The 144,179-nt window shown below is 41.1% G+C and overlaps 1 protein-coding gene across 1 annotated transcript; it reads left to right on the top strand.

The window, feature by feature from the left end:
* The first annotated feature begins 51,195 nt into the window (after window positions 1-51,195).
* PLCXD3 (phosphatidylinositol specific phospholipase C X domain containing 3) lies at window positions 51,196-125,900 on the top strand. The gene is made up of 3 exons (XM_063423213.1): window positions 51,196-51,963; window positions 98,500-99,208; window positions 125,113-125,900. The coding sequence occupies exons 1-3, from the start codon at window positions 51,861-51,863 to the stop codon at window positions 125,267-125,269; spliced, it is 969 nt and encodes a 322-aa protein (XP_063279283.1). The 5' UTR covers window positions 51,196-51,860; the 3' UTR covers window positions 125,270-125,900.
* Window positions 125,901-144,179: the final 18,279 nt, after the last annotated feature.

Here is a 144,179-nt window from a genome sequence, read left to right as displayed (position 1 = left end):
TCTGTCATTTCTTAGATGATGACCATCAACTGACATTTTTAATGATTGATTTTTTTTCCTAAGCTGCCTGGTTGTGAAAACCCTGCTTTTAACAGAAATTCACTTTGTATAATGTGGAGTTATAGCCTGTTTTCTCTAAATTATATATCAAAATTTTTCTTGGCATCATCACATGAGGGAATACCTCTGTTGTAGCACCTCTCTCAGAGAACTCCCTTTGTGTCTGAATAAAAGGCAGATAATCTTTTGGCTACTTCAGGATATTTCCTCAGGGATTCAGGAGATGATAAAATTACAGGCTCTTCCAACTTCAAGGTCTTGATTGGCCTTTCCTACTGCTATTGGGTCCTTTTTCAACATTAGTGGAGGTGATGAGACTCATCCTCAGCCACACAGTAAGCGGTGCACATGAAACTCTTGCACATGTCCTTGTGCTGTGTCTGGCAGACTTGGGCTGCTCCTGTTGTGACAAGTTCTGGGAGGCTGCACAGAGCTATGATCATGACCTGGGCACCTGGTGGTGTTCAGTGGTTGGAGCTACACGTGCTGCTGAAACCTGAGTCTGCATTGAAAAATCCTGAAATGAAAATATAATTCAATGCCAACAATAAAAATGAGGCAAAAGGAAGAAAGAGGTTGTTCCCTTTTAAAAACAATTTCTGTTCTTCATTTATTAGCTTATCCCTGACTTGCCATTTGAAATTTTAATGCATTAATTGTGCTGTGTATATTGTTGGAGACTTCTGAAAATGTCAGTGAAATTAGATTATGATTTGAACAGAACATAAAGGCTAATTTAATTTAAAGTCATATCATCTTCAAACTGAAGTCCTGTGTCCAGGTTATATCCTGTTACTACTCATTGCATATACTGTCAAGGTGCCTTGGAGCCCAAATCCTCACTGTGTGAAGGACTTTGGGAAAAGGGTCCTCTCTGCCTCTTTGTCCCCATCTCTTCCCCAAGGACCTGTGTTTTCTTTTGCCTATGTATGATTTATGGGCAAGACATATATCAAATCAGCTGGAAGCAGGATTAATCCAGCGAGGAAAGAGCTGCAGGGATGTATTCCACAACATATAGCCAAAGAGGCTGAAAGAGTTGGGGGTTTTCAGCCTGAGAAGGAAAAGGCTCTGGGGAGACTGTAGAACACCTTCCAGTATCTATGGTGGTTGTCTACAGGAAAGCTGGAGAGGGACTTTTTACAAGGGCATGTAGTGACAGGACGCAAGGTAATGGCTTTAAACTCAAAGGTGCTAAGTTTAGATTAGACATTAGGAAGAAATCCATCACTGGGAGGTTGGTGAGTCACTGGAACAGATTTCCCAGAGAAGCTGTGGGTGGTCTATCCCTCTACATGTCCAAATCATGTGCATGGGCCTCTGAGAAACCTGGTTAGGTGGAAGGTTCCCCACCCATGGCAAGAGGGTTGGAACTAGGTAATCTTTAAGATCCCCTACCAAACCAAACTATTCAATGAGTGTATGATGAATGTCCAAAGGCTGGTCCTGGCATGTTCTCCTGGGCAGCTCCCAATTCCCTGGGGTGTCCCCTTCCAAGGAGCGATGGTTCACATCAGCTTGGGCAGCAGGCTACAGTGAGCCACCTCCACTTATCTGCACAGCACCCTTCAGCCATCTGGTGACATTTGCATCTTCATCTGTCACTCAGTAAATGAAAATACTGCATTTGTGTTGCTGCAACACTTCTCTTCCGTGAATGTCTTGACATTTATTTACCACCAGGAGACATTACGTTGTGTCAGGATTTTATTCTTGTGGCATTATCTGCACTAATTAAAGCTGTCACTACATGGCTGAAGTAGGTAGGAAAGTAATGAAGTTGCTTGAATTTCCATTTGCTTGAATTTCCCTATTGCAGTTGCAGTAAAGGAGGCAGCTGATGCCATGGGGTGGGCACCACGTCCCTGCAGTCTGCCTCAAACCCTGCATAATGCCTTGGCATGCAGCAAAGTGCTCCATTTCTGGTTGGCACCAAGGCTGTCCCCAGAAGCTCCAGCACTGGAATGGGCACTATTCCTGAGCATGCATGCATCTATTTCATAGATCAGCTACTATAAATCAAAAGAATCATGCTTTCTGGAAAGCTAGGAAAGACCAGGCTTAAATCATCCTGAGCAATGGGAGAAGCACTTGACATAGAGATGAATGCAGGCAGCATCCATGAATAAAGCTTTTATATCTAGAAAGAAAAAAGCCTTTTTTTTTTTTTTTTTTTCTCTTGCCTTCTCTCCATTTTCTGCAGTGCAGCCTGAGCAGGCTGTGGGGCAGGTAATCAATGAGGCATCTCTGTGGTGATGCCCTAGGCTCTTGTGTAATTCAAATGTCCCAGCTCCTCCTGCAGACAGCCTAGTTGTCATCTGTAGCCATTTCCTCACCTCTGGCTTCTGCCAGGAGCTTTAAGCTGTGTCCTCTCTTGTAACCTCTGTGAGATACACCCAGACTGGGCCAAAGGCCCATTAGGCCATGTGCAGAATTGAAATTGTGGTTTGCCATCAAAGAGCTTTATTCCAGTATTTCATTAGCATGTTTTTGCTCATGGATGAAAATGTAGCAGTTTGAGAAATCTTCACTACAGATGAGGAAGAGAACTAATATCCTACAGCTTTTACAAGCTTTATCAGACTGCAGGGCAAAGATATTTTTCTTCCTCTATGCAAATGGAAGCAGTTTCTCTAGCATTTATAGAGGAAACTTTGTCCTGGCTTTGACTGGAATAATTTCTTCTTTGTGGCTGGCACAGTGCTGTGTTTTGGATTCAGTATGAGAATCATCTTGGAGGCACAGTGGTGTTTTGATTGTTGCTAATTCATGCTTACCCTGTGGCAAGCACATTTCAGTGTCCCGTGCTGTGCAGTGATCAGGTGCCCAAGGGGCTGGGGGAGCATGGCCAGGGGAGTTGACCTGACCTGGCCAGAGGATATTCCACACACAGATGACATGGCCAGCACATAAACACTGGGAATTACCTGAAAAGGAGTCAATCAGCTACTGGGGACAGGGTTTGACATTGGTTACCAGGTGGTGAACAATTTATTGTGCATCACTTGTTTTTTTCTTGAGTTTTATCTTGTTTTATTTTTATTATTGTTATATTTTGCGCCTTTTCAGTTGTCTGAACTTACAAGTTTTACTTTGGATTCTTCTTCCCATTCCACTAGGGAGGGCCTGGGGTGTGGAGGGTGAGTGGCTGTGTGGTACTGAGTTGTGAGGTGGGCTTAACCCAGGACAGGGTTTCACACAGACACATATTATCTTTCTACATATAATACATTTCTTGGACACATAGAGGTGCTTTTAGACTCACTATGATTTAAGCACAGTGAGACAGAGAGGGTAGAAAGTTCAGCAGTTGGTTAATCCTTCCCGCTGGAGTAGGTTTGTATTAGTGATGTGCCCGTCACCTCTGCAGGGCTTTAATTTGAACAAGGAGGCAAATGCCTCCAGGGTGCCCTTTCAGGACTTCTCTTTCCAGATATTGGTCAGCAGTGCCATGTCCCAGGCACAGCTTCCTGTCCAGTTTGTTCAGCCACTGCCCTCTTGGAGGAGACTGTCATTTGAATCAGAAACATTTCTTCTGCTGTTCTTTCTTGGAAATGGAGTGTTTGACATATGGCCTGCTTCTGATTTAATGACATGCCCCTTCTCAAATGAGAGGTCAGATTTTCCAGTTAACTTTTAGCTGCCATACAACTTCTGACACGTCAAAGTAAAAACATGAGTGTCTTAAAATCACAAATTGTATAAAGAAAAGACATAAGGGGTTGTTTTTTCTCTCAAAAAAGATTGAAAAGAGACTTGATTGGACATCAAGCCAAGTGGGTCTAACAGTCTACATCAGGGGCAAACAAATTCACTGATAACCTGTGGAGCAGTGCTCCTTGGCACAGCCAGTATTCTGCCTCCTGCCACGGCTCGTGCATGCACTGCCCCCGCCCTGGCTGGGGGCACCTCCTGAGATCCACGCTGGCAAAGACCAGAAGATGTGCAAAGAGCTGTTCCAGCTGGAGGCTGGCTGGATGCTGGACAGGTTTCATATCGTGGAGTGTAAAGTGAATTATCCTTATCTTTAGTAGAAGACTTGTTCATTTCTGTCTCATGGGGAAACACGTATTTGGGAAATTAATGATTGTCTCCAGCTAAAGCCTCTAAGGCACCTTCTTATTTTAATTGTTACTACTGAAGTCCCCTGAGTTTGTAGTCTCTCTATTTTCTCTTGTTAGCAGAACTGGTGATTGCATTTTAAAGTAATTACAACATTTCCTCTGATGAGCTTAGCTCCTTTAGCCAGGTCAAACAAAGGTCAGAAGAGATATTATATATCTCTTAATAAAGATACCGGGTGGTAAATGCTGAGGAGAGGAAAAAAGCTTTTTGAGCTGAAACATATTATTAGCTCAGGATCAAATACTATGTGTTGGTTATGGATAAATTTATACTTTCATAGAGAAGACAATTTCTGGGTATTGGAATAGGTAAGTTGTGAAGAGCTCATTTGGTCACAGAAGTGGAGGGCTCGGGCTTGTTTTAGGATGGAGCATCATGGCCATGTGAGGGGCAGAACAGAAAAAGGGACGAACCCTCACAGAAAAGGATGAGGTTTGTGCCTCTACTGACTCGGGTTTCGTACTGTTGTTACTTGTGTTTGAGCTCTCTGAGGTTCTGGGAAGGACATTTCTCTTTGGCTTTACCCAGAACTGATTGGTGAACCAGGGCAGTGAACTGCTGTTGCTGAGGCATTCAAAGGAGTCTCAGTACATGTTTCCTTGTCTTGCTCTGCTGAAATTTCTGTGGTGATTTAAACAATAGCAGGAAATAGTAACAGATGCAATAGCACATCAATTTGCAGTTACTGGAGAGCCCCTAATGTCCCTACTCTCTCCTGTTCTCTTACTATAGGTGAATCTTGCTTTATCATCATAAAGCTCTGAGTTTGCTGAGTTTGTGGCCTGAGAATGTCTTGGCAGATAGGTGGATGTCCTGGGGTTCCTCTAAATTTGACACTTGCTGCCTGGCACTTGCTCTTTATAACAGTCCTCCTGGCTTGACATTCCTGTCTGAACTGAGTACACTGTCCATTGCCCTGCCAATACCTCTGTAAAGCAGGAGATGCTGCTTTGCTAAGTTTTTATTCCAGGCTGAATCTTCACAAAATTATAGTCACTAAAATTACCCTCCTGTATCCATCTGCTGTGCACTTTTTTCCAGCCTTCCTTCATGAAACCACGAAGTTACATTCAAGTGAAATTTTTTGCTTAGAAAAACTTTCTCTTCAAACTGCTAACTCTTATCAACTAGGCCTATGGTAGCTCAGAAAATAACATCTGCCAAGTGGGAATTGTTTGCAAAAAAGCTTCTTGTTTACCTGTCTCTCTGGTGTTCAGCAGCGTGTTGTCTTTGCTTGGGACAGAATTCTGGATTTTAGACTTCTCCCACAGTAAGTCATGGGACCTGCTGGGTGCTGTGTGTGTAGCATCAGCTGTGGAAGCTCAGTCCTTGGGAACAGAAAAACAAGTTTTAGCTATCTTCTTCCATTATATTCCTCAAGGGTAGGCAAATGCCACTGAATAAACAATTTTGCAAAAACCAAAAAGACTGGTAATTTTGACAGGTTACTGTACACACTGAAACAATGCTGAATTTTGGGAGAATTAAGGGTTTCTGGGAGAATGTGATGCAGCATTGTCTAAGAGTATGGTCTGTTCTAAGAAATGTTCTTTTTGCTTGCTTCTGCACTGTTTCCATGTCTTCTGAAAACTTCATAAATAACCCACTTCAGACTGAGAGTAAAATCTCAACAGGCGTGCAGTGCCTAAAACTTCTAGGACTATGAAGGAAGGTTAAATGAGGCATCATGTCCATTTTCCTGCTACTCATGCTGCTGTGTATGCTTTGCTTGCTCTGCATGGAAAGCAGGTAGAGGAAATCTGTGAAGCTTCCTGTCTGGCAGCAGCACATGCAGCACATGTAACCCTGCTTTTTCCTGCCTTTTTTTTTTTTTTTTTGGATGGTAGGAAGATGAAAAGAAAAAAGTTAACTGTGAGTGTGAGGAAAAATATTGTGAAAGCATTGATTCAGTATCTGAATCTCAGGTCAGTCAATAGGTCTTTAGCTCCTCACTGCCTAGCTCTTTCCTCCTCTGTTGCAGCAGGGTACTCTAGTGATCAGTTTTGGTTAATAGAAGTTGAAAGACCAAAGTAGTTCATCTGTCAGGGAGATTTCTTTTGGAAATGCCAGCAGGGTCAGACAGAAACTGAGAGCAATGGCCCGGCAAGGAGACAAGTCTCTGGGCAATTCCGAAGCACGGAACTAAATAGACATGTCTGTACATGCAGGCAGGTAGATGTGGTGTGTCTCTGGCAGCAGCTGTCCTTTTTTCAGAACAATACATCCTACTGACATTTTTATCTTTCAGTAGGGAATTTTTGGTTTGTTTGAAAAACACAGTTTAGAAATAAATGTATTCACATTATATATTTTGGTTTTAGGGACTTTACCATGGGTAAGCTAGTAAAATAATCATGGCTAACTTACTAAAGAAATCCAAAAGGTCAATAAATTGTTCATAACTATGGCTAATAATTATCTATAATCATAGCTGTCCATAGGACCATCTCTAATGGTAGTCACAGGAGTCTGGCACATTGTTTAGGGATCCTTTACAAAGAGTCTGCATAGAAATTGTGACCAAGTATTATTAAAAGCTGCCCATTTCACAACCTACCACCTCCCTAAATGAGAAGCATGTGGATCTGTAATGCCAGAATCTTCTGCAGGGGTGCACCACACTTCCATGTGTGCGTGGGACTCTTGTGTCTTGAAACAGCAGGAGCTGCTGTGTTAGGTGAAGTTCTCTGGACAGCTTTGCCATTGTCCATTAGCAAAATCAAATCATTCTGAATTGCTAGGAGTATTTTTGCCACTGTTCCCCGTTTGCAGAAATCCTGCACGTTCACTCCCTGCAAGAGGAATAACTGCCTTGTCTTTTGAGGGCAGCCTTTCATTACACAGGAGCTAAGGTATACAGGCTAGTAATCCCTAAGATATAATTCCCTCGTTCTACTCAGAATGTGGTGAAAAACACGATCAGTGCCATCACTCAAAGTGAAAAACAAAGGCTTCTCTGGACTATTCAGGCAGTGAATGCACCCAATGTTACTTGTTTATTCTTTAAAATCATGCAGTGTTCATGGATGTTAAGTCTCTCACACCCTAGTCATGCATGAACACATATACTCTCCACTGCTGATGCTTTTAAACCCTAGATACCATGGCTGAGCAACAGTCTTCTGGCTTTGTATGAAGACCCAGGTTTTGCTGGTCCCATTGAACACCTCCACTCTGTGGACACCAATGCAGCAAAATCCACACAGGGCCCAGTGCTGGGCCAAAGCAGGCTGTGGGGACAGTGCTATGAGACACCGGCAGGCTCTTCCAGTGATGTGGCTGCAAGAATATTTCAAAAAGACCTTGACTCTACAGAGTTGGACTGTTTTGTACTAGAAACAGTGGGCTTGTAATTAATTCTTTTATAATATTAATGACATTAAACAATATTTTCCCAGATGATCTGAACAGAGATTGTTTTTTGTTTCACTGCATTTATATTTATACCAAAGAATAAATGTTAGAAGGCACTACATAAAGCAATTCACAGTGTGCCCCTGCAGAGGATCTAATGCACAGTTTTCCTTCTGTGTGTGCATTTCCAATCAGGATTGTACAGATTTTATACAAGCTTTTGCAGAACGCCCATCAGTGTAGTATTTGAAAGGTTTTCATGGTGCTTCAGCCAGGCATAGGTCATTCTGTAGTGTGCCATCAGAAAGAAAAATGTAGTTGCAGAAAAGCATTTTAGTTTGTTTAGACTTGAACAATTTCGAGTTCTGGGTTCTATTAATGGTTACAATTCTGGTGGCTGTAATAAAAGGCTGTGAAACTGAGGCTGAGTTGCATGTGATGATGGGAATGAACCTCTTGCAGAGACAACAGGGATAAAAACACTGTTCTTTGATGCCACTCAGCATCAGTGCCATGAAAAACAAAGCAAAGTTCAGACTGAACTTTGCCTGCCTGCAGATGCGCAAATAGAAATCAAGCCTTCCTGAGCTATCAAATATAGTATCCCACAATCTCTGTCTGCCACTTCTTGTTTTCCTATTCACATGTCTATCAAGCCCACTTCTGCATGTCATCCTGCCCACTGTCCAGGCTGAGAGACTGCTCCAGAGACTCTTGTGGCTGACCACTCTCCTCCCACTTCCAGCTTGACACTTACTATTGGCAGTCTGCACTTTTTGATGGAGGGCCAAATACACACCTCTTAGCCTTAAAAATTCTTCTTTCTGTTGTTTAGTTTATCCATATTCTATTTCAAGAGAAATAAATGCACCACTCTTTGCCAGTAGTTTCCAATGGCTAACTGCTCCAGGATGTTTCATGTCCCTACAGGGACCAGCCACTCATTTTCATGTGTGCCTACTCTAATCCACATTAATTCATACTGCAGACAAATTGCTTTTGTTGTAATCTAAATGTGTATATATATATATATAATTAATTTGGATTAGGTTAGCAACAGCTTTTCTTATTTTCTAATAATATTTTTTAATGTTAGCCCCTGGAAGAGGTAAGACCATAACCCAATGGATATGAGCTCCAACCACAGTTCTGAACCTGGTTACACTCACCTTCTCCCCATCCTCAGGAGAATTTCATTATCCTTTACCAAGTGGTGTTCCAGGAGAGCCCACAGCTGGTGGCTTGGGTACTCAGGCAAGTGCTATGTGCTCACACCCTTCTAGGTGAGGTTTCCTAGGGCTATGGGGATGTGGGCAGACCCTTGGGATCCACAGGTCTTTACAACTGACAGCAGGGACAGAGAGTGCTGAGGATTGAATGTGGTAGGTGAGGAGGGAATCACAGGGTTTAAACAGGTGACTACATCCTGGAGTGGTGCCTAGGAGGTTTTAGGGCTCCAGCGATGCAGTGATGAGCTGTTCCTGAGGCTCATGGACACCAGGCCAGCCAAAGTGACCTGGGCACCATCACCCCCTCTTCTGCAAAATGGCAGAGTGCAGGGAGCTCAACCTGTGTACCCTGACATGGAATGGACAATCTCCAGTTGAAAGGCATGAATGCTAGGGCAAGAATTTTTGTTGCACCATTGCCATCAGGAGGGGGAATATCACTGAAACAGGATAAGCAAATGGCTTGATGTTACCTGGAATATTTTTGTAGAAACCATGGAAACAGACTTTCTCAAATTTAACAGCAGCTTTGCTGTCTGGGAGCTTATTCTGCACCTGCTTAAGCTGTTACTGGCTGCTAATCCCTTTCCTGTGGTAAGGCTGCCTGAGCAGGTGAAGCCAAGCTGAGTAACTTGTCTGAGTTTGGTCATTCCACCACTATGGCTTCAGAGAAACAGCAATTTTGTCAGTGAAATGTCTGTGTATACTATGAGTGTGTGCGCATTTTTCAACCAGATAATTTTAATTTATTCACGTATAAAACCTCTCAGAGTTTGCTGTTTGTCCTGCATTGTTCTTGTACATGGACAAATCGCTCTTCAAAGCTGCGTCAGAAACAATTACTTATGGCCTGGTGAAGGTCTCATTTTTCATTATATTTTATCATTCTGCTTCATACTAATTACAAAGTGGAACTGTTTATTTACTCAAACCACAGGGGCTCAGCAGTATTGCTAGGTACTCTGCATGGCAATGGAAAATGCAAAGAAGAGAGCTGCTCTCTGAGTGGGCTTGTTTTCCCCATGCACAGGCTGCCAGCATTACGGATGCATGGTGGAACCCGCACTTCACTTATTCTGCCAACTTGTGTGTATTAGTGCTATTTAATATTCATTGTGAGGAGGGTATTTTGGAGGACTTCTAGGGATCAGTGTAGTCTCAGAGCTGTTTTATTTGATGAGGTCTGGTTTGTTGTGAGGTTTTTTGATGGGGTTGGTAAATAGCATCTTATCAGAAGCTCTTTCAAGAGCTTCTCTTGTTGTACCCCGGGGCTGTTTTGTACCTTGTGGTCTGTGGTAGAGCATATGCTGCAGCGTGGTGCTGCCAGGCAGATGTGTGGGGGGAGCTGGGCAGTGCTGTGACAGCTCCTGTTCTGTCACCCAGCTCGCGCAGCAGAACCAAGTGCAAGGGGAAGCCACTGAGTAAGAGGCTATGATACTTCCTCCCTACTTTGCTGCAACTTCGCAGGCAGCTGATCTGCTCTGCTAGCCTGAGGGTAAATAACAGTAATTGTCATAATATGACACTTTTTCTAGAGATTTCTGAACTGTACTATCATAATCAGATGGGAGAATAATTAATTTAAAAAAATCCAAGCATTGAAGACCTATACTTCTTGAGGATCTTTTTATTAACATGAATCACTGAACACTGTTATTAAAATAAAAACCATTGTCCTAGTTGCTGCAAACAGAGCCAATGTTTTATGGTGGAAGATCTTTTAGCTGCAGCTGTGTAGAGCCTGATGCTTTTTATTGAGTCAGAGAGAGAAAAAAATTGAACAATACATTAGAGAAACAGGAAAATCTCATAATTTTGTGGCTTGATATGGTGATCTATCTGTAATTCAATATCAGTCATATATCAGATGGTAATAAAATCACTATGAGACAAGGTACAAATCTGATGGGGTTTTTTTAAAGTGAATGGAGGCCTTTTCAGCCTTTTTTAAGGGGCTCTCCCTGCTAAGAGTACAGAAATTGCTTTTACTTGATCCAATTTCACATTACTACAAAAAGTAAATTTCATGCTACATTTCATTTTCAGATGTAGGATATAAAAGCATGAGCTACAAAAGAAAGTCATGTACTGCTCCTATCCTTTGTCTCATAGTAAAACAAATAAACAAATAATCAAACAAAAAGCATGGAGAGAAACACAGAGATTCCTAAGGAAAAAAGCCCTACCACACAGGGGCAAAATCAGGATCCTGTGTACCTTCCTATATAATATGTTATGGCTTTCTTTATTAAAAGGGCAGTGATTTGCACAGTGGAAGGTCAGGAGTTCATATGCCCTGCCTGCCTTGATTCCTGCCTGTGGTTCTCACTGAATGCATGATCTGCCATTCACTTCTCTGGTCAGCTGATTAATCAATACAAACTCTGGAAGACACCTGCATTTACTTAGCCCAACCCATATGCCACATGCTATAAAGCTTCACCCTGACTCATTGATCCATGTACAATTTATGTTCCAGAAAAATACCCAGTGGTGATTTAGAGAGACCAAGTGACAGCTGAACATCAGTGTCTCTTGGAGCTTTGTTCCAGCTGTCAGCATCCTCACCTGCCAGACTTGGTGTCCTCACCTCTCTAAGGTGGACATGTCTGCCAACCATTCTTGTTTTACTCTTGTCTGTGACAGAGGTGGCTCATCTTTACCAAAAGTTGTATTTCAGCAGGTGGCAAAGGGAGCCCGTATGCACCTTCTGATCTCTACAGTTCTACAAACCCCTACATTGTTTTATCCAGCCCAAAAATACATAGCGAATTTTAAATTATATAATTAACATATTATGCTAAGACAATCTAGCTGTGATCAGAAGTTTGTCACTCATTTTTGGCTGTAGACTAAACCTCAGAAGCAGATCTATCACCTAGTAAAGGACAAATCGATAACTGACCTTTTACTTGAAAGTCTTGAGACAGTACTTCGCAGGAAAAACATAATCTGAGAATTTTCAAACAACACAGAAGAAAATTCACTACCAGAGAGATTAACATGTTGATATACTGATGAAATATCACAGAACCTGACCATGTCAGGTCAAACCCAGGTGCATTTCTTCATGGATTGGTTTTGCACAGCCTCGTTTTGATGGGGGGAAGGGAGAAGCAGACAGGTGACTTCTGTGAGAAGTTGCCAGAAGCTTCCACCACATCCAGCAGAGCCAGTCCCTGGTGGCTCCAAAGATGGACATGCCACTGGCCAAGACTGGGCCAATTAGAAATGATGGTAACGGCTCTGTGATAATGTATTTAAGAAGAAATTAAAACAAAAAGTTGCACAGTTTTAACTTCAGCGAGAGCAGAGTGGAGTAAGTACATGTGAGGAGAACAGTACACAGACACCAAGGTCAGTGAAGGAGGAGGGGCAGGACGTGCTCCAGTTGCCAGAGCAGAGATTCCCCTGCAGCCCCTGGTGCAGCCCATGGTGAGGCAGCCGTGCCCCTGCAGCACAGGGAGGTCCACAGGGATGCAAAGCTCCACCTGCAGCCCCTGGATGAGCCCCACACCAGAGCAGGTGGGTGCCTGAGAGGAGCCTGTGAGCCTGGGGGACACCTGGGGGACACCTGTGGGAAGAGGGCCCCGCTCCCAGCCTGGAGCAGCCTGTCCCTGGAGGACTGTCCCCATGGAAGAGTGACTGCAGCACTCTGCAGCAGCGTGAGGGGTGCTGCTGCCCATGGATGGAGTCCCACTGCAGCAATGGGCAGGGTGCTGCTGCCCATGGACGGGCTCACCTTGGAGAGGCTCATGGAGAGCTCTCCCGTGGGAGGGACTCTGTGCTGCAGCAGGGGAACGACTCCTCTCCCTCAGCAGGGAGAGAAGCCCCGGGTGATGAACTGACCCAGCCCCCATTCCCTGTCTCCTTGCACTGCTGGGGTAGGAGGTAGAGCTGGCAGGGAGGGACGGGTGGGGGAAGGTGTTCTGCAGGGTTTATTTGACTTCTCATTATCCTGCTCTGATTTTGTTCATAGAAAATTTATTTAATATCTCTAAGTTGAGCCTGTTTTGCAATGGTATTTAGTGAGTGATCTCTCCCAGTCCTTATCTCAACCCATGAACTCTTCAATTAATTATCTCTCCCCTGTCCAGCTGCAGAGGCGAGTGAGTGAGCAGCTTGGGTGGCAGCCTGGCATCTGCCCAGATTAATCCACTACACTTCAATGGCCTCACAATTCTTCACTGTTTTGTTACAAGTATATTAAAAGTAGGGGGCAAAAAACATCGGAAATCAGCATCCTTGAAGAAAACTCTTTCTGATTCAAAATAAGCACAGCTGAAAACTCTTGATATCTTTCTGTGTTGCCATTGCAACAGGTATATAAATAATCTCTCTCAGGCACAACTGTATCAAGCAAATCCTAACTACTCTAACAGCTCTGTGTGGCACACAGGTGATTAGTCCTGCCTGACAGTTATGCTGTCAGGGTTCTCTTCTTGTTTCTAAGGCAAAATAATAGTGATTTTTACTTAGACATAACAAACTCAAGAAATGGCCTTACTGAAACTTAGGTCTGCCTTCTCCCAACATAAATGCAGAAGGTTTTTCATGGTCTGATGAATCTCTGTCCATAGCATGGGAGATCAAGAGTACCTACACCTCTGTGGAAAGCTGTGCCTGACCTGCCATCTGCAAACCTGTAATATCAAGGTGTGTAATAGACCAGAAGTGAGGACTTGAAGATCTCCATGCAGAGAGAGAAAACTTTCTTGGTCCTGGTTAGACAGATGCTTCTGTTTATGTAGGTCTGTATATTAGTGAGTCACCCAGGCTCTATTTTCCCCACTTTGTTCCCTCCCACCGTGCATCCTCAGAAATGTGAAGCAAGACATTTATGCCATACTTCTGTAGAGATTACAAATAGTTTTCCATACTTTCCTTTCGGCAGAAACCCCAGAGCTTGGAAATCCTAAACCTAAGGGCAGAGAGCAGTTGATGAAGCTTTTACCTAGACAAGACATACATAAGCATTAGTAGTTTTGTACCAGTATTAGGAAACACTTAAGGATCCAAATTAATCTTTTTGTCTCACCAGTATTTTGAGCACCTCAAAACAGGCTAGCAAAGTCAGTATAGCATTGTGTTCATGTTTTGGTCAGGAAGTTTTCAGGTAGTCCAGAAACTTTCTTCTTATTTTGTTTTTCCAGCAAAGAGAGCTCTTTATTGATCCTTATTCCTGTCGTGTCTAGTACAGGTTCTCACAGCTAATTTTTCCTCTATCTTAATATGAATTAGAAGCCTATGATTGTATAGCTTGCAACTAATGTGTATCAAAAACAATGACATCCAAGGTGAACAATTCAATTTCATATCAGAGTTCAAAAATCCTCATCTTCATTGACAGAATCATTGCCAGAATAATCATAAGCTTTCTGCTGGAGGGACTTCTCCACCATGCAGAAAATTCCATGCTCCAGGCAAGATAATACTTCCGGGACAGGTTCTTGAGATGCACAGGGAATCTTCAGCTGAGTATCCCCATAGAAGAGGGAGGAGTGGGCTGAGCCTTACTGTGAAGTGTACAGCACATTCTTCTTAAAGACCAGGGATTGGTATCAAAACAATTACCATGGTAGGGGGGTTGGAACTACATAATCTCTCTGTGGTTATAACACACTAAAAACAACAACAACAACAAACACACACACAAAAAAGCCCACCAAGACACCAAAACTCCTTTGTGTATGTTCACGCCCTGCAGTAGGGCAGGGAAACAGGCCAGGCAAGCAGGAAGCAGACCTTGTGCTCAAGTTGCTGTCCCCAGGCTTTTCTTGTCCATTTTTAAAATATTTCTAGACCTTGTTATTTCATTTGTAAAATTGTGGCTTGAAATATTGCTTTTGTCTTTTATTCACAGGAAATTAAATTATGTCAATGAAAGATTGTTAGGGACTGGGATAACATAATGTTAGGAAAAATACTAGCTTTTAAATCTATAGTCCACTCAGATAAAATCAAACTTAATACATGAATATCAAAGATTGTTTTCTAAAATTACAAGTGTTGGACAAGTAAAGAATTCAATAAATGTTTAATTAAACCCCTTGAAGCACCTTAGCTGAACATCACCATTGAATTGTTCATTCTCGTATTTGTGTACTAGATTAGGGAGTAGCAACTTTCTCATTTTCTGATTCAGCCTATCTTTCTCAAGAAGGCATGTTCAATGCTTTGATACTGTTTCTTTTGTAAATGGTAAGACCATTGTTTCTAAAACATGGCACAAGTCCAGAGCATATGTTCCACCTGTTTGTCTGAAAGGTTACCACAATGGTGTGTGTCACACTGTGCTGACAAATGTGACCAAGCCACTGCTGCCAGCAGCAGCCGGTGCCTTGGTTAAACCTCCAGTAATAACTGCTGCTGAAAAATGCAGAGCTAAAGAAACCACATGCTAAAGCTACTTGACACAAAACAAGCCATTAGCTCTAGTTTGAGATGTAATAGCACTAGCATTGTATTTCAAGTCTGGGGATATGTTCACCTCCTTTAATTTTGTCTTGGAAAACCATGTTGCAAGAAATTACTTAGTCTAGCTGAGATTTAACAAAGCAGTTCTATTATATTTTATGTTGTGGAAAATCATGTTGAAGGAAAAACATATTCAGCAGGAAAGAAGCTGTGCCCTTTCCTAATGGTTGTTTCCCTCATGAAAGAGGCTGTCGACTGCAAGGACTTGCCATTCCACAGCTCTCCAGGAACTTTGGGATCATGGTTTTAATTGCTGTTAATTAATGGGAGACAGTCCTCTCTGTGAAAGCAAGTCCTGCTGGCAGCAGGAAAAATTCAGCTAATTCCTTTTTCGCTCTTTCTCTCTTCAAAGTTTTTGTAATTTTGTGAATAACTGCAATTACTATTTTGAAATCAGTAAGCACCAGAGATTTCAGGTTTCATATAGACCATTATTATAAAAAAAAAAAAGAAAAAAAAAGACTGTAATAAGCACAGTGGTGTGAAATTAAATCAGTCGTGTTACTACTGGAAAATCTGTTGTGATTATCAAGCAACTAGAATGTCTGGGGATAATTCTCAATTATTTTGACATACATAACATTTGACATACATGACATTCATTCCCCTTGCTGTACGCAAAGCTATTTCCACAGTAGCCAATAAAATTAAGCTGTCCATACACCTGCAGGCTCTGCTCTCATATGCAGTTTAATTTGCCAATAAGAATAATGCAGTTTCCTGAGGATGAATGACTCAGGGCTTGCTGGGTCAAGGTGTGCACAGACAAAATCACACCCTTCTGGTCATTACTCACTGGGATCAGCATGTTCTGATTATTACTATGTAATTAGTTAATAAGGCCCCTTTCAAAGTGGAAGAGAACTGCTGTCTCTGAGCACAATGTGCACTGCATCTATCATGGGTTTATTCATTCTGGGTGAATCTGATTCCCATTTAAGAAGATATATTCTGGGAATGTACTATCTCTATTTAGTGTTTCTGTTGTTTCCATCACTTCAAAAATAAAGGTGGTGAAAATTATCAATTATTTTAATCTGAAGCAAACTTTTAAGAAGCAACTTACATTGGGCCCAGTGCCTGTATGTAAGCTTTTTGGCTTGAGCATAAAAAGTAGAGGTGAAGGAGTAAATTGATATTTAAGAGTAAGAGATTTGTATATGGGACTTGTAGAAGATGACACATATTCAGAACAACATATTTTCACTTTCTGTTGCCCAGATATGGAGATCTATTTGATTTAGTATCTACTATTAAATTCGTATTTACTATTAAGTGTATTTTTAAATAATTGCTTTGAAGAGTAGGTAGTCCTGAAAAATAATTATCTTGAGTTTTTTAAATATAATGCATATGTTGCATGGCATTTAAGTCTAAGTTGCCAGGCCAAGGGGTTTGCAACTCCAAGGACCTTAACGTCAGTTCTTTTCTTGTCAGACCATAGAGAAAACAAATTGAACAGAATACTCACAAATATTGTATTCATGAATACAAAGAGACCCCATTGTGATCAAGTGAAATTATTGTACAATCTTAAATGAATATTCACACATTTAAGAAAATGTAGGCTGCTGCTGCTCATGGTGGTGGTTTTCGATTATTTTGTTTTGCTGGGGTTTTCTTCTCAGCAATACTTGGCCCACATTAACTGATCAACTTCCCAAGTTAGAAAGCAGATCTTACCCATTACTCTGGAAAAGTTTGATGAATTTAACTGTCCTGTCCAGCCAAAATTGTCTCTATCCATAATAAGTAGCAGCCCTAATTTTTTCATTATTAAAAGAGTCTTTCACAAGATACCAAGACTAACAATTGTCAGCATCCTGAAATGGAAATGATGACTCCCTTACTGATACTGCCTGACTAATGGAGCTGCTACAGGTTCATATAAGCAATGAACACAACATTTCTCTCCTAATTCTACCAGATCAATAGTAGATTTCAAATTAAATTAAAATTTTAAATTAAATTTTATTTTAATTTTATATTTAAAATCTCTAAAATTATTTGGAGCATCTTTTTGGCTTTTTATGGAATAACAAAACCTGAAAAAGAGGTTTAGTAGGGAGAGTGAGCCTGGCAAGGGGAGCCTGACAGACAGGATTGCTTCTTGCTGGAGAAGGAAAGGCACCTCAGAGCCCCCTTCTGCCTCTGGGCAGGTCCTGAGAAGATGGAGACATGTTGCTTTCTGCAACAGTGCAAGGCATCAGGATGAGAGAGTGTGTGTCTTAGCTGAAACAGGAGGACTCCACATTATATACAAAGGGAAACCTTTTTCTCTGTAAGGACAGTTCAGTGTAGAGCAGGTTGCTAAGACAGGCAGTGGGGTCTGTGGAGCTTTCATGGTTAGTCTGGAGAAAGCCCCAAGTCACATAATCTGACATTCTTACTGCTGCTGTTTTCAGCTGATGGCTGCACTGGGTACTGTCATCTCTTCCAGACTGGGTTACAAAAACTCTAGAAAAGAGGCCAGGGACATCTCTATACCATGACTATTTGCTTAAAGCCATCAGTCTCTTCCAGTCCTATCCATGTAAGATTCTTTTCTATTTATTCACTCTGGTTCTTAAACCAATTTATGGTTTGAAAATCTTGCTAGCCCATTTTCCACTCAATGTCTGACTCATACCGTGACACACTCATGTCATACTTTTCAGTATCTCAAAACTTCCTTAAGAAACAGTTCTCTCTCAAAAGCTAAGAAATTCAAGATGTTTTATCATGTACTGCAGAGAGTCTTTTTTTTACATAAATACATATATACATACTTACATATATGTATATGTATACACCCCTCTGACTAACAACATGTTCTGCTTTCTTTTATCTGATAAGAATGATCAGTCTTCAAAACTCAGCTGGATCCCTGAGTGCCACAGAGCTCATACTGTAAGGTTGGTGCAGTATGTATTTGCATTTGTGGTTAGGTCAAAAGGGTGTTTCTTCTATGATTGAATTTTCACAGCTTGGGGATTATCTCAGTGAGGATTCTGCTGTGCATTTCTGCTCTCTGCTGATTTCTCAAATGCACTGTATCTTGTTTACAGTCTTCTGCTGCTATAATGCAAACTTACTCTGTAATTGAGTCTGTTTCATGTTTTAGCTCATTGCTTAGGTTACAAGCAAGCTGCTGTGCAGTGGAGCTCTAGCAACTGCAGCTGATGACGATTTTTTAGTCTTCAGGCAACATTTTTCCTATTATTTTAGAAAAAAATATTCCAACACATTAATCAGCACTTTGAAGGTATTTTAGAACACTCATTTTTCAATTGGGACTTTACAAAGAAGAGCCAAGCAAAATTTACCACAGCCATTCAAGACTTCAAGTTATCTTTGCCTTATGCCACTCAATAATTAAATCCACCATTTGGCAAAACTTGTTTTCCAAGTTCAATGGATGAGCTGTTTCTCCAGGTGCAACTACCGAGCATTGACTCTGGAAAATGGGAGAAAGGAAAAAAAGAACATGGAGAATACAGAAAGCTGAGGGTAACACCATGAAGACCTTTACCTTTGAGATTAGCTGTATCTTCTTCTTGTCTGCAAAGCAAAAAGCTTCACTAACCATTTGGGCAGATTAAAGAACAGCAGTGGCAGATGTGTTGCCATGGTAGATGCAAGATGGCTCATTTTCTGTCGGCTGAATCTCCTACAATTGATTATTTGATTTTCCAGTATTTTGTCTGAGATTGCTATCAAATTAAGCCACCATCTGTCATTCTGTTTGCTCCAGCTGAAGTGTGGACAATGTTGCAGATCTTCCAGGCATCAGACGTTTTCTCTGGCTGCTGCTAGAACTTATTTTCTACACAAAATCAGCTGTCTAGAACATTCTACAAAAAAATCACTTCATGATTTTGGAAGAAGTTAGCTGGCCCTGTTGTCTCAAATGTTTATCTGCTATAACATTAGTGTGCTTCTTGTTCTGTTGGCTTTTTCAGCTTGGTCAGGAAAATACTTCAAGTACCTCATCTTGCCTTTTTACAGATACAAAATAATAAATTGTTTTATAAAAGTCACTCCTAATGAGATAGAAAGAGGCATTCATTAAACAGGTGCCCATCCTGATTTCATTTTTTTTTCCTTAAAACTTTTAAATGGAAATTGTTTTCTTCTTTGCCAAGCCTGCCATAAATCTTTATGTAACATATTAATTTCTCGTATTACACTTTCCTATACTCTGAGCTAGATAACATATTGATTGTACCTATTCCTCCTTGCCTTTTTTTGTATATCTAACTTCTATCTGGTCTGTATTTATTTAACAGGTCTGTTTGACTGAAGAAGTTTCTCTGCCTCAATTGTAGCTTTTTGAACATCTAAAACTTTTCTCAAAGAATGACAACACCCATTCTTGTTCCTTCTCTTTTGTCTGGTCCATTCTTTCAAATGAAGCTGCCTAAAACTATCCTCATATGCAATAGAAGAGCCGTCTCCTTTTTATCATTGTCACTGTCACTAACCCATGAATCGTGCCTTACAAGATTCAGGAAAAACTAGAATAGCTAAAACTGTAAGACCTTGAAGGCTTTCAAGTGGGAATGTATACAATGAAACTTTGGGGGAAAAAACCCAACTTTTTCTCAGTTACCTTTTAACTTGAAATAAAGTGTGTGAACATTTACAGAAAGCTTAACACCACCACCCCCCACCAAAAACAAAACAAAACAAAACCTCAACAAAACCAAAAGCCAAACAAAACAAACCCAGAGAAAAACCACTTAGCAGTCTGAAGGGTTGACCGGATGGGATAGGAACAGAACAGACAGGATCCAGCAGCATCAGGTATCATTCAAGTCGAAGATGCAAATTTCAGAATAGCAACCTAAAACAACAGTCTCACTGCCTACCCAGGTACTCTTGTCACTGATTTACAATATTCAGTCTTGTATGTGTCAAACATGAAAAAAAAAGAACTAAAAATAGAAAAACAAACCAATGCATAGGTGACATAACTAATGTTCAGTCCTTGTGTGTATGTGTGTGTGTGTGTGTGTTCACACCTCTAGATTTTAGTTTAAAGTCACTAAGGTGAGCAATGGTTCCTGTGACACATGCTGTAATTGTTCCACTTGCCTTATATCTGTTTTATTTCTCTTAACCAGGTTAAAAGCAATGCTTTTAACATTCTAGACATGCAATTCCTCCCACTAGTTGTCTGTAATGTCAATTATTTTAAGTGTCTTCTCTAAAATAAGAAATTTCCAGTTCTTTTTGCTTCTTGCTGCAATTTCTATCAATTGAAAAGCTATTTCTTTGCACTTTTTCTGTCATTGTGGGTCAATTTGTTTGTGATTTGCTGAGTTAATGTCTGTGTTATATTTGTCTCATTTACATACTCCTATTTTTAAAACCACTGACTTCCTTAGTGTTCCACTTTCCTCCATTCCAAATAATTACTGTTGCAACACAGGAAATTCTGGTCACCCAGTCTTAAGAAAATCCTTCTAATTAGGATTCTGGAAAACCCTTTTCACTCTACTAATATGACTAACAATGTGTCTCAATTATTTCTATCATGTTTCTACCATATCGTATCTCACTCTTGGGGACAGAAAATGTGGAGTCAAGTTTTTTTTCTCCCACCTGTCTAGTTTGGTTTGGTATCATATTGGTCCCAGCGTGGCCCATCACCTAGCAATGTTTTTCTGGATGTCTTCATAATACTGTCTACCTCCTCAAGGAGGTAGAAGAGGTCTTGCAGCTCAAGAAAAGAGTCAGAATTTGTGCTTTTCTTCTCCAAAGAGATTCCATACACTATGCTGTTCCTGAGCAACCCTGAGGGAAGGATGCCCATTAGGTAATGTCCTGAGTTGTTAACTGAATTTTACTTCTTCATAGTTTTTTGGCAGTTGACTTAGCAACAACCTGGTAACCATATGATTTCTCCAGCCACATTGAAAGCTGTTTCTACTTCTCATCTTTTCTAGGAGTCTCCAGTCTGGACTGTACATGACTACAAGTGCTGGAACATGTCAGAGAATAGTGGTTTTCATCCAGTCTTGTGAAAGTTTCTGAATATAACCAAGAATTTGAAGTGACTTTATTCTCACATTTAAATCAGTTGGGTTTTGAAAGGCTTATTTGATCTAGACCAACACTGCTATCTGCCTAGCTTTGTAGTGTGAAGGATTCTCTAAGATCAATAAAAGTCTTGGCTTCAGCTCCCTTGGTTGTATGATTGAGGACAAGAAGGTCACAATTTTTTCCTACAGCTGGAGAAAGAAACATAAGGGGTCAGTAGGGTTCCCCACATGAAACTGCAGAGAACATCTTTGTTATTTATGCATAAGCAAACACAGAAATGCTAGCAGAATTAAAAATCAAATCCTAAGACACTATATATTATGTTTTTAATATTTTGTTCTTGACAGAGAATAAACCACTGCAACCAAAGGCATGAGAAATGTTGTGAGTTCCTATATTTGGACAACGACTGCTAAATAACCTTCAGAGAAAATACTTAATTCAAATGAAAGGACTTCCATAATTGCTTTTAAGATCCATGCAGGGCAATTTTGATTTTAGTTAATTTGATGACACCTTTATTGAACTCTGAACTGCATCTGAGTTTATGGGAAAAGGCTGGAACCATGATTATTTTGTAAGCAAAATAATGGTGATGTTGCAGCACTATTTGTGAGGTGTGGTCTTGAGCAGCAGAGAAGTGAAAGGGCAAAATAGAGCATAAATGAGTATAAAACAGAAAGAGTCCAAAACAACACCACAAAGTTACATTTCAAATGTACAAGTCTGTGCCATGTATTTTGAGTGATATCCTGTGCCCCCTTTCTCCCAGGGGAAGGGAGCATGTACACCTGATGCTCTAACTACTCTAAACTCACCATCATCTTGAGCTACACTGCTGTTCTGCCAGCTTCAAAGTTCCCAGAAGTTTTTGGAGAAAGTGGAGAGAAGATGAGAGGAGAGGGACAAGGAGGAAGAGGAGCAGAGGAGGGGGGAAAGATACAGGAACTCTCTAAGAGCTTGAAGGTTATCCCGAGGTGATGGTGTGAAGACTTCCTCAGATGCTTGCTCAGGACAAAGCAGCCTCTGCCCAGCCTGGGGTCTCTCCCGGACCTCAAAGCTAGAGTGAGTCACATCCCTGTGCCTCAGGGCACCGAGCAGGCGGAGTTTTCCTACTGGCAAACCTCAATAGTGGAGCAGAGGCAGGGGCCCCAGCAGGACCGCGGTGGAGCCGAGGCCCAGGGGAGCTGTGCAGGGCCCGCGCCGGGGCCGCGCCGCCTCCACCCGCACAGGCGCTCCCGGGGCGCGGGCCCGCGCTGGCCGCCGGGCCGGAGGGTGAGAGGGCCCGGCACTGAGCTCGGATGGGGCTCAAGCACCGCCCGAGGAGCTCTGGCTTGGTCTCCACTCGTCAGAACTCCACGAATCCAAACTCATTTTCCAAAAGTCACATCCCCTGCGCGCACCAGAAGGGACCCGGAGCGAGCGCCTGCGAAGGTGTGGGCGCTCCAGGCCCCGGCGCAGGGAGTGCCAGGGCCCGGCGGCTGCAGAAACATCAGCCGTGTGAGGTGCGACCAGATGGACCATCCGCTCAGGCTGGTGGCAGAGCTGAGGGGAGACACAGAAAGGCCAAGGACTGTTCAAAGGGAGTCTGAGAAGGAGACTGGCTGGTGGAGCCGTACTCTACCATCCTCTAGACAGGCACACCCACCATCCACATCTCAAGAAGCAATGGATCTCCTACCCTGTCACCACCAGGTTGAAGGAGGGGAACTCAGAGAAATTTATTGGTTCTAAACTTCTGGAAGATATATGTACCAGGAACAATCTGTTCAATTCGTGGTATTTCATAATGAATCAGTTTTTAATGTGGAATCTGATTTGATAAGCTATTTTTTTTTCCTGTGTGCCCAGCAAATTTAAAGTAATTTATCAAATAAAACTACTCTTAAATTCTTCTACATGTAATTTATCTGATTTCCCAGTTCCATTTAAATGTTGCTTTGATGTAACAAAAATATGATGTTACTTTGAGACAGGACACGTGGTGTTTACGTTTGTGCAAGCAGCTATTGAACTACCTTAGCAGAGTTAAGTGGTTTCATTTAATCATCTGAAGACATTATATGGATCCTTCTGTTACTAAGAATTATAAAATCTAGTGAGGGAACCAGAGAAGTGAAAGACCTATAGCAGATGAAAAGTCACATGTAATTATGGCTTTACAATATAAATCAATTTTCATTAGCAAAACAAAAAAGAGAACAAGAATAAAATACATAACAACATGAATGAATAGTTCTTTTGAGGTGTTGGTGTGGTATTTTACATCAATTAATCCTGAACATACCCTGTAGATCAGGCTTTTGACTCGGTGTGGTGTAATTTGAGCATTATGATATTGTATACAATGACACTGACGTGGTGGGGTGTGTCTTTGCCTTTGCTAAGTAGCAGTGAAACTCCTAAGCAGCTAGAGCTCTGCAGGAGAAACAAACTGGAAGTTGTGGGAAGAGAGGTGTTAATGGAGCTTGAGTGCATGTCTGTTTTCACCAGGACGTCCCACATCAGGGATCTGCTCCTCCCAGCTGCGGCACAGCCAGAGCAGCGCTGGTCACCTTGCAGCAATGGAACGGTGTGCACAGCCCCTGAGCAGTGTTGGGTTACTGACTGTGCTGGAAACCCTGCAGGCTGGAGCCCACAATAATACCAAACTGCTTGGGACAAGCAGTTCTGAAACTGAATAAACTTTAACCTGCATCTCTGATTAAGCTGGTTCTGAGAAAGTATGAATGTAAACGGAGCTGTAGCCCTGAGTGTGGCTGGAGTCCTTGCAGCCCCCAAGCAGTGATGCAGGGGATGAGAGAGCAGCACTCCCCTTGCTTTCGAGTTTTAACCCTGCAGGGCTGACTTGGGCCAGGGACCAGCACCAGGAATGCTCCAACATTCAAAGCTTGTAATGTTTCTAACAGAGAACGGACTTTGGCTGCTTGTCTTGGTTTGGAAAGACAGGTACCTGTCACGAAAAACTGGAGTTTCCCTTGGAACGGAGAATGTAAAACCCCCTCACTCCAAATTATTACAATTTTGCAATTAGGAGCTTTCAGGCAAAAAATATGGGAATAGGAGTACAGTTCTTTACTAGGAATAATAAAAAAAAACCAAACAAGCAAGCCAAGCAAACAAACAAAATTCGTGGAAAGCCCTGACGGAATCAGGAATACAACCTGACACTCTGTTGGCCAGGGTGTTGGAAGCAGTCCAAATAAGTCCTCCTGGTCCACATATTGACAGATGTGGTTCTGTTGGAGTAGAGATGATCCTGAAGTGGCAGTGAGATAAGTCCAGCCTCCCTCTGAGCATCCAGTGGAAGAGAGGATTCTTGGTGTTCTGAATCTCAGGCTTTATCCAGGGAGGAATGCTTGGCTCCTCCCACTGGGTGGAGCATCTCACAATGGAAAGATTTAATTTTACTAGTCATGTGGTGAGCCTTAGTGGCCCATTAACAGCAGATATCCGCTGGAGGGAGGATGGGTTGTGGAAGAGATAAGGAACACTGCTCCCCTGTTTTTAACAGCTGGCCCATTAACAGAAGGCCTCCACCCCCCTCCCCCCTGGACTTAGAGAGATAAAGAAAAAAAACCTTCTCCCCAGCTGGTTTCAACAGATGAAATTGAATACACATTTTTTGGTTACATAACCCAAGACACCGCTCTTGGTCCATCTGGTGAGTTGGATGTAACACTGTTTAACTCTGAGGTCTTTGGCATTAAAGCTGTCTCTTCCTCCAGGGAAAACTGGTTCCAAAAGCGTGGCTTTCTGGCCTTCTCTCACGTTAAAGCACTGGTCTCATTGCAATGGGGTTAGCCTGATTCTGATTAGGTGTCTACAGTAATATCAGCAGTCAAGAAAACAGAACACAGTATAGGAGAGAAAAGGAAAAGAAAGAAAACCTATCAGAGTTATTATCACTATATTTTGTCTGGTTTTATCCATTTAAAGCACCATGGCTTCCCAGCAAGGTTATTAGCTAAAGGCAGGAATTTGGCACTCAGTTTTGTTGCTAGCACTGAGAGCTGTGCCATGTTGTAGAGCAGTGCAGTGTTGCAAACTCTGTTTGTAAGTCCCTGCCAAAGAGCTCAAGAAGCAAGGGGAATCATGCTGGGAGGATGGCAAATGCCTTCGCTCAGCCTCTTCATGTCCACAGCTGGATATAATCACAGGTAGGATGTCTGCACCTGGATCTTTTCAATGAAATGTTGTAGCATTAAAGCATGAGAAAGTTGCACTTCAGACCTAACTCTTATTTAATGACAAAAATCCCCAATGGATCTGTTCAGACTTAAGCAGAAACATCTAATGAACAGTATTTTAATGTGTTACAGAAACGTATAGAAAACATATTTGCATGCATCTTCTGTCTTCCTTTTCATCCATTTTCCTTTCCAAACCCAGAGCGAAAATACTATTTCCCCTGTATTGTGAAAGCACAACAGCCCTATGCTGCAAGACAAAGTGTACTAGGACACTATTTGAGGTAATTATTTTAGAGAAACTCTTTTCTTCTGCGTTTGGGTGGATTGCAGAAGAGGTGTTTTAAGGCAGGGATCAGGGCCTGAATTTAGGCTGGTGTAGACTGTAGAGGGACAATGCAGAGGGAGATGCCTTGAGACAAACTGTGCAGAGAACAAAGTGGCTCACATTTTTTAGTTTCTGTAAAAGAAGCACTAAAAATAAGTTTCTTCCTTAATTATATGAGTAGAGGTATGCATAAGTATCCATAAGTAAGTACATAAATAAAAGTCTTGAAATATTCTTAAAAATTCTTCTCAGGGAAGAAGGACTTAACTGGAATTTACTGGAAATTAAGAGGAAGGAAAGTTACCCAGGCTGTTTAAAATCCTCAATCTCATTTATGGCCCCTTTTGAAACAAGCTGATTGAATATGTGAGTGTTCCTCATAATAAATAGATGTATTTTGTTGTTCTGTCTGATTATCTCATGGGAAAGATAGCAAAATCTTAGAAGCAATCATAATCTGGTTATCAGTTGCAAACTCTATTGATTTATTTTTTAAATGAAAATGTAACTGGAAGGTACAATATTTGTTTTTAAAAGATGACAATTTTACTGTCTTGTGTGGGCTGAGAATAAAAGAGGCAGCTGATGGAAAGTCTGCAGATCTGACTGAAGAATCAAACAGAAAATTATTCCTACATGAGCTGAAGCATAGACAAATAGCCCAGTTTGCTGTGTTTATGATGGCTGTTAGTTGATCTGGGACCAGAGAGGAAGCAGGGATTAATAATGGTTTATTGCTGTTTAGGGAATTTTTAAATGGAGCCATTGTGATCCTTTACTGGTTAAAGCTTCATCAGGGAATGAGAAACGACTCTTTTGGATAGTGAGTAAAGAAGCAAGAGCTTGAAGATGGGTTTTGCGTATCAACTGGGAATTGGTACCTCTAGGCCTATGTGTGTTTATGGTGCAGGCACAGAAGACTATTTCATTAGGCACTTTTTCAAGTCACACAGACTGGAGAAAAATGTTCAGGAAAGAACGTGTCTGCCATTGAGAGAAATTTGCAGATCTGCAGCACAATTCAATGGAAGTTAAAGAAAAAACCAAACTAAACCAATCCAAACTTCCCCCCGCCCCACTCCAAACTGCCAGATACATACTTAACTGCTGCTGGAAGAGCTGGAAACTCATCTCAGAATTGTCAGAGCCCACACATTTCACAGATATTTTTTCATGTCTATGACAATGAGAAAGGAAGAAAACCAGAAAGTGTAGAGCTTGGGACATAAAGAGTCCAATGTTGAACTGCCTCGAAGGGTTCAGAAGCACAGCCTGTTATCTGTTTCTTTCCTTAGGTGTACTGAATCACTCGGGGAAGGGGGAGTTTTTTGTCTGCCATCACCCTATCTGACCTTTTTGGTCCAACAAAGGGAGGTGACATAGGACAGTGCCCTTCTCTTGACCTCTCCCCTCATGACAAACCATACCTTTGTGGATTTATGAGGAGGGGAGGTGTTGCTGTTTGCCGCACTGAAATGTCCACACGGAGACTCGGAAAGTTGAGAGAAAGAAGAGCAGTGGCAGAAAGCCCTGATTTGTTTATTTCACCCTATTATATACTTTTAGAAAAGTGACCATAGATTGGAGGGTGGAATTCCCACCTCTCAACCACATTGGTCAAAAGGACTGTCATTCATACCCTCCTCTCATGGAAATGAATGCAAAAACAGTGGCAGTGCTTACAAAAAACAATCTCTTGTTTATGCGAACAAAGCATGAGAAGTAAGAACTTCTACTTTAATATGAATGCTCAGAAAACTAGGAAATCTCATGGTGACAGAGACGTACCTCGTGGACCTTAAGTTTGCCTCAGGGGTTTTGAGGAGAGGAGAGATAGGGAAAGGGGTAACGTGTATTTTAGAGTGGGCATGCACCAATCTGGAGTTGCTGGCTGGTGCTTGAGTTGCCCGATGCTGCTGTCCAGACCTGTGGGCCACAATTTTCATAAAGACCTTGTGGCTGTTCTGGGTTGTTTTAAACCCATCTTCCACCCAGGCTTCTCAGATGCTGGATTTAGTCATTACTCTTTTTCACCAACTTGCTCCTAGAACTGAGGTGGTATTGCAGCATTCTGATGGAAAAGACTGCCTCCAAGTCTTCTAAGAGAGCTTCACCAAGGAGACTTGCTGACAGCCTGTTTCATCTCTAAATGTAATGAGTTCTACAAGGACTGGTATAAGGCAGTGCAGAAACTTTTATTGTCGCATAGTCAGACTTCTGGATATGCAGCACCAAACATAGGCTGAAAAGCCTCACTGGGACAGTGAAGAAATTGGTATTTATGAACAAATGAAAGGGTAAAAGAGTAGGATAAAAACTTACCTCTAACAATCGCAGGGTGCTTATTTTAATTAAAATAACAAACAAAAACAAAGATATGCCATTTAAAATGAGCTTTCTAGACATGAGACATAAAAGCTAATGAAAAGGATAGCCTGCTGATGAATAATAGAAATTTTGACACTTCTAACTCATCCTTTAAATATTCCTGCAGGAGGGATTATCAAAGCAAAAAAAACAACCATCCAACCCAAAATTTGAGTGTCTTGAAGCACTTTTTTTCATTCTTTTAAGTATAAGAAACTGCAGTCCAGGGAAATCATAAAAGAGAGTTTTATTTCCATTTTGATACTTTCAGATTTCCTATTAAAGTATATAAAATTTTGTAAAAATACATATACAAATAATAAGCAGATAAGTATTAAAATATCTGAAATGGGCTTGTATTTTCCACAGGTCTGGTTTTCCTTTTGAAGAAAGGAAAACCATATTCATGTCCATGTATTTATACATTCAAGAGGGGTGGTCACATTTCTCACTTTTCTTGAAGGACCTAGAGACACTTTGGGGACCATCTGGGCCGCCAGGTAGCTTTTCCTTGTGTTTGAGAGAGAATCAGCTTCTCATTTTTTTCACCTTGTGCCATTTTACAATGGGAAGCAGCCTGCCTCACCAGAGAGAGTAGGAGAGAGATGCATGCTATAAAACTGAATCAGAATTTGCATCTCAAATTAAAGAAAAAGTTATTTGAGTTTGTTGACAGCACCAGACATGGAGGCAGTCCCACAGATTTGGTGATACTATTCATATGACTAAAATTATTTTGTAGCTTATAAAAGAAATTAGACTCATGTTTACTATTTTGTAGTGGTAGGGCCAGTTAGCATTTCTAGAAGCTCCTAGGGATTGCTTTTTAGTGTAAAATTCTGTGTTTGATTACACTGGGTAAAATAAGGGAATGGGAGAACAAGCCTGATTTTGGTACCGCATCGTGTCTCAAAGACATAGTATATTTTCTTTTTAAATATTGAAACTTGCAGTGAGACCTGATCTACAGAAGCAGTGTCAACCGGAGTGTGTATGTGTACACAGCTAGCAAATCCCGAAGAGTTTTTTTTTCATCCAATATTCAACATAAACCCAGGTTTATAGAGTCTATCACTTCAGGTCAAAATGTTATTAAAAAAAAAAAAAAATCAATGTTATGCATTACAGCTTTATACTCTTTTAAAATTAAGGAACAGTTGCCAGTTGATGAGAATTTTGGTAGAGTGGAGCATATTTTATGAAGCATAAAAAGGCTTCAGCGAGAGCTCTCCTAGAGAACATCTACAGAAACATGACATTTAAATTCAGGACAAATATAGGAAGTAAAGTGGAATTGTCTAAAAAGTAGGAAATGCTCTAAATGTTCTACTGTAAGACTGCTGTTCCTTTTCCTAAAAGATGAGGCCCAAAGACAAGGAAAGAAAAAAAAAAAAAGATGGAAACCATTTAGTACAAATATATTGGGAAAAAAAACCCAAGCAATTTTTATAAGTACAAGACAAGGTGGCTATTGCCTAATGTGCTGAAATTAGGCAGGTTGACTTCAGAGCACAATTGCTTAGGTAGAAGCCCAGGGACTGAAATCTTGAAAGTTTGAAGGATGATGGTAAATTCATTTTTGCCTGGGAAAGGCAGAAACTGTGGTTAATTGGTTACCAGGCTGACCAACACTGTCAGTAGTGATACAAACCTGGTCCCTGCAACCTGGCTCTTAAGAGATCTTCATGCCATTTTGAAGCTGATCTCTAAAAATGAGGGCTGGTCTAATGGTCTTTACAAAGTCTTTCCCCTCTGCTTGTTGGTATTTCAAACCATGGATGCCAGTGTTGTGTCCAACAGCAAGTGGGGGGCCCTGGCCTGTGAATATTTTCCATTTCGTAAAGGCTGAAAGAAAACAGTAAATTCACACTGACATAGCAGGGGAAACTCCACGGAGGGTTTATGCTCTCTGTCCACTCTTCCTCTGTATCCGGGCTGGCATGGACACCATGTGTTCAGGGGTGAAAAACATGGGTGCACTGCCTCCAGCACCAGCGAAATCCCAGCATTTCAGAGGTTATACTGATTTCCAGTATGAGAGCAGTGGGGATGAAATGCTTACACAAGGGAGAGTTGCTTGCTTTCTTGCTTTCACTCACCCACCCAAGCCTTATCTCTGCACCTGACAAGCACCTGAAAGGTATTGGCTTGTGGAAACTGATGCACGAACTGCAGCTTTTGCTCATAAAACCTCAGATTCCAAAGCAAATTTCACCTTAAAGAAAACTGTATTTTTTTCAGGAAAATAGTGTTATCTGTCGTGATTGCATTTGGCAAGCTTCACTAGCTTTAAAGTTTTTATTTAGAGACACAGTGTTTGCCAACATGATACAATTGTAGATGTGAGCCTCTTGACTTTGAAGAGGAAACAGCTTTGAAATGGCAAATTAAGTTCGGCAAATTTTGGCAACTACTTTAACAGTGAATTATTACTGGGATTTTTTTCCCCATGCAATTACTCCGCTTTTCATGAGAGCTCTTGCTGCACAGACACCCTGAGAAGTCTCCTCTGAGCTCAAAGAGAGCAAGCACAGTGGTACCACTTTCATAAGCTAAGGCAAAACCTTGGTAAAGTGTTAAGACACATCTACAGCTGTCTCCTAAGCAGTGACTGATTTAAAGTAGACTACTCTTTGCATACTGAGCATTTGTCAGGCTGAACTGATATGTTTAGAATATTCGATTTATTTATTTTTCTAGGAAAACTCCACATTTTTTCAGTCTTACTTCCTGTTTGATGCCAGGGATAGGTATTAGATCTCCAAAGTTTTCCCTCACCCTCCTCCATACATTGTGCTTACAAGAGTTGGCATTGCAGTTTGTTTTGTTGCTTGGAGACAGCTGCAGGAACACACAGTGGCATAAATCACACCTGACTCTGTTGCTAAGGAAATTAGACTATCTTCTCTTTTTCCTTCAGACCTAGTAGTTAGTGAGGAAAGAGAAATTTATATTCAGAATATTTAAAATATTGCTTTAATTTAACAAAAGGAAAAAAGGAAACTATGTTATGCACATCTGTAACAGCTTCCCTGAGGAAAAAATACTGAATTTTCATTCTTCTGGAGGTGATCACTGGAAGCATAGAATTTGAACAGGTTGTGTGATAGAGGAAAATAATTAGACACAATCTGGATTTGGGGCATAAAAATTCCATAAACTTTTTGGAAGGCTTTTAAAATTGCAGAGCAGTGCCTGCTGCTCACCCTAATGTTTATGGAGTTTCAAAGGAAGGAAAAAGACAGTTTTTGCTACTAAAAACTTGACTTTGCTTAAAAATTGAACTTGAAACAGTTGTAATGCATGGGGTTCACTCACTAGCCACCTGTATGTGCCTTCATGTACCGTGTCATTTGCCTGTACCTCAAGTTTCAGAGCCTTATACCAATTGTTTCAGGGCACCAGGGAAGGCGAGGAAGGCTGGTAGGGATTTGTCTGTCACTCTGAAAGCTGTTTCAACCGAGACCACCACAATCCATGGCTAAAGTCAATCTCTCTCTTGCTTCAGTGAATGATGGTGTGGTCACACTCCCACCTCTGTGGTTGTAAACAGAGATATATTATGCTTCAATTATAAACTGAAGGAAAATTTTGATCAGTGCCAGATTTAATGTTTTTAACACTTTGTGGAACATGATAGAACAATATTATGTAAGGAGATGCATGCAATAATGCTAGTATGCAAACACTAACATATAAAACAATATTTAACAATGAGCTTAACATGACAGAAAACAACAAAATTATTGATAGTGTGCAACATCTGTTCAGCTGTTGGTGGTGACCAGCTGAACAAAATGTCCCACTAGTGATATTATACATCTTTCTTCATTCTTTCCAAGATACTGTGTACCTCTTCTATACTGGGATGAACTGTGATTAAGTTCTGTGTGCATTGTCCATTGTTTCAGTTGCACACTGTCAGGCTGCAGTAGTTTTTTCACCAGTGCAAGGTTCATTCCAATGGAAGTGGGCAACAAATCTTGACAGGATTTGTAGCTAGATTGCAGCAATTTGTATGTTGTGACAGAATCATTTAATTTCGGTAAAATTATGAACACAGATGTTTGCTTATTTCTATAGACATGTTGTCCCTTAATATGGAATCAGGAATAATTCTTATACAAACACTTCCCATTCCAATGTATATATACACAGATCCAAGGGTTTCATCAGGATGGATTTCAAACACACAAACATTTTGTTGAGTGTCAAGACAAATGTCTTGGGCCTTAATGGTGTTACTTCCATCAATAAATCCTTGTTGTTCCCATGCAACGCATGAATCAACATGAATGGTTTGTTATTTGTTTCCATTTTTCTGGATCTTTACTCTGTGCTATATCAGATAGGGAATAATTACACAATTATTTAACCTCAGTGCAATGATTTGGTGTGTGGTGTATGCTGAAGCCTCATGTATTATTAGAACAAAATCTTTACTATCTGGTAGGGTCATAGATGAAATTAACTAGATGACACCAAAATGGAAATTTGCTTTGAAATTTATTTGCATTATCGCAGATTACTTTACGAATTTCAGTGACAAGGTACATTTCCTTGCCTATAATTGCTGCTGCAGGAAGTCGTATCTACAATTGAGTTTGGATACAACTAATAGATGTTGGTACAGGTGGTACCTAGAATAGTCATTATATAAGTTGGCAATCCTTTTCATCAATCCAATCCCATTGAGGTAATATACCTGATAAGAGCAATTAGTTTCAATTGGTATAAAACACTTAGTACTGAGTTTATTTTGTTTACTAGGACTTCGGCATTCATGCTCCATAGTAGTCCTAATGGTGTCCCCAGGATACCAGTCACATCTCTCCTCAATCATTTTGGAGAGGTGAGGGTCATTCCACAGAACAATGAAAACCATACTGTGTAAGATGTGCTCAGGAATGACGAGTAGGCAGGTTTAAATGCAGATACTAATCTGCGCTGATGATTCCACTTGTCTGAGGGACCATGAAAGCCTAAATTGCACTTTTTATTAGCCTGTATCTTTGATCACAAAAGGTTCAGTTTGGAAGTGTGTGGAGATAAGGTTTCAACAGTCTTACAAGGAGTCTTGAAAATTTTTACTTTCCACTAAGACTGATATGAAGAGGAGCTTTGTCAAAAGATAGAAATACAAACTGTATTAAATTTTTGTATTGAACTACAGTCATCCTTGACTCTATATTCTCTTTGTGTCACTCCATGACTAGGACTGTCACAGAGCAGAAGGATTAGGATGCTGCCATCAAGGAATTCACATCAGGATCAAGTTGCCCACTTTCTCAGTCACAGCACTAATAGGCAGCAAGTTGAATCAGATGTAAACTGTGACTTGTCAAGCACCTGGGAAAACTATGGTCATGTGCAATGCATGCTATGAAAACTTACCAACACCTTTAGGGAGATGTTTAACTCTATAGAGTCCTCATGCTTTCAGTCTGCTTGTTAGTTTTCTGTGCAGCCACTGATAAAGCCCCCAGAAGCAAAAAGTCACAGATTCATGGATGATGGACTTTTATGAGGCAACCATGACTCTTCATGAGCATAAAGAACTATTGAAATCTTCCCACGTCAGGCAACCCAAACATACTTTTTTAGCTTACACAAGTGTGCCTTGAGTCACAGAATCACTTCAGCATGAGGTGGAAAAAGACTGTCAGAGGTCAACCTCTGGTCCAACCTCTCCTGCTCAAACAAAGCCATTGAAAGGTGGTAGCCAGGGACCACAGTCACACAGCTTCTGAGTTTCTCTAAGGAAGGAGATCCCATGAGCACCCTGGGCTAGATCTCTCACTCCTCATTCTCTGTGACAGCAAAAAAAGGTTTCCTGATGTTCAGAGGGAAGGTTTTGCTTTGCAGTGTTTTTGCTTTGTGCCTGTGGTCACTGGGCATCTCTTGAAAGAGCCTGGCCCACTCTCCTCTGCACCATCCTGTCAGGTATGGATATACCTTGAAAAATTACCACCTTCAGAACCTTCTTCCGGTTGAAGAGTCTGTAGGCAGCACTTTCAGAACTTCATAAGAGGGGAGATGCTCTAGTTATTTCATTATCCTTGAGAACTTTCTCTGTTGCTCTCCCATATGTCCACCTCTCCCTCGTGAGGCGGAATCCCGCAATGGACACAGTACTCCAGGTGTGGCCTCCCCAGTGAGCAGGAGTTGAATCAGACCTGCAAGGTCAGCAGAGTAAGAAATGCCTCAAAATGATTTATTTGTAACAAAACATAGTACTGAGAATGAATAGTAAAGTCTGTGACTTTATATAAAAAATACTGCAAGGGTTTTCTGCTTGATAGCAAGGCAGCCAAGTGAATCTGGGAAACCTTTTGTTCTCTGTGGTCAGAGCTTGTGTGTGTGTGTAATTCCTGAAAGCCCTGTGGTGTCATCAGAAAGTCATTGTGACATGTGTGACATCAATCCCTTTTGCGGTATTGGACAGCCCTGAAGGATCAGAATGCCTGCCCTCCTCCACTGGGGAAATCTATATCTGAGGGAGGATATGTTATGTGGTGATAGTGGCAGGACCTGGGGAGCTGGTCCCAATGTGCCACATTCCCAGGCTTCAGCTGCTGTTGCTGAGAGGCCAGAAACTGCTTTAAACCTTCATAATTCCTGCTTGCACATACCAGAGAGGTCAGTCACTACCCTGCCCTGAAAGCTGTGGCATGCAGAGACACCTCTGGTGTCACTTGTCTGCCCCAGGATAGTCCCTGTCCCTTGGGGGGAGCCTCAGGGTAGAAGGGGCAGCTCTTCAGTGTTTGATGTAGAGAGCCTGGCTGCTGTCTGCAGACTGCATCTCTGGATTGTGTCTCCAGGGCAGGCCAGGAGCCTCGCACCTCTTTGGTTTGTAGTGTCAGATGGCGTTGGAGAAGGGCTTGGGAGAAGGTGGCACCTCTTCCTCTACTGCCAGCAACAACCAGCTGCCCCTGGCTATACCTCAAAGAGCTTTTGCGTGCCCAATCTGCCTGGACACCACTGAGGAGGAAACCTCTGTGAGCTGGTGTAGACATGCTTTCTGCTTTCCTTGCATACTGGAATGGGCCCGCATCAGTCCTGTTTGCCCCATCTGCCAGGAGCCCTTCCAATACCTCTTCCGCAAGGTGGGAGACAATAACTATAAGGTGTATTACACCAGCTCCACCAGACGTAATCGAAGAAGGAGAGATCGTCGCCACTCTGCAGAAAGGAGGTGGCATCATTCCACAGGCCACCAGCACCGCAGATCTTCCAGCAGAGCGCGTGGCAGAAGCCGTGCCAGAGACTGGGGAAGGGACCGAAGCCGGTCCCGAAGGTGGAACCATGATGGCCACAGCAGGGGTCAGCAGGCCCGGGGTTATGACCCCTCAGGCAGCAGGAGATGGCAGCACAGCAGGGCTCAGGACAGGCCTTCTGAAACTTCTCGTGGCGGGGACCAAGATGCAAGGCATGAACAAGAGGTCCCAATCCACTTGGGGAGGAGTGAGCACCATCAGCAGGCACAATCGGATTCCTCCAGGGAATTGCAGGCAACAAGCAGACGATCTCAGAGGAGGTCCCACCGTGCTGCTTGGCGACAAACACAGAGAGAAGAGCGAAGGAGGAGGGATCACAATGAGGGACAACCTGCAAGACCTGAACAGGATGTCCCTGACTCCTCAGGGAGGAGTGAGCACCGTCAGCCAGCACAGTGGAATTCCTCCAGGGAACCCCAGGCAACAAGGAGGCAATCTCATCAATCCCAGCAGACATCCCACGGCCCTGAGGGGCACAGCGAAACATAGCACACCCTGCCAAGAAGGGTACTACTATATGACCTGCTACTTGTATCACAAATTGTACTTCTTAACACCAAAGTTGGTCCTACTAACAATTCCAAAAATAAAGTCAACCATCAGGCTTGGAGCACAGAACCTCTTCTCTGTCAGAAAACACGTCCAAAAATCTAGAGACATATGTAAGGGTGACCAAGGTTAGGAGGATAAAAAACTAGAAGGTAGAAGTAAAAAAACCACCTTGAGGTGGTTTACTCCTAAACCACAATATATTGTTGGGTATGAATAGTGAAGCCTGTGACTTTACATAAAAAATACTGAAAGGGGATACTGCTTCATATCAAGACAGCATAGTGAGACAAGCTATTGGGGAAGCTTTTGTTCCTTAAGGCCAGAGCTTGTGTCTTTGTAGTTCCTGAAAACCCTGTGGTGTCATCAGAAAGTCATTGTGACATGTGTGACATCAATCCCTTTTGCGGTATTGGACAGCCCTGAAGGATCAGAATGCCTGCCCTCCTCCAATGAGGGCAGACAGGTGGGGGAAGGATGTATCCCCATTCTGTTGGCTGTCTTCTAAGGGCATAGAGAGGATTTCTTGTCGAGCAGTAGGAGAAGGACCTGGGGAGCTGGTCCCAACGTGCCACATTCCCAGGCTTCAGCTGCTGTTGCTGAGAGGCCAGAAACTGCTTTAAACCTTCATAATTCCTGCTTGCACATACCAGAGAGGTCAGTCACTACCCTGCCCTGAAAGCTGTGGCATGCAGAGACACCTCTGGTGTCACTTGTCTGCCCCAGGATAGTCCCTGTCCCTTGGGGGGAGCCTCAGGGTAGAAGGGGCAGCTCTTCAGTGTTTGATGTAGAGAGCCTGGCTGCTGTCTGCAGACTGCATCTCTGGATTGTGTCTCCAGGGCAGGCCAGGAGCCTCGCACCTCTTTGGTTTGTAGTGTCAGATGGCGTTGGAGAAGGGCTTGGGAGAAGGTGGCACCTCTTCCTCTACTGCCAGCAACAACCAGGTGCTCCAGGCTGAGTCTCCACATAACTCAGAGAACCAAATGTGCCCAATCTGCTTGGACATCATTAACAACCAAGTTTCTGTGAGCTGGTGCAGCCATGCTTTCTGCTTTCCTTGCATACTGGAATGGTCTCGCAACAGACCTGTGTGCCCAATCTGCCGGGAGCCCTTCCGATACCTCCTCCGCAAGGTGGGAGACAATAACTATGAGGTGTACTCGATAGGACACTACACCAGCTCTGCCATACATCATCGAGAAAGGAGATATAGTCGCCACTCTGCAGAAAGGAGGTGGCATCATTCCACAGGCCACCAGCACCGCAGATCTTCCAGCAGAGCGCGTGGCAGAAGCCGTGCCAGAGACTGGGGAAGGGACCGAAGCCGGTCCCGAAGGTGGAACCATGATGGCCACAGCAGGGGTCAGCAGGCCCGGGGTTATGACCCCTCAGGCAGCAGGAGATGGCAGCACAGCAGGGCTCAGGACAGGCCTTCTGAAACTTCTCGTGGCGGGGACCAAGATGCAAGGCATGAACAAGAGGTCCCAGTCCACTTGGGGAGGAGTGAGCACCGTCAGAGGGCACAATGGGATTCCTCCAGGGAACCCCAGGCAACAAGGAGCCGATCTCTTCGATCCCGGCGGACATCCCACAGCCGTGAGTGGCACAGGGACAGGTAGCTCACCCTGCCAAGAAGGGTACTACTGTATGTCTTGCTACTTGTGTCACAAATTGTACTTCTTTACACCAAAGTTGGTCCTACTAACAATTCCAAAAATAAAGCCAATTGCAACCATCAAATTTGGGCTCAAGCATCTAATGTATGTTACAAAATGCACTGGAAAATCTAGAGAGACCCTTGCAATGATGCTGAAGGTTATGAGGGCAACAGGTTAGAAGCTTGCCTGCTCCTTGTCTCATCCTGTTCTATGTTACACTTATCTGTAAGAGCTTATACTGAATACTTCCTATGGGTGTGCCATTTCTCATTATATTGCATTTTCACACTATGATCAGCTAAAAATTAAAGAAGAAAAATCCTTTCTGCCCTGGTGCCAACAACACCAATGTCTTACTGGAAAGCATCTTCTTCCACATCACCCATTTTTTACGTTACCCCAAATATCCCCCAGAATATCTTCTCTTCTTACCAGTTTTCTCACAAGGTGGCAGCGAAAACTGAAGTTGGTTTATAATTACTCTGGTGTATCACAGACTACATGGTATGCTCTTTGTAGAGCCTGACTTTTAATGCCCCTAATGGCACTACAGGCTACAGACTCCAGCTGACATCCAAAGACTACCAAAATCACTGAAAAACAATGGTGGACACAGAATACTTCTACTTTCAAGTAAGACAGATGTAATCCAAAAAATTAATTACTGGGCCAAGACAAACTATATTTAATTTTTGTATTGAACTCCAGTTGTTTTCTACTCTGTACACTCTGTGATAAGGACTGCCACAGAGCAGAAGAATTAGGAGTTCAGATCAGGATCAAGATGCCTACAGCACTGACATGCATCAAATTGTACTGATTGGAAGCTGTTGACTCTTGGAATCACTCCATCATAGAAGGTCAGCAGAGTGGTTGGGCATGATCTGCCCTTTGTAAGGCCATGCTGTTTGTCTCAGATCACCTCCTTGTCTTGTATGTGATTTAACAGAGCTTCCATGATGATCTGCAACATTATCTTCCCAGACACAGAGATCAGGCTAAGAGGTTTGTAATTTCCCACACCTTCCTTACTTTCCCTCTTAAAAAAGGAGCAATGTTTCCATTTTTCTAGTCACCAGGTACTTTTTCTTGCTGCCATCACTTTTCAAATATGATGAGAAATGTTTGGCAAAAACAGCACTCAGTTTCCCTGAGGGATGGGATTTCCCTGGGATGTATGTTGTCAGATTCCATAGACTTGTGGTTGTTCAGTTTCATCAAGTGGTCCAGGACCTCCTCTTTGCTCACAGCTTCAGTCCCCCAACTCCCACCTAAAGTTCAAGAACTTGAGAGATGTGGTAAGCTGACTACAAGCCAGTGAAGACTGAGGGGAGGAACTCATTGAGTACTTCAGCTTTTTCTGTATCTGTTGTTACCAGTTCTCCATTCTTCCTTATAACGGACCATTACCTCCTTGGTCTTTCCCTTCTTACCTATATCCTTATAGAATTACTTCTTGTCATTCTTTACATCCCTTGCCAAGCACAGTTCCATCTGTGCCTTGGCTTTCCTCATGCTGCTGCTACACACCCGAACCATATCCCAGTACTTTCCCCAAGTCACCTGTCCCTGACTGGCTGTGCATTTTCTTCTTTCTTCTCAATTTGAGGAGCAGATCTTTGCTCAGTCATGTAATTTTCTGGCCTTGGCAAGATTTTCTACACATCATGATGGTGAGCTCCTGTGCTCTAAGAAAAGTGGCCTTAAAATGCTGCCAGCTCTGGTCAGCCCCTGTGTCCTTAAGAACAGTTTCCCAAGGGATCTCATTCCCCAACTCCTTAAACAGGTCACAGACCTGTATTCTCTTCTAACCTTCAGGGTCCTGACCATGGTCCTTGCTGGGCCACGCTCCACAAAATCATAAATTTCAGCAGGGCATGGTCTCTACAGCCAGGCTGTGTCCAGACTTAACCTCTCTAACGTGCTCATCAGTGAGCACCAGCCCGGTCATGCTTCTCCTCACTTGGTTGGGCCAATACCTGGACCAGGAGATTTCCTCTGTCCCAGAACTGTCCTGGTTGCTTACAGCTGCCTGTACTGCTCTCCCAGCAGATGTCTGGGTGAATGAACCCTCTCATCAGGATAAGAGGTGGTGAGGATGATATGCCTTGCAGTCAAAGCAAGAAGGCCTCATCAACAGGCTTCACCTGATCACGGCCTGTATGTAACCTCAACCACCAGCCATCCTTTCTTGGCCCCCTGCCCAGATTCTTCTCCTCAGCCCACTGTTATTCACCAATGTTACTGCTCCCCTCACCAACAGAAGATTCCTGTGTCACTGAAATCTGCTGTGGTTGCCCATGGCAACACCCCTGACATATCACCCTACTTGAGAATTGCCGCCGGTCACTCAGCTCTTCAATGTACCTCAGAATCTCCTGAGTTGGAAGGGACTCATCAGCATCATTGCCTAACTCCTGGCCACACACAGCCCCATCCCAAAGATTGCACCTGAGAAGTTTGTTGAAACACTTCTTGAACTCTGTCAGGCTTGGTTCGGTGACATCTTTCCTTGTGAATCTGTGCCCAACCACCCTCCAGCTGAAGAACATTTCCTGACACCCAATCTGAACCTTCCCTGACACAGCTTCCTGCTGTTCCCTTGGGTTCTGTCACCAAGCAGAGATCAGTGCCTGCCCCTTTGCTTCTCCTTGTGAGGAAGCTGTGGGCAGCTATAAGGTCTCCTCTTCATCAGACTGAACAAACCAAGTGAACTCAGCAGCTCCTTGCACGATTTCTTTAGGCCTTTGCTTGGGTGTCCCTCACTGCAGGAACCCCCTGCATTCTCGTGCTGAGCCCCCAGAATTTATTGTAGCTGCCACAGCTCTCCCTGCTCTCATTGCTGCTACTTGTGTCTCCCTGACTGTCCCTAAGCCTTCCTCATAACTTTTGAGATATATTTTACACTTCCCAAGCTTTATCAGACATAGAACAAGCAATACATATTCCCTCTTATGAATCTTTTAAAGATACTAGTGTAAATGCCCATTGTACATCCTTCTGAGAAGTTTTTCCTTCAAAATTCTGGAATTGAGCTGGGCTTCATAGGCTTGACCAGAATATCTTCCTTTAGGCAAAACAAAAATGTTAAACAAGACAAATCTTTCCCAGTAACTCCTCCCCTCTTGTGCAGGGCAAGGCCTTGAATGGCCAGTCCTTGTGATGACTGGCAGAAGGTTTAGCTTGGTGGGTTCTGCAGGTTTCCCCACCACAGAGGACTTTGAAGCTGTGGGAGCCACCAAGCTGAGCTGTAGAAATTGCAAAGCAAAAGCCCACCAAAGACTTCACATGCATGTTTAACCACATGAATAGTAGTACGCTAATAATTCCTTCATGTTAATAATTTCTATTGCATTGATGAAGAGGTCCCTATCAGCATGTCACTGTGAACAATACCTCATCTGAAGAATTCACTGCTTTAGGAAAAAAGTGAATTGCAAGGAAATGGAAAAGTGAGGGGACAGTGAGAGTACTTATTTCTGCCAGAGCATCTGCCCAGTCATTGCAAGGTGTTTTGTAGGTGCTGTGCTGTAAGTAAATGGATTATAAGAATAATTTAAAAGAAATTACTGTTCTTTCTCCTTCCTCCTGCCCTCTTATCTCTCACAGACACAGACAATTTTAGCAGAGAGATTCATTGCCTTTTCATACTAATGTTTTCAAACATTTTTTATGTGTGTACATGAAATGCCAGAATTTCCTTCTGCATTTAGTAAGACTTCCTTTTTTTCACATATTAGGTGCACAGTAAAAGGACATTCAGATTATACCAATGTACTTTTGTGAGGATTTTTTTTTCCCAAAGGCATTATACTTCAATCAGCAAACCATTTACTCACTGCTGGCACACACAAAACTTCTGAAATCCTTTGCTCTCATATTTTTCTTAATTATCCTTCTTCTTTGTGCTACTGTTCCTCTGCATGCAGCAGAAAGAAGGTGACACTTCAAACCAATCTCAATTAAATGTCTCTAATTTACTGAAAGCTGCTCAAACAGCTTCTCACTATAAGGAGAATTTCTAGACTATTTTATAGAAAGAAGTATTGGAAAAGAGAGTTCTGGTAGTGACCAATAGATATTCTCTCAGTGTTGAAACCCCTTTAGTGCGAGTGGTGAACCACATCCAGACGGGCTTCCAATTGCACCTGTGTGCTTGAACCCTGTTTCTCAAAATGAGCTTCCTAGCTTTGCTCTTCCTGGGAGCAGTTTGATTTCTAAGTTTTTCCTTAGCTTCAGTCTTAATGACATCTGTCTCCCCACAAGCAAGAAAATTTTCAACCTGAGATCCAAAATCTGATTCCAGGGAAGAAAACTGATGCAAATCAGTGAGTATTTCTGACTGTCATTTGGAATAGAAAAAGTAGCTTCTGCTTTTCCTTCTCCTTCCACAACACTTTGTCTGCTTAGCAAAAAAAATCAGGTACAAAACTTTTGCAATATTCCAGGGAAAGCCAGAACACCACTTGTGCAGGCTGGCTGTCTCCCATTCAGCCGCTGAGTCTCCCATCAGCTTCAGAGGGAGGAGCATTTTAACCATTGTGACTCCTCAGTCTGTGTGTGATTCAAGTTATATGTCATCCAGACCATTCACAAAACTCCCACTGATACTTCTCTTTCAGCAGTGGAAAATTCTTCCAAAAATTCAATTCTAAAAATGGAACAGAGCTTCGGTGTTTCTCTCCCCTCCTATGGCTTATGGAGCACATCAGTACATGTGTTTCTCAGATGGTATAAGCTTAACATAACAGTCAGGAGACTTCAGCATTCTACCATTACAATTCAGCTGCTGCTGAATCATTTCCATACAGAGATTTCAAACTGAATATCTTTTCTTCTACTCATAAATATGTGTTTTCTGATTTTGACATGATTACGTATGTACACTTGCAAAAATCTGTTGATTTACACAGAACTGTACCACACTTCAACTGACAAAGAATCCTGTGAAAACAAATGACTACTTAACAATCTTCAAATTGAACCTAGCACTAACTAAGTGCAATAATAAATACTTTATTATGTTCTGCCACTGTACTTTGCTCAGAAAAGTTTTTCCTTTAGTCTGCAGAGTAATGAAACCGAACACTGGGCTTTCATCTCCAACTTCTTCCACTCCTCCAAATCCATCTAAGCCTTCTTTGTTTCACAGTGCCTTTACTGGCACTGGGGGGTTGCAAAGCTGTTAATTACCATGAGGAAAATACCTTGGATCTTCCCCAGGTGAATGAAAACAGCATGCTCACTGGTTGAATTAGGTTTCTGTTTTCCACAGCAGCAGAAATTGGAAATCTGTTGCTTCACACACACAAGAAAGATTATTTCAGTGAAGTCCATATGTCCGTGTGCTGATTCCTATGGAATTCTTTTGCTTTTCATTGTCTTGTCTGGCTGAGCCCCTACTAATCTCCACAGGGCCTGGAGCCAATGTGAAGAACAGATATTGCATGTTATAACACAGTTATGGTCTGACCTGTCCAGCCCTTGCAAAGCAGCTGGTTTGTGGACAGGACAAGGAATATCTATTTTTATAAAGGATTGCTTTTCTCTATTGCCCTTAAAACTTGTAAACAGAAAACTGAGTATCTGAAAAAACCCAGAACAACTCAGAAGTATATTAAGGCAAAGTGATGGTATACTGAGATCAGTCTATGTGTCAAGGAAAGGAGCTGCCCAGCACTGTTGTGGGAAGCACCGGGGTGTTGTTTGATCATCAGAGTGATACTCTGGATTTGCAAGTGAGGCTTGGAATTTAGCCTCCACTTTTGATGAGAAATCCTCCTCCCTTAAATAATGCAGTGGATGACCCACAGTGCTTGCTGTGGTTGTTGTGAGGATAAGGCAGAAACAGCCACGCTCCCAGCTCCATGCTAGTCCTGCTGGCAAGGGTGCAAGCACTGTTGTTTCCTCCAGCTGCTCATCTTGAGTGATCTCATCCCTCCCTTTGCTGTGCTGCTGGGATCTGTCTTCCCTAGGCCTTATTTGACTCAGTGCACAGCCAAAGACTTTTAATATGGCCAATGTGTATATTTCAACAGGATTCAGGATGTCAGGAAAGCACAACTAGATCTTAAAATCTTGAATCCCAAAAAGCAGGTGCTGAAACCATCTTTGTTATACCATACCCATAATAGGTGCTTCAGTGCATGAAGGCATTATAATGATTACTAAGCTACTGCATGCAAGGAAAAAGGGTAAAGAATGGTTAAAATGGGGAAACACTGCTAAAATACTGTCAGGTTGTCACAAGCAGTATATTCAAGCTGCAACCTTTATGAGCTGCTGGAATCATGCAGCATATGCAGCACATTGGAGGGTAAATTGCAGGCTCTCCTGCCTGCTCATAAGCAGATGAAGGAGGTCAGCCAGAGCAAGACTGCACTTTCTGTCCTTTGCATTGGTTTAGGGTGTCTGTTGGTTATGTGGGGGAAAGCCTCTGATCCTATTTAATCCCTCGGTCTATGTAATCCCAATTTTTTCCCCAAGAAGGAAAAAAATAGTTTATGACCTAGAGGCTAAAATGTTTGAGTTTATATTGCAAAGAATAATGAATTTTAGTCTTAAGGGAATTCTGCTAGTATTAGGAATTCCTGATATCTTTTATTCACTCAGCGTCATATGGATCATTACAAGCTTAATTGTCTTGATAATCCTGAGCTGCGCTGCATTTAATGAAACTGTTTTTAACAAGTAGCAAGCCACGATGAACAGCAATTAGGGCCCAGTCCTGAAGGCAGAAAATTCTTTCAGAAACTGATGTCTGATTTCCAATCTCTAGCTAGATATATTTACAGATTTTTGGAATGGTTCACTAGGTACAGTGCAATCATGAAATTAACATCTTAGGTGCATAATTTAATTTGCCATGAAGGCCAAGGTTGAGGCAGCAATTCAAAGTAGAGAGATGTAGAAATGAGTCCAGAAAAAACAAGAGTTAGATGGCATCAGAACAGACATTCTCTAAAGGAGAAGCAAGACCAGCTTCTCCATTCCATTGTCTCAGAAAATGGACATCCAGGGGCAAACATAAATCCCAGAACTTGATTTCTAAACTCTTGGTGATACCACCACCTTTGGATACCAACTTTCTCCCCACTTTTGGGGGATTCCTTTTCTTTCTTTGTTACCACCCACATTTTCCATTCTCTTGTTCTATCACCTATTCTGTCACCCCATTTTCTTGTGCTAGAATAATAAAAATCCCTGATTTCAGGTAAGAAGTTTGACACTGTTGCACATTGAGTAATGACCACATATTGTTCCATCACATCACAAAGTGGAGTGGGGAAGAGCAGACCATGCAAAAGCTTCCTCCTCACACATAACTGTCACCTCTCTTTCTCTAGCGTTTGTGCCAACCTCTTCCTGCGCATTCTTCTAGAGGAGTCTGATGCACCACTCTTTTGTTTGGGGTTGAGACACTGCCCTGCACCCTATACTACCTAACCTGCAAATGCCAGGCTAAAACAACTGCTCTGCTTACCGATCATGGGGTGGGTGTAATTAAAAAGGAACATGACCTCTCATCTACTCAGCAGGCACTGAAATGTGGCTGCAGCCCGTGAAATGTGGCTGGCATACTGATTTGAGTTGTGCTGAAATCTCATTAGTCCTGCTGACTATTTTCAACACCTTTTGGGAGTGCTTCATTACCATGCAAACAGCAAGAGCTTGTTTGGAAAGCCTCATCCAGGATGCAGACATGCATCTTTCATGAAACATGACTCCAGCTGCCAAGAGTAGAACTGACCACTGTTAACACTCTGCATCTCCCTTGGAAATTCTTCTGTGTCATCCATCATCTTTTCTATTTAAAAACAGAAAAGACTTTTCATCTCCAGTGGCTTAGGATATAAGCACAGTAGGTGCCTCAGCTATTAACCCACTGATATTAGTTTTACATCCAGGGAATCCAAATTCAGGGGAGTATTTTCATCATCTCACTGATCTTGGACTATTGTCCAACAGGCACAGAAAATAAAAATACTTAATTATTGTCTAATATTCATTGCTTAAGCAGCTGTTATATATTTATTTGCTTTCACTATTTTCTCATTTAATGCAGTTCCCATTTCTTTTAGAATGTCTTTAAAAACACTTACTAACTGTTTGACTGATGTTTACTCTTTTAAAATTAATCATATTACAAAGAGATGGGAACTGTGTAATAGTATATATCTGCTGCTAGTCAAATCCAGGATCAGTTACAAAATGTCACTCTAAATATCTTGATGGTAAAGAAACAGTTGTAAAATCTGAGAGTTTCTTTTTATAGCAATTAATTTCTATACCTTGACAAATTCAAAAGTAATTTAGAAATACTATTTTCCTCTTCTCTGTTTTCTAATTACTGTGCATGGTAGTTCTGAACTGCATTGTAAATGGTTTACACATACAAGCAGATTGCAACTTCTCTTTCTGGTGGTCCACTGTAAAATCCTGCAAGAATTATCGACTTCTGATTATCTCATCCATTTAATTCCTGCTACTTTCACTGATTTTTCTGTGTACGGACTTGCTTTTATTTACCACTATATGATAACACAATATATAGTCAATGAAAATAACTTTTTAATTTCACTTGGTTTGGTTGGTCTTGCATTTTTAACATTTTTTTTACCCTGCCTTGAACATTCTTAATTTGTCTGTGCTAGTTACAACCCCAAAGGAGATCAGACATCATCCAAACAGTTTCCTGTAATGTTTTGTCTATTGTGGAAATACATTTTATGGAAATGGTTTGCTCTAGCTCACCCCTGGAAAATGTATGGTTTATCCCAGGTCTGTACCCTCCCTGCAGTATCCTGTATCTGTAACCTCATTGGCTGGAGAATGTTACCGCGCCCCTTTGAACCTCTGTGATAAGAATGCTAAGGCAAGAGGGTTTGCCCTCTTTGCCCTTTTTCCCCTGGAGGCCTCCAGACGCTCCCCTTCCCTCTTCCCCTTTCCACTCTCCCCTTCCCTTCCCCTCTCCCTCAGTGAATAAACCCTCATCTCATCAGCGCCCCACCGGAATCTGAAGTCTCTTTGCCTGCCAGCACGGGAACCCCACGACCCCCAGGACCCCGGGGGTCTCCGGGGAACCCTCCCCGGGGACCCCCCAAAAATTTAAACAACAACAGTCTATCATTAGTTTTTAGTGAAGATTTTAGTTAGACTGTTGAAAATTTTCTATTCATGCAAAGATCTGTGTTTTCTGACAAAACAGAGTCATGGGAATATCTGCTGCCTCGAAAGCTTCTCATTCCTTTTTGACAGGGCTGGAAAATATAGCAGGGGAGAGGTTGTTTTGGGTTCTTAAAGCATTTTTTTAATTAAAGGGAGATATTTTCATTTTGCTACAGTCTTTTGTGACGATGTCAACACCGTGCTGAGAGGCTACAAGGATTATGACTAGCACTGATGCTTGCTTCTGCATTGCCTGTGGTAAGCCCACCACGATCTCATTTAGCTTTTGTTTTCAATAAAAAAACAGTTTTCTACCCAGAGAATATGCTCACATTCAAATGCTTGAATCAAGCATTCTCTGCAAGTTCTTAACCATGTCAAATGTGCGGCCTTCAAGTCTCAGAAACACTTATTCATGACAAAATGTTCATGAACTTCAACAGAAAACTTTTAAACATCATCAGGCTGATCTAGAAATAAAAAGCAATCTCTTTCTCACCTTTCCCTGTACCAAACTTGCATACCTTACTGTGATCTGGCATCACTGGCTACGAGAAAATAGGGTTTTTCATGTTCTGCCACTGCTGCTCTTGATAATGCCATTAGAGTCTTTTCAGTAATGCCAACACAACCAAACTTCTTTGTTTTTAACCAGCTAAAAGAGTAGCCAATGGTGTGCTTTGATGCAACATCTTAGGTGAGTCACAGCAGGATTCTGCTTGACAAAGTTAAAAAAGAAAAAGACAAAACAAATCTTCTTCCAGAAACCTAAAAAATACTCTTAAGAAAGAAGTGGCTAAGGTGAAACTGATTTCCACTCGAGGACTGGATACAAATACTGTAATTTGCCTTTTATCATATTTATTTGAAGCTTCCAGAATTTGGTTAACTATAGCAAACTGTTTTGTTGTACACTTTAATTATTTCATTTTCTGTATATTTTTGTAATGTCTTTTGGTTATAAAGTATGCAACTAAAAATATGTGTTGTACCTTTATATTAACCCATCATCTTCCCAGTCACTGTAATTTACCACAAGAGAGTAGGGATAGCATTAGCATCATCCTGACATTTGTCAGCTGCTCAGAACAAATATTCTTTCTTCTCAGATTCATCATTGGCACAAGCAAGGATGCTCAGCTTTTCTTAGTAGAGAAAAAAATCAGACTACAGAATAAACCACATTTTCTTCTTGAAAATCAGAAACATATTTATTCTTTCACATAAAATTAAGAAAAATACTATTTTCCTTTTTTTATAAGGTTTCTGACTACTAAGAGCTTTTGTAATCTGTTTTGACAAGAAAAGTACTGCTAAATAGATATTGCTTAATGAATGCAGGATGAGATTTTCAAAGTAGTCAGATAAAGTATAAAATGACAACAAAATACCTGTCATGACTTATATTCACCCATATGGCTATTGAATAAATTTTCTCATTCAGTCAATCTACTTTGACTTTTTGAGATTTTATGTACTTGTCCTACTTGTTATACCTGTTAGCCATGAGAAGTAGCAAAATTGAGAATATAGTGGATCCACTGTGTTCCCAAGTTGCAAGAATATAATTAGGAACTCAGCTGCAAACAACTGGAAGGGCTTTACTGCCCAAATGTTACTGATAGAGTCACTGAAAGCCATGAGAGATCCAAACATGGATTTGTTCTGAAAAACTTCTATTAATAGAAATGGGTAGTAAGAAGGAGAAAGAAACCAACCTCAGAAGCAGAATCCACTGAAAAAGTTCAGGTATTTAAACAATACTAATTCTTCAGTTCCAAGACTCACTTTGAATTCATTAACAATAAATTTAAAGTAAATAAATAAATTTTCTCTATAATAGGATAGTCACAGAAATACAATACCCCATTAAGTAATTTTTTCTTTTAGCTTTTGGAGTAGAATGTACATTTTCTAATTTACAGAAAAAATCCTCTTAGTCCTTTGTTACTCACATAATTAAAATAGATGCCAAGATGAAAAAGCAAACTGTGTGATTGTAAAAAAGAGAAAGTGTAACAGTGAATGTACTGACTGTTAAAATGCAATTTTTTAGTAGAATAAAAACAACAGAAAGTCTTTTTTAACAGTGTTAATTAATTTTGAATGCTGAAGCAACATTCCTATTGGCCAAATTACTCTGTTTTGCCATTACATGGAAGCAGAGGTGTCTCCAATCACACTGCAGACTGGAGAGAACACAACATGATGAACAGATAGCACAATTTCAATTTTCCATCTCTTCATGGCATCTTCAGTGAGCTCAGCATAGCTGTGAATGAAAGGACAAAGATAGTATTTTTTGTATCTTGGCACTGCTTTTAATTTTCATTTTGCCTGGTATTTTTAAGCTTTTAAATTATTTCATTCCTGGAATCTACTTTCTTTGCCAGTTCAGACTTGCTATGTGTAAAGATTTCACTAATACAGCCAAAAAAGTGATTTATTTATTTATTTTTAATAGTTTTTGAATAGGAACAAAAGTTCTTATGGATATTCTGCCTTTGATTTACAGCCTGCCATTGTTTATAAATCAGTGAAAATTTGTAAAATGACAGGTTCAAACTAAACAACAATATGGTACTCTTTAATCAAGATATATATGGTTTGCCTTTTTTTTTAAATTAAACACCTCCCCAGCAGATACACAGACAAATGCTGAAGCCTCATACTACTGAAAGGCTAAAAAAACCCCCTCCCTTTTTATCTGAAGTCAAAGGTTCCAAATCAGTGTTTCTTAGTTTGCTCTATAAATGTTTCTGACTTTCTGTCCTATAAAAGTCTCCTTTCCTATCCCACTTCCCTTCCAATTGTTTAAGCCCGTGACTCCCAAGTTCATAGAGACTGAATGACAGACTTTAAGCCAGCTATCTTAGCAGTTACACTCTAGAAACATAGGCAAACCTCTTCAAGCATGACTAGTGTGACAGCTTAGAGTGGGCCAGTTTTCATGAAGTAGAGTATCCATGGTTTTAAAATCCAGACTATGAAAAATCTTACTTTGGGCATTAAAAAATATATATATATATACAAAAGCCTGAATTACTTGCAGAAGCAAATGCCAACAAGTTTCTAGTCAGTACAGAGAGAGATATTTACAGGTCTTCAGCAGAAGAGAAAGCACACCTGAAAGGTAGTTTTAGACATTATTATACATATTATTACATTTTAAAGTGATGAGTTTGCTGCTATTTATTTAGCTCTGAGCTATCCCCAAAGCTTCAGATACCACAAGAGATCAACAATAGCACTAACAACATGTTTAATCTTTCAAAAAGATGTATACTTCATTTTTCTCTCAGAAAATATAGGCCACCTAGTGAAATGGATGGAAGTTCAGCAGCAATTTTCCAGGTGACCAGTGCAATCCATGAATAACTTTGCCTCTTAACTAAAAAAACCTGATTTGATTTAATCATGTGGATAGAAATATTAATTGCTCCTTAGTGGAATGCTCATTAAAAATCTTGAAATTTTTCTTTCTTGAAATTTTACTAAAATTTCTTCCCATTCTTTGAAGAAGATAAAATGAAACATCTTCCACCTTTACATGACCAACATCTCCCATGTTTTTATGTCTTCATATCCAAAATGTGGATTTCTCTTTTTTTTTTTTTTTTCCATGCTTGCTATTACCAGTGATTTTGGAAGGATGAGATTAGCATTTTCATATTTCACAGGATGCAATATTGCAAAAACTTAACAGGCCTTGGTGGCTCTTTGCTTTTTCCTTACACTTTTTCATGTATTGATCAAATCAGACTCAACATCTCCCCCAAGGTCAAATATATGATCACATTTCCCCAGTCAAATCCCACCTCAAGAGCTATTTGTACTGCATAAAGTGAGTCAGCAGAATTTCCTTTATTTAAATACCTCAGAAATAGTCACTTGCTTTCCAAGAAATTATAGCCAAAGGAAGAGTTTCTCAGCATACTCGCTCTGGAAACTTTAGACAGAAAGAGAAGGGAGGGCTATTATTAGTTGTTCCCTGAAGTTTTATTTTCAAACCCAGCTGTTATAGAAGGGTTTGAGAAAGACCAGAGCTGACCCTCATAAGAATTCAAGGGGAACTGATACACTGAAGCTGTCTCAATCATGGCTGTCTCCAGGCACTGTTTTTGGTAGCTCCACCATATGAACTTCTACAGATGCATAAACAACTTTCACACAAATGGGTAACTCTGTAGGTGAAAAGACCGGGTTTGTTCTAACAGTTCAAAATGGCTCACAGAGCTTTCGAGGTTCATTCATCCATCCATCCGGAGGCAGCCACGCAAATGCTTCCCTACTGCCAACGGTAAGATGTTTCTCCAAAGACAGGCTAGAGATGGTAATAGAAGACACCACTTTATTTATAATCAATTTATTGATTATCCTCATGGAATAATGAAAAAAATGTTGCCAAAAAATTAGATCGCCGTGGTACGTTGAACTGAGGTGCACTGTTTTATTTTTCATGTGAACAACCCATTGCAAAAGCAGATGTTGGTATCAGGGGCAGATGAAGCTGCCCGGGCGCCGGCAGCGGGGGATGCCGGGTTCCGGCGCGGGGCAGTCAGCCGAACGAACCATCGCCAAGGTCAGGCAGGTTCTGCTCAGGCCCAGGGCCACCAGCCGCCAGCCGGGGCCCCCAGCGCCATCCCAGGCACTGACACCGGCCGGCGGCAGCCCCGCGCCCCCGAAGGAGCTCTGGTGCCGGACCCCGGCCGGGGCGCTGGGGCCAGGGGCTGCCCGCGGCCGGGGCGGTGCGGACCCGCCACGGCCAGGCCGTGACGCCGCACCCTCCTCAGCCCCCGCGGCACCTGGGGCGGGATCGCCCGCCGAGTGCCCGGGCCGAGCCCGCCCGAGCGCTCCCGCCGCGCTCGCTGCCGGCCCCGAGGGCTCTCACGCCGCGCCGCGGGGAGGCGGCGGGGGATCGGCGGGGCGGCGGGAGGCGGTGCCAGGCGGGCGGGGCCGGGGCTCGGCGGGGCTGTGGCAGTGGCGGTGGCCGTGGCCGGGACTCGGCGAGTTGGAGCGAGCGGCGGCGGCGGTACAGCTGCGGCGGCAGCATGGCTTCGTCGCAGGGGAAGAACGAGCTGCTCTTCGCCGACTGGATGGCAGCGCTGCCCTGCAGCCTCCACAGCACCCCGCTCACCAACCTGGCCATCCCCGGTGGGTGTTCCCGGCTCCCCGCCCCGCGGCCGCCCTGCGCCGGGAAGGCGAAGCGCTCGGCGCGGTTCCGTGCTCCACGCCGCCGGGGAGACGGCGCGCCCCGGCCGTGCTGCCTGGGTGCGCGGAGATCCCTTACCGCGCTGCCTGGGGCTCCGTGCCCGTCCCTTGCCGCGCTGCCTCGCACTGCCTGTGGGAGTGGGCGGGAGCGAGCGGGGCAGGCGCGGGCACGGGCGCCGGCGGGACGCGTCTCCGGCGGCCCCGCGCTGTGAGCGGCTGTGGGGCGGCGGGTGCGGAGTGCGCGGCTGTGCCTGGTGTCGGGGAGGGAAGGTTCCCGTACCGCCGGGCTGGCGTAACAGCCCGAGCAGCAAACCTCGCTTAGGACTGGATAATGCTACATACTGCCCCTTTCCACATAAACTTGTGCGGCGCGGTCGGTCGGAGCGGGAGCGGACGCAGGGCTGCGGCTGCGGGAGGGGAGGCAGGCTGCGGCAGTGTGCGGCTTCATGTCATGTCGCTGTCGGAAAACGCTCGATCTGAACACAATTTTAAAGAAGATGAGGGATGGCAGGTGATGGTGTTCCGACCACGAACTCTTTCCTGTCCTCTCTCTTTTTTTTTTTTTTTTTTTTTCGTAAGATACTAACTATGGTTGTAGACTTAGGCAAAATACATGTTAGAATGTAAATCAGGAATTGATTCAGATGATCTCTGGTTTGAGAGAGCACCTCAAGGTTTTGCAAGGACTCTTAAGCAGCATCCTTCCTCTCTAAGGCGTCTAACTGGAATGAGGTTTCAGAGGTGCTGAAGCTCTAATGTCTTTTAAGCTTCTTATGAGAAATGTTCACTTCTGGCAAGTTGCATGTGGTAGCTACTCATGTTACACCAGTTTTCTTAACACTAAAGATTCTTTAGGACAATGTAATTAGAGATGATATGTGCGAGAATGTGTTTTCTGTGGTTTTGTTTAGACATAGATGTGCCCTTTTAAAATTGTCTCTTAATTTCTTATGGTTTACACAAGCTATATCTAGCATTTTACTTGCTACACTGACTATTGCTGTTGGTTTAATATATCTTGTATAAAATTGTGTCCCTCCAAGGCATAGGAACCCTGCACATGCAATTCTTACATCAAATTGCATTGGAGCTGTAAAAATCTTTCAATATAATAACTTTTCATTGACCCACAAACTGTGGAACGTTCTTATGGCATATTGGCATGATGAGAAATTCTCTTTTGGATGCATGGTGGTTTTTCACATTAAATGTATTGTTTTAGAGACTTTTTCCTGCTTTGAGGAGATACGATGAAACTTAACATGCTTCCAGATGAAAAAAATTGCCTTTGTTATACATCACCATTAAGTGGCTTCCTCTACCGAAGGAAGCATCATGAGGCTTTTACTGGTATATCTCTCTCACCAAAATCTCTCTGTTACTTTCTCAAAGCTTCTTTCTAAAAACAGTTTTTTGCAGTGGACATTTCTCAGAGCTTTGGCAGTAATAATACAAGCTTTCACACCTTGTTAACATGTTTAAATTAAAAACAAACAAACAAATCAATTTACAGTGGGCCATGCCAGTTAATCCCAATATAGCATTTAGCAGTGGGCAAGTACTGCAGGCTGTAAGTGCAGAGACTGATCCCTTAAATTGGCAGAACAATTTTGTTCATCTAACAGCAATGCACACAGACTTGCTCTTTGTGAAATTAGCAGAAAAACGTACATTATTTGAGTGGCATAGTGTTAAGACCTTTGAAATTTGTCCTGTTAGTGTAAATTGACACAGACCTCTTGTCTGCCTGTCTCACTTTTAAAATGCCAGGTTTGGCAAATGGAGTTTTATGGGGAGGGTGGCAATATAGTTCATGTGAATTTGTTAACTAGGGAACGTGGCACACAGACTATAGCTATCAGTGCAGTTTAAATACTATCTTTTAACAGTAGATTCATTATTATATTCAACATATCATGTGGACATGCACAGTATTAAGTACAAGAGGGATTGGTTTCATCCTTTAAGAGGAAATAACCTTTCAGATGTTCATAATATTTATATGAAAGTTTTCTCCCATATGTCTACAGCTGAGCATTAATAATGTGTGCATAATAGCTGTTAGCATATAACTAGTATTCAAGTAGTTAATGCAAGGAATATGTGTAATCCAAACCTTCATGTGTCAAATCTTCATAGTTTTATCTTGGAATTTTTTCACTGTTTTTGAAGTTAGTGTTTAAGTACCAAAAGTATTTGTAGGATTTTATTTATTTACAATGCCTTTTTTTCACCTTACCAGGAGAAGTTAACAGTACATTTTTATTTTTTTTCCAGCAGGATTTAAACTTCCCTTGCGCAGTAGGAATACTGATTTTGACCTTAATTCAGCTGGATGAAATTCAGTTCTGGAGCCAGAATCCAACAGTCAATGCAATGCTAATGTTGAAGAAAACAAACTATTAGCTTGAAAATGTTAGAATGACTTTTCTATTACGATGGGTGTTCCACTGAATTAGGGGAGAAATGTTGTTCTAGAAATCATCAGTATATTTGTCACTGTCTAGAAGGAATGCTTGGAACTGAAGTGATATACTCTTGTCTTTGCACAGGCATGCTTGTATCATTTTAGCTGTTGCAAAGAGAAGCACAAACCCCATAGTACTCTGCCATGACTGTATTTAAACAATATTGTTGAAGGAATGTTCTGTTTGTAATATGTTTAAAATGGTTGCTCACACCCTGTACAGTTGCTAAGCTTATGTAGGTACAAATTTATACAATTTACCATCCATTATACTTTTGTAAATAACAAATCTGTCCTGGACTTTGCTAATATTTCAAGTTCTTCTACTCATTTATTTCTCTACAGTTTAAACTAGGGTCTTTCGTTTTTCCAACTACAGGAACTCTCTAGATGAGACAGAAATTTCTAATACAGCATTGGCTTTGTCTGTCAGAAACTTTTCTATTTGAATTTTTCCAAATACGAGGATGATGCATTTTCTATGAGGTTTTCTTCTTTCTATGAGCTGACTATGTGTGTGTTCTCTCTATGCTGCAAGTGGCAGATTTTCTTCAAGTGATAATGGTAGCAAATAACAATATGCACTCTTTGGAAATAAAATAATCTGTTAGTTTCCAGAAAATGCCACACATGTTTAGTCTTCTAGTGCTATAACAATTAGAATAATGAAAGGATATATTCTTAGGACTCCGGATCAAGTTGTATCTCTTCTAGTGCTTGAAAACGGCCTCTTGTGTTAAAGGATCTGCCTGACTAAACTCTCAACAGTTTGGCTAAGAAAAAGGTGGAGGACTGTGGATTCTGGTCTTTGGGGGGGAGGATATCTTTCAGTAGTTGATAAAATGTGGCTTTGTCAGTGCCTATGACCAGGATAAGAAACAGGTTTTTGTAGGTATTGTGTGTTTATAGGACTGAAATCCTTGTGCTCCTAAGCTGAGGCTGAAGGGTGAGGTATGGAGAAACCTGTGTGTTCTGCTGTGTCAATGCACCTTCCTTAATCTGAGCTGATCATATCATTTATGTGCAGTGCAGTAAATAGACATGAGTAGGCAGCATTTCCTTATGAATTGTTCCACTTACTGATCAATAAACTTTCTTACTGACAGTCTTTAAATATGTGTCTAGTTGAATATTAGAGCCTTTGTACAAACAATTTGTGTAATCATTATTGCCTTTTCCCAGTGCTAGTATTCCAAGACTCTGAGAAGTCCATAAGAATAATTTATGATTGAAAAGAGTATTTTATTCCGTAAGTAACGCATCCCTCCACCAAAACTGGTACTAGTCTAAGGTCTGCCATATGAGCAGTCTTGATGCATGCTAGGGGCATGTCTGTATAGTGTGGGTAAAATCTTCTGAATTATTTAAGTCCCAGAATATCTCTTGAGTGCATAACTTTATGGAATGGTGATTCTTCAGGCTTTTGTTTCATAGGAGAGTTTCTGATTTCCTTGTGCAGGTGAAACCTCAACATGTGTTCTTGTTGCTTGAGGATACAATGTGAACAATCCAATTCTTGTGAAGAATATTTGCCCAGGACCTCATTGGCTTCTGTGGTTTTTCAGATGGGATCTTTTTTTTTTTTTTTTTTTTTTTTTTTTTAATCTATCAGCTGGAAAGCAATTGCTAGACAGAGCAGAGCTAGCTTGGCTCCCCTTAAATAAGAAGCAGTTGTCAGGTGGAATTTTTGATACTACCCATCTTTAGAAAAAGTATCTGAGACTGGAAATTTCTATTTCCCACTATCATCATACTTTGGAAAGAAATAGCAAGACCTCATAGGGAGTTATTTTACAAAGAGGAGGATGTGTGTTAATGTCAAATGTCAAAGAAGTATCAGGATATTGAAGATGGTATGGGGAGACTTGGAAAAAGCAAGTTAATGCGACTGGAATGTTTTAGCCTTTTTTTGTGAATGGCAGCACTACTGCATTGACATAGCAACTCTGTTTCAAATATTTTAACTTCCATTGTAATAGCCTGCAAATGTTCAAATGATATTTTGTTTCTTGGATAGACAATTCCTTATTCTCAGCCCCGTGGGGAAATTCTTTCATCTTAAAAAAGGCTAGAAGTTCTTCGTTGTTGGTTATGCAGACACGCGACATTTTCACTGTTTAAATGTTATTAGGAAACTCTTTAATTTTGATCTTGAATAGCCAATGATTTGGATTTGGCTTAAGAATGAAGGATGGTTGAGAAGCAGGATCTGTTTCACCCTTGTCTGTCTGCTCACGGTCAGCACAATACCTCTGCTTTACTTGCCTGGGTCCAATTCTGTACAAAATTAGTTTTGCCTAGAACTGTAAACTGATGATGCAGGTAAATTTGTAAATGAAACTATGATGCAAATTGCTTTTGACATGCATATTTACCAAGAAGAGTTATTTTTTTTCTGCTCTACCTTGCACTCCATTTTCAGTGTCTTTCTACCAGAAATAAGTACCTTATGTTTCTTTTCTGATCAGCAAATGAGCAAATATCCTTATAACTTCCCTTTAGGATAACTCTTTTTTAATTTGTTGATGGTCTTCTTTTTACATCAATCACTTTTATCCACAAAGCAGTTTCTCACTGGCCTTGCACATGCTAATGTGACATTTCTAACCCTTTCAGAAATATTTCTGTGTGATCGTTTCCTGTGGCATTCGCCATTAATTTCTCCTGCTGTGACATGTTTCTAGCACACACAAAATAAAGCTGTTTGGTTACTCACACTGCCGTAAAAATCAAACAGTTCAAACCCTTCAGTTACTTGCCCATCTGCTACCAGGGGTAATTCGAAATTACCTTTCCTTGGTTTCCCAACAGGGGCTGTTTATTAGTCCAGCAATCTCTGTTCACTGTGTCTCCTGCGGCTCAGTTCCAGCAGAAATGCCTTCTCCAACCTGCCTCGCATCCTGCCACTGTGGCAGGTGTGGCAGAGGGAACAGCTTTGTTGCCATCTGGAATTATTTCTGTCTTTCCAACTCAATGAACTGCTAGGGTTTTTTAATCTCTTGTCTGAAAATTTCTTGACTGTTCTGTGTATCCAAACTGCCCTTACCTTCTGACAGTCTTTAACTTTCTGTTTGGTGCGTGTTTTATATTTGGTAACTTCCTATTGTTCTCACCGTAGTGAAGCTTGAGCTCTTTTCTTCCATGAAAAATGGATCTTGCTTTGAAGATGCTTAACTGTGAGACACAGTCAAGTGTGTAAGTAGTTTAAAATGCAGATCCTAGGTAGACAAAATTAGGCAAACTGTAACTTTAAACCCCCTAAAAGTTCTATCCAATCTCTTCCACTGTTCTGTATAGAAAGAAGAATTAAAATGCTCCCTACTTTTTTAGAAATTAATGGTATATAATTTATAAATATCATTCAGATTTAGTAGACAGATTTGTGTTTAACCATTATACTTTTCAAAGATCAGCCAGTTCCAGGGAGAATAACTTTCGTCCCCATCTTGTCCTTTCTTCAAAGTAGGTTCAAATTATAGGTGCCTAATTTGTGAACATATCTCCTTGTGCAATCCCTACAGTATAGCCCTTGGGACACTGCAAACAATGTAATTGGGAAGAAATGTGGTTCAAAATCTGAGGGTTTGGATTTTAATCTAAATTTTTGCAAAGTTGAATGGTTTTGCATTTGACCTACTGTATCAAACCTTTAATCCATTATTTTGAACAGCTATCAGTGTCAGCTAATAACTATACATAAAGGCTGAAATATATTATTTCATTTTAGAAAGTCCAGGTTTCTATTTTTCTGTCTATTTTAATACCATCTCAGTTTTTACCATAATCTAATTTAAAACAAATTGCTAAACCAGTTTTTAGATGCTTTGCTGTCTTTTAAAATGGTGTCTCTGTTCATTTTACATAAAGTTAATCTTTGGTTCATCCAGTCTTTTACCCGGTTTGCTCACATACCTCATGCTTAAATACTTCGTGTTTCAACTGTGAAAATAAAATGTTGCAGAATACTGAAAAAAGATTGTGGATGGAAAGAAGAAATGGATTTCCTTTGTTGTGGTTCCAGGCTTTGCTCCCTTCAGTATATGTCAATTAGGATGTTTCAGATGATTGGAGATACATGACATGCTGCTGCCATCAAGGCAAAAACCCATCCATGAAGTCTGCTGCATTATGAATTTTGCTTATAATTTATAAAAGCCAGGATAAAGGGCACTGAACTAATGTAGCCTTTAATAAATTCTGTACCCCTTTTTTTTAAATAAAACAAACTCCAGTGAGATGAATGGTATGCTTCATGCTTTACCCTGCTGTCATGCTGTCCTCCATAGGGGTTTTGTGTTTGAATAGAAAGTGTTTTTTTAATCCTATCAAACATTTGGCTTTTATTTATACATTGGCAGCCATGCAGCTTGGTTTTGTAATTATGAAAAGTTGTTAAACTGGAATTTAGGTGAGAGTAAGAAAAATGTAGAAAAGATGAGTTGCATGTAGTGCTATGCAATCAAATTGATGCTTTTGAGCCTCAAAGGTTATTAGTTAGTTTTTCTAAATCTTGCTGTTAGAACTTGGACCTTCAAAATACACAGTTCAAAAATACATGCTTCAGGCTAGCCTGGGTGTTCACACCAAAACCAAATGGTATGTTTGTACCTCTCCTGAGCCAGCATGTGACTGGAATTGTCGTCTGGTGTTTCAGTCAGATCACTGTCATTGAAAGGTGGAAGAGAAATGGAAAAGTTTGACACATTTTCATTAACTGTGAAGCTGCTGATTGATCTTAAGACAGCTGTTAGAAATCTAAAAGACACCTGCTAGAAATCTCTGCCACGATTTGTAGACTGGGTCTGGGGATCTCAAGGCGACCACTGATACTGAGGCTGGCCTTGATCTTAGGAGAGCTGGGTTAGGAAGTCTGCTCAGTGGGTTAAGGAGGATTTCACTGACCCCTAGGGTGTGTTTTTGAAGAAAAGGTGTTTGTTTTACACTGCAAAGCTCACAAAAACTTTTGGTGGAGTGCTGCTTTCCATCCAATGTGCATGCTACCCAAAAGTTGCTGTGTCAGTGAGGAAGCTTGAGCAGGTGCTCATTCTAGTTGCTAGCACAGGAATCCCAAGAGATTTGCTATTTGGGGATTAGTCTTCTTTCTTTCTACTGAAACCCTCAAGTTTTGCGTGACTGTTCTAATTGTGTAGATCATGTTCACAAGTATTGTATCAGAAGCCATGCAAGCTGGGGTAGTGGTGTCTCTTGTATTTCACGTGTGAGGGTGTGTGTTCCCATCATGTGATAGAAAAATGTGAGACATCTGGATGGCTTCCCTCAGACTTGAAGTGCTGCATCTCCAAAGGGGCTCATCTTTGTGTGGTGGGCAGATCAGGAGATCACTTTGAAGCTGCTGCAGGAGGCACCTGCCAGTTGTTTTTTCCATTGCTGGAAAGCAGTGAAGATTGTGTTGGCACTCTGCGTGGCACAGCAGTAGGAGTAATTCATTCACTGGGGTGAACAGGCTGGATGAAGCTGGTTTTGAATAGAAATTCCCCAGTTAAGCTAAGCCACAAAAAGGGGGAGGAGGATATTGATGGGAAGCGACAAAGATCTAACTTGGACACTGAGTTGTAAATGTTGTCTTTATCTGTATTCATCTGCATCCTCACTGCACTAAAAAAATACTTTTAGGGGGTTACATCAGTATTTGTTTGGTATATAAAACCTGTATGTTTGAATTCAGGACACTTAGACCATGTGAATCCAAATCTGGCATTGTCTGCTTTGGGCCATGTTTCTGTGTCGGTTTGTTTGTTTTGTTTTGGTTTTAATGCTTTAACTTTTCCCCCACCTCTCACCATTTCCTTGATTGAAGTGAAATTTTGCCAGTGGTATGGAAATACTCAGTTTTGATGAACTGTGATCTGCAAAGCATTGCTCAGTTGGCGTTCTGCTTTCCTCTGCTTCTGGTGCAAAATTGACAGCTGTTCTTCTTTCAAGTAGGAGAGATCACCTCAAAACAGGTGCTGTCCAGGATGGGAATGGGGAATACATGTCTAGACATGCTTCAAGGCTTATCTAGGAGTGCAGGCTCTTGCTGTGAGAGGGAGCTGGACTCATGCCTTTATCCAAGTGTTATTTAGTGCATGTGCCGAGTGAGTGTTTGGAGAAACATTTTATAAGATGACAATACATAAGAAGAAAACAAGCCAGCTTCAGTAATTTTTGGATGTAGCTGTATTATAGGGGAAACAAGCCAAGGGACACTGTGAAGGACATGAACAGCACTTGAACAAATGACTACTGTTGCTTCTGGTGTGCATGAGGCAAGATTTCCTTTAGAAATCACAATGTAGAATATGCAGAAAACTGGGATTTCTAAGACCAGTTTTAATGAACTGGCAAGCAATGCTTTAGGCTCTCCTTGCTGAAAACAGCTTATGAACCAATAAAACCAACACTGACATCTTTGAGAGCTTAGGATGATGTGGTGGCAGTGGTACCACAAAGAAATGGTTGGCTTTTGTGCCATTATGTATTTGGCCCTGTCACATCCTCCTGCCCTGCAGGGGTCAGAAGAAGTCACTGTAAAGTTGGGTGATCTGGTCCATGTTAAGATTTCAATTCCTAGCTGCTTATTAATGTTCTTTGTACACCACAGAATTCTTCCTGTTTCCTTGGAGGCTGCATCCTTCACAAAACCAAGAGTAATCTCTGCTATTGGAAAGTGACTTCGGTTTTGCAGGAGAGCCCTGTTTGTATCTGGATAAATAAAGAGAACGAGGATTAAATTGAAACAGGTTTAAACTAGGTGAAGGTGGACATCTAGGGCCAGGGGGAGAAGGGCTGTCCTGAATGGAGATCAAAGGTGCAGTTAGTTCAGTGCCTTGGCATCTCTGGTGTCATCCCTGATTTGTATCATGGAAAAGGCTCAAGGACAAGGTGAGAGTAAAGGGATATTCCCCCCTACACATATCCCTTTACTCTTCTGGCCTGTGTAGTTTTCAGAAGTGTATTTTACCTTTATTCAGTATGGTTCTCCCAGATATGCTAAGAGAGATACAGTTACTTAATCTTCAAGCCATCCATCCTAGGCTGTGAATTACCTTGAATTTTCCCACGGAGAAGGAAGATGATGGTGTTTTGTTGGAATTTTTAGGTTTTATTAATTAATTTAGTATTTCAGAAGGTATTCAGAAGTGCTGATAAACGAATTAAATTCCTTGAAAGCAGCTTCTTCAAATCAAGTGAAAGATAATGCCTTTTCATTTTGAAATTGCTATTGTCTACAAGAGCATGTTGTTCTTGCAACTCAGAAGCCAAGAAGCAATTCCTTTTACATCTTATTTTCATCAGATGTTACTTCAGCTCTGTCTTAAGTGTGGGATACAGGACAGAAATAGTTAGAGGATATGTAAAACCAACAGAGATATGGAGAAGTATTCTAATTGGACATGACATTTGAAAGTAAGTGGTGGTAACATGCCTGTTTTTCTGCCTGCTAGATTGAAACAGTACTTACAAGTTACTGTGTCAGACAAAAGAATGTGTTTTAAAAATTCATACCAACTTACAGGCAAACCAAGAAAGATCCAGGAGGAGAGAAGGGAACTACTATGTTTGAAGTGAACTTTTTTCCATAAGTTCTACTAAGTTCATAGTTCGGGTGCTTTTTTTCCTTTGGATTAGTTTTCAGTAGTTTATTGGATAACAGGATTCACTCACTGAGAGGAGAAATTTTAACATGAATTTAACTAAGTCTGGTTTTCCACTGTCTTATACCATGTGTAAATGCAGATCTGTATGAAATGTCACTAAATCAGAGCAGTAACTGTATGTTTGTTTTGTGCACTATGCAGGGTGGAAGTGAGTCTGCCTCAGTTAACTCTTGATGAATAAATTGCTCTGAACTGCTGAAGAAAGCAATGCTGACTAGATGATGAACTTAAATATGGCCCTCTAAAATACCCAATGTAATGCATTTGTCAGAAAGAAAAGTACTGGCTTATGTTGCTTATAGTCTTTAAGTGAACCATTATTAAATAGCTACATTAAGGAAAAAATAGTCTGTCTTCAGAGTAAGAAAATCACAAGATTTATGGTTCATCTTTACCCAAAAATTCCATTGTCTTTGCCTATGACCTAAATATAAATCAGGGGACAACAAGAGAAAAGCAGATTTGGGGATTTTACCTATTGCATTGCAGTCAGCTGACACATACACTGTGATGACTAATGGTGCTAGATCAGACCCTTATGTACAGAAGAGGAGGAAATAGCATATAGTCTAATTGATTATTTTGAGGCTGAAATACCACTAAGTAATATTTTGGGTTTTATCTGTATTGTAATGGTGTTTGAGGTAGCAGGCCTTTCACAGACTTGCTCCTTTTTACTGTTGAAGATATGGTGTATTAACACTTATTTGTAATAATATGCTTTGATATTTAGACCAAAGTATTTCAAAACCAAGCTGGCTTATTTTCAAAGTCTTGGCATATCTTTTAAGATGTTGATGTAATTGAAGTCTGGAGAACTCTTGGAACAAGAGTAAGTAAAGGTTGAAAATTTTGGGTTTTGTCTCCCAATGCAGATGTCGTGATTTTTTTTCCTGGAATTTCCTGGAATTACTATTACTATTGAGATAGGCATTGAAATAGAAAATATTCTCCAAGAAAGGGCATTAAAAATTGCAGTATTTGAGTTTCCATAACAGCAGTATTGCTCTGTTTTCTGAAGCCCTGGAACAACTGGAACAAGGCTCATCATACCTGTTTCGAACAGCTTCTTCCAAAAGACCAATCCTCTGCCTTTGGTCTCTGATCTAAGCTGGATTTTCATGCTGCATTGCTGTGGGATAGCTTGAAAACAGATAGTTTAAATTATGGTGGGGAGAACAAAAGAGCAACTGTCAAAAACACTGCATGGATTTCTGTATTGCATTGAAGGTAAGGATTTATGGAGTTTCTGATACCTGGAAGAGCAGTAGAGCTGGAGAGCCTTGAGACATCACAGTACAAGTGATCAGACATGGTGACTCTGACAGTAGTCCTGCCAAGTAGATACAGCTCTGTATCAGCATGTAAAAACACTGGTGACTGGTGGTGGGGCTGCTCTAGGACAGGGCTTCTGACTTCTGGCTTTTGCTGATGCTTGAGCCAAAGACATAGGCTTAAAGCTTTTCTGAAAGAAATGGTCAGAGCATGGAGAGTGTGTGCATGTTTTAACCATAGTCTCCATAATAAACACAAATTATAAAAGATTCATTTTCTCTATTATGACAGGATGTTTTCCATGTTTTGTTGACAGGAGAACTAGATTACTTGATTAAATAGGGGATGCTGAGGCAGGAATAGAAAATGAACCTCTGTTTTGTAGATCTTAATTTAGTGACTTGACCCTTAAACCATGCATTTTCCTAAGCATAGAGAAGAAAGAGGGTATACAAAGCTTCTCATGACAGCAGATACGTCAGGTTCTTATGTCTTGTACATGAGATGTGTGTGCTTCGCACTATGTCATACCAGCAAGGAAAGGAAACATTTTTCACAGGAAAGCAACACGTGCATCAAATGTGATGGCATATGGAGCACTGCATTGCATCATCCGCCTCTGAAGTGGTCTCTGAAAAGAAGGACCAGTCAGAGGGGAGACCAGGCTGTAAGTGGTTTGGCAGATCTCCATGGATTAGAGGGTGAGCTGCAGGAGATAAGGTTTCTGGCCTCACTTGAAAAGCAAATAAAGGGTTACAGCTGCTTCAGCTAAATGGGAGGTTTGTAAGCCTGCAGAGCAAGGGAGGCCAGTTAGCAGCACATTCTGAGTTACATTAGGGGCTGCATGTGCTGTCTTGGAGTTCTGTGCAAGCACTGCTTTGTCAGTGCACTGGGTGTCCCCTAGTAGCCTCTGGCACCACTTCTTCCCTTTTCAGTCTGGGAACCACAGACACCTGGTTTTATCTGTCTCCTTCAGTCACCTGTGCAAAGAACCAAGGTGTGGGATTGTTTCCTGATGTGAAGGTTATTGAGTAAGTTGCTTATTGGTGTAGTCTTTAATGTGTGATAGTGGGGAGAGAGGCAAGGTGTGAGCACTTGGGAGACTTGTAAGCATTGCCTGGAAGCAAGAAGGCACCAGTGGTTTCATCCATGCTCCCAAAGTGATGCAAGAGAGAGAATAAAGTGAAAAAAAAAATCTGAAGGCTGGAGGGATGCAGATGAGCCTTTTAGATTACTAGCCTAAATCTCTGCCTGGAGGTTAGGTGGTGAGCAGTGCCAGATTTAACTCCATCTCTTTGCAGAACATTGCTTCAGAAAGCATCTAGAGCATATCCCAGGAGTCTTTTGTTGGCTTATTTTGCTTTGAAGGCTTCAGAAAAAGTTAAGGAAAATGTGTGCTCAGAAAGAGGGGACACAGGTATTAATTACACTGCTGTTGGGGAAAATAAGTGAAATTTACAGTAACAAGGCTCACATTTCACTGCTAAATAACAGGATATACCCAGGCATTTCACCAGCTGCTAAGTTTTTTGTGGACTCAGAAAAGATTATTTTACTTCTGCTGTTCTTCTGTGTGTTCTGAAAATATGCATTGCTGCGAGACCCCTATCTAGTAAATTTTGTACTCAGGACCCCTGTTTGGAGAGAACTGTGTATATACCATTGCAGCCAGGTCTTACTTTAAAAAATGTGAGTGGGAGAGAATTTGCTGTGAATTTTTAGTAAAGTGAGTGATAAACCATGCAGGTAAAAGGTTTCTGCGAGTTCACAGCAGAATGGGGCTATGTTCTGACAGTTTGGTGATGTGATCAAGCAGTGTTGCAGTATTGAAATACTTCAGGAGTGCCAAGCTAGGATGTTTAAAGTGAAAACTGTTGACAAAATTTTTTTATAACTTTAAATTTTTTATAGCTTTAATTTCCATCAGAATATCAAATTGCTGAAGCCCTAAAAGGATGTTTGCCAGTAGGCCTATGCCTGCTGTTACATGATTCCTGCTGCTCTTGGCAGTGAATTCATGATGACTTCAGTAAAATAAGCTTAAAAGAATTTCTTTGGGGATGAAGAATGGGGCTGATTAATGACTTGTCACAGCAACAGGTTAAAACTTCTTTACAGTTGTCCTGTTGTGTATGATACTTCCTAAAAAATCCAAAATAAGTCTTGGTAGCAGTGTTTGCATCCAGTCAATCTGAATGGCTTGCTGGAGAAGGCAGCACTGAACTAGTAAAAGTGGGTATTGAACAGGGTGCTTCTTCATTGTTGCAATGTTTGAGTCCTGTTTCATTTAATATTTTTTCACTAACACCCTTGCTGAGAACAAGCTCACTATTGAAATATACAAGTAATACCAACTTAAAGAAGCAGGTGAAAAGTGGTCTGTATTGCATTACAGAGAAATGGAGTTGATTTGGATAAAAATAAACTGAAAGTCAGGGTTTCTTTTTAGAAGGGGAATTTAAAACATTCAGGAAGAGACTTGGAGGGTGTCAGAGGCTGGGATTATGGCAGGTGAGGCAGCTGGGAGGAAATCACTGCTGTCATTACCCACGTGCTCAGGACCATGATGGTTGACAAAGAGGAGGTAGGTCTGGTGTGGCTGCAAACGAGATGCAGTATTCACTGAATAAGCAGAGTCAGAAGGGACTCGCAAGGGCCTGCACAGGGCCATCGCTAGGAATCCCACATTGCACTGCATGTGGATAACAGCAGATGGATTCCAGGAGCACTGCAGCTGATGCACCTCTCTGCCGCGGGTTGGTGGCATGTCCATGAGGTTTACTCATGAGGGAACTCTCCACAAAACACTTCCAGAAGCTGCTTAAGAGGTGAAAAATGTTCATCCTTGCCTTGTTGATTTCTCTTGAATTGAGATTACTTTCTGGCAGAAAGCATTTAGAAGAAGTAGTTTAGAGACTAGCAATTAACATGTTTCTTCATCAGGGACAAATTTGGAAGGATGTTGTAAATTTAGAGAGGTTGACTCTAAATGGGTGACTTTCCACAGCTGTTGCTGTATAAAACTTGATGCTGTGAATGCCTTGGTAAATGGTTTTCCCATGCCATATGAAAAGCCTGGGCAGGCAGTGGAAGACTGAATTTTTTTACATGACTTGGCTTGCTCCCTGAGCTCTTCTCTGCAGGAGGCATCTTAAGTTCTATCAAAATGCAGTACTTTTTTGTAGTGATGTTTTGTGATGAGTAGCTCTGTCTGGTAAAGAGCCAACATCTGTGACCTTGGAGCCTGTGTCTAGGTTCTTGTGTGTGTGGCAGAGTCTGAACCAATCGAACTATAACCTGATGATTGTGCAGAAGTCACTACTTATCAAGTAGCAAATTTTGGTCTTTTACATGAACCAGCCTGCTGATAGGACTGTTTATACTATAAGAAACCTCTCCTTAAACTGGAGGATGACAACCTCCAGTTGGGCCTTAATTAGTCATGGGTGTAGCTCAGGTGAGAAGTAAGTTTATATTTTAGTTATTCACCGGAATCAAAGCACATTCTATCCTTTAAGAAAATGTAAAGCAGAAAAGAGACAAGGAAATGTATTGACAATTAATAGTGATACTACTTTTCAATATACAGTGATACTTTGGGGCTAGCTGTCCCTGAACCATGGGACACACCTGACCACATAATGTATCAGGGCAGTTCCCAAGCTGCTGTTGGTAGCTCACTTCCCATCAGATTTCAGCTGGGCTGTCTCAACTATTATTTCTGAGTAATGCCTACACTGTTGTTCTCTGGCAGCATTTCATTCTTAACCTCTGCAAGATCTAAACAGAAAATTTGATCTCTCCATGTGTTGTTCTGGGGTGCTAGTCATATCTTGTGTTGTAGAAATACTTTCATGAGATGAAGACAAACGAAAGGTCTGGTGATGTGGAAAAAAAGCAGACTAGTGTCTCCCTCTCTGAAGCTTTTCTTGTAATATGCATTGAAAAAGAATTCATTTTACTTTCAATTTACGCAGTTTCTGAATATGTGTGTTAAAATGCTGGGGTACCTGTTGAGGAGTCCACATGATACCAAATTATCATCTTTTTTTTTAGGCAGTGATGCTGACTTTCTGAGCTGTCCCTGTATCTGCAATGGGAAGAAAGAACCGAGCCAAAACCCCACAATCACCACAGTATTTGTTACTCTGTTCATTTTGCTTGAACAGCCCTTCTACCCTTAATGTAATCCTCTTTTTACCCTCATAAAGGCATTGTGCTTTCAAAGTGTGTTCGAGGTTCAGGTATGTGACAGTGTCATTCTGTATAAAAGTATGTTTTTAGCTGTGCTGTGCTTCATAATCACAGTTCTCTGGTTGCCTAGGAAGAGGGTATTGCTGTTTAGTATGTCAAAGTTGAATTTCAAAGCCTCAAGAAGAGTGAATGATGAGGAATTGCTTATCCCATCTAAAGGGAAGAGGAGGAAGCTGGCAATATCAGAAGAAGATGCTGTTGTCTTTGCCCTGCCTGTGCATTTCAGTCTCTGTATCCTTGGGTGTCAGTTGAAGATGATCTCCTGTAAATTATTCCATGAGCTGTCCTTTTAAAGCCTTTAATGACACATTTTATTCTGCTACTAGAAATTATGAAATTCTGAAGAGACCATTTCCTACACCAAGACCATGAAGAAAGTTGGTGTTAGAGACCCTGTGAGAGTCATAATTTTGATGGAGCTGTCTTTTCCTACAGGGTATGAAAATGTTTCTGAGTCTGATTAAAGAATATGAGCAATGATTTTTCAGAATGGCTTTCTGGTAGGATTATAACTATAACAGCATACTCTGGGGGTAGTCAAGAAGTGAAATATAAATGTCATTTTTCTCCATATATATTCAGCTTGAAATTAAACTGCATGTTTTTACCGATGAGACTGCTAGAACAACTGATGGATTGAGGAGAGAAATCTGTTAAAAGTGAGATCAGAGTTCTTTCCAGAAAAAGCACTCCGTCTTAGTATGAGGTTTTAGAGTTGCAGTAGAGTCTATTGGATTGAATTATTCCATGTCTTGAACTGATTTCTTCCATGCAAGGCAACAGTTCAGCATCAATAACCATTATCTATTGTGGCCTTAGAAGTAAAAAAAACTTTGTCTGAAATGCTCTTACTGTTGTTGTCTATTTTCCAGTAATTCTGTATTATTAGGAAAAGAACTTGGAAAGTAGCAAATGCATTTCTTCCTCTACAGTTGATTAAAGTCAGCAAAAACTGAATACTCTGTTTGGGATGGAATGTAGGCATTCTCTCATTCAAAAATGGAAAGTTTTATTTCAGTCATTGAAAGTGTATTTTTCAGTAATTTCAAGCTGTATCAAACCCAAAGCATGTATTTCAAACCAAGATGTTATGTTTAAAGTGACATGTAAATAGCAGTATTGCCATCTCCCCATTGTCTTAATTGCCAGAAGTGACCATATGCAGAGTTACAGAACAGATGTGCTGGCTTTTTTGCATGCTCTTGCAGTTATATCAGCTACTAAAACTGACACAAACTTTGCTTTTGTTTCACTGAAACACTTCTAAGTCTTTTGGTGCTGCTGAATGGAGAGATGCATGCTTTTTCAGGACCGTGAAAAATGTCCATCTAGTTCTATTCAGAAAGCCTCTCAGGTCAACCTCTAAGCATTTTTATTCTGTAATTTTTTCCATACCTTCAGGGTTATCTAACTTATGTCTGGGTCATTTTATAACTAGTGTATTTCTTGTAAAGGATTCATTTGTGGGGACCTGAATGCCCCTGTACAGAATGCTGCACTTTACTGAAACTACTCATATTAAGATTTCTCATTGAAGGCTTTCCTTTCTGTGATGTCCAAAATACAGATTTTTATTTATTTATTTATTTATTTAGGTTTTGACTGCTTACATTACACATTTCAGTTTTTGGTGATTATTGACTTAGATCAAAAACACAAGTTGTGGGATGGAAACTCCTGGCAAAGAGCCAAGATGAGCTGGAAATACTCAGGAGTTAAAGTATATTCCAGCCTCCAATGTTTTAAAGCCAGCTCTTTTGTGGAGCTACTTGTTGCAATTGATATTTGTTCAACAGCCTATTTTAATAAAATTTTGGTGTGAATCTATAGATATTGTCTGTTAATTCCCTTGGGTTTTTCTGTTCTGTAAACCAACGATGTAAAATTATTTTCCTCGAAAATACTAGCTTTCAGACACTCTTGAACAATAGAATGTGTAGATGTAGATTGATAATTGAACACACATAATATTTAATGTTATTTCTTAGTGACTTAAATAATACAGGAAATATTTTATGAAATGGACATGTCTTGTTAATTTAGTTATAACAAAAATAAGTATTTTTCTGTTACCTGCATGACCTGGAAAGTATGGTAGGATTACCACTTTGCAGAGATCTCTGTCAGAAACTAAACTATTAGCACTACTTTTTATTAAATAAATAAAATTTTTAAAAATTCTTCAAGAGACAGAGGCTACTTCTGACAAGGTTATGAAAGCATATTTCACCACAATGCCAATTTTGCTGTCTGATTCAGGAAGGGTATCACCTGGATGATTAAATGATTACTTCACCTGTACATGCCCTGAAGCACTGAGTCTTTTTTTTTTTTTCTTTTTTTTTTTTTTTTTGGCTTTTAGGAGCAGAAGTTTGGTTTTTAGGAGTCAGGAGCAGGCAGTGATACCTGAAAATGTTCACTTAGACCTTATACAGAGAATATGTGGGCTGGAACAGTATTGCTCTCCAGACTGAACAAGGAACAGTAGTTGTGACACAGCTAAACAAGGACATTTAATCATGGCTTCAACAATTTCTTATAACTAGATTTTTTTTTACTTTATTTCTTCCCTTCATAGTTATTAAAATTAATTATTTGCTTTACAAAACAGATATTGTAACCACATTGACTTGTAGAATTGTTTTCCTTACTCTGTCTTTTCACATTAGCTGTGATATTTTTCATCTTAAATATTTTAAAAATCAAACTCTCATTTTGTAGCATTGGGATTTAGTATTTTATCTTCTAGTCCTTTTTTGGAAGAAAAAGTAATGTTTGGTAAGGGTTTTTCTTTGGATTTATTCATTCCCTGCACCAGAATAAGTTGTCAAATATGGACTGTTTAGAATGAATTTGTAAACATAGTCTGCAGTGGAGTAGATTGGGTTAGACAGAACAAGGTATGGCAATACAGAAACACTTTTTTTTCCCACTATATTTTGTATTCAGTTATTCTATCTAAAGTATGATCCTCTCATCATCAGAATTGCTTAGGTTGAGCTTCGTTCTCAAGATGTTTTATAGAAGCTTAAATTCTAAATGCTTACCCATATGCTTAAAAGAGGAAAAGTCAGAATGTGAATAGGTGCAGTGTGGCTGTGACCCTGGTTCAGTAGCTTACAAACATTTGGGAGATAGTAAATTAAAATTACAAAAAGGTCCTTCTTGAATGCACTGACCAAATGAACTTCCCTGAACACTTGCTTAACCTTTCTTACACAAAGCAATTATGCTTGGGAAAACAATTTGTGGGAGTTTACTCACCACTACTCGTAGGAGAATAAACTGATGAATCTGACTGATAAATATGCTGCAAAGTTCAGACAGTATTATTAGTCCCAGCCAAATTCACTGTTTCAAAGCCAGCTGTGGACCAAGATAAATAATCTGAATAGTGAATCCTATGCTTAGAGTGTGAACATCTGAGTTTTAACATAACAAATAAAAGCATACAAGCCATATACAAATATACAAGCCAAATACCAAATACAGGGAACCTTTTTGGTAGGTGACCAGCAGAAGAGTGAAGTTAATGAAAATATTTTTAATTCCTTGTTTATGACTATCACTGGCCTCAGAAGAAACAAATATCTATATATATTTTCAGGCTTACACATGCATAATATCAAGTGAAGATTAACAGAATACAAATATTTTTCTGTGATAATGGACATATTTTACAAGTGCTCTTTGGGATTTTGGCTGGCTTGCTCAGGTAACATGGATATATGAATTTACTTTCATGGGAACTGGTAAAAGTTCAAATTTGAATTTCCAAATGCATCTGGAGTTCATGAAACCATGCTCTCCAGTAAGTCAGAATTGGGTTACTGCCGAGGTCCATGTACATACTAAGCTGACCCATCTGCATCTTAAGTAAATACACGTGGGCACCCCTGAGGACAAGAAGTTTTTTATGTTTTCAAGATATTTTAAAATAAGTGACCCCATTCTGTGACCATGTTCAGGGTGCTTCCCTCTTCCCTAATGTGGGGCAGACTACTGTCTGTCTCAGTCTGTGTGTCTTGCTGATTTCACCATGTCTTCTTTAATTCCTGGAAAGGACAGAGAGTGGGACTAGGATGTAACAAATGACAACAAGGATCCATCCCAGTCTTTTGAAGGTGTCTGTACATGTTGCAGGGGTACACCTTTAGGCTCATATTCAAAGGAGTCTTGCAAACTTTTAAATTCATATATATAGAGATGCATGTGTAAGTAGGAGGAATTTTTTAGAATTTGTGTGTTTGTATGTGGATATATATCTATGTAGCTATATATCTATGTAGCTATATATCTGTGTGTGTATGTGTCTGTGTGTCTATGTATCTGTGTATCTATGTATATCTATACATCTATATATCATCTATACATCTATATAGCATCTATATATCTATATATGTGTGTGTATATGTAATTCATTCATTCATGGCTCTTTCCAGCTGTTGAGTTAGGCTTTCACTTATGGTGATCTGCTCAATTAATCATCCTCTGTGTTCAGCTCTTCAGGGTAAAGAGGTTAAAACACAGTACAGCTTTTCTTCTCATGGTTCATCACTACTTAATTGATATATTGGAGTAGGCAATATTCGGTGTCCTTACCTTTACATCAGACACCAGCTGTGCCACTTATTTGAGAGGTGGTTGTTATAGGTACCAGAAAGATTAAACTTCATCAAATATTGTAATCACCTGAACATGGAGCTTTGTAGCTAACTTATCTCCTTGAGTCTGAGTGAAAGGACTAGTATCAGTCGTATAGCTGGGCTTCAAGACAATTCACTCACTTTTACTACAAAGAGATGCTTCAGTCTCTAGGGCTTCTTTCTTGAATTGTAGAAGTTAGCTCTTTGAAGCACATTGTTAAAGATGACTCACAGGACCAACCTGCCCCTCTGCCCACTGTGCAAACTTGATTGTTCTCACTTGGGTGCTCTACTTGAGGGCTTGAAGATCAAAGATCTGCACTGGACTTGGGCACAGGCCTCACATGCTGAGCGGAATAGTAAAGTGTTATTTTAAATCTTGCTGAATTTGTGCAGCTGCTTAGAATGGTAGAGTCACAGAATAGTTTCATTCGGAAGGGACCTTGAAAGCTGATCTCATCCAAACCCACTGCAATAAGCAGTGGCATCTTCATAAACAAACACTTGCCAGAGATGAGCATGATCTGACTTGGATCATTAGGTCTTCATTAGACCATCCCTTGATACAGGAGAGCTGAGGAAGGTTACTCTTCCTGTGCGGGGTACAGGAGGCCAAACCAACATTAACATGAACAGGGATTTGAAATTTCTTTCCATTTTTGGCTGCCACCAAAAGTTTTCTTTCTCTTCCTTCGCACTTATTTTGCTGTCCATTTCTTCTCCTTGGTAGACTGTAAGATGTCCAGGGCAGACACTGCCTGTGGCTTAGGAAACTGAAGTTCTGCACAGGGGTAATTTTAGTAAAATTTTTAATTCTGTATAAAACCCCAATAAACAACAAAGCAGATCAAAACCACAAAAACCCCACAAAACAAACAGAAAAACCCCACTCCAAAACCAAACAGGATAACGAGCCACACTTGGTGTTGGACTGACTGCTGGGCTTTTTGAGATTGAGTGAGAGACAGTGGAGATCTCAGGAACTGAAAAACTATTCCTTGGGCAAATCCTGATTCTTTCAAAATCTGCCTTTTTGAAGACATGAGAAAACTTTTGCTCCCCAGGAAAGCAGCTTTCCCCTTTAACTTATAAAGAGCAGGGTTTCAAATGATGTAAAGTAATCACTTGGTTAGTAGATATAATAATTTGGGTGTGTATAAATCACTGCATTGACTCCAATATGTATGTGTGTATGAGTGTGTTTGTATATGCGCACATATATATTTTGCTGTAGTTTTTTCCTTCAGGTGACAACTCCCTGTTGAAAGTTCATAAGAGATGAAATTGAACTTTATTTTGCAAGCTACACAAATATGGGGCAAATCAAGATGAACAAGTTAGAAAATGAGGACCTGTTCAGAAAGTTTTTATGTCTTTGTAGGAAACCCTGAAAAGCTCAACAGTCCTTTTTCAGAGTAAATATTGCCATTGTTTTCTGCAGTTTTCTATTCCTCTGTCTTCTCTGTGTGTGGCAATTGGACACATGGGTGTCTTACACCAGGTAGTGCAGACACAGTTGAACAGCAAGAACCCATGTGGAATGTCTCAGAGAACATGTGTAAGTTGTGTCTGCCCTGTTATCTTGTTTGCCAGAGAAAAACAGCATGTTTCTTGAGGCAAATTATTTACTAGATATTTCACATCTTGACCTCTTTACCACTTGTAAATGCCAGAGAAGTAAATTTAAAGTCTCATATAAAAGGTACATTATAATTATTTCCTTTCTCTTTATTTTCCCCCCCCAACACCTGCACATGACCTGTCTGATTTGGCTGGAGGAAGTTGGTAGGGGGAAAAATAGCTATGGAAATTGTGTTTTGCTGTGTGTGTGGGCTTTAATTCCCCCGAGGTTCTTTGACTGAACCCACTTTCCTTCTGCAGGTGGGTTCCAGGCACTTAGAGCATCCCCATGCTTTGAATTTATGTGTTTGCAAGATTACAGTTCACCTCAGTACCCTGTCAGAGACACGTTCCCTATGAGTGACTTGGAGTTGATGCTTTGTCTCTTGTGATGAAACTGTAGGATTTAGGCCACAGATCAAATGCCATTTCTCTGCCTCCAAGCCTCCTTAGTAGCTAAAATGTCCCCTGGAAAAGTACTGTAAAGTCATGGCAGGGTGTGCTCCTTCAGGACTTCTGACCAACATCAGAGGGAACCTTCTATGGGATGAACAGATTTTATCTATAGACTAACTTATGTCATCTGAAGCAACATAACCTTTAGCAGTGAAACTGGCCATATCTCTGGATGCTTTAGGCAAATTCTGTGCCCTTCTAATTTCTTCAGTTAAATGCTTGGCATCCTCTGCAACTTTGCTGTGATTGTTTTGTAAGGATATGTGCTAAGGACATTCTCTACTGAATGGAACCTAATAGGGCATTGAAATATTGATGAGTAAAAGGTTAATATTTAATTTCCTATCAGTCGGAACTGCAAGAAATTCAGTGTGCTTCTGTCCAAGAGACTTGCTGACATTATATGGTTTAATGCATCTGCAAGTTAAATGAGCATGGAGCTACAGGATTTTATTTTGCCCAAGACCAAGGTGCTTTGTGTAATAGAAGAAATTCATAGAATCATTTCAATTGGAAAAGACCTCTATAATTATCAAGTCAACCATTAACCTAAAACTACCAGATTCACCACTAAGCCTTAATGCCACATCTGCCCATCTTTTAAATACCTCCAGGGATGGTGACTCCACTACTTTCCTGGGTAGCTGGTTCTAATGCTTGCAATCCCTTTAGTGAAGAAATTCGTCCTAATAACCAATGTAAACATTCCCTGGCACAATTTGAGGCCATTTCTCTGTAAACATTCCCTGGCACAATTTGAGGCCATTTCTCCTTTTCATTTAATTTTTTTTTACTTGGAAGAAGAGGCTGACCCCCATCTGGCTACACCCTCCTTTCAGGGATTTGTAGAGATCAATGAAATCCCCCCTAAGCCTCCTCTTCTCCAAGCTATACCACTCCACTACCTCAGCCACTTCTAACAAGACCTATGCTCCACACCCCAACACTTTGTTGCCCTTCTCTGGACAAGCTCCAGGACCTCAAAGTCTTTATTACCTGTGCTACCATTTGTAGTTGTGCCAACATCCCAAATTCTGCTCTCTCATACCCTTTGATGGTCACCATGGACCCATTGAGCTAAACCAGCCACAAGGTCTTCAAAAGCTCATGCCAGAGATCATATATTAATAAATATTATTGAGCACATGATAAGAATAATGCAATATTCATTCACTATATACACAGATAGAAAACTTAAGTAGTTGCACATTCCTTCTTTGTGCTGGATCAATGGCTTCCAGTCTTGAACACTCACATTTCTGGTAGTGTCTTGGGAGACCTGAGCCAGCTAAAGTGATGGTTGTCTCACTTCTGTCCTCATTTGTGCTTTGATTGTTTGATGGTTTTACCTGATTAAAATGCATTAAATTTTATTATGTTTGTATTTTGAAATATATAAAGATGGTCACAAATCCTGATTTTTATTAGTGAGATAGAACTTAGGAAAATACAGTGGAAAAGAAATGCTAATATGTGCTTTTCATGGTCAAATGTTATCTCAGTGAAATGGATTAAACACAGCTAACATATTGGAGCATCTTGATGCTCCAAGGTAAAGTAACACTACAAGAAAAAAGGACAAAGAACTTCGGAAGGTAAGGTAATGTTTCTTACTGCCCCAGGAAAATATATCATTGAGTGACCTCCCCTGTGCCTGACAGAGCCAAAATCCATCAGAGTCAGTGTTCAGATTGCATTTCTGTTTGAGAGTGCTTGGGCTGCATTTGCATGAACCACAGACTCTCAGTAGGTTTGGCTGCAAGGAGAAGCTGCTAATGGTAGGTCACCAAAATATCTGCTTCACTGGCAGCTGTCCAGAAGATCAGTTCCATTTATGCATTTGCCATCAAAGCATTTATGTGAGGCCATCTCTGGCATTATAAGTTTAGCTTATAAACCTTCTCTGCCAGAAGAGGCAAACTCGGACTGTTTTGCTCTTGCATCCCTAATGGGTTTTTTTGGTAGGTTTTTTTTTCCCTGCAAAACTGGCGAGATGATTGCTGGTATATGCACAGTAATAAAGCTTGTCAGACACAGACAGTCAGAATTCTTCTGAATTCACATTTAATTTATTCACAGCACAGCATGCAGCAGAGCTGATGGCAAGTTAATGTGCTGCACTTTAATGAGATAACTGTTTGCCTCCCAGGTTTTGAGGTTTATGGTAGTTTTATTTGTCAACCTGGCCAAAGCCATAAGGAATCACAGCTCTATACTAAAATATTTTATTTGCCTAGCTGATGCTTTTGCCAGAGGAGAAATCGGTGCAGTAATTAAATAGAACTGTTTTTATTTTAGAACAGGAATGGGTGGTTGGTTTTGTTGGTTTTTTTTTAGTTTACAATATGTTTTTGCCAGAGTCCTGGCTCACAAATACTACCTAGATAAAAACATTCTATTCAAAATTTTCCAGTTTTAGTGGAAATAAATTTCTATCTGTCTTTGAATTGATCCCCTCTTCAAGTTTCCTTTAGAGGTATATATTTCTGTGGAGGAGGTGTAAGGTGGAAAGTGTATCTGTAGTATCAAATGCAAATGCAGAAACTTCAGTGTGACAACTGCAAAGACTCTGGATATATGTTGCCATTAAACAACAGGTGATATAGCTCCACTCAGGTTTTGAAATTTAGTTCATTCCAATTGTGTTCTTGTGTTACAACTTAGTCTTTTAGCAATGGCAGCTCCACCTTATTAACCAATTATTGCATCTATAATGAAAAGAAGATGAACCCTAGTCAAGAAAAGTGAGAGTATGATGTGTCATTAATGAAACCATTTCGGTGGCAGGGAGGCAACACGTAGGGGTTGGGAGGCACCTGGGTGCATCACCCTGAGGTGGCTGTGGGGTGCCAGTCCCTGGCAGAGTGGATGGAGAAGAGCACAGTGTGTGGACACAGTGTCCCGCAGCAGCCCCGCAGTCTGAACTGTGTCTATCAATGTCCATGTCGTCTGACTGGCTTGCATTCATTTATCTAAAGCCAGTTAAAGTGTTATTTTAAGTCTGGCTTGTACTTGTGCCTCTCTTTGGTGGGCTGTGAGTCCAACAGTGTATGTTGTTGCATTCGATGATGATAAAAGTCTTTTCCAAAGTAAATAATCCTGTGATTCTGTACAGGAACATAGTTTCTGTGCGCAAAAGAGTGCTTGGAAAAGTGTCTTTGAGACAGAGCTAGCATCTTCTGGGTGTATTAACCTTTAATGTCTAAAACCTGTCAAAGTGAAGGTCAGATTGACCTTTCAATTCACGACTGTACCTTTGCATTATGCTTTCTGCAAAACTAAAACCACCTTTTACAGGAGGAATGCAGCCAGATTAAGAAACTGTGTAATTATCTGTCCATTTTGTGAACCCTTTGTGATAAAAACCGTTGTCTGTTTGGCTACAAATGCATGAATAAATAATTATTGGGAAATAACTAATAGATTTATGGAAAAATGCTGTTACAGCTGAAATATACCTGATTTGGTTATAATTTCCTCTTGTTTCTTTGCAGTTAACAGAAGGTTGAGAGAATTGAGAGGGGTAGGGAGGGAGTGTATATGGGTGGATATGTCACTGAGCATAATCAGTTTTGGGAAGAAGGAAAATCAAATTTTGTCCAGCCTTTTGCTGAGACACTTGAGAAAAATACATGCAAGGTCTATATTTGGAAATACCAAACTGTGTTTGGCATTCGAGTCAGGTAATATAATCCATAGGAATCACAAGATCGAGCCGACCTTCTGTGTGTTTCTTCAAGCAAATTAAGAAAATGCTAATTTCCAGTGCTGTGCAGGTGGGAAGATGCACAGAGATGAATATCAGCACATTTGCAATGTGTAATGCTTTTTATTTATAGATGGATTTCTTTTCTGTTGGACCATGAGCTGCCTGTTAGGCTGTGTCTCCCTTCAGATGTCGATAGCATATCAGAGGAAAAAGTCAGGCATGTGAGCAGGAAGGGCTGGTGGAAGTGACCGGGGAGAGGGGCTCTCCCTCCCAAAAGTGTCACCTCCGTACCCTGACAGTTCACACATATTCTGTTGTTTCCTATCTGAAAAACAGAGCTTTTGGTATCAGGTCAGTCTTAGTTCAGAGGTTATGTCCTTGGCAGAGGGAAAATGTAAACTTCTAGCACAGATTGCTGGGTGTTGTTGCTTGTATTGTTAAGAGCTGGCAGCAGTTGAGTTTATTGACCAAGCATTAAAGGGATTAGCTTAATGAAGAACTTACAGTTAACAAAAATATTAAAGGTTTAAGAGGTTTGGGTTTTTATTAGTCTACTTCCTATTGAAGAAATTTTTTAGGGACTTAACTTTGTGTCCAAGGATGTTGATTCTGACATTGTTATTTCTTGATGCATTTGTAGGGTTTCCAGGTTAATTTGTTGCTAGTAGTGGGTGTCTCATCTTAATGAGATACTTTTTCCCTGTTGTTTTGTCTGTCACCAGATTATTTTGACAGCCTAGTAGGGTTTGCTGGGTAGTGCTTGGTTTTGTTGCATGAATGTTTAAGTGTTTGAGAGCACTTTTCTTTTTTCTGTTATTTCCTGTGGCGTTGAGATGGCTGAGTGAAAAAGATGATTTCTCAGTGCTAGAAGTTCTCTACTTAGCTGTATATAGTAGTTAAAAATGAGATTTAGGGGTATAGGTCTTCTGGGTATGGTGTGCAAATTTGAGAACTAAGTAGTAATGTGACTTCATTTTTCTTCATTTTGGGCAATCTCCATTCAGATACCAAATTCAGCATCTTCCCATATTGCATCAGTTTCCTTATGACTGTGATGGTCCCAGGCATGGAGGAAAGGTAATAACTTTTGACAACCAGCAGCTATAATTGGAAAAAATTGGATTAACTTTTAGATATAGAAAGCTTTCCCCAGGTCTGAAATGGAAGCAGCAGACCTCAAGCTATATACAAAAATGCAACCTGACACTAATACTGGTGCTGTCTAAGAATATACGCAGTTTGAACAGCTCTGTCTGTGAAACCTGGAAGTGTTACTGTCTGGATATTGAGTGTACTCCAGCCTGGGTTGTGCTGACTGTGTTCCAAAAAATGCTTTCGCTCAGTACACCAAGGACTGACCATCTAGTCACTGTTCTTGTGTCATGGTGGGAGAAATACCAAGTTGGCTTGTGTAATTTTAGTTTGTCAGACAGAAAGTGTTATGGGTGGTATGCCTTTTCTCCCAGTAGGATTTCTATCTCTCTTGTAACTTACAGAGAACACTTGGGGTTGTGGTGGATGTCTCTGAGCTGTGTGAAGCCATGTACATTCGTCCCAACACCACTCACATACAGCAAACATGCAGAAGAGGGGTATGTTTCCCTACAGATGTTTCTGCAGGACCTGTAGCAGCAACTTTGGTCTTGTAGGCAATCCCTCCTTTTGGCCTTGTGCACACCTCCCTGCCCACAACACCCAACACGAGGTGCTCATTCCTGATTTCAGAGCCCAGCTGGTGAGTCCTGGTAGCTGTGCAGAGTTGGTTCTTGCCTGCATCCCTTTAGTAATGGCCTCTACTCCTGAACCTGAGTCAGCATTTCCCACAAAACAGTGTCATCATTTATCTTTTATGCTTCTGTGTATTACTGCAGTGGAGAAGCACTGTTTCAGACTTGGAGTCTTATTCCAGTCTGTCGTGGTTTAATCCCAGGCAACCACTAAGAACTATGCAGCTGCTTGCTCACTGCTCCACTAGCAGAATCAGGGAGAGAACTAGAAGAGTAAAAGCTGTAAAAGAGTATCAGAGATAAAGGCAGTTTATCAAAGGAAGAAAAACCCACATATACAAACAAAGCAACATAAAGAATTAATCCACCACTTCCCATGGACAGTCAGGTGTTCAGCCAGCTCCAGGAAAGCAGGGCCCTATCACATGGAATGGTTACTTGGGAAGACAAATGCCATCATTCCAAATATCCCCCCCCACTTTCTTCTTCTTTCCCCCTACCTCATATCCTGAGCAAGAAGTCACATTGTCTGGGACATCCCTTTGGTCAGCTGGGGTCACCTGTCCTGGCTGTGTCTCCCCCCAGCCTCCTATGCTGGGTCCTTGCTAGCGTGGCACTACAAAAGGAAGAAAAGAAGAAAAGACCTTGGCTGTGCATAAGCCCTGTCCAGCAATAACAAAAGCATCCCTGTATTATGTCTCTGTAGAAGTTTCTCCAATTCCTACCTAAAGCAAAACAGACATGCTCCTTGTTGAGGACTTCTTCAAGCTGCCCTGTACAGGTGTAACTGCTAAAATGGGACCTCAGTGAGACAGAAAAGAGGTAAAACTTTCTATTCATTACCTGTCTGCCACAGAGGAGCTTTCAAGTTTACATTTTTGGAATTTAAACTTCTACACTCAATGTAGATGGACTTTAAATTCTTTGAAAGTACAACTCAGAAGCTCTCAGGACCCTAGTTTGTGCATTAGTAACAAAGGGATAATATTTTCCTCCCTTGAAGACTCATTCATTAATAGCAGAGATATGTTTGCTGGGATACATCTCACCTAATTTTAGCTGACTGAAGTGAGCTTTTTTCCCCTCATTTGAAGAGGAAGGAAAAGAATCACCTTCACTAATGAAGTATCCTAACTTACATTAGTCACAGATACATGAACAAGGTAAATAGACACCAGAGGTCTTTCTCTTTCACCTCAGAAGGAATTTAGGTAACCAGTACCAGTTTAGACAAGAGGCTTCATTTTTAAGTGGTTGCAACTTGATGAGGTAGTTGGTGTGATAAGCATGGGCCAGCTAAGGTAATGTTTTTCTGTGTGATGAAATTAAATACCCAATGAATTGCTGCTCCTGCACACAGAACTTCTTCAGCTGGGACCATTTTTAGTGCTGTAATTTTGTAGTGATTTCCCAATGTCTAATTTTTAATGGTAAGGATTCAAATCCATCCTGAAAGTCTCTAGGTCTAAATAGTCACCATACAATTGCAGGGGCAAAGCCATAAAAGCGTATCTTTCCTTTGGCTTGATTTCAAACAGGGTGACATAATTTTATCAAACTGCCTCTATTAATGTTTTAATTCAGCAAACAGAGATTGCTAAGTAAGGTTCTTTTCTAGCCAAAATGTCACTCAGAACTGTATGCTCCACAGAGTACTGTACAAATTAACATTTAAACATCACTAGTGTAGTAATTATTTTGAGCATCCTTTTTATGACACTCAGAAGAAAAGGGACGACTTTTTGGTGAGTTTCCAGACTCTAATTTTCTCCCTATATAAGTGTGCTCTACCGACATGTCTTCCCCCCTGTCTGTGCAGTGTTTCTCTGCTGCTGGTACCCAGCTGGGAGCTCCCTGTCTTAGTTATTGAGCTGCCACAATAGAGGCAGGAAGGATCCAAACAGCCTTTGTGTATGTGGTTTGAATGTTCAGGGGGTTTGATGAATAGACAAACATATGATCTGAATGCTAGGGAGATGATTTGATGGCAAACAAAAGGTCACATACCAGCAAAACTGTTAAATGGTGCCATGAGGGTGGGAACTGCTGTTCTACTCACTGCTCTTTTTCCTCCTACACTGAGGGCCAGATTCTGCCTCCATTGCAGCTGCTCTTGCTGCACAGGATGGGGGAGTCTTTTGGGTGATGTGCCTGTGTGCAGCCACTGAAAGGAGCCTGCAGCAGGGGTGGATTTCAGCACAGATTGCTTCATATCCCTCCTTATGGGCTGTTGATGTACGGCATCATACACAAACCCATGTCTAGCTCTTACATTCACACTTGGCTTGCCGTCCTTGAATATGTCATTAACTGTCCAGAGTTTGTGCCTCTCTTCTCCTGCTTTGCTGGTGAAAATCAGTGCCATGAAATCTGGCTCTTTGTATGCAAATAACTGAACTATTGTTTCTGGAGTTCTTCAAAGGGTGCTGACTTCTGAAAGAAGGAAACAATTAGTGTTTAATGTGGATTTGTCACAGATGGATATGCACGATGAAATAAGGCAAAAGGTGGAATGTATCTTCTGCTTTTCTGGTAGCTAAGTGCATGGAGCAAGAAGTTCCTGTGCTTCAATTGCACTTCAGCAAATATAGAAGGCATTGTGTTGTCAGTCTCTTCTCAGACAATAGAGTTTGCAATTTGAAAGCCTTTCTTCTCAAGGTTTTGTGCTGATTATTCCTTTGGCTTGCACTTACCTGCATCATATTTGCTTTTTGTTATTAGTGCTTTAGGAAGATTACATTTCACCTGGCAGATCCAGCAGAGGAATAAAACTCTGCACTTGATAACTGAGCTCAAATAAAACTGCCTGGAACAATGCTTGGAAATCAACTGTGGATGCTGAGGAACTGTATGAGACCTGAACTTCATTAACACCAACAGCTGAATCACTTGAAGCGCTGAAATCTTTAATTTGAATTTTAAAATCATGTTTCCTCAATAATAGTATCACTACATGTTGTAGCTAAACACCACCAGGCTTAAAACTGTCTGATTTGGAAGAGCCTGAATGTCATTGACTCACAGCAATAGACAGAATCCTACAAGTCAGGGTCTCAAAGGTCCTTGGGATTAGAAAGAATGATACCCTCAAGAGTTTTTTTCAAAAAAACTGATGATTAGTTTCTGTGTCCTCTTGAAATGTATTTGAGAAAAATACTAGTCCCTATAGCAAATGAGTGATTTTTTCCCCCTTTTTTTCTTGATTGTTTCCAATGAACAGAGATTTTAATGCTTTTAGCTAGTAGTTTGTACATGATTTTGAGAAAACCAGAGTACTTAAGTGGAAGGCAGGTATATCATAATTCATGATGGGAAAAGATACCTCTTTTTGCTTTAGTGAGTTCTGTAAGAATAAGGTGACCACAGGTTGATAAAGGTGCACAACTGCTTCATAACTAATGTGTCACAATTTTTCTAGACAGTGATTATAATTTGTGAATTAGAGCTAATTAAAGTATGTCAGTAACCTAATGTAAAAACTGGCTGATTGCCAGTTGTAGGAAAGATTTTGGAGCTTCCTAGAAATTTTAATTTTGATGAATATATTTAGATTTAAAAACATGCACTCTGATAAGAGGTATTTATTTTTTGTTTATATGCCAGTATAATATATGCCAGTATATTGCTAATAACAGAAGATTCACAGACTAAATGTTTTCTTAGGTGAGAAACAATTTGCTATGCAATTATTTTTATACTTCCTTTTCAAAACACTAAACATTTTAACCGTATGCAAGGGTGAATGGTTCACTGTCATGACCATAACACAAATCTGAACTTCTGCAAAAAGGCCTCCTCTGTTGTGTGTAGGATCTGTCTGATAGCTCACGATGCTTCCAGGGCAGAAGGAGGGGACAATGTCCTTGCAACACCATCTGGAGCACCGTATGCCTGTGAGGCAGAGGACAGGCTGGTTTTGGCTGGATGAGCTGGCAGCTGTGCAGAGGGATCCTGGCTGCCCAAGGTGTGCAGGGTTGCAGGGTGAAGGCTGGCAGTGCAGCTGTGCTGTTGTGGGCAATACAGATATTCTTCTGTCCGTGACTGGCATTCATGAGAATGCTGTAAGACACTGACTCTCTATTTTCACCAAACACTGCCCCAGCTAAAAATCCAGCAATACCTAGTTCCTGTGTTGCACTTTTTACTAGGACAGCTTTAATGGGGGAGAGTGTATTATTAGTTCTGAATTGCAGAAATGACTATTGAGTGATGAAGCAATTTCCACCAAAGCTATTTCCTGAATTTGTCTTTCACACCTCCCTCTGGATCACAGCTGTGGGTTGGAGGGATGAAAGGTCCTGGGTATTTTGGTTTCACAGGCCCCACAGCTTCAGTGATGCCCCAGCAAGAGGGCAGTTCTCTATCCAACAGAGAGGCTGAAGTTGTGGAAAAGCTTTTTAAGCAGGGTTACATGTGAAGATCTGGGTCTCTTGCCAGTTGGTCCTCTTTAAGGTAATTGAAAGTGGCTTGGTGTATTGTTATTTTACCCTGTAGAGCTGATCCTAAAATGAGTAAACAGGACTTTATTTTTGATAATATCTCAGTTACTCAAAATTTTAAAAATTGCTGAATTAATGTATCTGCCTATAACTGGAGGAAAGATGGAGAGAGAAAAAAAAGCCACTGCTCATGGTGTAAGATCTCCTTGAAAAACTGCACTAGCAGCATTGTGGAACAGCTGCCATTGTGTTTGGCTATGAGGTGCAACTGTTGAACAGAGACACTCTCTGCCAGTGTCATTTTATTGCAGAATTACTTAATGATTTAAAGAAAAGGGTCTCCTTCCATGCAGACCACTCAGACCCTTATGCAACTGGGTAAGAAATTAGCAAGTCCTTGCAAGTACCTTGAAAATACTCAGGATGACATAGAGCTAAAAAGTGGAGAGGAAGAGGATGTTAAGGCAGTTTGATCTGTGGTATTCCTGACCAAGTAATAAAAGCAAACTCTATCCAGAAGAAAAGGGTGACGCATAGGTTGCTTGAGATTTCAAAGGAAGCATGGAAGAATATGTGCTGGCATCATCACTGCATTGTAAAAATCTACTTTACTAATACCCTCAGCTTTACCAATATCACCAGCTATGGAATTACTACATATAATAGTATTTTGAATTCTAAGCTGTGTGTCACACTGAAGCCAAAACACTGTCAGTCTAGGTGGACTGCAGTCATTGCCATTATGTCCAGAGAAGACATGGCTTATTTTTTGAGCATATGCAAGACTGAAAGGTTCAATTTTCAGATGATTTGAAATGTCCTTACAATGCATTTACTAATTATAAGTTTTACTGAATTAAAGTTAGCTTTTGAACCCTTGAAAACAGCTCAAATTAGAGGATGTCAATAGTATGCAATTACATTAGGAAAATACTATGAAGTGATGGTATTTTACTTAGTATGAAACAGCTAAACTAATAATTGCTTTTGAAGACATAAGTATATCCAGTGTAAATTAGATGTATCCTGAATCTGGAAAAAAGGACAGATCATCTGTCTGTTTTCTCAGTTAATCAATAATACCACCTGTGCTTTTTCATTTACTTCTTAATGCTGAAGTCTAACACTAACAGCCAGATCTGCAGCAGTCTAAACTGGCCTAATGGGTTATTAGAGCTATACTGATAAATGCCAACTGGGGATCTGGTGTGGACTGTAGGCTGGAAACTTAGGAAATGAAATAGCATCAATACTGTTTTATAACTGGTTTCATAAATTTCTTGTAGCCCTCTGTATTGTGTAGTGGCTTATTTGACTGCTGTGTTGAATTTGAGCAAGGATAATGTTAGCAGCAGATAATGCAGGAACAACTGACTGAAATTGGATTCCAAGGCATTACAAGGTGTTTGACAGGAGTCTAGGTTAATTGATCATGCAGACCTTTAAATGGCCTCTTTAGTGATGGTAGAAGAGATGTGTAGAAGAGAGGTATTGACAGTTTGAGTTCTCTCTATTTTGTGCATCTTTATTTGTCTTCATTCTGTTTGCAAAATGAAATTAAAAAGTGTCTTTATGTTACTGGGCTGGCGAGGATGTAGACCAGGTCATGAGGCAGATAGATAAATTTTGCAATTCTAGCTAAGATTCTTCCAACTGTGGCACTTGTTATTCTTTCCTGTATCACAGTGTGGTGGTTTATTTCTATTGTTTGTTTGGTTTTTATTTCATCTACAGGCTAAAATAGCATCCAGGTGTGTCCTGTTTCATGTCTGTTGATTGAGATTGATACCTCTGATGTTTTGCTGCGTTTTCTGTTCTTTTTCATATATTTTCAGGGCTAAAAACACAGCTCACCTTTGCTTATATTTCCATTTAGCAATGACCAAATAAATAGTTTTATTTAAAGTTGTTCTCTGGGTTCTTCTTTTGCAACTGGATGCATCTCTCTGCTGCTTCCCTTTATAAAGCCTCTGGGCTCATTGTCTTCCAGTTTTGGTGCCACCTCATAGAAGGAGACTATTTTTCTGGCATTGATCCTGTGTTTTAGAGGTGTTATAGTTTCTTGTCTTCATTCGGTGTGTAGCAAGTCACATTTTTATCTTCCATGCATGCTCCTAGAAAGGATAGTCTACAGTAACTGAACATGACTGGAGAACTGTGAAAATCTGAGCAGCAAAGCATGATGCAAGACAGGGCTGAAAGCATGAGGGCAGCACTGTGTGAGGAGGATGTGCTCCGACACCTGCCATGGACTCAGGGTGACAGCAAGCTCAGAATGTGTCATTGCTGATGGCTCATGAGGCCTTGCAGCTGACATCCTAGGAGAGTCATGCCTTGAATGCCTGTGTACAAAAATCTTTGAATGGGACTGTTTCCCTTATTATGCAGTTGGATGTAAAAGACAAATACTATTATGTGGAGGAGACTGTGGGGCCTCTTAGAATGTTTTTTTCTCTGCAGTTACTTTCTGAGGCAGTCATGTAAAGCAGTGGTGTACATTGCAAAGCAGAAGGTGTGCTGTTATTTGCAGACCTTTGGCCTTGAGAAGGCCAGTGACACCATGGTGTGGTAACTTGTCAGAGGGGTTATATTTATGGCCAGCTGAATGAGCTCGTGTGCTTCCTTGTGGTGATACTGCTCCACTTGCCCATTCCTTTGCACATTCTCTTGAGTTACAGTAAAGTAAACTGACTGCGTGGGAGCCCCTGGAATGGAGGGGTGCTCCATTTGAGCATGTGTAGCTGGTAAATTCCTAAAGTTGAGCCTTCAGCTGCTTAGGGATGTTTCTCTGGAGTTTGGCAGGAAAAGAATGCTTTGGCAAGAAGGACATAGTGTTTTCCATTTGTCTGTCAGGGTCCTAGGGAAATTGCTTTAGTATTGTCCTCTAGGGCGCATGAAGTTGAACCTTACAATGTCTTTGCATGTAGCTGAGGAGATCTTGGATGAGAGACTTCTTTTAAGCACCTAGGCTCAGAGGATGAGTCTGGCATGGAGCAGATTGGCTTAGGGAGTTATTTTGTTTGTAGCTCTTTGTCGATCCTGCCAAGCAGTGCACTAAAGTAGAACAATGTCTAATGTGAATTTTTGAGGCAACCAAATGATAAGGAAGGTTGCCTAGCAAGGGCAGTGGTCAAAATATAAACCTGACAAGATTCCCTCTTACTCCTCCTACTTTGCAGTATTTTACATCCTTTTGTTATCTCTCAGACATGGTGTGGTCAGTCAGCTCTATGTGCAGCTTTTTAAAGTGATATTTCAAGAGTGTTTCGTTGTGAAAGCCTTTACAAACTGACTCAGAAAAGGGTATAATATTTCTCCCATCCTAGGGTATAATATTTTGCAGCTTTTCCTCCCAAGCATCAGGTAAACTGCTCAGATTTGCCTCAAATTTTCAAACTCAATGACCAAGAAAAAGAAAAGCTAGCCTGGATTTCTTGTGTGGTAATAGAAGACTGTATCTATATTGTCTTTAGGCTGTCCCATTCTCGAGTTCTGGTAAATTTGACTGCCAATGCACTCATTACAGTCAAGAAGAGTCCTTTTTCTCTGCATTGCAATCTCGCCTTTTAAATTTCTTGGTGGCAATGCTGGCCTTGTAGGGATCTTAAAATTAACAGGAAACCTGATTTAATGGCTCATTCTTCCCACTGGCTTTGCAATGCAGTTTCATTTGATCCAGACACACCTCTTGGTTGTCCTTTTCTTGGCCTTAAAATTATGGGTAAAGACGCTGAAATTACTGAATATGCTGTGTTTTATGTCAGCTACAAGATTACTAGAACTGTTCAGAAGGGATGCTCACATTTAGTAGAAAATACTTTTTTCATTTTGTTTCATTCCATGTTCAAAATTACTGTTACTCATTTTTAAATAGATGGGAGAGCTCAGTGAAATAAGAACTCTGCTGGGGCTAGTAGATGTGTCAGTGTAGTCATGAGTTAGGAAAAGGCTGTACTGTGTATGTCAGAGAAAAAAAATCAAAGAAGGGGGCATAGGCTAGAGGTGAGGGAAAGGCACAATCAAATATCCAAAACCCGTGTTGCCAGAAAGATACAATAGGTGGCAAGGAAGATATCAGTGTAATCAGAGGCAGTTATTTCAAAGGAAATTTCTCATGTTTAAGAGTATTAAAGAATGTTCCTTATGAAAGTAAATCAAATAATATCTCAAGAAGCAGAAATTGTCTGATTTGATGCTATTTAGAGTGTGAACACTGAATTTCCTGTGCTCTTTGTGTGCATGGAGAGGAAGAAATAGAACCACCCTCTTTTTTAGGAGCCTTCTCAGGTGCATACTGTCCTTCAAGGCTTTTCTGTCAATGATAGCATTTGGATTATGAACCAGATTTATGGTCAGAAGGTGCTCACTGTTGGCAGATGCCATTTCCCAGGCTCAGCAAAACTGCCTGGGATTGTTACAGCCTCTCACTAGTCCCAGAGCTATTGGCTCACAATTCTAGTGCTTCTGATTGCCCCAGGAGGTATGACTTGGATGCTGATGACATACACAGACAGACTGAGCTGGTGCTGGAACAAAGTACGCCCCTAACTATTCTTGGCACAATAATTTTATGCTTAGAATCAGATATACCTCTTGCTATTTTTTCCTCCCTTTTTCCTTCCTTCACATTCTTGTCTGCTAGTCCCTAAATTAAGACGAAAAATAGCTATCACAGTACTTCTGAGACTAGTGTTTAACTAAAATGTGAGATCAGACAGAGATTTCTCATGCATCTGAAAGGACAGCAGTGAGCTTGCAGAGCGAAAAAAAAAGATGCAATACTAGATTTGTTTGCACAGTTCACAGAAAAGCAAAGATTTGAAAGAATTTTCATTTGTGGTGTTTGGGTAATAGTAGCTACAGCTCTGCCCCAATGAATTTTATTTCCAAGTGATTAGGTAATTAATTTGTCTTCAAATTATAGTTTGGCATAAAATGAAATATTATATGTGATGCTAATTTATGTGATCTAGAATATTCCATACAATCTTCATATATGCAAACACATAAACAAGAAGACCATGGCAGTCTGCATACTGCAGCACTTGACCTGCAACACGCAAGCTGTGGTGGTGTGTCCAGTCTGCTGCTGAGTTATAAATTCTGATGATCTTAAGCCATATGTTTTAGGTGCTTGGTCAGTCCTGATGTAAAGATTATTCTTAAAGTTGTTAGAATTTTTTTTGTTTTGTTTTACTCTTGCTCTGCTGATTAGTAATTAGGAGCTGATTTAGTAATTTTTGTAAGTTTGTGTTGAAGTTCTTCCATGAATCCTGCTGGAGTTTAGCCTGATTGATAGGTGAAGCAGACTTTCTTCTAGTATGGAATTTGTAGTATGTCTGCTAACAAAACATTCTGAAATCATGTTTACAGTTTCGTTTGACTGAACAAACAAAAATAACTTTTCTAGTGGCTTGTTGTGAGGAGGTTTTTAAAGTTTTAAGCCTTTGCACCTTTTAAAATTTTCAGTGCAGTGCACAAATGTTCACGAGATTTGTTTTTTTTAATGTGATATATGCACAAGCAGTATCACTGCCTTCCTCCTTCACCGTTTCTACTGTGTACAGGTGAGAAGTTTAGACCGCATTTCGAAAAAAACTGTGAAGAGGACACACCACCTGAATCTCTCAGTCCTCAGCATGATCCTTTCCACTTTTACATCTATAATGCACAGATGTTCCCCACGCTTGTGTTTGCCTTTGAGTGCCTGCAGGAGTGCTGGTGGCCTGACTCGCTCTGGATGGGCAGCAGGGAATGGCTTTGGGCATGGGGAGCAGTGCTGCTGCCCCACACCCGCCCCACTGCTCCCGCAGCGCTGGGCAAACAGGAGCAGGAGTCTGCTCCACCCTCTGCTGTGTCCTGGCCTTGCTGCCCTTTTTCTGTGTTCCAGCAGTGTTAATCTTACATTTGCCCGTGTAAAATCTGCCTTGTTTTGGTTAATTTAACTTAAAGGTGAGCTTTTGGATTATGTAATCTGGGACTCTTAGAAAGCCCCTGCCATCCGCCTACTGCTGCACCATGCTGCCTTCTGAGTGCTGGCTGCATGAAGCCTCCAAGGAAATTTATCAGGAGGTGGTTTGCCTGGGAAGAAGTGGGAGGTTATCTGCACTTGGCAGTGTCTCAGAAAAAGTTACTTATCCTGATCCTACACAAACAATTACAGGACAGTAAAGAAGTTACTCCCTCTCAGGAGGGCAGCATGTGCTAAACTTACAGAGTTTCTTTAGCAAAACTGAGCTTGTGATGGCCGTGATTGTGAATGTGCGCACACTGTTTGGAGAGCTGGAAATATAATTACAGTTTGTTTTTCTTATTTTTTTACTTTTCAACACAGTATTGAGAATTTGAAAAGTGGAATTAACTCATATAGTACAGTGTTCTAAAAGGAACAGGAGCTGGTCTTCGTGATGGCAGGAGGGAACTTTGAGAAATTGCATGTGGGTACTTTTCTATACACCAAACATATTAGTATGAATTAAATAATGAGTAACCTAATCAGCTTTGTAGCCAAGCTTGCCTGTCATACTGTGACAATTACTAGCTACCCAGCGCCTTAGAACCGATCAGATCTCTCTCCACCTCCCAACTTATTTTTCAGAAGTTAGTTCTTCATGGGGAAGAAGCTTAGACAAGGCACTGATCTTGGCTCAATCCAGTGACCAGAAACACTATCCAGTGCAGGCACTGCCATATTCCATAAACTGTTTCTTAGCATCTTGAAATGGTAACATCCTTGGCCTGAATGAAGAGCAATTCATCATGGTCATGGAGTACTGGCAATATCAACACTAGTAGGCTCCCCACGGAAGCAATTACAGCCATGTTCAAAAGTACAAATCAAAATGATTCTCAAGAGTGTTTCACAGGGAATAGGGACATGTAAGAGGAACAAGAGCAAGTAATTGTTTAAAATCTTCTCTTGTTGCATGAAAATTTCATTTTTTAATAGGGAGGACAGAATGAAGTCATTCAGTTCTGAAAGTTGATCATTTGATATGTAATGCCATTTCCGGACTGATGGCCTACAAGTTCTGCCTTCTTCCTGGCTAAGAAGCTGTTTCAGCGAGGTGTTTTGGAGAAGTCTTCAATGATCTGTTGTCTACTCTGCATAATTTTTTTTTTCCACTCTGGAGAAGGGAGAATTGGACCAGATGGATTTTCAGAGGTCTCTTCCAAACTCAGCTGTTCTGTGAATCTCTGAAAATAATCTCTCTGTCCTGTATTACACTGAACAAGAAGCAGATTCCTTTGTGCTGGCTTTTTATTACTTCGTACTGCAGTTCTAGACTGTGTCCCAGATCAGTCCAGTAGCTGGTGAGTCTATTGAAGTTGTGCTTGGACATTTGATGTGGATTGAGGGGCTCCAGCTGGGATGTTTTGGCTGGGAAATGCTGAGTTTCACCCATGGTGGAAGCAGCATTAGAAACCCAGGCTGAGGTTGGCAAAATATAATACAAAATGGTTCTGCTCACACTTGCAAACAAACTATGTTAAAATGTTTGCATGGTGATTACTGCGCTCCTGCTAGTTTCTCAGACTGTCCCTTTTTTCTGCAGGACAGTCTCAATAAACCAGCACAGTCCAGACTCCCAATGCTTTATTCCCAGGCACAGGACCAGGGTCCAAGTTACATTTATGTGCAATTCCAATGATTGGTCCAGAACTCACCTGGTGGTGGAGAGAAGATGCAGGAGGAGGAGGGAGGTTATCAGTTCTGGGAAATTATGGGGCAAGAAGGAAGCAAACATTTCCTTTGCTCGTTGTTTCACACATTGTAACCAATGTCTTCAAGGCAGAATGAGATACAAGTAGAAGAAGAGTGCAATTTCTTGGAGTATATCAGCACGCATATATATATATATATATATATTTATATATATATATAACATGTACATGTATGCCAATTTTTAATGCCATGCAAGTGTTCTCAGGACTTGATCAGTATCTGAATTTTCGCTCAACCTGTGTGTACATCTCTTCCCATGCCTTTAGATTGTGGACTCCTGAGTGTGAATATGTGACTAAGCCCTGTGACCTTCAGCTGGGGTCAGGGGCACACAGCTGGTGACAAACACTGGAAGAATAATTGGAAAGTGAGGCAGTTACCTGGAGGACACTTGGACACTGGACATTCCATAATCTCTCTTTTTCTCACAGTTTTGGTTTTGTTTTCCTGTGTAGTGTTTTTATCAAACAAAGCTGATATCACCCAAGCAATTTGCATGCAAAGGGAGCTGGACTGTTAAGTCTGAATTGCACTGCACTTGGCAGCACCTTTTGGCTTCCTGAGATGTGCTGTGGCTTTGATGAAGAGAACAGCGCTCAGCCATGTCAAAAAGAAGGCAAAACACAATTAACTCTAGTGTGCATGACTAGACTTTGCCGTTCCTTGAAGTGGCAGTGCAAGTAGCTGACGATTCATAGGGCTTCCCCCTTGACTGATTGATTTTTAAGGTCAAAAAAGACAGGGAGAACAGACCAAATGAGATTGCAAGAACATCTACATTGAACTGTGTACCAGAAGTCATGAACTTTGTCCTACCTATTCTCTACATCATCCAAGAAACATTTTACCTGCTGTCAGTCACCACAGAGCCTTCACTGATAAGGATGTTTTTAAAGAAATTATGTGGCATGGCACATAACATTTGAGCAATAGTCACAAAGGGATGACATCTCCTAAATACAGAAAGACAGCAGGTAAAGCTTTTAATGACATCTAAAGTACTAGTAAAACATTCCACTTCCAACAGCTATTGGATAACTCCTAGCACAGAGACAAGAGATCCATGGAAGAAGAGGAAGAGCACAAAACATGCTAAAACCTGTGAACCGTTTCTTCTATTTGTGTGTTTTTTCTGATACCTGTGGATCTTCAGGGTGGGATTGCTGCCATCGAGAGCATATTGGTCAGCACTGTTCAACTCTAGGTGCTGTTTACAAGGCTGTATTTGCCAAGGGGTGGCCAGAGCCAACAGGGAAGCAAGGGAAGGCATAGCAAAGTTCAGCTACACTTGTGAACTTTGTGAGTGATATATTTAAGCTTAGTCACCAAAAATAGTAGATTTACCATGCCTCTGAGTAAATCTTCAGGAGACTGAAGAAACAATTCTGAATTAAAATGCATTCTCCCATAGGGACTTCTTTCAGCACCAAGACCAATTACTTTTTAAATGGGGCGGGGGGGGAGAGGTAGCCCTCCAGGGAAGCCAAAGATATGTCCATAGTGAGCTGTAGTGGGTTAAATATTCCCAATTGCCCTATTACAGGAATCCAGTAAAGAAAACAGTAGACAGTTCTCCCTAGTGAAAATACTAGCAGGTGTTTTCTAGCAATCTAAGTGATACTGTACAATTTATTCTTTAATATCTAGTTTGTGAAAATTTAGTGTCTGAAACTAGCCACTTCTGTTCTTTGAATCCTGGCTAGTGTAGACATTTTAGGTGTCTCTTGATAATTTCTTATGGAATAATGGAATGCTTTGAGTTGGAAAGGATCTTAAAGATCATTTGTTCCAACACCTTATGCCAAGGTCAGGTACCTTATGTTTCAGGTATGTTTCAGTAAAACAGATTACAAATGCCATCCAGCACTTGGCCTTGAACACTTTCAGAGATGGGGTATCCACAATTTCCTTGGGCAACCTGATTCAGTGCCTCACTGCCCTCTGAGTAACACGGCCCTCTTCTTGATATCTAATCTAAATTTCTCCTCTTTTCTTTTAAAACTGTTCCTTCTTGTCCTATGTCTGTCCATGTGAAAACTTGCTTCTCTCTTCTAAATAAGACCCCTTTAGGTACTGGAAAGCTGCTATTAAGCAGCTTTCTCTTCTCCAAGCTTAACAACCCCAGCTTTCTCAGCCTGTCCTCAAAAGAGAAGTGTTCCAGCCCTTTCATCATCTTTGTGATCAAAGGTGCTGCTCTGGACTTGCTCCAGCAGGTCCCTGTCCCTCCTGTGCAGGGACCCCAGCTCTGGATGCAGAGCTCCAGCTGGGTCTCAGCAGAGCAGAGCAGAGGGGCAGAATCCCCTCCCTCCCCTGCTGCCCACGGGGCTCTGGCTGCAGCCCAGGACATGTTTGGCTCTCTGGGCTGTGAGTGCCATGGCCGGGGCATGTCCAGCCCCTCACCCAGCAGCACCCCCAAGTCCTCCTGGGCAGGGCTGCTCTGGGTCTGTTCATGCTCAGCCTGGGCTGATACCAGAGGTTGTTCCTGCCCAGCTGCAGCAGCAGCACCTGGCCTTGTTAAACCACATCAGATTCCCATGGTCCACTTCTTGAGCTTGTCCAGGTCCCTCTGGATGGCATCCCATCCTTCAGGAGGTCTGCCCTGTTCTGTAGTGGACCAGCTTTCTCCATGCTTTCTTTTGCTGCTGATATATCAGGAGAAGCTGTCTGTTGCCAAGGAGGAACAGAGGACGAAGGCACAGAGGGAGTTAGGAAGGACACAGCTGGGAAGGGAAACCTGCAAGGGATGGGAAAGGCATCCTTGCTAAAACCTTCTGTAAGGCTTTTTAAGTTGGATGCCACTCAGAAGTTACCCCTTCAGCCAAACTTGGCTCCTGCTTTGCCTCCTTGTTTCTTCACACTCTGTTCATGTGCTTTAGAGAAGTTGCTTTTCAAGTTCAGCCCTTTCTCCTGAGTCTCTTGGCATTTAAGGTAATTGAGTTCTTCCAGGCTACCACTTACCAATTTCCTGAACAAGCCGAGACAGTTGCTCTGAAATCCAGGATCTTTTTTTTACTTTTTGCCTTCATTGCTTTCCTGAGTATTTCAAATTCTTATTTCTCCTCATAGTCACTCAGTGTAAGGCTGTCATCAGCCGTTATGTCCCTATCCATTTCTTCCTTAATTCATACAACATCCAGCAGTACAACTCTACCACTTAAAGGAGTACCTGCAGAAAAAAAGTCTCTGATGCTCTCTGGATTTCCTGCATTCTGCTGCTCTGCTCTGCTAGCAAATGTCTCAAAATTCCCTCATGAAAACATGTAATTATAAAGTTTCTTCCTGTTGTTTAAAGGCTTTGACCACTTTCTCTTCTCGACTGGCAGCCTATAGATGTGCACACCATGTTAACCCCTTGTTTGCTACCCCCATCATGTGGATCCATGAGCCTTCATCCTTCTTGGATCAGTGATATGTTGGGTTGTTCAAATAGTGGGAAAACAGTGTGCAGTATTTTAAGAAAATTTTAGGGTCTTAGTAAACTAGCAAGAAATCTTGTTTGCACACGAGAGGAACATAATCTTGTGCTCCCTGAATGACTTGGGATGAGTCATTTCCCCTCTTTGCTTCTTCAGGTCTCAGACTGTGAAGTCTCTGTGGTACAGACCTACCTTAACAGAGATAGATGATGTGGAAGCACTGCCACCTTCCAAAGATTGCAGGCATCATTGCATTTGTATTCCTAAATGAAACTTGCATCCTCTCTGCATGGAGGCTGAGGTTTGGTGATAAAGAATCTGCAAGAACACTTTCCAGTGAAAATGTAGGAGGGGAATGTCTGCATGCACAAAAGAAAGTTTTGAAAGGAAACATAGTTGCCAAAAGCATGTTTGTACAGGATTCTCTTGTTACCAGAAATATAATGATTTTGGGCATGATAGTAGAAAAGATCATATCCTAATTTGCTCTGCTAAGTGTAAGGATTTTGAATTTCTGTTTCCTACAAGATTAAGACAAAGGAAAGGTAGATGAGTGCAGGATGGAAATAATTATTTAATTGACCTGTTCTAATTATACATGTGGAAAGACAAAATATTTTCTGTATTTTTTGTTCAGGAGGGATCTTTACATACTTTTGAACAGCTGACCTCTGCTTGATTTCATGTCAACCAAGTTAAGCCTTATTTCCTTTTGGTATTATGCTGTATGGCTTCCTTGTTTGCATTACAAAAGATGTAAATTCTCAGAGCATTGTGCAGTTTTCTCATTATCATCCACACAGGAATATCTATTTTTAGGCTCAAATATGTGCACAAAGACTTTAAAGAGGAAAAAATATTTTTCTGACGTATCCTATTTGCAGTGTTCAGGTGTTTCTAACTGTGGTGTTTACACACACAAACACACACCCCCCCACAGCCCCCTCTGTGTTTTTCATTATCAGTAACTAAAAGCTACCTTTTGACAGGTTGTTCTGCCCTTCTTGACTAAGTTTTGAGAAGTAGTTTAAACCAGTATTTGGCTACTGGCAGTGCTGGGGTCAAGTTTAGCTACTACTTTTTCTGCAACTTCAAGTTGTCTGTGTGTGCAAATCAGAAGATAAAAGACAAATGGTTTAATTAGTTGTAATACCATTTTGAGCCTACTGCTTTAATCAGCTGATCATGTTTACGCAGGTGCTTAATCTGGCCTAAACCTCTACAAAAATAAAATGGACTTCAATGGATAAAGGAGGGGGGGTGGGTGCAAAATCCATTCCTTCCTAATATCAGTAGCTATGCCTTGTTTTAAACAAGATGAGATTTGCTTTGATTTCTAGATTAGAGCAGGTTACACTGAGGAGAACATTTAATGCATCTCATTGATTTTCCCTGTAATACTGTTGATGCACAGGTCACTGCTCTAATAATTTGTTTTACCATTAGAATTCTGTATGCAGATCTAGTCCCCAAGGATATCAATGTGTAACCAGATACTGCGTGATCTAATCAGGTTCTGCAAGAAATATATTATCACTTCAACACTTAGCAGTAGAAAGCTTCATCAAAATGGAAAAGTTAGCTAATATTTAAAGCCAAATGCAGTTCAAAGAATCAACCATGAGAAGCAAGTGTGTACAAAATTTAAAGACATTTCTCAGATTAAACAAAGCCAAGTCCAAGCCAGAGTATAAGATGATTTGTCATGACTCCACTTATTGTTAAAGAAGAAAATGTTTTAGCTGCTGCTTCAGTTTATAGGGTTTATTCCAGTTCAGGTAAGTAGCATCGCTCTCAGAAATGACTGACTAGCAGAATTTCATTAATGTGATACTTACTTGCTACAGCATGCGTGCTTTGGAAAGTAATTTTAAAAAGACCTGCAAAAGCATTGGTGACAGGCAAGACTAGTGCTCTGAGCTCATTTTGATGTAGGATTTGGATCTCTGAGCACCTAGTACTGCAGTCCATTTCCAGAATACAAGTCCTGCTGACCTTGAAGAAGTTTTGCAAGCAGTGTGTTTCAGACTGAGCAGCAGACCTGCTTGCTTGCTGCGAGTCTAACCAGAAGCATCTAAGGCTGGAATAGCAGGAGTGTGTCTCTGCCAGCAGCTGGACAGTGTTTCTGTGTAAACTGCCTGGTGCAAACACCATGTATTCAGCAGGGTAATGGTTGACAAAGGTGATAAGCATCTCCTAGGGTGAGCTCATCTCTCCATAAAACTGTTTTCATGACAATGTCTGAGTGCTGAGCATTGTTAATTGTAGCTTTTGTTTTGAGATCGTGGGGTTTTACAAATGGACATACCTTGAGAATTTTGTATAGCAAAGTGCCAATCACATTTGTATTCAAATCTGTGTTGTAGAAAATGGTAACTCCTTTACATACACATGTTAAGTTTTACATCCCATTCCTGTGAAGAGCATGCAGCAGAGTTTCTGAATTTTATCAGTGAAATGCAATACTATTCTTGGCTCTATTGTTGTACTTATTTAACAAAGGAAAGTAAAGAATTCTAGAAATAAATTTAAGAAGGAAAACAGCATTCAGTAATCTTGTGGTTGACCAGATGAGGCTTGAAATAAAGATCAGAAAGGTTATGTTCCCTGACATTTTTCCTACTCCTATTTTTTCTGGCTATAAAGATGTGTGTGGAAGGATGTTGGTTTGTTTTGGTTTTTTTCTTTGGTTCTACAAACTAGACAGTGCAGGATTCAGTGTGCAGGGCCAAACTCTCCTCCTTGGCTCAAGGGATTTATTGTGTGACTAGCTTTGCCACTAGAATTGGTTTGATGTTCAGGGATCCCTGGGTTCATTGAGCCTAAAAGGCATAGGTAAGAGCTGGAAGAGAGTGACTGAGCATCCAGACAAGCAGAGAAACGGACTTTCTTTCAATTTCCAGTAAGGTGTTGTTGGGGCAAATGCTGCCAGACAAGTGTACTGTTGTTGAGGGAAAGGGCGGGGGAGGTGATTGGTGGGTTTTGGTACTGGTCAGAAAATTATTTTCATTGAGACAAAGCCACTAAAGGCTTTTAATATATGAGTATACCATACTGATAATTTTTCTCTCATGTGTTTTTAGGGTCTCATGACTCTTTTAGCTTCTACATTGATGAAGCCTCTCCAGTTGGGCCTGAACAGCCAGAGACGGTCCAGAATTTTGTGTCAGTTTTTGGGACTGTGGCCAAAAAGCTGATGAGGAAGTGGTTGGCTACACAGACCATGAACTTCACCAGCCAGCTGGGGGCAGGTATACGGTATTTTGATCTCAGAATTTCCACCAAGCCCAGAGACCCAGACAATGAACTCTACTTCGCTCATGGTTTATTCAGTGCCAAAGTCAAGGAGGGTCTGGAGGAGATCAATGCGTTTCTCACTGAGCACCCAAAAGAAGTGGTCTTCTTGGACTTCAATCATTTCTACGGGATGCAGAAATGCCATCATGAAAAGCTTGTCCAGATGCTCAAAGACACATATGGAAACAAAATGTGTCCTGCTATATTTGCCCATGAAGTCAGCCTGCAGTACCTGTGGGAAAAGGAACACCAAGTGCTGGTGTTCTACCACAGTCCAGTGGCTGTTGAGGTTGCCTTTCTGTGGCCAGGCCAGATGATGCCAGCTCCCTGGGCAAACACAACAGATACAGAAAAGTTGATTCAGTTCCTGCAGGCGTCAATCACTGAGAGAAGAAAGAAAGGCTCTTTTTTCATATCTCAAGTAGTGCTGACACCAAAGGCTAGTACGGTGGTGAAAGGGGTTGCAAGTGGTCTCAGAGAAACAATCACAGAAAGGTGAGTTGTGGCTGGTAAGGTATGCTGACTGTGCTGAATGTGTGTTGGTAGTGCTGTTTTTCCAAATCCTTTTAAAGACACCCTAGTAGATGCATTTCTTCCATGCTACAGTGGGCTAGTCAGAATTTGGCATAATCCTAAATTATTTAAAGAAAAACACACTGAAGGACAAGCTTTTGCATCTTGAAAGAAAACCTGCCACTGAAGCATAATGAGATATTAGAGGATTGGCTTAACCTTCTCTTTTGTCTTAATGCAGGTTTTGCTAATTTATTTTGTTTTCCAAATGCAGTTTCTTACCATAAGAACTGAATACTGTATCTAGGATTTGCTTAATGGAAAATCTTATCTGTATGATCTAGACGAAACTATCTATATGACCCGGATAATTTAAGTTTTTGTTTGTGTATCAGTCTTCAGATAGCGGATAAAAAAATTTTTTGTCCTATCTCATCAGCAAAGCCTGATGGTGCAGAATTTGCCTTTGCACACCTCAAAGATGCATAGTTTCTCTGCCTCTGTACCATCACACATTGTGTCAAAGACAGCAGGATACCATTAGAGAGAATTTGACTCCTTAAAGTCTTTATTCATTTATCATACAGGAAAGAGATGGCAGACCATTGTATAGGTTCTGTACATGGAATACTTTGTTGACAGGCCATTAGTTGTTACATTACAAAAAATGCCACCTGTGCAAGATGTGATTATTTATACCATTCTGACTTTGATAAATCACAGCCAATTCTGAGTTTACAGACATATATATGTGATTATGTTCTTGACAGCTTGGTAGGAAAACTGAAATTTAATGCCAAGACACAGGAGCTATTTTCTTTTTCTCCTTAAAAATAAAGAATAGTTGCAGAGTGTGAAAAAAAATTTACAATGGTGGTCAGTGGCCTGCTAGAGTTTTACTCTCTGCCTGTGACAGGAAGGTCTGTTGGGAGCATATTCCCTTCTATGAGATGAAAGATGCAATGTCTGCAAACATGCCTCATATTTGTGAAAGGTTGAGCTGTTTTTACAGCAGCTTTCCAAAGCAGCTGTTAACTTGAAAAAAATAGGTAAAAACTTTACCTGACAGTAAAACACTGACCTGGAAGGTTTTATGAGCAGTAGAATGTGATTTAGAAGTGCTTGTGCGACTGCACTTGTAGCTGGTGGTAAATCCTTCGACTGTGTTTTATGGGCTCCATCGGACCGGGGAGTCTCCCTCTCTCCTGAGCCTGAAGAGCACTTCTATATACTAAAACACTGCTTTGTTGATGGATTTTATCAATAAACACCTTGTTGTTAAGGGATTTTTTCCCTCTGGTAAACATCTTCCTGAGCGTTTGTTAGAACATGAAGTAGCACAATCAGGAAACTAACAGATTGTTCTTAAAGCTTTTTGTATCAATAAAATAGCCATCAAACCCCATTTTCTTCAGCTTTGGCTTATAATGTGATTTTCAGAAGCTGTTTGTAAAACAAAGACTTGAAATAGATGCTGAATATGTTTGACTGAGCTTTGAATGTCCAGAGCAATTGAAGTCTTAGTACGCCTTTCCCAACCGCAAATCTTGAAATTGTAACTACCTTCAAAATCAATAAATAATTGGGCCAAAAAACCTGGAAGTGTTGTTTTGCCAGATTTCAACTGAGATTTTTTCACATGATCCCCAAGTGTGTAGTCACGTCTGCTGCGTCAAGAGTTGTTTCCTTTTTTGCATACTTCTTTTAGCCATTATGAGAGAAACAGACCTTCAAAATAATCTCCAAGGCTAATATTTATTCTTCCAAGTGTGGCATCTCATTTTGAATTTTTTATTTTTAATACAAAAATACACTGTAGGAAGAAACAGGCTTGGAATTTATGATAATGTAGATAGAAACTCAGCCTGTATTTTGAATTACCTGCTCTAAAAGGAAACATCAAATATATGCAGAACTGTTCCTCATTTTACAATGATTCTGTTAAAAATAAATAGGCAAGCAATTAAAAGATGAAGTACAATTTACACAGTGGAATTTGCACAGTTGTCTTCTATCTCACTGTCTTAATGTTTCAGTGGCTTAAAAATATGTAATTCATACAAAAGGTATCAAGATGTACATTCCAGCTGAGTTGTGTTTGCCACTTCGAACCATCACTCAGTAAAAATATAATTTTGTCCTTTTCAGAATAAATACCCAGATGAAATTCCCCCTTTGTGTCCAAGTAGATAGCATATGTGCTTTTGTTGCCAGTTACTGCATAGACTTATATATTATACTGTTTTCTCCTTATTAAGAAATGCTGGTGAAGAGCCTTACATTAAGAATGCAGTTATCTTGCTTTTGGAAGCAGTTTTGTAACCATACTTGGATGGGGTTCGTCCCTCCCATTGAACTTTAAAAGATCTGAATGCAAATGAATAAGGTTGAATTTTTCAAATAATTCTGGTGTGAGGGGGTTGTTGTTTGGGTTGGGTTGGATTGTGGGGTTTTTTTCCTAAATTATTACATTTAAGAAATGTTCCTTTGGCATTTTCAAATAAAACCTGTAATAATTTCTTTTGTTTTGTTTCTCCACATTTACAGTGGCCTTTTATATATTGACTTAGTTTTGAAAATAGGGCAAATCTAAGTTCCTCTCAGATGCAGAAAAACATACCAGGTTTTGATCTCTGAAGTTGTTTGTTAGTCATGAAATTGTTCGTGATTTGAAGAGCAGTGGCTGCCTTAGAGGAAGAGCATGGTTTCCCTCAGTCACAGCATCCATTGGACCAGGATATCTGTGAGCAGACTGCATGCAGCTATCCCATCCGGACACCATTCTGCTATTTTGCAGCTGATGTTGGGAAAGAGCACAGTGAAATCTCCCTCTGTATCCAGGATGGTTGGTTTAATGCCCTTTCATCATTACTGCCTGTGGTGGTGGAGGTCCACACACGCTGCAGTAGCTCAGACTTCCAGGGCAATATATTTCAGAAGGAGAAGGGATGTTATTCCTTAACCTGTTCCCTAGAGTAAAGATGTGCAAGCTCAAATTGAGGCTCAAAATAACCTCAATTAAAAAGCCCCAACCAAACCCCAAAACATTTTCATGCTCCTAAGACTCTATTCAGTGAAGATGTACCAGGAGTTTTCTGCTGATAATATTTGCTCACAGGCTTTGCTGTTATCACAGGTAGTGTTCTGTGGTACGATAATTAGAAAGAAGGAGAAAATAAAAGTTGTGCAGCATTCTGTCCTGCACAAATACAAGAGGGCAAAGCCATTTCTTGTGAGATGTTCCTAGGACCACAGTTTAGTGTAACAAAATTAGGTAACACAGATTTCACCTTCACTTCTTGAATGAGGAGAATCTCTTGCATATGTGCACATTATGTTTCTTGGATGAAAACCTTTGAGGACTATCAATGTGTTTCCAGGCTTAACATTCTGTCATACACACAGTTTAGATGCCAAGAAATTCTCTTTGATTAGCAAACAGTATATGCCAAATGAATTACATTTGCTGTGCTCATTGAATTAACTTCACAGTGAGGCAGCTGCCTTCAGTATATCTGAAAGGTGGTTGTGAGACACCCTTTTGATTAGTGTAGAGCTGTTCCTAATAATCTAGTTTCCTTTCTGATTTGCAATGAAATTACTAATTTTATCTATGACACTTGAGACGAGCATGATACTCTCTTTGTTGTCTCTGTCATTTATTAATATAGCAGAGAATAGATCTCCTTCAGTGGATGCAAAAATCCTGTGGTACTTGTAAAGCTTTCAAAAAATAGAAAGTAAACATATACCCCACCAATTGTCACTTGATTTCCAAATTAATCTCTAAGGATAATGTTCCCTGTGGCTCTCATATGACTAAATCCTTGCCTACCATGCTAAAGCTTCCTCCTTAGCAACCAAACCAAATTAAAAAAAAAAAAAAAAAAAAAAAAAAAAAAAAAAAAACCCTGCACATGAGAATGAACCTTTGAAGTGAAGGCAAAGCATCCAATCCACACTATTAACAGAAGGGGTAGTAAGTAGGCCACAGAAACTGTCAAGAGAAAATCCATCTCTGTGTACAGTCATGAACTAAGCAGAGTCAGATTTAGCTAGAGAATAGATGGATATTGTATGAAAAATGATTCCTAAAGTTGCAAGAAGTGGGATTTTTTGTGATGGTGCCACACCTCCGTCAACTGAATTTCTGAGTTTCTATGTGGCAGGAAGAGTGGGAATTGATCATATTTTAATCCACACTTCATGCTGATTGATGCCATTCTTAAACTGTTTTATATGAAAAAGAAAAACAACAGAAATGGCAACTGTATTTGCCTAATTTTCTGCATCCTTCCTGATTGTAACCTTGATGTCTGTCTCCGTTATAGGCTGCAGGAGAGCAGCAGGCTCCAGTGAGCTGGTTCTGATTTGAGGACTTGAGGAGCTGATGTGTCAGCTCTTTAGCTGCTGAGAGGTGAGGGGAGACTCAGTCCCTCACTAATGTGTGTGGTACAAGCACACCTGACCACACCATGTTTGCCTTGGGACACAGCTATCTTTTTCCTTCCCTTCCCTTCCCTTCCCTTCCCTTCCCTTCCCTTCCCTTCCCTTCCCTTCCCTTCCCTTCCCTTCCCTTCCCTTCCCTTCCCTTCCCTTCCCTTCCCTTCCCTTCCCTTCCCTTCCCTTCCCTTCCCTTCCCTTCCCTTCCCTTCCCTTCCCTTCCCTTCCCTTCCCTTCCCTTCCCTTCCCTTCCCTTCCCTTCCCTTCCCTTCCCTTCCCTTCCCTTCCCTTCCCTTCCCTTCCCTTCCCTTCCCTTCCCTTCCCTTCCCTTCCCTTCCCTTCCCTTCCCTTCCCTTCCCTTCCCTTCCCTTCCCTTCCCTTCCCTTCCCTTCCCTTCCCTTCCCTTCCCTTCCCTTCCCTTCCCTTCCCTTCCCTTCCCTTCCCTTCCCTTCCCTTCCCCTCCCCTCCCCTCCCCTCCCCTCCCCTCGCCCCCCCCCTTGTTTTCTTCTCTCTTTGTTACTATTTCCCGATCACAGAAGGCACAAAATGGCATTCTGGTATATTAGGAGGCTAGTCAAAAGAACTCTGAGCAATCCAGAACTCTGGGCAAATCCTTAGTATTTCTGTTCTTCCTCGAGCTATCCTTAATTACTTTTCCATTCTTTCTACACAAGAGGAAGTCTCTGTGTTTGCACACAGGGAGAACAGCACAGGGAGATCTCACTGGAAGAATCTATCTACCATGTCAACAGGCCTGCACAATGAAATCCCCAGTGGGCTCTGTGTGTGTAGTGGCATTCCATCATCGGGCCATCTGTCTGCTCGAGAATTTTAGTATAACATTCCCATAGGAAGGGCCATGTGATTGTGTCTGATGCCCTTGGTCATGAACTTGGAACAGGATTAAATTGTCACAAAAGACAGGAGCAGAGATTTTTAGTAACTTTGCTAAAGTATTTATCTACATACCCACTATGGGATTTGGTGAAGGAGGAAGATTGGCATGGTGATCACCACAGTGACCTCCGTGATCAGTGGCTTGGCTTTTGGGTGTTTGTTTGGGGTAGTTGTCTTGATGTTTTCTTGTGGCAGGTATGGGTGTCATGGGTGTCTCACAGTTTTTTTCCATCTCTTTGGTGTGCTTGTGAGTTTTATCCTGTTGGGCATCAAAACATCTGCTTACTATTACTGTGTGACTTCTTGTAAGTATACTTTATGTTTTCCTGTCGTCGCACTCTGGGCACAGTGTGACCCTGCACATACAGACAGCAGCAAGTGTTTTTCATCACTAAAAAGGAAATGTTCATTCCCTCAGCTCCACTGCTGTAAGCTGTCTCTATCATCTACTTGTCTGAAAGATTTCACACTTCAATCTTTATGACTGCTGTAGTGAAATTGCAAATGTCTCATTAAGTCGCTTGGGTTTTCTTTGATCTTTCTGCATTACTCAGATCACTAAGGAAACTCAAAAGCTAATAGATGCTAACAAGTGCTGACCCCAGGGAAAATGCATTTGCTAATGTTGGGCCTGGGTCTGTGTAGCTGCTTTTAGCTCATTGTGAAGGAAATGGTTCCTTGATGGGTTGATCCTTCTGTTTTTCATTTATAGGTACAAAATGAGCTTTACAGAGATTTACACAAACAAGCTTTTCCAGATGTATTCACAAGGTGGTGTTCAAGTTGGTAATAATTTTTTGTAAAGCAAAGATGTTTCACACAAATGCAAGCAAATACAAACTCAGCAGATACAGCATCATCCATGTCTTTATGTTGAGTTAGCTCTTGCATGCTGCAAACCATTGCTCTCAGGACTGTATGAGTAGCTCCATGTGCACATCCTTGTCAAAGTTTAAGCAGAGAACTGGACAGTTCTGCATGAACTAACATGCTCATTATATGTTTGGAAGTTTGAATTTTTAGTCTTCTGTAGCTTCTCCACGGTTCTAGAGGGTAGGATGTGAATAGAAATGTCGAAACAAAATCCTGTCAGCTCTTAAAACCATGTTGAATATGCTGTATCGTTTCTGATGGGCTTGAGCAATTCTCAGCAGCCTCTAAAACCTTAGAGGGCTTTCAAATGTAATCTGGAGAGAATGCATCCACACTGTTCCTGGGCAAGTCACCTGCATAACCCCAGCTTCTGCAGTGGGTATCTCCACTTGGCTAGTAGGCAAGATTTAAGACAGAAAGGGGTGTTAAAGGAGTCTTAGTGACAGAAACCCCTTAAATCCATTTTCAGAAGATAAACCAAGCCTGCAATTAATTTAGTTAAATGCTTCCCCATGCTTACAAACAAGTAGCCTTTGTGGGCTGAATGAGCAGTTGCCCATGCAGGCCAGAGATATGTTGGATAAGAGGAAGCAGTAGGGATTCTGGCACTGCTGCTATAATTGTACAAAAGAGATCACTGCAATAGGGAACTGGAAATAGTGAAAGCAGCCAGGCCAAAGGTCTTGTTGATGTACCACCTTCTGTATGATGCAGAATTTGCATAAACTATAAAAATGCCCATGTTTTTCTTCTGTTAAAGCAGAGGTGATACAGGTTTTTTTCCCTATGAATTTGGTAATGTCTGTGGGTTGCAAAGCAATTTTTTCTTAAGGAGCCGCTGTCACTGTGAAAGATGCTGGTTTCATGAATACACATCCTGCAAATATCTAGCCTCCTTTTATTGATCTTTTCTTTACAACTTTACTTTTAGACAAATGTTTAATAATTATACTTTTGTCCAGGACTGATTTTTTTTTTTTTTGGAGGGGGAGGGGAGGGCTAGGTCTAATATGCAAACTTCATGTAGTCAAAGATTATAGTAAGAATTTGACTGTAATTATAATGATATGATTGCATGTATTGTCCTAGGCTGTACAGTTGCCCTAGAGAGCACAGCCTTTTATATTAAAATGTCTTTCAGTATTTATTTCAGCCACTAAGAAAAATAATAAAAGACATATCTATAAGATGCTGAATGATCATACAGCGGGATTTGACCTTTGGCAATATTTTAACACTGTAGCTGTTGATCTGAGGGGTTTTGTAGCTAAGCAACTGTCACCCAGAATGTATTATATCATAAAAGAGTATTAAGATATGAAGGAGACTAAGTAGTTAGAGTGAAATAGGAGTCATGGTGAGATGCAGGCACTTTCCTATTGAACATTCTTGTTTTCAGAGCTATAGCACAAAGGATGAACCTTACCATGATTTGTTCCATGGTGGGGTATTGAAACTGCACCCTGCACTCTCAGTTCTGTGAGCAGGCACTGTTGTATACTAAATCAAGTATGAAATTAGATCTTGGGTAATGGACACATTATTTTTGCTGCTGGACAGCAAAGAAGGACTGCCATGGATCTTTACTCCCTTGTTACTTGGATTTAGAATCAAAGACTCAATAGGCTTGGAAGGGATCTCCAAGATCATTGAGTCCAACCTTTGACCGAATACCACCATGCCAAGTAAACTGCACCACAAAGTGCCATGTCCAGTATTTTCCTGGACACTTCCAGGGATGATGATTCCAGCACCTCCTTGGGAAGCCAGTTTCCAATCCTTAACCGTCCTTTTAGTGAAGAAATTATTCTTAATGTCCAACCTGAACCTCTTTTGGTGCACCTTAGGGCCATTTCCTTGTGTGCTTTTGTTGGTTGCCTAGTAGAGCAGGTCAACCCCACCATGTTGTAACCCATACAACCTTGTAGAGACCAAAAAGTTGACTGCTAAGCCTCTTTTTCTGCAGGCAAAATAACCCTATGCCCTTAGCCACTCCTCATTTGACTTCTTCTCTAGATCCTTTCTCAGCTCTGATGCCCTTCTCTGGACTCACTGCAGCCCCTCAGGGTCTGTCCTGCACTGAGGGCCCAGCCCTGCACACAGCACTCGAGCTGTGGCCTCACCAGTGCCAGCACAGGGGACAATCCCTGCCCTGGCCCTGCTGGCCACACCACTGCTGAGCCAGGCCAGGATGCCCTTGGCCTTCTTGGCCCCCTGGGCACTGCTGCCTCATGTTCAGCTGCTGGCACAGCACCCCCAGGGCCTTTCCAGCCCCTCTGCCCCAGCCTGTGGCCCTGCCTGGGGCTGTTGTGAGCCAAGGGCAGGACCTGGCACTGGGCCTTGTTGAACCTCACCCCATTGGCCTCAGCCATGATCCAGCCTGTGCAGATCCCTCTGCAGAGCCTTCCTGCTCTCCAACAGATGAACACTCTCACCCAACTTCTTTACATACTCTGATGTCTGAAACTGGCTTCTTTGCTTTTCCAGTGAAACCTGTTCAAATTACAGCTCTGAGGCAAGGCTATAATCCCAAATGATTCCTGCAGGTATGTTAGTGCACTGTGTTGCTTGAATAATGGGGAAGGGCTTGACCTTTGGCAATATTTTGTCCAACGTGTTCAATGCTGTTTCTCAGGGTTTGAGTGGATATTGAAAAGAAACTTGTCTCCTTGTGAGAGGGGTTTTTTTCTCAGAGCTAAGTTCGATATGATTTGTCTTGGATTTGCCTGTCTTCCCAGAGAAAAGCAACTACAGGGCTACTTCCCTGTTCCTTGCTTTTGGCTTGCAAAAATGCTGAAATAGTGAGGACTTGGCTCCTCACAGCTTTTCATACTCTCTCGACTGACCTGTCCAGCTGTGTGGGTCTTGTGCCAAACACCCCATGTCAGGAGGAGGATCTACCCCTGTTAAAGGAATGCTGGTGTCACATCCTTTCCTTAGCCACTTTCTTCACCTCTATCCTCCCACATGCTCTTTTTACTTAGATTTGCTTTTTTCCTCTAAGCTGCTGTAGGTAGTCAGCCCAGCAAGCTTCATTTCTACTTTGGCCGCATGTGAGGTGCTGGTTAGGGTTTGGGTAATTAGGCTGAAAGTATAAATCTGAAGCCAGAGTGTTACCAGTCTTTAAAGACGGTAAAGATTTCGGAAAGGATGTTTTGTACCCAGGGATGCTGTTTCAGACTGTTGTCAGGTGTCAGGCAGGTGGTCCTGAAGGTCATTGCTGGAATGTCATCAAAGTACCTGTGTGTTGTCCAAGACTGGTGTTGTTTCCACAAAGAGTAGGATCACATGGCATGGGGAGTGTCTGTGCCCAGTTTGGTCCATCTGTTAAGCATCCTTCTGCTAAAAGTAAAGCATAGGACTCAGCTGAGAGAGGTGAGCAAGGTCACTCAGAGTGAGGTGGCACTGCAAACAAGAGCCATGCTCTTGCCCTATTGTCACACCAGGCACAGCGAGTTCTTCTGAGCCTATTGCTAATTGCAGCTCAGAACATTTGGCTGATTATGATCTGTCTCGCCTTATGGCATTTGCTGCTGGCTTCCTCTCTCCATCAGACAGTGTTTCACTGCTGTTGGTGTCTGGCTGTGCTAGAACAGGAGAGACATAAATCCAGCTGAATGGTTTTCTCTTGGTTGAAAGCACCCTCATTTGAGCTCTGCAGTCTGAGGAACATTTGTAGAGGTATTAATCCATATGATGAACACCTGGTTTGTTTTTTTTTCTTCTAAGCTGTTTCTCATAAGGAATGCAGGTGGACTGTCTGAAAAAATACTTTTCAGCTCTGGAAGGAAATTGCTTTGTCCTTTAGTAACTGGAAATATAAGTATCCAAAAGAGAGCTACAAAGATGCTGAAGAATTTAGAGGAGATACTGTCTGAAGAGTGGCTGAGTTCACTTGGCTCATTCAGCCTGGAGGAATCTCAGAGGAGACCTCATAGCAGACTGGAGCTTCATCACAAGGGGAAATGGAGAGGCAGGCACTGATCTCTTCTCTCTGTTCACCAGTGACAGAACCATGGGAATGGCATGAAGCTGTGTCAGGGGAGGTTTACGTTGGATATAAGGACAAGGTTCTTCACCTGGAGGGTGGTCAGGCACTGGAATAACTCCCTGAGGAAGTGATCACAGCATCACATGTGAGGGAGTCCAAGCAGAATTTGGGCAATGATCTTCAGGCACATGGTGTGACTCTTGGTGTTGTCTTGTGTAGAGTTGAATTTCGATGATCTTTGTGGTTTTCCTTCCAAGTCAAGATATTCTATGATTCTATGAAATAATGCATTGGATGGACTGACATCCAGGATCAGTTACTGTAATTCCCTCTCAGTAACTTTCTGGATTCCCATCCTGCTAACAGCCAGCACTGACCGTACCAGCTGCTCAGCTCTTCTGAGAAGAGAGGGTGTGTCTCTAGAGGTACAGACTCACATCTGCTTGTTGAAGTGGTGTGTGTTTTTCTCCAGGCCACTCTTTGTGAACTCATGTTGTCTCTTAAATGCCTCTGTTGATGCACGTTATGCCAGTGCTTTGGGTCACACTGATAGAGGCTGCGCTGTCTAGCAGATCTACCCCAGTCTGTGCTGAGGCAGAGGTGTGCAAGGTCTGTCTGCCTGGTCTTTGATGCAAGACAGGTGCTGAGCCGAGAATGACCACCAGCAGCCTCTGGTGTGAGAGGTTTATTGGAGGAGGAGGACCAGCTCTGTGATGCATGTGCAGCCTGGTCTGTATTCTGCAAGAGGCGAGTGAGCCACTGCAGGGACTCTCAGGCACCATGTATGGCTGAGGTGGCAGGTCTGCTTTTCCTTGTGCTGATGAAGCAGTATGACTCAATGCCATGATGATGGAGATGGGAATGACTTCTCTTGGCAGCCTTTCTTTCCTGATATCTCAAGAGAATTGACATTAAAGCAGGGGAGGAAAACCACTATACGAGGAAGATCAGATGTGTGTCCTTTTTAGGAACTTGATTGTATATAAGAGTATGGGACCTGATGAGATGCATCCTAAAGTCCTGAGGGAATTGGCTGTTGGAGTTGCCAAGCTGCTGTCCATGGTATTTGAAAATTCATGGCTGTCAGGTGAAGTCCCAGGTGACTGGAAAAGGGGAAATGTTGTTCCCATTTTTGAGAAGGATAGAAGGGAGGACCCTGGGAACACTGACCTGTCAGCCTCCTGTCTGTGCCAGAGAAGATGATGAAAGAGTTCTTCATGAAAGTTACACTAAGTCACAGGGAGGACAGGGAGGTAATTGCAGACAGTCATCACAGCTTTACTGAGGGCAAGTATTCCTTGGCAAACTTAGTAAGCTGCTATGTTAGAGTGACCAAATCAGTGGACAGGGGATGTCATCTGTGCGGGCTTGTGTAAAGCTTTTTGACATGGTCCCTCACAACATCCTTCTCTTTAAATCAGAGAGAGATGGATTGGATGAGTAGACTTTGGTAAATGAGAAATGGCTTGGATAGATAATCCAGAGTGTAGTGGTTAACAGCTCAGAGTCCTCCTGATGGACATCATGGACAAGCTGTGTCCCTCAGATGACTTCTAAAGATTCATTTCAACCCAAACAGTTCAGTTAGTCCATGACCTCTTTGCTAAAGTGTTTCTCAATCAAGTACCTCTTTTGTCTTCTCTCCATGAGGATTTTGCTTTATTGCTGATGCGTCCTCTGTTGTCTCCTGGTAAATTTTTACAAGATATATAATGTATTTTTTTAGTCTACCTTTTCCCTGATGGTTGGCAACCATGGTTTATTGCTGTGGAGTTCTCATTAAATAAAATATGAGATCAATTCAAAAGTTATCAGTATTACTGGAAATATGAGACTTCTCACAATGTCTGCCTATTATTAGTGCTGATCAGAACCAGAAGAGTGCTCCAAGTCACCAAGTAAATTATTGTTTTTAGGGCTAATTTAAGATCACATCAGTGGTATATTGTTTAATATTTTATCTCCTTTGTTAAGAGTTTGGTCTACAGTTGTTAGCTTTTTAGATGTGACATCAGGGGCATGTTTCTGTAAATTTTTTCAACTCAGAGATTACAAAGCCATTTGTTCTTTTTCCCATCAACGCTGCCTTTTATTGAAAACTGCAGGTATTTTAAAGTCTACTCTTTTTTTCTTTTTTTCTTCCCCAGGAATGTTCCAGTCAGTGTTTTTCCCCAGGGAAAAGTCTATTTTAGCAAAATACTTTATGTCAAAACATTTCGATTTTCACTCCTATTAATTCTGTCTTGTCTTTAGATTTATGTTACACTCTTAATTGCAATATTTAATGCTGCTTCTATATTTCTATACTCAGCTTTTCATGTTTTTATTCAGAAATAGGTCTTGGACTTTATTTCGTGGAAAAACCAACATTTTGGTTTTGCTTTCTAATATAAAACAAAATCACAAAATCATTTTAAAATGCTGGCAGTTATTGGAACAGCAGTTCTTGGTTTCAGAATCTTGGTTTCATATCTATTTAGTACCACAGTGGATGTGTAGCACTGAAGCATCCAGCCTTCACCTGCCCTTTGGTATCGCAGTTGAAAGTCACTGTCTTTTTCTCTCATTCTCAATATCCATTTTAACTTTGCTCATGACTATTAGAACTTACAGTTTTATCTGCTGTCTATAAGGTGAATACCACCAGCCAAGCAAAAGCCAAGCAAGTATTATAACAGTATTAATTAACATGGTGTACACAATAATAAACACTGTAGGAGGGTGGAGTTCTTTAGGGAGACTCTATTGTCTAAGTAATACTATAGCACATTTCAGGGTCAGTTACTTTTTTGCAGAAGGAAGAAATTAGAATCTGTCTTTAATTGTTCTCTGAGAAAGTTCAACTGCTTTATTTTGATCAGAAGTTAAATGACCAAACTGCCTTCTCTAAAATCTAAAATTATTTGAACTCAAAGCAGATAGCATATTGGCAGATGTAGTCTAGAGGCAGATTCAGGACTCTGCAATGTGAAAGAGTCTGACTCAGCTTTTTGACTGATCTCAGTTTTGCTGTCCATCATCTTATGCTGCCATTGATGCTATCATCTTGACTTTCAAGACTGTTGGCTACAAGTTTAAATTAAACGAAAATATGACAATTATTGTTTGATTACAAAATGTGCTGGTAATGAATGTTTAAAAGGATGGCTCAGAGGTCAGCAGAACTATCTAACAGAATGAAAGAAACAGATATTATTTCCTCCACTGTCTCACCAAAGCCTTCTCTTCTCTAGGCAGAATAGCCTCAGCTCTCTCATATTGTATTTATTGAGGTGGTTTAGCTCTCTGATCATCTTTGTGGCCTCCTCTGGATCCACTCCAACAGGTACATGTCTTTCCTGTGCTGAGGACCTGAGAGCTGGACACCGTGCTCTAGGTAGGGTCTCATGAGGGCAGAGGGGCAGAATTACCTCCCTTGCCCTGTTTGTCACACCTGGTATGGCCTGATGCAGCTGGTAACTAATGCATAATGCAGTTGGTAAAGGGTTAAGTAGAGTTTGGAAATCAGAAAATAAGTTGGACTTGTTAGACTTACCAGACTGTAGAGATGGTAGCTTTCCTCAAAAACTCTGATCATCTTTAATTTTGCCACTAAGAACCTTGAATTCTGCTGTAAGGAATAAGGGAGTTTGCTGATAACACAGAGTCTGTCATTGTAAATGGGGAAAGCAGAGGGGTAACATGTAGCAAGACCTGGATGCCTGTAGGAGAAGCAAGATGAAATTCAGTGGTATAAAGTGAAAGGTCATAATGATGGGAGCATGCTCTTGTAAGGCAGGATCTCATCAGCTGGGGTTGCTAGGCAAGGTCGCTGCTGTAGTGTCACCCATGATTGGCTAACCCTTAGCCCTCAGTGGTAGCTGTGTAGAAGGAAGGGTGGTATCCTCATGCACCTAGACATTTACAGCATGCTCAGAAAGATGTTGATATTACCATTTGAGGTATGGTAGGATATATTTTTGGATGTTCAATGCAGTTTTGGTAATCCCTGTTCTGAATAGATAAAACTGGCACAGCTGTAGAGAGGGTCTACTAACTAGGATAATCAGGAAGTGAATGCTGAAGACATTGAGAAAGCCTGTCTTGTTTATCCCGGCACAGTGAATCCTGAGAGGTTCTGTGATTACCTACTCTCTGTAAATACCTTGGGAATAAATAACAGCAAGCGAAAACAGTTCAGGCTAAGGGCCAGCATCCTAACAAGAGCAACAGGTATACTCTGGCTAGATAAATTTAAATTGGAAGTGAGACGGGCTCCCTACAGTGAAGTTTTTCAGCTGGAAAAGTGGGAGTGAAAAAACCGATTGCTTTTAAGACGAGCTTTATCAGCTTTTGAAAGAGGAACGGAGATCACTAGTTAGCAAGTTCCTCCCAGACCCCATTCTACAAGAGAATGTCCTGGCTGCTAACCTGCCTTACCAAAGGCAGCTATGCATAGTCTTGTCCATGGCACTTGCTTTGTCAGTGGAGATGGGAGGACAGGGCCTCATCATGTTCTGCTCCTCCTTTATCTGCTTGTGGGAGCCCTGGGAGAACTCTGGTCTTGAGACATGGGATGGGGACTCCCACCTGGGGGTGAGGAAACAGGTGCTTTTGCAGTATTCATTCATGACCCCACTGGTTATTGAGAAGTTAGAGAAGTCTGTGTTAGGGGCACAGTTCCCCCTCATGTGGAACTCATATCTCCCCCTCATATCTACCTTTGCAGGAAGATAACCTGGCAAGCCTGTCTCCACCAGCTGTATCCAGGACAAACATTTCTCACTGTAAAAGAGCAATGACTATTTTGTAATATCTCCTGGGTATTATTTTGGATAATTATAATTGGCATAGTAAAGGGTTTATCATATGAATGCTTTGGGCTTGTTAATTCTAGGTTGTGAGGAAAGTTAAGTAGAAGGAATGAGGAAAAGCTCTGGGAGGGCTGCTCCTGGTAAATGATTCACAGCAATGCCCAGGATGCTATTTAGGAGGATAGTGCCTCTGGGATCCAGCTGATTAACAAAGATGGTTTAGCTGTGGGAGTCCAGAGTTATAAGCCAGAAGATGTATAAATTATAATAAGCAGCTTGATCCATCTCTGTGGTGAGATGAAGCAGTTTTTGTGGAGGAGTTGATAGGTGTGTACCTGTGGTCCAGGCACCAGGCTGGGTTTGTGGGGCACCACAGCACTAGAGGTGACCATGGCAGCAGTGAAATAAGCATCCTTATTAAATGTGAATCCACTTGGTACACAACTTGCAAGGGAAATGATAAAGACAGCTTTGCAGATGAAGGCTTGGTGAAGCAAAAAAAGACACCCAGAAGCAGAGGAAGTGATGCCTCAGGTTGAGATACAGCAGAGTGCACTTTGTGTGCTATATGAAATGTGCTGGGAAAACGGAATTGTGAATGTCGTTGATTCTATTTGTGAAATGGGAACAAACTTGAAGACTAGTTGTATATGAGAAAAATATGTAAGAAAACACTTACATGTGATATTTTCTGCATTAGTGTTTTAGATATATTGAAGTGTTTTGACAGTTTTAAGAGACCAAAAAGTGAGAAAAGAATGTTTAATTTGCTATGCTGAACATGAGCTACACATTTAATATATTTTTAATTAAATGAAAAACTGTGTGTTCCTATGTCATTTTGTTTCCACCATCTAATTTTCTGCCTTGTTTTAATCATAACATGATTCAAATCAGAGCTGTAATTATGCCCAATTTCTGTTACTTGGATGTGCTGCCTGAAACCCTTACTATATTCTTTGCTTCTTGCTGTCCAAATAGAAGTAGGGATGAAAAACTACTATTTCCCTTCTTTGGAGGTAATTCTTTCTCTTACAATTTTCCATTTAAACTTTGTTAGGTGGACTGCTTCATTGTAATCTGTTTGCTAAATGTTTTGTGAACAAAGCATATTTTCACCTTTATTCTAAACAGTAAGAAATTACTAAACTCCTGGGAACACCTGAAGATGCATCTCTTTACTGCAGCTTTCTCTTGTTTGAATATGGTGATTTTCTTCCATTTTTCAAATTTGCCTTCCATGTGAATTATTCTGCATATGTCTGTCTGAATAACATATTGTGGAATATACTGAATAAGGTACTATGGCAAACAATCACCTGGGAATTGTAATTTCTGCTTGTCTCTGTATTCAGTAGCAAAGAATTCAAATATTTGTGAGATTTGCTTTCATTTCAAGGTATCTGCAGGAAAAAACAGTTTGGCAGGCTACAATATTAGTCTGCTAAATAAATTCATATTTTATCTATTTACTTAAGTAATTTAGATTTGTTGTAGTAACGATTTCAGTGGAAACTGCAATGTGTGAAATCCTGTTACAAGTCGTACAGCAGAGAAATAGTGCTGGCAGTCACAAGTTTCTTAAATAAACCTTGCCCTCCATCTAGCTGCTCCACTTTCTCTGCTAATGTTACATACCTTTTTACTAACTTTTCCTGTTACTCAAAAGTTAGATTTTTCATAATCATTCTGCTAATTCATCTGTGTTCCAAGATTCTGGGCTGGGCTAAATGCTTTTAAAATCACCTCTTCTCCTTTGATGTGGTAGATTCTCTTTCACTGTTCTCCACATTAAATTTCAGAGTATTTCCTCTGTGTGCTACTTTCTATTTTTTTCCCCTCTAAATCTCTGTCTGATTTCTTGAATCATTCAAATTTTCCATTTTCAAGAACATGAGTTTTGTAATAGGATGAGCCAGCAGCAGCAAGTGAAACTCCAAAATGGGGAGTAACTGAACAGTTCTATACCTTGAGTACCCAAATAAGTTCTTCAGCAGGACAGCTCTTTGAAAGGTCCCAGATAACACATGGTGGCAGCTCTTGGAGAAAACAAAGTCCTTGGCTGAGTCTGGTGGAGAAAACCTTGGCTGTGAATGGTCTGGTACTGGCTACAACATATGTCTGTGACAAAGGAGTTCCAGCTCTGCTGTCAGATTCTAACACCTGATCTGGATGCTTTAACACAGAGATTCAAGTGTAATGGGTATATAAATAAATCCAGATATTTTCTTCTGTAAAACAAAGGTTTTCTGTTTCATAGACAGTGGAATAAGTGCCAATTCCAGTTTCCATATTTCATGCATATTGTCATTTATGTGACTTTTAAAATATTTCTTCAACACTCAGATTTCTATGTGGAACTGGGAGCAGGACCAACTGTCTCAGGCAGATAAAATATGCCTCATCCAGGCACCTGTGTTAATGAGTGTCCAAGCTTTGTGTTTGTGCTACAAGAGGTTGAAAGGAATGTTATCTGAACACTCTGACTTCCCTGATCTCCACTCTGTGATCTCTAAGAGGTAACTGATTAACATAGATTCATAGAATAGTTTGTGTTGTAAGAGACCTTTTAAAGGTCATCCTATGCCAGCCTCCTGCCATGGGCAGGGGCACCTTCCAGTAGATTTGGTTGCTCAAGGCCCCATCCAGGATGGACTTGAACACTTCCAGGTATGGGGCATCCGTGACTTCTCTGTTTTGGTGCCTCACCACCCTCATGGAAGAAAACAGCTTCCTAACACCTAGTCTAAACCTGCTCTTTTTCAGTTTGAAGCCATTCCTTATGTCCTTTCACTCCAAGCCCTTGTGAAGAATCCCATGTCAGCTTTCCTGTAGGCCTCATTTAGGTACTGGAATGTGCTGTATGGTCTCCCTAAAGCCTTCTCTTTGTGCTGAACAATCCCAATTCTCTCAGACTGTATTCATAGGAGAGGTACTTCAGCCTTCTGCTTCAGCCCATCATCTTCATGGCCTCCTCTGGACTTATTCCAAGGTCCATTTTCTTCTTATTTTGGGGGCTCCTGACCTGGATGCAGCAGTCCAGATGGGGTTTCACTCCAGTGGAGCTGAGGGGCAGAATCCCCTCCTCCAGCCTCCTGGCCACACTGCTCTGGATGCAGCCCAGGTTGGCTTTCTGGGCTACAAGTGCACATTGCTGGGTCATGTTGAACTTCTCATCCACCAACATCCCCAAGTACATCCCTGCAGGACTTCTCTCATCCCATCAACCCCAGCCTGGGGGTTGCCCTGACCGGTGTGCAGAACCTTGCATTTGACCTTGAGCTTCATGAGGTTTGCGCAGACCTGCCTCTCAAGCCTGTCAAGGTTCCCCTGGATGCCATCCCTTCCCTCCAGTGTGTTCACTGCCCTGCACAGCTAAGTGTCATCAGCAGACTTGCTGAGGGAGCCCTCAATCCCACTGTCCATGTGGCCAACAAAGATGTTAAGCAGCACTAGTCCTAATACCAGCCCATGGGGAACACCACTTGACACACTCTCCACCTGGACATTAAACCATTAACTACAGCTCTTGAAGTGTGACTATCCAGCCAATTCGTTATTCACCAAGTGATCCAGCCACCAAATCTATGTCTCTTCAATTTAGAGACAAGAATACCATGACCATGTCAAATGCTTTGCACAACTCCAGGTTAGAGAAGCAGTTGATGAGCATGTCTGATCTGCTGAATCACTGAGAAAAAACAACCTTTGAACAGAGACATCATCATAGCAAGCAGTACTTTTCCTTTAAATCCTTTGGCTATCGTGTATTTCCTGTACAAGGGTAACCATGTTTTACAAGCTTTTTTCAGTAATAATGTAAAAACGCCACAATTTGTATGGCAGCAGCTCAAACTTTTAGCTCGGTCTTTGCCACCTTAGTTCTCTACTGCATTAACCAAGAGTAGCCAAAACCAAGACTTGTCTGCTTAATGAGATCTTTTAGAATACAAGGTCCACTGAGTTATTTTTCTGCTGCCTGCATTCCTAATGCTATTAGTTAATACTCTAGATGCAATGGCTAAAAACAGGGAATAAGGGAAAAATGGAATGTTGAACATTAGAAACAATTTGCTGCTATTAAATATCCCATTGCATTTTTGTACAAAAAGTACATTTACCAAATTCAGCAGAAATATTTTTTGAAGAGAGGGCAGTAATATTCCTTTTGAGCTCATTTCTGCCTCCCTTTATAAATAAAACTCAGAAAGCCAATACCAGTTCAATCTGAGAAGGAAGACATCTGGCTGCTGGTGACTGCAGTGCATGCTGCTAAGATAATTACATTAAAAGGTGCATCTGACCCGCATGCTTGTCTGTGTCATTTGAATAGATCCATTTCCAAATTGTATAGAGTTGAGGATGACCGAATTACAGACAAGTTTTTCAGAAGAATAAATTCAAGGTTGTTAGATATTAACGTAGGTAGTTCTTGCATCATGGCAGCTCACATGCAGGATGTGTCCACTCTGGATCCAGGGAAAGAAATTCCCACTCAGTGTTGCCCAAATTTTCTGGTTTGAGTCAGTCTGACCATGGTGGTCCAATTTTATGATAATGCTACTGCTGCCTAAAGAGGATCCAGGGGGTGTGGAAATGCATCTGAGAAGTTCCTTTCCAACCTTTTTGTGTTGAGCTCGTGTAAATTTCTGTGCTGCAGTTCATTGTTACATTTCAACAGTTAGCGAGGACCTGTTACAACCCAAAACTTGTCCATGAAACAGGGACAGAGCGAGAGCAAAACCACTTGTATTTTTCCTGTTAATTGAGACCATTTCCATGTGCTGTATTAATTTTGTCTCTACAGGTCTATTAGCACAACTGAGAGAATTGTAAATTTTGATCAGGGAATGGAAACAAATGGCTGGCATATAAAAGAGGAGGACCTTTTAAAGTAGTTTTGCCACAGAGAAAATTATGGTAGAATGATGTAGTGCGGACTGGTACCTAAGGCTCATCCTTTGCAGGGAAACTTATTTACAGATGCAGAATAAATCTTTAGCAGGAGCAGAGTGAGGGCATGGTGAACACTCTTGAGCAGCATGCCACAATGCCATTATTTCTGGGTATTCCAGTTGAAGCTAATGAGGATGTATAAGGACATCTGTATAGGGGTGCTCTGAATACACAGAAAGGTTGTGACATCTCCCTCACTGGGGGCTTGTAAATAGATTAAAATGAACCAGGAGTGGTTTGTATCCCTGATCTTTGTGTAGTTGATCCTGTTCAAGGTGGGTTGGGTGAACTTGGATGACTTTTCAAAGTTCTTTCCTGTCATGATTTTCATGCTTCAGTGACACACAGGAAATCCACTGCTCCCACTGGAGTGATGAATTCTCAGCAACCTTGAAAAGCCATGGTGAGCATATGTTGAATTATGTGTTGTTGCAGATAGTGCTAAAATTGAATGGGGGGAGGAAATGAAGGAATATAGGGACTCTGAGTCAGGCTCATGTAAGCACAGCCTCCTGCAACGGGGTGCTGGTTTTGTTCAGCAGTAACACCTATTTGCAAAAGGCTGCAGGGAGCAAGGTGTGTGCTTCACTGGAGAGGGAAGAAATGCCACATGTCACTTTGCCCTGAGCATGGAGACCTGCTGCAGTTCTCACTGGTGTTACTGGGAGCAGGCACTTAATGCTCAGCAGCATCACACCCTGTGAATGGGACCAATTTCTCACTGTGGATTAGGTTGTACTGACTCCCTGCACTCCAGAAGAAAACCTGTTCTCTGCCTTTAGTGAAACAAGAAACTCTTGTTAAACAGTGAGTAGCCGTTCTGTTTTGTGTTTGTGAAGCTGCTTTTCCTTCTCCTCTCCTGTGAAAGCTCTGCAGAGAGGAACGGCTGTTCCACCATGGGAGGTCCTGTCTTACAGCACTGCTGTCATTAGTCTTCTGTCACATTGTCAGGCTTTCATGACTCAGGCATTAAAAAAACCAAATAACCAACCCTCTTTCTGAACTAAAATAGCCTAAGAACAGTTTTTTAAAAGCAAATCTTAATACAACTAATTAGGTCATACTTTCTGAAAGCTTTTAATGGGACTCACGATTTTACTGCTTGAACTGAAGAAACTTGAATGCTTAATTATTATTTTTTAAACAAAATTCAATGTCATTGAAGTCACTTGAGAGCTTTGATGGATTAAAAAGAAGAGAAGAAAAAGGTCTTGAATATTCAGTAATTTTAAAAAGGGCTAAGCCTGTTTTGTAGTTGAGGTCAGTATTTCTCAGCAGATCTCTAATGCATCAGAAAATGGTTCCAGAAAGAAGAGGAAAACTTAAAAATAAATATGTGCACATTTCTGCAAGCAAGCAGAACAGTGTAAATAGAGGTAATAAAATAAGTGTCAAAGCTGAGTTTAGATTTTACTGTATTGTAAATGAAAATTGCTGCAGCAATACTATATGAGAAAATACATGGCTCCTCAAAAGAAAACAACAAAAAAAAGGCTTAAAGTGGTGGTGTAAGGCATGCTTGCAGTCATGGTCACCTAATACCCAGGTGATGCCCAAATTATGAGTACCACTGACTGACCTAGTGAGGTGCCACCTGAGATAAAACTTAGGTCTCAGAAGAAATACAGCCATATCAGGTATCTCTGCAAGACTTTGCATTGTCCAGCGTAGGTAGGTGTCTACCACCCAGATCTCCTCTATTCTTCCCCTTCTCATGCAGGCTTTGGAAGGTGGAAATGCTGCTCCAGAAGGCTGCTGGCATCATGGGTGGTGGATCTGTCTGCTCATGTGGAGGTGCTGTGGTGGTGGCTGGGGCTGGACCACAGCCCTTCCCATGAGGTCCTTCCACATCAATCAGTCACATGGCATTACTCCTACCATCCTGGCCATGAGGGGCAGCTCTCTGGTACCTCCTAGTTTTAAGTTAGTGAAAAGAAATGAGATACTCTACATATTTCTTCAGGCCGGAAAATTTATCACCAAGATTATTGATGTGAATCCACAGTCAAACCAAGGTAACAAGCCATTCACCTCCTTTGCTGCAAGTATTCAATCCTCCCAGTCTTGTGTCTTTGCCCTCCCTACACTACTCATGCTATTAACCCCTCTGCTTCCACCAGGGATGTGGAAAAACAAATTGACTTCAGATGCTGGTTTGAGGGGCAGTGCTGCACTGGCCTGGCTGGGTCAGATCTGGCCAACTGCAACCCAGGTCAGAGCAGCTGCAGCAGGATGAAAACATGAAGTGCCCCAGGAAGTAAGAGAAGAGGACTCCTCTCTTTCTCCTGGCACAGAACTTGTGGAGGAACACACCTACTCTCCTCCCTGGCTCTATGCAAAGACAAGCAGCACCTTCTGTGCATGTGGGTCTGGGTTACATGGTGGCTTTGGAACCCGTAGGAGTTAGAAATTATTCCTTGTGAGAACTGGGATTGTGGCCATGAGGGCTGGACTGCACCAGCTGTGGGAGGCACCCTAAAGCACAAATGTCCTCTGGAGGAGAGCCAGGACCTGCCTAACACAGAGACAAGTGATGCACTTTGGGTTTGCAGGCTGAGAGGCTTCTGTGTATATGCTGTTTTATGGTGCATAAAACCATTTCTTCCCAACCCAGCAAGATGGATTGGGTTTGTGGGGCATGGTGTTGGTAGGAGAGAGTGCACAGGGATGGGTTCTGTGAGAAGTTTCTAGAAGCTTCCCCCATGTCTGACAGAGAACCACATAAGAATATCTACGAAGACCATGGTACACACTGGGCTTTTGTGAGCTCAGTCATGTAGGTGGTTTGTTCGCCTCACTAAAACCCTTGGTGACAATAACCACTAGTTTGAGGTGCAATTTGGAAATTACAAGGCAGGGTGAACAAGGTTTGTACTGCTAGCACAAAGGCACCCCGAGGAATATTAAACCAGGCTTATTTTAATAATTATTATGAGTGTTTGAGATACATGTTGAAACTGAGCAGTATGTGGTTTCTTAGAGTCATTGGTATAATCCACTCTCAAGATGACACATACAGAAGAAGTGATCTCTGTGATTTTTGTATTAACTTCTTTTATAAACAGAGCTATAGAGCCTACATCAAATCTTTAAGGTCAGTGGAATCTTTTGTTCAACTTTTTAAATAGGATTGTGTTATTTGGTTTTGCTATGCAAATAAGCTTTTTGTTTGATAATGTGATTCATTTCTGACTTATCTTTAAATGCTCTCTATTCTCAGGAACAAAAGATTTCTGTGACTTTATCTAGCAATTTATGTATGAGCAGAGGGTCATGCAACTGTGTCCCATGTGAAATATCAGTAAAACAAAAATAACCCATTTAACTAACCAGGCCAACTGCAAATGAAATGGCAAGGCAGGCTGACTTTTATACTAAAGCATTAGTGAAAAGGAGGCATGACTGTTTGGTGGAGTCTGAATTTCTAAGTACACATTAGCAAAAAGAAAATAGTATTTTGGTCAATATGGGTAAGTGTATGGACAGCAAACTGTGTGGTATGAAGAAAGAATTACATCAGAACCAGCTTCAGAACAACTAAAAGACCAAAAGAAGTTAATTATGCCTCAAGGGGGAGTAAAGTATCAAGGTTAGAAGGAGGGAGGGAGGGAGGGAAGAAGGAAAGAAAAGGAAAGAAAAGGAGAGAAAAGGAGAGAAAAAGGAAGGTGCGGAAGGAAGGTGCGGAAGGTAGGTGCGGAGGGAGGGAGGGAGGGAGGGAGGGAGGGAGGGAAGGAGGGAAGGAAGGAAGGAAGGAAGGAAGGAAGGAAGGAAGGAAGGAAGGAAGGAAGGAAGGAAGGAAGGAAGGAAGGAAGGAAGGAAGGAAGGAAGGAAGGAAGGAAGGAAGGAAGGAAGGAAGGAAGGAAGGAAGGAAGGAAGGAAGGAAGGAAGGAAGGAAGGAAGGAAGGAAGGAAGGAAGGAAGGAAGGAAGGAAGGAAGGAAGGAAGGAAGGAAGGAAGGAAGGAAGGAAGGAAGGAAGGAAGGAAGGAAGGAAGGAAGGAAGGAAGGAAGGAAGGAAGGAAGGAAGGAAGGAAGGAAGGAAGGAAGGAAGGAAGGAAGGAAGGAAAACAAAGTGTCTGCCTACAATGAATTAGTTCACCTTTAAACCTGTAACTCTTTGGGCTTAAACAGGATGCTTTAAATACAAAAGCAACATACTGCCATCTTGTAAGTTTGACCTTGTATCTTTGTCAGAGTTCAGCAGTACCTTTCACATGTGAAGACGCAGTGGAGTTTACAGCTGCTCTGAGCTCTTGGTGGTCTATGTGATTCTTCTTAGATCTGTCCTGGTTCTGGTTGCTTGCAGAGCTTTTCAAGCAGTCCACGCATTGTCAGGTATTTAACGCCTGACCTGTGCCCTGTTACAGTTCTACAAAGTGCAGCTTTTTAGGATTACATAAACTTACATCTAAAGGTGCTGGCTGGATTCATAAACAGCAGAATGCTTGAATTTTGTTTTATGAGCTGGAGTGCATACATACAAGTGCTTCAGTAATACTGAATCAATGACTGAAATAAAATGTAATGCTGATATGTGGATCTCATAGTAGATTCAAGTACATTTTGGTGAAATAAAACCTTGGTATTCTCCTGTGAAATCATAGAGAGGAATAATTTTAGCTGCTTGAGTTTTATTCTGTATTAAATGATTTTTAAAACTGACTGATTCTAGTAGCCACTGCTAATACTTCTCTTTTCTTTAGGGCTGTTTTCCTTAAAGCTTTTGAAAGAAGATATAGGTTCCTTCATTTAAATTTCTGTCAGACCAAAATTTTCCATGTACCTTGTGTCTGTGTACAAGGCTGCAGAACATGGTGGTTTAGGGGAAATCACAGATTTATAGATCTTATAGTGAAGGGAGAACACAATGTTCATCTAAACTGACTGCAATCTTAGATTCTTTTATTTAACTCAGCAGCTTGCAGTTGACCAAGAGTATAATTTTGGAACGATACTCAGGCTTGATTTAAAGACCTAAAGTGCTGCAGAGTTTGTCACAGTCACTGGGATTTTGTACCAATGGTCAATTACCTTTTCTCTGAAAAATGCCCTGTCTCTGAAAAATATGTACCTTATTTTTTAGAACTCTGTTAACTTCTTTCTTCTAAAAACTGGATTTTGCTGCTTGACAGCCTCAGCAGGCCTAAGGAGCCTTTTATTTTTCTCACAGATGTTTCTTGTGATTGTTAGTTCATATTTTTATAGAAAAACATTAGAAAAATTTCTTTATACTCAGAAATACAGTTAGGCAGATATCCTTTAGACCCTGGTATTCCTGTGCTAAGGGTCTGACATAATTAAAATCTGCCATCTTAGAAAAGAGTTGATATGATTATGGTGCTTTCTAGTTCAGTTACCAACAACTGGTTTATGATTAAGTCTAATTAATTTATGGCTTGACTATCAGTACTGGTGAAGATAGGGTTTTTGGTGTATGCTGTACTTATACTGTTGGAATGGTTGTTTCTGTGTTCCTCAAAATACTATTTTCAACATTTCCTTGAGTGTATCAAACATGCTTTGCAAATGGCTTGAGCTCTCTGTTACTTATTTTTCCATAAGCAATTCCCTTGGAATTATATGGCCAGATGATACAAAAAGGTATCTGGTCCATGGTCTAATTTTGCCTTGTGCCTAGGCAAAATCAAGAATTACTCTAAGCCTGAATGATCTTCCTTCCATTCTTTTTTACTGAGAAAATTGTAGTGAGTGTATTTTTTACTGAGAAGATCGTAGTGCAATCAACATATTATTTCCCCAGAGAATGAAAATTAAGGAGTTTTAAAAAAGCTTGAACAGTAACCTGTGTCCTGTCTCCCTTGGTTTCTTTCCCTTAAGAACCAAGTAAGAACAATGGGAGACACTGTTGGTAAATCTTGCCTTGATGTATTTATCTCACTGATTTATGAGTAATTATGTTCCTCTTTTCTCCTTAGGGCTCTTCCTGCAATGATGGAGTGGGTCCGAACTCAGAAAGCAGGAGAAAGTGGTGTGAATATTATCACTGCAGATTTTGTAGAACTTGGTGACTTTATCAGCACAGTCATAAAGCTCAACTATTCTCTGGATGAAGGTGAAGATGACACTACTTGATAGTACTGTGATATATGTGTTGTTGAGTTATTCAGAATTCGGGAAAAAAAGAGAAAGATTGTATTCTAAAAGGATTATATTGTTAAACACTCATCTTCTTGTAACACACTAAGGTGGTTAGGGCTTTAGTGGGTGGGCATAAGGGAAATGTTTTCATCATTTATGATCATTTTTCATATTTGTGCTTAATGTGAAGAGCAAAACTAAACATGTTTACAGTGTCTGATAAAAGAAGGCCATTTACAGGTTCTCCATGAGGTACCAAATGTGATTCATGTGTCTTCTGTGGTTATGAATAGTGCCAAGAAATTTGTTGTTTTCAGAGCAAGGGGATGTATATATTGTCCTCTTCCTGCTTACAGCAGGATTCCCAACAGTGTGAGCATTGCACCAGGAGACTGAGGACAGTATATCTGGCACGAAAATTTTAAGCTGCTACATTTCATCTGTTAGGTGGTCTAACTGATTGTATTCATCAATGAGCTGCAGGTTTAAATGCCTTTGTGATGTAAATCCAAAGTCATGCTTCTAACACATGCATAATCAGTGGAGAGTAAACATGATGTGTTATGCACCATAATCAGTGGACAGTAAACATGATGTATCGTGTAGCTTGCACAAAGCACAGACAAAACCCTGCTTGCTTTTCATTTTCAAAATGAGGTTTTCCAATGTCTCTGCCTCAGGTCAAGCCAGCAAATATGTGATACTGGCCTAGCTCTGTAATCACAGAATGGCCTGGGTTGGATCCTTACAGATCGTCTAGTTCCAACACCTTGGCTACCGGCAGGACACTTTTCACTAGACCAGGTTGCTCAGAGCTCCATCCAGCCTGGCTTTAGACATTTCCAGGCATAGGCATCCACAACTTCTCTTGGCAACATGTTCTAGTGCCTCATCACCCTCGCAGCAAAGACTTTTTTCCCAATATCTAATCTAAATCTACTCTCAGTCTGAAGCCATTCCCCCTTGTCTGTCACTGCATGCCCTTGTAAAAAGTCTCTCTCCTACTTTCTTATATTCTCCCACTAGGTACTGAATAACCAAAATTAGGTCACCCCAAAGCCTTCTCTTCTCCAGACTTAACAATCCTAATTCTCTCAGCTTTTTCTTATAGGAGAGGTGCTCCATCCTTCTAATCAACTTCATGGCCTCCTCTGGACTTGCTCCAATGGGTCCCTGTCCCTCCTGTGCTGGGACCCCAGCTCTGGATGCAGAGCTCCAGCTGGGTCTCAGCAGAGCAGAGCAGAGGGGCAGAATCCCCTCCCTCCCCTGCTGCCCACGGGGCTCTGGCTGCAGCCCAGGACACGTTTGGCTCTCTGGGCTGTGAGTGCCATGGCCGGGGCATGTCCAGCCCCTCACCCAGCAGCACCCCCAAGTCCTCCTGGGCAGGGCTGCTCTGGGTCTGCTCATGCCCGGCCTGTGCTGATACCGGGGGCTGCCTGTGCACTTAATTTTGTTAAACCATATGAAATTCTCATGGACCCACTTCTTGAGCTTGTCCATGTTCATCTGGATGGCATCCCATCCTTGAGGTGTGTCAACAGCACCACTCAGCTTGGTGTTACCTGCAAATTTACTGAGGGTGCACTTAATTCCTTCATCTATGTCATTAATGAAGATATCAAATAACACTGATTACAATATGAACATCTAAGGGACAGCTGCTGGTGCATATTTTCCCTGGAAAAGCTGGTTCCAGCAGGAACACAGTTAGGCCACAGTTAGGCCAGCTTTGAGCATCACTTCTTCCCAGAATCTTATGTAAGAGCCTGATCCCATATCCATTGGATTGAATAGGAAAATGTCTGTGTTTAGCACGGATTGAGCATAAGGTGAGTTGTGTGTACTCTGAGATGTGCAGTATTTTGTACCATGGTGCAAACCTGATTTCAGCAAGACTGAAACTGCATTTAAAAATAGGTGCAGTATAAGCTTCTCTTTAAGGCAGCTATGAACAGAACGCTTTCCCACTGATTATAGAAAATCAGTGCCAGTTTCATCAGTGAAAAGTTCCTGTACTAAAGAGTGTAGCAGTTCAATTCTAGCTAATAGCAGCACTCTATACCCCTTAAATTGTCTGTAGGAAGTAGTACTGCATAACACAAGATTGAAAATCTACTGAATGGCACTGTTCCAGCAACAAAATCACTGATCATCCTGGTTTTAAAGAAACATATATGAAAAATAAATGCAAAACTTAGTAATTTATAAAATGAGAGCATTGCAACTGTATGACACCTAAGTGGATAAAATACAGGCAGTCCCATCTCCTGGACACATCAATACACAGGTACACAACTTTGGAATGTAAAACATCTCATCTGTACAAAACAATAGATGCTATAACATCTTACAAGGAAATGCACTTTGAAATGTTGCAGGGTTTTATGGGATAGAATTAAGGTCAAATTTCTTTTGATATTACTAGAACTGGTGATTGAGTGAGAAGAGAGAATTGCATCATACAGTCCATTGCTATTTTCTGTCAGATGATAATTACTATTACCTCCCATCAGAGTTTAGAAATTCAGAAATGGTCATATTGAACAGATGGGTAACAAGCATTATGGAGGGTTTGTTTGCTTTAGTTTTGGTAGTGGAATAAAAAAACCACTTCCTGCTATTTTGTCCTGAGAGAGTGGCTTGAAAAAAGTGTATGCACATGTGAGTGTAGAATAAAGAATAATTTAAGTGTATGTGTAGTATAATGACACATTTAAATGTATGTGTATAACACAGACAACCTTGTACACTTGCATAATGATCTTTGGGGTCCTGGACAGGACTACTATAAATTTGTTTGAAAAAACCCCATGCAGCTGTTATGAAGTTATGATGGCTCTTTCAGTAGCATTCTCTTCTGTATAGGTTAGGACTATACAAGTCATCCCCTGTGAAATCTGTCATCTAAGCCAATTAGGTTTTTTATGGCATTTAAGCTTCATCCAGTCTGCATCAAAAATTTACCTAGAGTCACAAGTCATGGTTTTATTGAACAACAGGTATGACTTTAATGCTTTACCCACAACTAAGCCATACAGCGGCTTGATAGACTTTATTTCTCGTTTCCACAGGCTCTCCAAGTAAAATTTATGTAACAAACATAAAAAATGAAACATGAAAATAAATTTTGAACCTACACCTATGTGGGTGTCCTACACAGAAATGTGAAAATGTTTGCTTCTTTATTGGCAGTATAGTGTGAAATGTTCTTTATCCATTTAGCCAGAGTTGGTTGTTTTCAGACTCTTCCTGTGATTCTTAAGCTGCTTAAATATAGTCAAAAGAGTTAATCTATCCTTCTAATACAGAAAAGTGATCCAAATCCTTGGGTGGAGTGAAAATTAGTTGGGTTTTTTTTTTTTTTTTTTGGATTCTGGCTGAAATTCTCTTACATCTGAGACCATCAACACCAGGTTTCTGCTGGTACCTCTGCTCAAACACACACCAGATGCATCAGGCTTTTTGCTTGCTCAGAGGTGTACTCAAGGCAAATGCTTTGCTGTATTTTAACAAGTGTATGTGTGTGTGCCTGTATATATGAATAAGTATAGAGCTATATGGAGTTTGTTTGCATTGTTACGAAATGTTTGCTTAGTGTCAGTTTTATTCTAATTCTCATTTGGAAATAAATAGAAAATAAAAGCAAAGCAAAAAAAATCCTCTGACAAGAAACAATAATAGACAAAATGTATCATTTCTCCATTAATGGGGAAGGGTTATAACAAAATGTTAAATTCTGGTCAGAAAAAATATGTTTTCACTTAGCTGTTGATCTTTCTATTGGAGAAGCACAGCACTTTATGGTAGGAACAGGTAAACAAACTTGCCTTAATCACTAAAAGAAAAAAGTGCATGTGGGGATATACTATCCATGCTCTTCTGAAGATTTCATCTGTGAGGGCCTAAAACTGTAAGTCTTGATAGAGATGCACTCCCTGTTGATGTTGTTTGGGGATCTTGCCAAAAAAGAACAAGCCAGAAAGTACTATGCAGCACAACTGGACCATTCAAGAGCCCAGTTTTGCCACCCATATGCAGCTAAAATTGTCTTTGATTTCAACCAGAAATGTGCTTGCAGGGTTGGGTCAGACGTGTTATTCTGATCCCATTAACTTGGAAGGTTTCTTCACATGTATTATGAGGAATCTTGAATGGGAAATTAGTTGACTGTAATCGGCCCATCAAGGAAAATACCTGTCTATACTATTCATCTGTATAAGCATCTACTTACACAAACTGTCATGTCATTCACTGCCAAAACATTTTTTCGCTTCTTCTGCTTATTTTCCCCCTCACTATGTTCATCATGTATACATCGACTGCTGTTGTTTTCTGGCAGTTTCATGTGATTACTTGATCCTTTCTTTTCACCCATACTTGAAAAATAGTGACTGTGCTGCCCACACAGACTGTCTCAGCTGTGTAAATCCACCCGGCTCCATTTTTCAGTTTACACATGCTGAGATATCTTTGTTCCGTACTGATCTAACCTGCAGAAATCCAATCCAAACAGGAGGTGGTTCCCAGAGTGCAATTCCTGCATTGTGTGGTGAGGGGCAAATTGGAATCAGACTACAGGAGCATAGTTTTAGAATTAATGGGTTATTTGCATTCTTTTGCTGTTGGATACATTGCTGATTTTGTAGGTCCTGCCATTTCAAAACATTCTTTTAAATGTACACATGTATGTGTATATAAATATATATGCATGCATGGCTGAGAGGGAATGTATGATCCTGTATGCTGGGCTTAATCTTTCTGTCATACAGATACAAATCTAGACAGTTTTTACTAATGTCAAAGTAGTTACTAAGCCTTTACCCTGAGATGAGAGTGATCAGATAGTCACTGTGTAGTAATTATAGGCTGTGTTGCAAATGAAATTTAAAATTGTGAAGCTTAATTCCACAAAATAAAAAAAAAATTAAAAAGAGTGCCCTGAAAACACAGTTCCAGTGCTGTTTATCCTCAATTTAGCATATGAAGCACTAGTTATTAGCAACTGATTAGGCCATTTGGTGATTTCAAGAGTTCAGGTAACACTGTTTCAAAGTTCTAAATTCCTTTTCAGTGAAGTAAAAGCTAATAGTGTATGATGTAATTGCCATATCTCAGTGGTAGCTTCTGTGTTACATACAGTCAATGTTGTTCTGAATTGTATATGTTTACCCAATGATGAGGTTAAAATATGCTGTATAGTATATGTAATGTGTTGATTACAAGTACTTGGAGTTCAGTGGTCTATTTAGTTTTTACTGTGCTGCTGTTTTGTAGGTATGTGTGTAAATGGGATTATGGATTGTCTACAGTGTACAAGGAAATAATAATTAATCCTAAAGGAAAAGGGCAGTTATGTGACCTGCCTTAATGCGTTAGGATAATATTGTTAAATCTCCTAATTATCGGTTCTGTTTCAGATGTTACCAAGGGTTGTCCGTAGAGCTGACTCCCTCAGTTTCTGGCACGAAGGAGTTAAACTTGAAGTTACTTGGAGCTCACTTACAGATTTGTAAATAAAGAATAGGATGTTTGCCTGATAAACTGCCTTGACTGTACAAGGTGGCAAAGACATGGTTTCCAGTGTGTTACAGATCCAATCACTTCTGCGCACACACAACTCCTGTTGATGTCAGCAGGAATTGTGGTCATGTAATTGAGTGGCCTAAAATTCATCTTCTGAAATATAGTCATGATAGGAGGATGGGGATATCCTGGCTTTAAGGAAGTGCCTGGATGCTATGCAATACTGCTCATGTCCTGTGTTGGAATATAGCTTTAAATTTGCAGGAAGAGCTTTGAACTTTTCTCCAGTGTAGGTTGGACCTATCCAAAAGAAAAAAAAGAAAAACCCACAAACCTCCTTATGTAAAAATTGTGAATGCCATAGGCTCATCAGCATAGCCTGGCCTGCCCATGTACAGCATTCTGCTTTCAGGAATCATGGCAGTTTTAAATTAAAAATACTGTAATAATTCCCTGTTCCTGCAGGACCTGCATAGAATCTCTACACTGCCTACAAGTATGACTCCTGTACTATTCCCACAGCCAGGTCTAGCTCTCCCTTCATGGTTTGGGATGCCTGATGCCAAGAGTAATTAGGAAAGAGGTATTCACTAAAACACCTCGTTGTGTTTAGGTGTGTCCACCTCGTGCCTGGCTAGTTGGAGTAGGGTGTCTGCCCTCCAGCAGCACATTTGGGATGAGGTCAACTTCAGTCAGATCCACCTGAACAGTGACTGAGGGAAGGTACAAGTCTGATTTCAGAGCCTCTTCAGTTGTCCAGTTAAAATGCAGCACCTTCCCACTTCTCTCCTTTGCCTCTGCTCAGTGCTGCTAATCTGGACTTCTGCATACACATCTCTTTACATGCCAGCTGTGACTATTAGATATTTGTCAGCCTCAGTACATCATGGCAGTCCACATGGTTGCATGAGATGTTATGTGTGGGGGGCTAAAAGCTGGTAGTAGGCCTCATCTGGTGTCCCAGGATGGTTTATCTCCACACTCCAAGTTATGCACACATGTCTTCTTAAAGAGGCATCACCTTGGCCAATGAGGGGTTTTTGTTTCTGCAGTCAGGTGCCATGTTCTAATCTCTTCCTTCAGCCTTTGGTCCTACAAAGATCAGTTTGATTGGAAAAAATTCCTCAGTTAGCTGCCATTAGTTCTGCTGTGAAGTAGGGTTCCTTAAAGCAGAATCCTGGAGCTATGTGTAATTACTGTTACTGAAAATAAAAATAAATGGTTAAAAATACAATTTTAAAGCAAAAAATAAAAATTATTTGGGCTTGCCAGGACAGTTAAGTTTTAGACTGCCTCAGTCTTCAGTAGTTTAGTATCATCTAGGTGATGATTATTAGCATGTTATTGCCACACTGCCTCCTGACACTGTTCAGGGTCTCTGTACAGAAGCCTTATTATTCCCAGTGAGCATTAATGCATTTGAATGATTTGTCTCCATTTTGGTGGAAGGATGATTGTGTAACACTGAGAACACGGAGCTCCCTGTGTGTTGTGCCCACAAAGGTTCACAGAGCTGCACCTTCTCGTTTTAGGATCTGTTTAATGGTACTTTAATAAATGTTGTGTTAAAAATGCCTACAGTTCTGTATAGCAAATGTGCATTTTTATTACAAGAATGTGTATTTAGACTAAAAAAAAGTAATATAAAATCCAGTTTCTTTGTAGCCAGTGAAACATCTAATAAAGCTCTGGTACCCGTATTCTTGTTTTATGGCTTCATTGCTTCATTTAAGGCTTTTCATGTAGGAGGCTTTTTGAACACGGTTTGGGGTTGTGGGGTGGAGCCATAAATTAGACACAGGCTGTGCTGTTATGTTAGGGGGTTTACATGGACGGCCCCATGAGGGCATTGCTCTGGGAGTGTCCTTTCCACTTGGTTGTTATGGGGAGCCTTCAACACCACAGGATGCTGTGTCCATGCTGCCAGGGGCACGGCAGGCTCCCGGCTACCTCTTTTCCGCAGTGGGGCTCTGCAGCCCGAGTTTCCCTCAAGCAGCAAGGCACCGGGCCCAGGCCGGCCCGCCGGGCGCGGCGGGGGCGGGCCTGCACTGGGCAGTGCCGCCTGTCCGCTCCGCGGGCCTGCCGCACTGCTGCCCGCCGTGAGGCACACCGCTCCCGCCTGCCGGCAGGACACGCCAGCCAGCACCGAGTCCCTCCAGCTGCTCCCTGGTGTCTCCTGTGGGTTGTGGGAACCCCCCTCAGAACGGGGCACAGGGAACTTCCCAGCAAGAGTGCTCCGTACACAGGAGCTGGGCCGGCAACTCAGCATCCTGCCAAAGTTGGGTGTGGCATGTTAAAAGCTTAAAGCCTTTCTGCATGGCAGAAGCTTGAGGTTCAAATTTTGGGTTACTTTATCTTCCTAGCAAGGCCCGAAATTTTGTTTTCCAAGACGGACTTCTCTTATTCACTTCTTCTACTGTGTCACAGGCAAATTCAGCTCAAATGCAGTGCCCTCCTACCCTTTGTGACCTTGGCCCAGGTGAAGGCAAGGAGCCAGGTGCCGGCTGCAGGGTTGCAGTAGAAGAGGCCATGAAAGATGAGCAAGTCTCTCAGTGACTCCCTGCAGAAACTCATGAATTAAATTTGCCTGCTGCTTAAAATGTCTCTCCACTTCTTCCTACCCCACAGGTACTGTCTTACCAACAGGAGCATGTTAATTGATCAGTACACAGAACAAATTTTCGCCATCGCTAAAGTGGTTACTAAACAGTAAATGTAGCCTATAGTTTGGATCAGTATCAATCAACAAAGCTTCTGTCTCTTCTTTAAAACGTTGGAAGTGATACCAAATTTTCATGAAGTTATTAAAAGCTAGCGAACCTGCACACAGAGGAGTAAAACCCTGAAGCTCTTGGCAGTGTAGTGCTGCTGGACTAGAGCTTTTGGGGGCTGGCACAAATTGCAGCAGGAGCTGGTCAGCTGGCAGGGATGTCAAACACGGGGTTGAGTTGAGCATGACAGCTCGTAGTGCTTTTACTCACACATCCAATAGCAAGTGTTCAGGCGGGATGTACTCTACAGGCACCCCTGCTGGGAAGGGGCAGGGGGATGTGGGGGTGGAGTTAGCAAAGGAATATGCCCACAGAAGCTTCCTGCAATCTTGGAAGACCCAGCTGGTCCAGTCTCCATCAGCATTTCATACCCTTGATGCCGAAAAGATAGTCTGGAAATAAAACTCCATAGACCAGTGTCTATAGAGCAGGTATTTGTTTATTGCAGCACTGGAGGTAAGCGTGATTTGTCCACCTAACTCACCTACCCTGTCAAGTGCTGTGGTTTATTTGTACAATTAAGTATTGCTTAGTATCACTGTCACTGCTACATCATCATATATGCGCTGTAACTAATTTACATAGTATGATCTCATGGTTATAAATAGTTTTTCTGCACTGCGCTTGAACCTTCTCAATTCAGGGGTTGTGGGGGTCTTTGATGAAGGCTTCCAAAGCCTTCGCTCCTGAGCTTTTCAACTTTGTCTTTGGAGCATGCACAGTTACCATGCTCCTTGGTCTGTCTGGTCTTAACCAGCCTGAATTCTTTGTTTTGTGGCTAATTGGCTTTGCACTTGCCAATTTCTTACTAGTACTATACTTACCTATCTCTAAAGCTATCCACTTGGTGAGGTTTTTTTCTTCTTTTTTGTCTATTCAGCATTAGGCAACTAGTTAACCATATACTAACCATTAAATTGTCTAAAAAGTTATTTCTATCAGGTTATATAGGTATAAAGGCTATGATTCAAGTTATATAGGTATAAAAGCTATGATTCAGGTTATATTGGTATCAGGTTATATAGGTATATGAAAAGTCATGATTTAGGTTATGTTGATATCAGGTTATATAGATATATCAGGTTATATTAATATCTTATAACTCAAGCTATATAAGCACCTTGTAACTTTGATCTAAGTTATATAGGCATCACCCTTTAGCAGGCCAATGTGCACCAAAATCAGTGCAAACATCTCAGCTACCTAGTCTCTGGAGTACATGGCTTGTGCAGTCACACAGACACTTCCTCCTGCAATGCCCACCTGGTGTTCCTATCTTAGACAAAACTACACTAAACATCAGAGACCTTGGAAAGGGAGAGGGAGAGAGGGAGGATGCTCTTGAAGACCTGACACTCTTTCTTCTCTATCCTAATCACTGAGATTCAGGCCAACCTGAAAGCATGGCCTGAAAGACGTATCTGAGCACCTTCATCTTCAAACAAAAATATTTGAGCTAGATGAAGCCATGGAAACAAAGAAACTTAAAGGCTGAACAATAATCTGCAGGCAGGTAGGAGTTTGCAGTGCTTCTTGCTAGCTGTTGCTCCCTCACAGCATTCTGATTAAAAGGAAAAATGTTTTTAAAAACTCCTGCTTGATTTACAGGATACACATGCTCTGTTCTCATTAATGTCATGCTATCTATGGAGATACATTCTGTTTCCTTGTCCCTGTACAGTTTCCAGGGTTGCAAGCACCACCCTCATAGCAAAACTATTTGTCTGAACAAACTACTTCCATTCCCTGAGAACCCATCACATTTCTGAAGCTTGTAAAGTTTTCAAGGAAGAATTTGAGGACATGAGCTGGGGTGTGTTTTGGATGTGTCAGGTATCTCACTGATGAAACAGCCAGGATAGATCCTACCTAGGAGTACAACACCACCCCCCTTCCCCCCCCCCCCCCCCCCCCGCCATTGTTAGCCAGTGATCTAAATCTTCTGGCTTTGCTTTTCTAGAAAAAGTCTAAGTCTTCTGGTTTTGCTTTCCAGCTCAGAAATGTGGAACCCATCTCTCAGTTTGCACTCAAATCCAGGAGCAGGGAGAGTTATGTTACTGACTGATATCTGATATGAATTCCTTGTTCCTAAGTTTCCAAGCCCTGCCTGCCCCAGTGCAGATGTGACCTGCTGTGGCCAAGAACACTGATACCAGCCAGGGTTTCCACTTCCATCTTTCTCTAGTGCTGTACTCTTCAGTCTGGCAGTTATCTGACATGTCATCAGAGATCTTGCAGAAGATTTTAGAGTGTTGGTTTCTTAAAAAACCACCACATTATTTTCCTGCAGTAATGGGAAGATTTGCCCAAATTCATTATACACTTGACCCAAAATCTGAACAGACTTCTTTTCCATTGTGTCATGTATCTGCAACCCTATAAAAGACATCTCCGCTTTTCCTCCAATTACAGCACTGAGAAATAGAAAGAGTGAAAGCTCTCAGAAAGAAAACATTCTGAGTGTACTTTTACCTTCTTTAGACCTTGTTGCTCATATAGAGTCACTGCATGCTCCCAAAGTGACCAATGCATTTTAATAATCACATGGGGATTGCTTCAAGACTAAATGTCTGGTTTTATATTTTTACTGAAATGAAATACACAATTAACAGTGAATACAAGCAGCAAATGTCTGCAGTCTATTTTCCAGGCTGTTGAGAAATTGGATTTGTCATCTGTGGATTACCTTCCAATCTTCTATTGACTGTTACCATCAGCACTGAAACAAACTTTAAATAATGAAGCAATAAAATTCATTTGCTTTAGCAGTCAAAAAAGCAAATCACAGTAAGGATCGTGGGGAAAGATATAAGAACAAAGTAGAGCACATCATTATGAGTTTATCCATGCACCATCAATACTAGTGCAGTTTGGTTAGCCAGTATTAAGGAGCATGTGGCAGGATTAAAAAGACTCAGTCAGAGCAACAAAGATGAGCAAAGTTACAGCAAACTTCCAGCTCAGGAAAGATGAAGTCAGGACTCCTCAGACTGGAGATGAGGCTGATAGGAGGAGGTGTCATAGCTGGCTATCAAACCACAAGTGGCACAGCTGCAAGTGGTGGCCCACAAGCAACAGGATGAGACATCACCTGAATCTTTCCAGAGCAGACATAAGGACAGGATTTCACCTGCTGGGTAGTTACACCACAACACTTCTTACCATGGGACACTGGGATGGGTGTTGAATATTTTCATCAGCTCAAAGGAAGATAAACTAGGTTCATGAAAAATAAATTTGTTGAAGGTTGCTAATATAGAGACAGTGGATTCATCTCATGGAATTCCTGTGCTGTGAATAGTTTGGTGCTGGAGGAGTGCTTAGGAGCAATTGTTGCCTAACAGAAAGAAACAAATATTACTTCTGCTAGTAAATAAGGTAATCTTTCATGCAAATCAAAATCTGATAGCATTTGTCTAGTGATGAATAGAAAAAAAAGTTAATTCATATTATATGCATGCGAACATATGCATGCTTGGATAGCACGCCCTTGAGCACCCTTCTGATTTGTTATCACAGGGTCCCAGAATACTTCAGCTACATTTATTTCCATATTTAATCCTTCCTAATACCCTTGGCTAGACAGGATTATCAGGTGCTGAAAACACTTTGTGGAAGGAAAAGATTTTGTTGTGTCTTCGTTCATCTATTTGATGTACTGATTTTCATAAGACTGCCTGGATATTTACCCGGTCCACATTTAGGTAGCAGTAGTTTCATGGACTAAGTATTTGTGCATATAATGTAGAGCAGAGTGGAGAGCCAAGAGTATTCTATTAGCTAGAGTCACAGCTTTTCACAGGGCCTGGTACCAAACCAATCCACATGCCTTGTCTCCACAGTCCAATCTAACAAGCTATTGTGTCTTCCTGCTCCATGTTCAAGGAAACAAGGACTACGATAGCCTTTTCCAGATCAAAAGCAAGCTTCCACACTGAATGCTTTGGTGTGATTAACTCTGTAGTTACACAAACAGGTAATCATATCCACGATTCATGGACTTGCACAAAATAGCAGCACTGCAATTAATCAAACATTTTAGAGATGAGTTTGTCGCCTACTTGAATTACTGCATCGCTAAAGATCTAATATGGTCAGATCAGGTGCTTTTTTGTAATATGAGGATTATTACTCTGTACATCTGTTTGTGCAGACAACACAGTCTGCAAGAAAATCAGGTAATCTATATTCTCTTTACTACAACAGTTAAATGAGCAAGCTAAACTTGGCTGAAACTTTTCGTACATCTGCATAATTGGTCTGTGTGTAGCAGGGAAGGCAGGAGGAAGCATTTTCAAAAAGCTTCCTGCAAAATCTGGCAGTACCACTGTAAGAACTGACCACATAGTCTGAACACTGATTTTAGCTTGCAAGCTCAAAGGTGAGGGGGGGGTACAGGGTAGGGCCATTAGCTGCCCCCTCTTTGGAAAGCAGCAAGGCCAGGCTTGTGCAAGTCAAGGCTATTGAAAGCTAATGGGGGCTGTTATACCACATGTTGCTAGCAAGTGCCGAAGTACACTTAATGTTTCAGCAAGGACTAAAGCTAGTTACATTTACTGAGGAGCATGAAAAACTCAACCAGCCATTACAGAGTACTTAAGATACAAAAATTTAGGCTTTTGGCTTTTATCAAGAGCTGATGGCAATAATTTATTAAGAGCTGGTGCCCTGGGCTACCCATCCACTCTGTCCAGAGGAACACACATCAGGTAGGATCTCGAATTTCTAGGAGTTCAGCGAAGTGGTTCTGACTTCATAAAATTTGGCTGCAGTTTAGCCTGACTAGGAGGAATTGGTCACTTTAAACCAGAAATAGGAGCAGATAAAAGCACGTGCAAATGCATCTTTCCTGGGCTGTTTGCTGGTGAGGTGGGAAACATGGCTGCTGCTGCTTTCAAATGTCTGTCATTTTTGCTCTGCTTTATTTTTAATTAAACCTTGAGTCCTCAATTAGGGCTAAAAGGACTTGACAAAGAGAAATGTAAATCACCAATTTATGATGAAACTGCTTTTCAGCTTTCAGGGCTGTTCTTTCTGTATGTTGAAAGCATCAGTTCTGCAAAGGCTGCAGTTGACAAATATGTATGTGTAAAGTGCTTTAATCTGCCTGTAATCATAATGTTTATCAAAGAAGAGTTCTGAGGAATTTTCCTCTGATGTTCTCTTTATGCAATGAAGATAAGATTTTGGATTAAATAAATACAGCTCTTAGAGTAAAAAAGAAGCTTAATTTGAAAGACCATGTTACTGATACTGAGAATTTGCCTACACTCTATTAAATTAATCAGTGAACCTCCTGCTACTTTTTTTTTTAATTGATCCTTTTTCCAGATATTCAGAAGAAATCTCTTGACCTTCAAGAAAAATTAAATAAATAGCTTGGAGAATTATGCTCACAATTTTTGTAATAACTTTTAGTTCCATAGCATTGAGTAGAATACCTGAGAATTGGACTGGAATGCCTCACTTGTCAACAAAATGCTTGGTCCTGCTACTGCTGCAAGGCACTCTTCTTTTTCTTGGGTATGATGGACATAAACAAGACAAAAACCTTATGCTGTTAACCAGTGGTGTGTCATGGCAATGTTTGGCAGCTCCTATTATACGTTTCAGCATTGCTTAGATCAGGTGAGTGAAAGAAAGAGTTTTAGTGGAATTCCATGGGGAAAAATACCAGTATTAACTTTTGTTCTGTTTTATCTGGTGGGATCCAGGGCAAGCTCAGAAATAGTTTATTAATGAATATAAATGGGATTTATTCACAGGTTTGTAGAAGTTCTCGCTTACCTAAAAGGAAGTGGTAAATACTGTAGCATTAGCGATCTGAGTGCCATTTTGATGCATGTGGAATTTACCCTACTGAGTTGCAAGAATTTGTCAATTTTCTTGAAAAGCCATGAAAATGAGCTGAACTCAACAATATTTACAAAGATTTGTCAGTAAGCCTATGTATTTTTATTTTTTATATATTTTATTGTCTCAGAAAAAAAGGAACAGTGATTCTACCCCATAAGCATCATAAGTGTGAGCACTTTCATGCACTTAAAGGAGACAGAGGACTTCCTTCAAAGAGGAATTGTCCTGTGTTTTTATAGTTTACAAGATTATGTATTAATTTGGGTTGTTTTGTTTTCTGTTTTGAAGCTTGTTTCCAGAAACACATGCTTTTCCAACACAAAGTTGCTGACATTCTCAAGTTAGACACATATCTTTGTGATGCAAGATCACTGGGCTTCAGCCCCAGGCAACTCCCCATTACAGGTCTATGTGCCAACTGGTCTGAAGCTCTTCCATTCTCTCCCACTAGGGCTCTTTTGTATTCTGTAGAACACTTAAATACTGATAGACGTGGAAAATAGAATATCTTGATTCTAGTCCATACTCTCCTAAAAACTGGACAAGTTTGGAAATTGGAAGGGAACAAAATGGTTTAGGGACCTTCATGTTGTTATTTTGTGATTTCAAAGGGGATGGGTAGCTTGTAAAGGAGAAGAGAAGACAAAATGTATTGGTCTACTGGTTTTTTCTCATACATCTTTCCTTAAATTGCTGTACAAAACCTCTGGGCAGACAGTTCAGAGCACATTGACCTTCCACACAGAAAACCTTCTGCAAGCAGATATTGACTCTGATATGTATTTGCATACCCTGTTTGGGGGCCATGTGTAATCTTTTAATGGGTAATTGTCTTGTGCTTGCCTCTTAAAGCATTTCTGGTGTAGAGCTGTGCCCTGGTTATGCCCTTTTGCCTTGGAGCTTGCCTCATAAGCATTTACAACTCTGCAAAGTGCATAGATATTATGGGTGCTTTATTTTGCAAACACTTTGTATTCACTTGGAAAAAGCATAAAGCCCTGGGGATGGAAGCTTCTCTGTGGATTTTTTAAACAGCTGGGGACAGCAGTGGTGGAGGCTTGGGGTCCCACACATGCCCAGCTGCCCAAGGGTGAGAAGAATCAGCCGTGCCATCTGCTGGGGGAAGCTTTGCATCATTTTGCAAATGATATTATGTTTTAAGTACAACACAACTGTCAGTTTCTATGCCTTCAAGCTGCTTTTAAAAGCAGCATTTTCTTTACTGACTGCTGCATTATTTGAGATCCTGTTAATTGCTTCTGTTTGATGGAGATGGCTCTTCTACATCTTCACTGTATCTCAAAGTTTGTCTTCAAAGGTGAAGCTGGCTCTCCTGTCTGGGTAACACCTTCCTAATATTTCACAGTCATGTCAGGATATAAGCATGGCTCCACAGCAAGTCCTGGTATCCCTGTGTTGCTGCTGTTGTTCAGATGGCAGAAAGAATACTTCCTTTGAAACACTGTCTCCATGCTACACTGATCCTGTTGCTTTGAAGGTGATGAACTGTGCAACTCTGAGCATACTTGTGCATGGCTGAAAGACTTTTCAGGAAATTCAGGAGACACGTCTGATTCTGTAATGAGCTCATTCTTCAGACTAAACTGGAGCTTGTGCAAATCTCATCCTTTAAGGACCCACTTCTTAGTTATTATAAAATCCATGTGGTTGCTGTTACTGAAGCAGCACATGTACAAGCTTATTGTCTGGATCTCATCTCTGTTTATGTCTCACTTATGTTTAATCAAACTAAATCCATCCCCCTGGGAATCATCAATGGTTCAAAATACTCCCTGTCAGACCAACCTGCATTTTCCATGAAAAGATTGTTTAACTGGTATTGATAGTTTTACAGGAATTTTGCAGTGGCTAATTGAAAACGGAGCTATCCTCAAGCATCTCTACTGGCTCTTCTATTTTCAAAACATAAGTCTAGCATGGATTTTTTTCTTTGTGGGTAAGAGACAAGAAAAAATTTACCTTCAGGACAGTGTCCCCTCCTTCTCCATCCTCTTCCTACCCAAAATTGTGCCTGTGAAACTGAAATACACTGAATTCTGATAGCATTTAGAGGATCTGGGTTGCATCAGTCTGTGATAATTACTTTCCCAGTGTTGCTCAAGGATCAAATCAGGTGAAAAAGGGCTTTTGACAAACAAAGAATGTGTGATGTGAGCAGCTGTGAGGCTGTGGGTGCAATTTATTTTAGTGCCACCAGCCAGACATTGAGACCTGTTTGTGTGGTACTTCAAACAAATCAAGACTTAAATCAAGATGAGTTGCTGCTTTACAGCAGTCAGCAACCCTCAAAATTCTACATTAAGGAGCCAAGCACAAGACATGTTTGTCTTGTCCTGGAGTCCATAACTTGCTCTGCAAGTGCTCACTGCATTATTTCCAGTGCCAGCCACTGTTAAGAATGGCATGACTTGTTTAGTGTCTGCTGCTTGGTTCAGCAGTGTTGTAACCTAGAAGTGACATTGCCATGACATACAGAGCACAGTAATTCTTACACTGATCCATACACTCTGACCATATGTTAGCCCTGGACTTAGCACTGAATACTAGGGCTCTAAATAGCAGTGTTTGCTTCCCCTTACAGGGTGTGATGGTGGGTCTGCAAATCACACTTCTGAGTGCAGATAACAAGGTTCTGCTGTGAATTCTTACAGATCTGGCTTTCGTGATTATCCCCAACAATTTGAAAAAGATTGGTAATTGCTCATATTTATAAATTCTTCAGTGAACAGTGCAGTGAGACTTCAAGTGATATTTAAGAAACTAAATCAATATTGTAGTAGCACCTCTTCAGCATTCTTGTCTTGTGTTAGGCAGAAAACAGTAAGCCTGGCTATAATAAACATGCACGCATGCTCAAGGCTATATTTGTATCAAGTAAGTTGTGATTGCTCTTGGGAGAATATTCAGCACAATATGCACTCCCTCTTGTACAGCACTGTGCTGAATGTGTCTTACAAATCCACCGCATATAGGTTTGGTGATATCTTGCTTTATTTAATCTAATAATCCTAAAACTCCTTCTGGATCATATCATCTTTTATTTTAGTCAAATTGTGAGGATTCTAGAAAGGGTAGTCTATTTGCACAGCTATTGTGAGGCATCAACTGATTCATGTTTAAATAGCTCATATTTTGGTTTGTTGGTTTTTTTGGAGGTTTGTTTTTTTTTTTGTAGGCCATGGATCCTTCTTTTCCTCAACTGTTCCGATTCTCCCACCAGGATTTTATGACCATCAGAACAGTAAAACCAAATTCCTGTCAGTAAAGCTGAATCTCAGCTGGTTAATTCATAAGGAAAAATGAAGCTGGATTAATGTGGTGATACAAAAGCTTTTCATTTACCTATCTTGTTCAAAAATAAATAAAATTCCTTCATGAGCTTGGTGATACAGAATGTGGTCCTCTTTGCTGTCATAAGCTTCTTCAAACTTCCAGCTCCTACTTGCTCTACTAATCACTCCTCTTCATGGTCATGTTTGGTTACACTCATTGAGTCTGTCTGACAGAAACAGAGAAGCTTCTCGTTTGATTTGCTCTTATTTTCTTAATAATAAAAAAACCCAACCAGTACAACCACAAAACACCAAAATCATCTAAAAATGAAGAGCACTTTACTGTTGTTCCCAATGTCTGTTTACGACCTTTCTTGTAAGCATGTAGCAGGTTGATGCTGGCTGGGTGCCAGGTGCCCACTCAGTTGCTCTATGACTGCCTTCCCCACTGGGATGGGGGGAGAATAAGATGGAGAATGATGAGAGGATGAGATAAGGCAGTTTTATTACAGAAAAAAGAAAGAAATGAGTGGAGATCTGCACGCACAAGAGCTATAGAGGACAAAGATCAGTCTCTGCTTCCCATCAGCAGCGATGTTGAGACACTTCCTGGGAAGGAGGGCTTCAGCATATGTAATGTTCCTCCAGAAGGCAAACATCGTAAACTTAGGAATGCTCCCCCTTCCTCCTCTCTCCCTTAGCTTATATATCTGAGCTGACATCATACGGTATGGAATATCCCTTTGGCTAAGTTGGGCCAGCTGGTCTTGTTGTGTCCCCTCCCAGGATGTTGCCCTTTGGTGGGGGAAAGAATGTCAGAGGGACAGCACTGCTCGGCAGTAGCCAAAACACTGGTCTGTCATCAACACCCTTCCAGCTATCAGTGCAAAGCACAGCACTGTGAGGGCTGTGAACTTTACCTCAGTCAGACCCAATACAGCATGACCTTTCTAATCCTTGTCTGAAAGAACAGCCTGTTTATACCCAGAGATGGAACTGACCTTGGCTGCAGCATTGCAATTACAGGGTGTCTATGCAAAATTCTGGTCACTGGCCATTTTCTTACCTTTGCAGGGCAGAATTAACACTACAGTGTCAGCTTGATGTTAATGACTCAAATTGCCTGTAATGAAATGAAAGATATTTTGCATGACCTTGTTGGCCAGGGTGAATAGCAGAAAAAAGAAGGCAAATCTGTGATATATGTTGCCTCACTTGTTTCTACAGGTCCCCTTGGGCTAAATTACTGCAGTGATGCAGTCAGCTTTCTTCACCATCATTAGCAGTGCTGAAAACCTTCTCATTATGACTATCTTTACGGGGCAAAGGTGGTGTTGAGCAAGTGTTCATGTAATGTTTAGTGTGGCTGACAATTGCAGAATGCTGGTGCTGCCGTAAGTGTTCAGCTTGTTCCAGGTTCTTTCACCAAGACTGACTTCAAACGTTGAAATGGGAACCTGT

This window comes from Prinia subflava, chromosome Z (assembly GCF_021018805.1).
Source record: "Prinia subflava isolate CZ2003 ecotype Zambia chromosome Z, Cam_Psub_1.2, whole genome shotgun sequence".
NCBI lineage: Eukaryota > Metazoa > Chordata > Aves > Passeriformes > Cisticolidae > Prinia > Prinia subflava.
The sequence above is the reverse complement of the archived record's forward strand: the minus strand, read 5'-3'. Positions and strand labels throughout refer to the sequence as shown.

What these genes read in the sequence shown, in the direction of transcription:
- PLCXD3 (XM_063423213.1), top strand. Translation starts at nt 51,861, where the DNA reads ATGGCTTCGTCGCAGGGGAAGAACGAGCTGCTCTTCGCCGACTGGATG. An exon ending in CACCAACCTGGCCATCCCCG is followed by an intron (nt 51,964 to 98,499) that starts GTGGGTGTTCCC and finishes ATGTGTTTTTAG; the next exon opens with GGTCTCATGACTCTTTTAGC. An exon ending in AGAGAAACAATCACAGAAAG is followed by an intron (nt 99,209 to 125,112) that starts GTGAGTTGTGGC and finishes TTTTCTCCTTAG; the next exon opens with GGCTCTTCCTGCAATGATGG.